The 144,179-nt window shown below is 35.1% G+C and overlaps 1 long non-coding RNA gene across 1 annotated transcript, besides 3 other annotated features; it reads right to left on the reverse strand.

The window, feature by feature from the left end:
* Window positions 9,584-10,468: an enhancer, noted in NCBI's record as "OCT4-NANOG hESC enhancer chr11:97727509-97728393 (GRCh37/hg19 assembly coordinates)". NCBI's record gives its function as "activates a minimal SCP1, AML or CMV promoter by ChIP-STARR-seq in naive and primed H9 embryonic stem cells {active_cell/tissue: H9 hESC(naive and primed)}" and the evidence as "EXISTENCE:reporter gene assay evidence [ECO:0000049][PMID:30033119]".
* LINC02713 (long intergenic non-protein coding RNA 2713) lies at window positions 31,856-110,158 on the reverse strand. Its single transcript, NR_183633.1, has 6 exons — window positions 110,046-110,158; window positions 95,681-95,839; window positions 90,103-90,165; window positions 71,913-72,051; window positions 44,163-44,367; window positions 31,856-31,976 (listed from the first exon to the last, which is right to left on the reverse strand). It is a non-coding gene; the product is annotated as a long intergenic non-protein coding RNA 2713 (long non-coding RNA).
* Window positions 91,730-92,286: an enhancer, noted in NCBI's record as "OCT4-NANOG hESC enhancer chr11:97809655-97810211 (GRCh37/hg19 assembly coordinates)". NCBI's record gives its function as "activates a minimal SCP1, AML or CMV promoter by ChIP-STARR-seq in primed H9 embryonic stem cells {active_cell/tissue: H9 hESC(primed)}" and the evidence as "EXISTENCE:reporter gene assay evidence [ECO:0000049][PMID:30033119]".
* Window positions 118,847-120,046: an enhancer, noted in NCBI's record as "P300/CBP strongly-dependent group 1 enhancer chr11:97836500-97837699 (GRCh37/hg19 assembly coordinates)". NCBI's record gives its function as "activates an origin of replication core promoter dependent on BRD2, BRD4, P300/CBP, MED14 and CDK7 cofactors, with strong dependence on P300/CBP, by STARR-seq in HCT116 cells {active_cell/tissue: HCT116}" and the evidence as "EXISTENCE:reporter gene assay evidence [ECO:0000049][PMID:35650434]".

The following is a 144,179-nucleotide window of genomic DNA, read 5'->3' on the forward strand; positions in this document are numbered from 1 at the left end:
TAGACCTAGAGAAAAAGAGTATACTTGCTCCTGAAGATGAAGGGACAGAGGAGTCTGAAAAAAGGTCTCGCTAAATTTCCCCAATATATTAGCCTTAGCTCACATTCTTTGCCTTATTTTATTTATTTCCATTTGTATCAAGCCTACAATAAAAACACTCAGGTTTAACTGCTTCTTTGGGTCTACATTGCTTATTAAGTCTACCATGTCACATAAAGATTAAATCCAATAAATTTGCATGCTTTTCTCATGTTGGTCTGTCTTTTGTCACAGGGCCCTAGACAATGAACCTAAGACAGAAAGGAAAATGAACCTAAGATTGTAGAAGGAAAAAAATATATATTTATTTTCTTTTTTTTTCCCCCAACATGGAGTCTCACTCTGTTGCCCAGGCTGGAGTGCAATGGCACAATCTCGGCTCACTGCAACCTCTGCCTCCTGGGTTCAAATGATTCTCCCACCTCAGCCTCCTGAGTAGCTGGGGCTACAGGTGTACACCACCACACCAGTCTAATTTTTGTATTTTTTATAGAGACAGAGTTTCACCATGTTGGCCAGGCTAGTCTCAAACTCCTGGCCTCAAGTGATCTACCCACCTGGGCCTCCCAAAGTGCTGGGATTACAGTTGTGAGCCCCACGCCCTGCCAGAAAAAATATTTTTCTTCCCCTAGAGGTCATTGTGGGGGCGGGGCGGGGGTTCTTCATGCAACATGACTGGCATTCTGGTAGAAAGAGGGAATGTGGAAACCGATGCACACGTGCATGTAGGGAACCCAATGTGAAGACACACAGGGAATACCACCATCTACAAGCCAAAGGGAAAGACCTAGTACAGATCCTTCCCTGAAAGCCCTTAGAAGGAACTAACCCTGCTGACAACTTATCTCAAACTGGTAGCCGTCAGGAGAAAAGGCATTTCCATGGTTTAAACTACTCAGTTTTTGGTCTTTGTTACTGGTAGTCTTAGCAAATGAATGCAAATGCAACTTAAAAGTGATGACTTTGTATAATTTTTATAGGAGATCATGTCTCCTATAGATATATAGCAGGTTTGTCTTTATTTCATAGTCAAATTTTCAATTTAATTTAGAAGTTCCTTTGGGGTTATTATCTTCCAATATGATTCCATATGCCTTGATCTTCCTCAAATTATTCAAAAGATTTGATGTACCAATTAATACTTGGGTTTCAACAGTCTGATAAGTTAATCTTTACATTAGCATGGTATAAAAATTTAAGGAGCACTTTAACATGTAATGCTGGCAAAACTTCGTAGGCTTGATCCCTAAATGGTCAATATTCTAATCCTTCTCTGAGAATCTTAGTAAGAAGTTCCTACTAAATGGTGAGATTAATAGTGTAGCTGGAATATGGTCCCATTTGCCTCAGGGAAACCTTCAATAGATGATATTTTGAGAACTCTAAAAATGGCAGAGATCTTATAAAACATTTTGTGTCACTCTCTTAATAAATGCATGGTTAAATATGACCTATTTATTTAACTAGGAATAAATTGAAAGAACAAAGTTGAAGCATGCACACTTATTTGACACTTGAACTGAACATTTCTAAGGTGATTCAGCCAGATATTGCTCTGATATAAACATTCAATGCCTTCACATTTTCTCTATTTACTTTTTTCTCTAAAACAATTTTACATTGCTCTTCCCTGTCTAGCTACTCAAAAGTTCATCTAACACATTTATTTTTCTTTCTTAAACATAAATTATGTTTAAAGGATTTGGGAATAAAAGGATAAGTGAAATGATCACTAAGTGCAAACTCCTCAAGAAATGGAGTGTGTTCTCTTAAAATAATTTCCTGTAGATACCACCAATTTGCAAGCACATCAAAGATAAGAAAGTTATGCTTTCTGTGTGTGAGATGCATACAGGTACCAATAGTCTTTTTAGTTAATAATAATGCCTTATATTTTATAATTAGCTTTTATCACTTGTTACATTTAAAACTTTTATCCTTTAATAATAACACTTAAATCATATTGGAATTACAAAATATGAAATCATTTCTGATTTTCTCTCTCAGTTGCTTTTCCTTTCTGTGACTTAGTTTCTTCAGCACAATGACCAAAATGTATACCAGATTGTTCTTTGTAATTGTATCAGGTTAAAGTCTAAAAGTCTTACAAATTTTTAATAGATACATACAATATTTACAAATATGTCATATGCCATTTAACCTACCCAAAGTTTAAAAGCTCATAAGTTTTAAAATCCTATAACTAGCACTGTGACAAAAGAATTTAATATATATATAAATCTGTTTTAAAGTTTTCTTTAATCATGTTCACTCTGTCTCAATGCAAAAGAATTATACCATTTTGGAGATGTATTTTTCTTATAAATAATGATAATATTTGCCATGGTTTGTATGTCTGACTTTTAAAAATATGCTTATTTAACATTACTTTGATAGTTGCTTGAAGGGAAAAATAATAGCTCATAGTATTCTTTAGATGATAAGACTTTGATCAGTTTCTTTCTTGTTAGTCTAAGTGGTTGCATTTGGTCCCCAGAAAAATTTTCATGCATATCAGATAACCAGACAGTTTTTCTACCCATTAAGATATTGTGTTTTTCCTTCCTTAACTTAATTTCTTGTAACAAGGCTATTTTTCAGTGTATTGAATTTTTTTATATCATGGAGAAATACATGCTCTATTACTTCTTTACAAAGTCATTTGCATATAAATGAGCTCCCCCTCCTATCTCTGTCTATTGTCTTCATTCTGCAGACATTTGCATATTTGAACGAGTCTTTCAGACCACAGATTCAGTTCAAGCACGAAAAGTATTTGCAATACTGCATTTTGGGAAATGGCAATGCCATGCTACAACTTATTTACCGAGTTCCTATTCTTCACTGTCAGAGACTACACTTACTAAGAACAAAAAAAATCAAAATTGAAGAAATAAAATAGATTCAGAACATGAGAATAAGGAGGGTCTCAAGAGCTTGAACCACAGACATGTATCTTCTGTCTTTATTATTAACTAATATGCTGGGAGTTCGAAAAATTCTATTTGATTCTCTACTTTGTAATCAAATTAATTGAATAATAGTTCAGCCTCTTACTTTTCTTAACTAGTACAGATGCAACAAAGTTCAACTTTCCCAAAGTCACCAATTACATTTTCAGGTACTTGTAGTGTGCTTTTATTTTGATTGCCATGTGATTCTAACTACCCTATGCTGAATATTCATTACCAAAAAAAAAAAACTCAGGCAGGACGCCATGGCTCACGCCTGTAATCCCAGCACTTTGGGAGGCCGAGGTGGGCGGATCACCTGAGGTCAGGAGTTTGAGACTAGCCTGGTCAACATGGTGAAACCCCATCTCTACTAAAAAAAACAAAAATTAGCCAGGCATGGTGGCAGGCGCCTATACTCCCAGCTACTCGGGAGGCTGAGGTATGAGAATTGCTTGCTCCCGGGAGATGGAGGTTGCAGTGAACTGAAATCATGCCACTGCACTCCAGCCTGGGTGATAGAGTGAGACTCTGTTTAGTAACAAATAAATAAATGAAATAAATAAATAAACTCAGCTAACAGTTTACTATTAAAAATTCTATTTATTCAATTATTTTACTTTTATTCATCTACATATACATAATTATTTTAATTATGATATAGTTTCTGGTTTAAAATTTTTTGTCTTATATATATTTTTAAATTAAAAGATTAAAAGATACAAATTCTAAGATGTAAAAAAAATACAAAGAACTTGAAAGGAGTTAAAGCTTTACCCTTTGCCCTCAGGCCCCATCCTGTTTCCCGACTATTGATAATTTAGAGATCATGATGGTTAACACTGAGTGTCAACTTGATTGGACTGAAGAATGCAAAGTATTGTTCCTGAGTGTGTCTGTGAGGGTGTTGTCAAAGGAGATTAACATTTGAGTCAGTTGACTGGGAGAGGCAGACCCACCCTCAAGCTGGGTGGGCACCATCTGATCAGCTGCCAGCAGGGCTGGAATAAAAGCAGGCAGAAGAATGTGGAACAATTAGACTGGCTAAATCTTCTGGCCAACATTATTCTCCCATGCTGGATGCTTCCTGCCCTTGAACATTGTACTCCAAGTTCTTCATCTTTTGGACTCTTGGACCTATGTCAGTGGTTTGCCAGGGGCTCTCAGGTCTTTGGCCATACACTAAAGGCTGCACTGTCAGCTTCCCTACTTTTGAGGTTTTGGGACAGGGACTGGCTTCCTTTTTCCTCAGCTTGCAAATGGCCTATTGTGGGAGTTTACCTTATTATACTCCTTAATAAACTCTCCTTTATATATACATCTATCCTATTAGTTCTGTCCCTCTAGAGAACCCTGACTAATACAGGGATATATTCACAAAGTCAATATTCCTGCCGAAGAAATAACAACCAAATTATGTTGTCATTTGTAAAGAGGTCACATTTTCCTCATTATAGGACCCAACCCAAAATTGGCACAAATAACAACATGGACACATATACACAGGCACAAATACACAAACACACACACACAAACACACAGAAACACACACAGAAACAAGCCTCTCATCCGGACAGTGCTCTCATTTTGCCTCTAGCCCTCATCAGCCATGGTCAAAAATAATTTTAAAAAATATTATCTTGACTAGCTCTTAAATTTACCCAAAGACTTATTTATTTAGATAATCCACAATATTCTTTATAAACATGCAAAAAAATATTTTCCGCATCTTCTAAGTTGGGTTGAATACACACTTTTTGGTATAGGCTGTTCTCCTTTGGTGTGCTCTATCCATTATTTCCTTCAGAAGTGACAATAACTTCGCTTCTATGAAATTAATGTTCTGATATTTTCTTCTAGCCATTGCCTTCTCAAGGCTTCTAAAGTATTCCTTGATCACACTAGTGATTAAAATGATGCCACTCCTCTAGGTTACTGTTTATCTATGAGTGTGTGCAGTCTGCACACGGAGTGAAATAGAGGAAAGAGATGGTTGATAAAGATAGTTTTTCCTCAAATGTCAGGAGGTTTGACTTGTATTTCTTTCCCATTACCTTGAAAATAAAATATGATTTGGAGAATATTGAGTTAACTTTCTACCTTTCAAAGAAATAAGGGGATTATAAACCTTCCTATATTTGCTGGAAAATCATTTGACATTGTATAAAAGGTGACAATCATATATTTTGAAAAAGTACTATCTCTTCTGGCATTATAGCCCAATAAAATAAATTCAAAGACTCGTGAACAAAGATGTTCTTTGCTACATTGTTTGCCATCCATATGACCATCGGTTGATCCTGCTTAGATAAATTGTGTTATATCTTATGAAAGATTCAGTCAATATCATAGCGTTTATTGAGAAATGCAATAACAGAAATATTTACCTTCCAAACTGGGCTAAGCCAAGTTTGTCTTAAACAACTGTTAAGTTATTTTGCCACTTTTAGTAGCCTCCAGTAGCTTTTGGAAAGGGTCGGCTGCTCCTCCAGAATCATCCTATTAAAAATTTTAATGAAAGCAAATCTCTGGCCCTTTTCTGCCACACATGCTGACTTGTTTTTGTTTGTTCTTGCTGTTGTTTTTTGAGTCAGAGTCTCCAGGTCTCAAACTCCTGACCTCAAGTGATCCACCTGCCTTGACCTCCCAAAGTGCTAGGGATTACAGCCATGAGCCACCACACCCAACCTGCTGACTTTTATTTTAAGCATGCATTTATTAAGAGAGTGACACAAAATGTTTTATAAGATCTCTGCCATTTTTAGAGTTCTCAAAATATCATCTATTGAAGGTTTCCCTGAGGCAAACGGGACCATATTCCAGCTACACTATTAATCTCACCATTTAGTAGGAACTTCTTACTAAGATTCTCAGAGAAGGATTAGAATATTGACCATTTAGGGATCAAGCCTACGAAGTTTTACCAGCATTACATGTTAAAGTGCTCCTTAAATTTTTATACCATGCTAATGTAAAGATGAAGAAATAGCTCTACAATATCCTACATAGTTCATTTGTCATTAATACCATTTCTAACATGTTTTTTGCCAATTAACTAATTTTACCAATAAAAACTCAGTTCTTTAATAAATTATACAAAGCCTCTGGTGCAGATGGGGCATAGAGACAGCTAACTTACTCACTGTACCAGCCTCTGTAATGTGGAATTTCTGATACATGCTAGTTGAACACTCCTGGAGTATAAATTTCTGATTGTGAGACTAGAAGGTCCTGGAGCACAGCTTACACAATATAATACATTATGAAGTGTTCTAAAATTAGTTGCAGACATCAAAATATATGTAACACTGCATTTAAAAACTTAATGAAAATCATATATATGCTATAATTTGACACTAAAAATACACCAAAATGCGAACGTTAGATGAGTTTTATTTTCTACCTTATAGATATGTATTATTTTTTGAAATCCCTTAAAATACTATAGAATAAATAGAGAAACAAGAAATTATATTACTTAAACCCAAAAGGCATAGATTAAGGGAAGAAGATCTTATGAACTGTGTTCTAGGCAACAGGAAGCCTCCATCATGATCCTTCAAATATGTACTTAGGGGTCCACTAAGTCAGGATCATTGCATTAACTATGCCTTCAGGACAGGCACCATGGTTAATGTCTGTAATCCCAGTACTTTAGGAGGCCGAGGCGGGCAGATCACTTGAAGCCAGGAGTTCTAGACCAGCCTGGGCAACATGGTGAAACACCGTCTCTACTAAAAGGTACAAAAAGTAGCTGGGCATGGTGGTATTCACCTGTAATCCCAGCTACTTGGGAGACTGAGGCAGAAGAAATCGCTTGAACCTGGGAGGCAGAGGCTGCAGTAAGCTGAGATCACACTACTGCACTCCAGCCTGGGCATCAGAGTGAGACTCCGTCCCAAAAAAAGAAAAATTAATCAAACTATGCCTTCAATTTGTAAATAGACGACTCTCAGCCTTTCTTGTAAAGTATTTTTATTTGATTCTTTGATTGTTTCTTTCTTTAAAGGAGAATAGTTGGACTACAAATCCAAACATAAATTAAAAATAAGAGGCTTAATTCTCCCCATTGAAAATAAAGGAAGGGGTTTCCCTGTTTTTCTTTTTCTTAGAAAACTTGTAATTTTCTTTAGAAAACGTGTACTTTTAAGTTTTTTATCTGTCTCTCTGAAATGTATGTAAATCCTCCTAAAAGCTACATATGACTTTTGCCAGCCTTAGGATGCAGGAATGTCTTTCTCAAGGACCTGGGAATCATTTTTTTGCAATGTAAACAGCCAAGCATATAGTGCCACTATTTCCTTGTTTCTTTGTGAGGATAGGAGCCTACCTTTGGTTGGTTTCTGGCTCCAATTGGCAAAACTACCTTCTTTCAAAAAGATTTGAGCAATTTACTTTTCCTTTGTATAAAGCCAATTAACAAACACAAATGATCACCCCAATTGCCAAGTGAATTTAGGATAAACTATGTGTGACAAATGGTGTCAAGTCCTCTTACTTGAGGACTACTTACTGTTTACCTTGAGAACATGTGTATAATGAATTTTATCTGCTTGGCTGTATAAAAAGGTAAAAAGATTCTTTCTGCCTTTGCAATCTTTTAGCAGACTTCTTGTGATGCACATTATGTTCTTGTTTAATACCGCGTCAGCAGTAAGATTGTATTCTTTCTCTTTTACCCTTATGGAGATGTTCTGGGTAAGGAGGAGATTTTGTTTTTAATTATCTTTCCCCAACTACACATACCTTCAAAATGCTTTTTTAAATACGTTTTTAAATCTATCACTTATTTTATAACAATCATTTCTTCTAAAGAAATCATCAGTCATAGACATATTTGTTCCCAAATCTGCATTTTTTCTTATTTTTGAAAAGTTTTTTTTTTTTTTTTTTAACCTGTATGTGTGTGTCTGCGTATTTATAAGATTTAAAAAGTTCGGGCTGCACGCGGTGGCTCACGCCTGTAATCCCAGCACTTTGGGAGGCCCAGGTGGGCAGATCACGAGGTCAGGCATTTAAGACCAGCCTGGCTAACATAGTGAAACCCCCTCTCCGACTAAAATACAAAAAAATTAGCCGGGTGTGATGGCGGGCGCTTGTAAACCGAGCTACTCCGGAGGCTGAGGCAGGAGAATGGCTTGAAGCTAGGAGACAGAGGTTGCAGTGAGCCTAAATCACGCCACGGCACTCCGGCCCGGGCTACAGTGCGAGACTCCGTCACACACACACACACGCAAAAGTTTGAAATGCAAAATATAAAAGAATAGAAAGAAGAACATAAAAGCAGTTAAGCTCTACCCTTCTATACTTCACATTCAGCATCTCTACTTCTGAGATAAACAAGGCACCCAATTGGCATTTCTTTTCACACCTTTTTCCATGTAGATTTATAATTTCCATATATAATTCCATATAAAAACATCTTTGCCAGCTATGTAGTACTAGGTTAAGTACAGATGATTTTGGAGTGCCTTAAGTGTAAGATGTAATTTGATAGGATAAATTTCCAAGGTTCTTCCTCTTTATTCCCAGGTATGGGGCTTTTAATAATGTCAAAGAAAAATTGCACCAAATGAAGTTAAACAGGAAGAAAGACTTTAATCAAGACTACTGTAATAGGGGTTACGTCTAGTACAACAGGGGAGAAGATTAAATTCAACTCTGTTGAAACAAAAGGCCAGAGAGTTTATAAACACTCAGATGAGTTGATGGAAAAGTCTGGGAGGACATTAAGGGAGAGGCTGGTACATGTAATTAGCCCACGTGTATTTTCTACTTGACATTTAACAAAGGCTTCTATCTGCTCACAGAGACTGGTATACAGGGACCCTCTCTTTCTTGATTATTACATTTCAAATAAATTGCTCCCAGGTTCTTGAGAAAGAAATTTCTGTGTTGTAAAACTGGCAAGAGGTTGGGAGAAGATTTACATCTCAAAGGGGTAGAGAAATAACTTAAATTGCAAGTTTTCTAAAGTAAATGCTCTAAGAAAAGAGAGATTAGGTGCCAATAGTTGGGAAGGAACATACCTGTTGTTTATTCAGGTTGAGGGGAATATTAAGGCCATCCAGGTTAAAAGTTAATAACCTGGTTAGAGCTGTGAAATGACCTGGTAGAAAAATATAAAATTCCAACAGGAATCAGGTGGCAAGTTTAGGTATGTGCTTAGCCCTTTTCAAAACAATCAACAGATAGTTGCTTAGGATGAGATATCAAGGAAATTCTGTATGTGGGAAGCTTCTGCTGAAATAAATGCAGTAATATATATACTAAGCTAGGCCCTGACATATTCTATTCCACATAACCATTTTAAATAGCTGAACACTTAATTTCTCTATGTGATCAGTTTCACCATCTTATTGACTGTAAATAGAAACCAATTACATTTTTTTCTAGCCATCATTTCAGGAACTATAACAAAACTGAAATGTCAATAAATATTGATACATCTTAGCTCAGCACAGTCCAATGATCTCATAACTTCCACTTCTTTTTGACAGTTTTTCACAGATCTAGTTTAACTCTGCTGTATATTTTCCAGTCTCCTCCAACCTTTAACCATATCTCTTCCTAATTAATTTAAATATCAATAACTTACCCCATCTACTGACAATTTCATAAACTTATACAATGTTTAGAACATTTCTACCTTTTGTAGATACGTATAATTGTTTTTAACATTGATTTGAAAATAAAAATTAGTAATCATACATGTATACCATTTATCCCATAAATATCACCTGTTCATGGTCGATTGCATAAATGGCACAGGCTATAAGGGTACATTATGTCTTCAAATACTGTAGTAAATTGTAATGAGGATAATACTTTTCCTTTTAACTTCTTTGTTTTGCTCTGTTTGTACAATACACAGAAAATTGCTCAGCTTGTGGTCTACAGCCAGCAATTAACACCACTTAGCAGCTGTTAAAATGGGTAATCGCCTGTTGTTACCTTCATGTGGCTTAATTCAAATGCTAATTGCTCTCTGAGCACTGATCATAAACCTATCACATCCAGTATAATCACAGACACATTGAAGTAAAATAACTACTACTTTTTCATGGTGGGGGGGAGGATGGTCAGAGTGGGAAAAAGAAATGTTCAAGAGATTTTAAAATTTGAACCATGATAAAATGCAATGGGGCAAATTTCAAAGGGATTTAGTATTCATGCGGTGCTATAGTTCCATCATGTAGAACTGTGTTGTCCATTATGGTAGCCATTTGTCATACATGGCTATTGAACACATAAAATAAACCTAGCCCAAATAATTTAAATGTACTGTAAATGTAAAATATACACCATATTTCAAAGACATATTACTAAGAAAATAATGTGAAATATCTCATTGATAACTTTTATATTGATTGCATGTTGAAATAATATTTTGGATATACTAGGTAAAATAAAAGATAGTATTAAAATTAATTTCAACTATTTTATTTTTTTAATGTGGCTACTAAAAACTTAAAAATTATATGACATACATTATACTTCTAGTACCTAGAACTGAACTAGTGGATGGACAAATTCCTAAAGTGCCTGGAAGGAATAGAAACAGCCCTCTTACCTTTTCATTTATATAACTTCTGCTTTGTTTAGGCAAGCATAAAACATGAGAATTAATAAGTTCATGTACCCCAATTAATGACTTTAGAAAATTGACATATTGTCTTTTCAAAACTTAACTCTAACTTTTAAAAAATATGCTAAAATGTAATTCCCAAAGCCAATCCAACTTTTAAAATGTAAAGACAAAATGAAATGGAAATGTCACTGGGAGAAGTAAAGCAGGCTCCAATTAATCAATTATTGAATAAATGGAAGGAAACAACATGCATTTTTAAAGTTAGTTTTAATAAAATACATTTGATTGTGTGCACTTTGGAGCCTTCACCAGGCAGCGGGAAGCAACAGTTCCATCTGTGTGCAATTTCAGATGAATGCAATTTCTACCCCACCCGCTTTGGCTCCATGGCTAATGAGAAAATGGAATGTGTTTGGTCTAAATAGCCTTGTTTGAATATAACACTATTGATTTCCTTATGACTCAGTCTCATTTTAGTGTCTTGAGAGACAAGAGGACTCATTGGATGAGACAAAAAATTGAGGTCCTGACCATTTGTGGTCATTAAGCAACCCAGGGCACATTTTGCTAGAGAGCAGGATGGTGAGCTTTAACTTTGACCCAGTTCCAGTGGAAGTCAAAATAGTCTAGTCACCTAAATTCTCTATGTATGTTCAACAAGGTTTCTTCTCTACCTTCATGCCACAAGCTGCAAGTTTTGGCTATTTTTTCTATTAAATTGCTGCCAACTTTCACTCCATAAGTCCCTACTTTTGAGTAAACTTAAAAGTATGTTTACAAAATACAAAATCTTACACCAGGCCTGGTGGTTTACCGCTGTAATCCCAGAATGTTGGAAGAGTAACATTAGGACAATCACCTGAGCCCAGGAGTTCAAGGCTGCAGTGATCTATGATCATGTCACTGCACTCTAGCAGGGGCAACAGAGTGAGATCCTGTCTCTTAAAAAAAAAAAAGAAAAAAATAACTCATCTCATAGAACCATTGTTATTTTGTAGTGAATTAAGAGAGTTTTATTATTATATTTAATACTATATTATATATTTGATGATTTTTTTTTTAATTTAGATACAAGGTCTTGTTCTGTCACCCAGGCTGGAGTACAATGGCATGATAACAGCTCACTGCAGCCTTGAACTCCTGGCCTCAAGCAATTCTCCCACCTCAGCCTTCCAAGTAGTTGGAAACACAGGCATGCACTACCATGCCTGGCTAGCTTTTTTATTTTTTGTAGAGACAGGGTCTCACTAAATTACCTAGGCTTGTCTTGAATTCCTAGGCTTGTCATGTAATCCTAGTCCTCCCAAAGTGCTGGGATCACAAAAATGAACAACCATGCCCAGCCCCAAAGATATTCTTTAGAAATACAGAAATACATGTCTATATATGATAGTCTATATTATTATTAAATTTGTAAACAGCAATTTCAGCAAACACACATTGTGTGCCTACTACTAAAATATGTTATATTAGGCAGTAGACATACAAACAACCAAAAATGGTAATTATTTTCAATAAGCTAAAGGTCTTGTGGATGAGATAGAAAATTTAACAGATATTTGCAATATCAAATGGTAAAAGTTACAAAGTTATAATGAAGAAAACAAAGAAGATAGTTTCCTAACCCACAGGAGATAGCAGCAGGAAGAGTGGTCATATAAATTACCCATATGTTTTATATTTGGCAATACGTATAAAAGGGAGAATATGAATACAAATTAAACAGTGGAAGAGGAGTAGAGAAGATGAACATAGCAGAAATCATATCAGTAAAATCAAGGAGGCTTGACTTGGAGTGGGATGTGCAAGGAATTCTCAGTGGGTTTAATCTGAGAACTAATGTGGAATGCAGAAGAGCAGCAAAAAGAGGTCAGGAAGAAGCAGGCCATGGAAGGCACTGATTTTATACAGTTTTTCTTTGTGTATCTATTGATTACTTGCATTAGTGTCACCTTAGGGTCTTATTAAAATATAGATTCTTGAGCCACTCCCCTAGACCTACAGGATAAGAAAATCTGGGTATCAGGGCTATAGACTGTATCAGGCTCTTCAGGTGAAGCCTAGCCATTTCAGAGAGAAGTTTATGAGTAATGAGAACTATCAAAGAGTAGTTAAGAGGGGGGACTTCTCATGAACAGATGTTGGACTTGTAGTGTAGATAGATTACTCTGATGATTACAGAAAGATAGTTTTGAAAAAGGGAAAGACTACCTAAAGTTATTTATAAGACTGGCAAGAAGTGAAAGACTAAAGCTGAAAGTAGAACATGCTTGTAGGGAGTTTACTCATTGTGGAATATAACCCCAACTTTTGCAACGGAGAAACAACAACCCAAAACAGAGGCATGAAAACAACGTTAGTTTTTCTTACATTCTAATATATAATTTGCACCCAGTGCTACACCAGGATTTTTAGAAAAAGCTAGGCATTGGAGAAATTTCATCATCCCTTTTCTTCCACTTTAACTCAAAACAACCATATGTAAAGTTAAAACAAAAATTGCACGTGTACCAAAATTTAAAATACTTTATGAATTTTGCAATTGTGTATTTCTGTATACATTTATCAATTCTGATTTTTAAAAATGTAATGTCCCTTTCTGGATATGCCAAAAGCACGTGCTTTATGTGCTTATTGGGTACAGAACTGTTTATACAATATTGCTGACATTAAAAAAAAATGCTTTCAAAAGATTTGATTACTTTTTTTTTCCATCTTGGGTATTTAAACCTGAGATATGAAGGCCATTCACAAGTACAATAGTAAATATGGAAAGAAGAAACCAAGAGAAAACAAATCTATAAGAAGATATGCTTACTTGTTAAATGAGATCAAGCCAGGAAATTATGAGATTCTGGAGGCAAAGAGGCAGATATGAATAGATAGAAGCTTGAAAGCTGAGAACCTGTGGTTTATATGTGACGTGTTGTAAAACCAAGGCAGACACATAGGAAGAGGAATGACTGCTCTCAGGAGATTTTGAAAAACCTGACTTAAGTGAGCCAGAAATGGAGGGAGGATATAAAAAATAAAGTTAATGCAAAGGAGTGACCACAGCTCTATATAATTATATGATGAATCATAAGATATCACTAACTACAAACCAAAGGCTTGGAATATGCTCATAATATTTACTAAATATTGAATACTGTGTGCCAAGCATGAAGCTGAATAGATTATAATCATTATTTTTATCAAATTCCCACAGCAACTCTGATATTCAGTAATCTAATCTTGATCACAAACCAAGGAAGCAGCAAAGCCTTTATTTAAGCCCTGGCTCATCTTCTCCAAGGTTCATGCTTTTAGTCATTATTCTCTGTTGCCTCTCCAGTGGTAATAGCTCCCAACAGAAGTGAATTTGAATCTTCCAGGAAAGTAGAATAAAGGGCAAAAATAAGGGGCATAAAAGAAAACTGTTTAGCATTTAACTTAGATTATCTCATTTAATTCTCACAAGAATATTAAGAGTTAGACTGTATGCACATTTTAAAAATGTGGAAACTGATGCAAAAGCAGTAAATATTATTTGCCAAAACAACCCTACATAGACACTAAGTGGCAGAGCCAGGTTGCAAGGTCAGCCAATCTGACTCCCCTGCTCATATCCATTCAGTCTTCATAGTGCAACATAATTTAAATAGTAAAATCATCAATTCCCAGTGAAATGCTAGGTTTAATGAAAAGTGACAAGGTTGGGGGAAATGAGAGACCTCCCACACCTGTACAGACGGAGGTACATATGTGAAGGCTGAGAGGTAACCACATTACCATATTCCCTCTCCATCCATTCACTTAAAAAATGGATTCAGTCTACGTATTAGTTTGCTACGGCTGTATTATAGACTGAAAGTTTGTGTCCCCCTACCAAAAAATCACGTTTGAATTTAATCTCCCAATTTCTATTGTGCTTCTTAAAATTCTTTCAGACTTTACCCATTATCCAATTCCAAACCACTTCCATGTTTTTAGGCATTTGTTATAGTAGTACACTTCTTAGTACCAAAATATTTATTGCAAAAAATTGGCTTATGTGACTGTGGCAGCTGGCTAGGCAAGTTCAAAATCTGTAGGGCAGGCTATGAGAAAAGACAGGCTAGAACTCAAGCAAAAGCTGAAACTGCAGTCCACAGGCAGAATTTGTTTCCTTCTGGGATGTGTTCATTTTGCTTTTAAGGCTTGTCAGATGTTTTAATGAAGTTCACCTAGATTATCTAAAATAATCTTTTTTACTTTAAGTAAACTATAGACTTTAATCACATCTATATAAAATATGTTCACAGTAACATCTAGATTAATGTTCAGTTGAATAACTGAGAACTACAGGTTAGCCACAATGACATATAACACTAACCATTACATTGTTTTTTAGTTTTTGGATTTTTTTATTCATATGCCCCAGTCTTGGTGCTACAGAAGCTGGCAACCTGGAATAGCCAATGGGCATGATAGCAACCATAACAACAAACAACAAATCTCCCCAAAACTTCTGCTTTATCTAGGACCAGAAAGTGGAACTCCAGCAAGGCAGGAACTTATGGACATAACTGTCTTACCTTATCCCAGTTAAGCAAGGCAGAAAAAAATCATAGGATCAACCTCAACCCTATCAGCAAAGGCAGATGAAGACATTGTGTTACTGGAAAACCAGGGGTTTGGTCTAGGTCCTGCTGCTCGCTTGATAGAAAGCCAATCCCTAAGACAAGGAGTATTGCCAAGGAAGAAGGCTTTAATCAGGTGCTGCAGCTGAGTAGACGGGAAATCAGTCTCAAATCCATCTGCCTAACTGACTATAACGAAAGAGCTAACATTCATGTTCTTGGTGTCCTAGAAGGGGACGGATCTGGGCTAGGCATCCTAGAAAAGAATGGGGCTGAGAATACATTCAAAGAAATAATAGCAATAATTTCCCAAATTTGAAAAAAGCCACTAGGTGCAAGGGTCTGAGTAAGCCCTAAACAGGATAAACCCCAAACTACCCTCACAAAGACACATCACAATCAAACTTCTGAAAACTAAAGAAAGACAAAGAAAAATCTTGAAGGCAGTGAAAGAGAAATGATACCTTATCCTAATTAAAATTTCTCATCTGAAGCTATGCAACCCAAAAGGAGGTAGCATGACATTTTTCAAATTCTGGAAAAGCAGCAACTGTCAAGTCTGAATTCTATATCCAGCAAAATGAAAAAGAAATAAAGACATACCCAGATGAAGGAAAAACTAAGAGAATTTTTATGACCAGACCTACCTTGAAAAACTGTCTAAAGGAAGTTCTTTAAATAGGAGGAAAAGGTAAAATAAGAAATCTTGGGACATCTGGTGGAAAGAAAGAAAAATTTAAAGAGCAAAAGATTTTCTTTCTTTTTTTGAATTTTAAAAATTATGTTTGATGGTTGAAGCAAAAAGGATAATATTTTCTGATGTGGTTCTAAACACGGGTAGAGAAAATATTTAGGACAGTTATAGACTATATAGAATTAAGAGACAAGGTGACATAAGATTTTTATACTAAACTCAAACATAAAATGTGGGCATGAGCAGAATCTAGTAAGTTATGTATATATAACTTAATGTCTATAAAAACCCCTAAAATTTTATACAAGATGTACAAAAACACTATACAAAGTAAAATATTATTCTAAAAAATATTCAAGTAACACAGAGTAAAAAAGCAAAAAGAAAATGGAGAAACACGAACAAAAAGGAAAAAAATAAAATGCCAGACTTAAGTCCTAATATAATTCTATCGAAGGTAAACAGGCTACATTCACTAATTAAAAGAGATAGGCAAAATGGCTTTAAAAACATGATCCAACTATATGCTAGGGCACTATGCTGACTAAAAATGCCAATCAAAAATGTTATATACTGTATGATTCCATTTATATAACATTCTCAAAATGACAAAATTATACATAGAACAAATTAGTGGTTGCTCATGCTTCAGGGTGGGTGTGCCTAATTCCCTAGTTCTAGCAGAAGGGAAATCTTCCTGATGATGGAACAGTTCTGATCTTGATTCTGCTGGTGGTTACATAATATGATAATAAGGCACAAGACAATACATACATTGTATTGTTGTTTCTGGTTTTGATGTTGTGCTATAGTTATATAAGTTATGGCCTCTGGGGGAAACTGGGTGAAGAGTTCATGAGATTTTTTTCACTGGAGTAAAAGTATTTCAGAGCTAGAAGAAATTTAACACATTTCTCAAAAAAATATGAAGACAGACATAATAGTCTCCATTCTTATGTGTCATTTTAAGTGTAATTCTGTTCTTGAATAAGATCTTGACCTCTAATTGGCAACTTCTCCCACTTTCCTGCCTGCTACCCTAACGTATCAACTCTATGGTATATTAATCATATTATCATATTTTGCTCTTGTGAAATTTCCTGTAGAACAAAAATGACTTTGTAAAATCATATGGCTCAATTCTCTGTCTCCCTGCATATGTGTGAAATATGTAAATCAGTTATCTCAGATGACCACCACCTCCTTAGATGATGTACATTCTTTCTTCTATAGTTTCCAAATATTTAAGAACTTTAGTCTCATAATTTTTTTCTATGGATTTATTTTCTGTGTGACAGTGTTAAAATGGAACTATTTATGTGTTACCAATACAATGGATATAAGATACTGTAATAAGCGTAAAACAAAGCTTTCCTGTATGCAGATGTTTCCAAAAGAAATATTGGAGAATATTTTTTCATCTTCTTTCCAAAAGAAATATTGGAGAAATAATTTATTTCATATTAATGAATCTTACACTATTCAGGTCTTTAGATAGACAAAAGATAAAGAAAATGAGGTACATGTACACCATGAAGTACTACACAGCCATAAAAAATAATGAGGTCATGTCCTTTGCAGGGACATGGATGGAGCCTGCTCCATCCTTAGCAAAATAACACAGGAGCAGAAAACCAAATACAACATGTTCTCACTTACAAGTGGGAGTTAAATGATAAGAACACATGGACACATAGAGGGGAACAACATACACTGGGGCCCCTTGGAGGGTGGAGGGTGGGAGTAAGGAGAGGATCAGGAAAAATAATGAATGGGTACTAGGCTTAATACCTGGATGATGAAATAATCTTTACAACAAATCCAATGACAAATATTTACCTATTTAGCAAACCTGCACATGGGCCCCTGAACTTAGAATAAGAGTTTAAAAAAAGGCAAAATAAAGATTTATTAGACACGCAGATGCATACACACACAAAAAGAGAGATTTTTAAAATGTATGAAGACATTTCCTTGGAGATAGGTTGATGCTGTGGGTTCATGAATTCCCCGTTTGGGATTGGGATTTTGGAGGTGATACCTCCTTCACCTTAATTCTAGAGAAAGTGAGCATTAGTAGGATCTGTTGGAAAATTATGCACTTCCCTATGGATAGAAGAGATTCAGGACTGTAGCCTCACTCTCAATGCAGAATCTACAGGGAGAAAGATAAGCTAACTAGCTGATTTGTCAGCTAAGCCAGGTGAGGGTTTTGTTTTGTCTTGTTCCAATTTTTGATAGAATGTTTGTTCTCCTAAAAGGAGAAGGATACATGAGTACATTCTGTGAACACAAAAAAGAAAGAAAGCCAGAGTGGGCAATCTTTGCCCCCTACAATGTGCCTTTTGAGAGGCATAGAAGACCCAGTAGAAGGAAGCTGATGGTGACGAGCTACGGACATATCTGAGGCCCTTGGACATGCCCAGAAGAGAAAATGTCAGTTTTAAGTATTTCCCATGCTCAGAGAGTACAAAGCCACTATACACAGTAAGCTGAACATATTTTAAAGGAATGATGTGGGATCAAAATCAAGATGTGTTTTTATTATATCACAGGTAGTATTACCAAAGATTAAATAGACAGATTTTTCAAATACATATTGTTTGTAGTCCAAATAATCTTACTCTTACAATTATTTTTTAAAACCCCTGACCTTTTTTCCAGCTTCTCCAAACACTTCTATAGTGACCATTAATTAACCAGTGCAGTGGCTTAGAAGAGAATAATTTTTCAGCTAATTAATACTATCACTTCCTTTACACAAGTCTTTTGAGTTTGAAGGAGAGAATCATTTCCTGTACAATGACTACAGTGTGGTCAAGAAGAACGAAAAAAGAGAAGAGATTTAGCCTTCGGATTGTGGTTTTTAAAAAAAGTAAAATGCCATTTCTGTGTCAGCTGAGTGAGCAAAATAAAAGCCAAATTGAATGTGTTGAGGAGTATCAGACAATAAAGTGGAAAGGCAGGTATATGAAGCAAGCTTGAAGAACTAGGAATACACCTAAATATGCTTATACATTATATTTCTCTACAAAATTTACAACCATAATATCTCAATTAGGATGAATTTCTACAGCAAAATAATTTATATAAATGTCAAAATATTTTTGCTTCACATAAAATATTTTTAGATTGCTAAAAATCATTTAAAGTTTTTTTTTACTTAGAAAAAAATAAGATTTGTTTCAGAAGATAAGATTAAAAAGACGAAGAGAGAGATTCTAAAAATTTCTTAAAGAGCATTTTCCCTGATAGTAACATATGCTTACTATTAAAATGAGAGAGCAGAAAAAAATGTGTATTTCAACTATTGAACAATGTCGCATTTTAACTTATTTTTAATGTTTTATAGTTGCTTTCCTTTACGTTAAACGTGTTAATTTTTATTTTAAAATATTTTTAAACTTGACAAGAGAATACAGATAATTTCCTAGTTCATCACTCCTTATGGGGTACGTGGGATATTTTGACACAGGCATGCAATGTGTTATAAACACATCATGGAAAATGGAGTATCCATCCCCTCTAGCATTTATCTTTTGTGTTACAATTATAACCTTTTAGTTACTTTAAAACATACAATTACATTCTTATTCACTACAGTCAACCTGTTGTGCTAGCAAATACTAAGCCTTTTTCATTCTGTATTTTTTTATACCCAGTAACCATCCCCGCTTCTCCACCTAGTCCCCCACTACCCTTACCAGCTTCCTGTAACCATCCTTCTACTCTCTATCTCCATGGATTCAATTGTTTTGAGTTTTAGATCCCACAAGTAAGTGAGAACATACAATGTTTGTATTTCTGTGGCTGGCTTATTTCACCTAATATAATGACCTCCAGTTCCGTCCATTTGCAACACCATGCAAATCTTGCTTTCAAATCTTGCCTATTGTGAACAGTGTTGAGACAAACATGGGAGGGCAGATGTATCTTCTATGCTGATTTCCTTTCTTGGGGGTACATACCCAGCAGGGGAATTGCTGGATTATTAGGTAGTTCTATTTTTAGTTTTATGAGGAACCTCCAAACTCTTCTCCATACTGGTTGTACTAATTTACCTTCCTACCAATAGTGTACAATGGTTCCCTATTCACCACATCCTTGCCAGCATTTGTTGCCTGTCTGTTGGATAAAAACCATTTAACTGGGGTGAGTTGATATCTCACTGTAGTTTTTATCTGTATTTCTCTGATGATCAGTGATGTTGAGCACCTTTTCATATGCCTGTTTACCATCTGTATGTCTCCTTTAGAGAAATGTCTATTCAAACCTTTTGCCAATTTTTTAATCAGATTATTAGGTATTTTATCTGCAGAGTAGTTTGAACTTCTTATATATTCTGATTATTAATGCCTTCTCAGATGGGTAGTTTGAAAATATTTTTCCCATTCTGTAGGTTGTGGGTTGTCTCTTCATTGTGTTGACTGTTTCCTTTGCTGTGCAAAAGCTTTTTAACTTGATGTGATTCCACTTGTTCATTTTTGCTTTGCTTGCCTGTGCTTGTGGGGTGTTACTCAAAAAATGTTTGCCCAGAACAATGTCCTAGAGAGTTTCCCCAGTGTTTTCTTGTAGTAGTTTCATAGTTTGTGATCCTAAATTCAAGACTTTATTACATTTTTATTTGATTTTTGTATATGGTGAGAGACAGGAGTTTAGTGTCATTCTTCTGCACATGGATATCCAGTTTTCTCAGCACCATTTATTAGATACACTGTCTTTTCCCCAAAGTATGTTCTCAGCAGTTTTGTTGAAAATGAGTTATCTGTCAGTATGGGGATTTGTTTCTGGGTTCTCACTCTATTCCATTGTTCTATGTGTCTGTTTTTATGCCAGTACCACATTGTTTTGATTAGTATAGTTCTGTAGTATAATTTGAAGTCAGGTAATTTGATTCCTCCAGTTTTGTTCTTTTGGCTTAGGATAGCTTTGGCTCTTTGGGGTATTTTATGGTTCCATATAAATTTTAGAATTTTTTTCCTATATCTGTGCAGAATGTCATTGGTATTTTGATAGACATTACATTTAATCTATAGAATGCTTTCCATAGCATGGACATTTTAACAATATTGATTCTTCCAATCCATGAACATTGAATATATTTCCTTTTTTTGTTTTCTCTTTAATTTCTTTCATTAGTGTTTTATGTGTTTCATTGTAGAGATCTTTTACTTCTTTGGTTAATTCCTAGGTATTTAATTTTATGTTTGGCTATGGTAAATATAATTACTTTCTTGATTTCTGTTTCAGATTGTTCACTATTTGCATACAGAAATGTAACTAATTTTTGCATACTTTTTGTTCTGCAACTTTGCAAAATTTGTTTATTAATTCTCTTAGATTTTTGGTAGAGTCTTTAGGTTTTCCCAAATATAAGATCATATCATATGCAAACTAGGATAATTTAATTTCTTTCTTTCTAATTTGGATGCCCTTTATTTCTTCTCTTGCCTTACAGCGCTATGTTGAGTAACAGTGGCAAAAGTGGGCAGTCTTGTCTTGTTCCAGATCTTAGAGAAAAGGCTTTCAGTTTTTCTCCGTTCGGTATGATACTAGCTGTGGATCTGTTGTATACGGCTTTTATTATGTTGGGGTACATTCCATCTATACCCAGGTTTTTTAGGGTTTTTTCATTAAGGGATGTTGAATTTTATCAAATGGTTTTCACCATCAATTTAAATGATTATATGGTTTTTGTACTTCATTCTTTTGATACAATATATCACATTGCTTAATTTGCATTTGTTGAACCAACCTTCTGTCTCAGGGATAAATCCTACTCAGTCATGATGAATGATCATGTTAGCATACTGTTGAATTTGGTTTGCTAGTATTTTGTTGAGAATTTCTGCATCAATATTTATCAGAGATATTGGCCTATAGTTGTTGTTTTTTAATGTGTGTCTGTCTGGTTTTGCTATCAGGGTAATACTGGCCTCATAGAATAAGTTTACAAGTATTTTTTCTTCCTTTATTTTTTGGAATAGCTTCAGTAGGATTGTTATTAGTTCTTCTTCAAATGCTTGATAGGATTAGCTGTGAAACCATAGGGTCCTGGGCTTTTCTTTACTGGAAGACTTTTTATTATGGCTTCAATATCATTACTTGTTATTGGTCTGTTCAGGTTTTGGATTTCTTCATATTTCAGTCTTGGTAGGTTGTATCTGTCTAGGAATGTATCCATTTCTTCTAGATTTTCTAATTTGTTGGTATAAAATTGCTTCTAGTAGCCACTAATTATTAGTATCAAAAATTTTGTATTATCTTCTCTCAGTTTATTTATTTGGGTCTTTTCCCTTTTTTTCTTCATTAGTCTGGCTAAAGGTTTGTTGATTTTATCTTTTCAAAAAAACAACTTTTTATTTCCTTGATCTTTTGTATTGTTTTCTTCATTTCAAATTCATTTATTTTGGCTCTATTCTTTATTATTTCTTCTACTAGTTTTCGGTTTGGTTTGCTCTTGCTTTTTAACTTCTTTAAGACGCATTGATAGATTATTTACCTGAAGTTTTTCTTTTTTGTTTTATGTAGACACTTATTGCTATAAATTTTCCTCTTAGTACTGCTTTTGCTGTAACCCATAGGTTTTGGTATGTTGTGTTTCCATTATAGTTTGTACCAAGAAATTTTCCAACTTCCTTCTTAATTTCCTCCATGACTCACTGGTCATTCAGGAGCATACTGTTTAACTTCTATGTGTTTGTACAGTGTCCAAAATTCCTCTTGTTATTGAGTTCTAGTTTTATTCCATTGTAATCAGAGAAGATGCTTAATATTATTTTAATTTTTTTGAATATTTAATACTTGTTTTGTGACCTAACATATGGTCTATCATTGAGAATCATCCATGTGGCGAGGAGAATGTGTATTCTGCAGCTGTTGGATGAAATGTTCTGTGGACATTTTTTAGGTTAATTTGTCCTATACTGCATATTAAGTCTGATTTTCTTTCCTAATTGATTTTCAGTCTGGGAGATCTGTCCAAAGCTGAAAATGGGATGTTGAAGTATCCAGCTTTTATTGTATTGAGGTCCTTCTCTTTCTTTAGCTCTAATATTTGCTTTATATATATGCAGACTCAAGTGTTGTGTGCATATATATTTACAATTGTTATATCTTCTTGCTGACTTGACTTTTTAAATTATATAATGACCTTTCTTGTCTCTTACAATATTTGTCTTGAAATGTATATTGCGTTATATAAGTATAGCAACTCATTAGATTTTCTGGTTTCCCTTGGCATTTAATATCTTTTTCCATTCCTTTATTTTCAGTCTATAAGTATCCTTAAAAGTGAAGTGTGTTTCTTATAAGCAACCGATCACTGAGTCATGTTTTTTTTAATACATTTTTAATATTCTATGTCTTTATATTGGAGAGTTTAGTCCATTTACATTCAATGTTACTATTGATACATTGGGACTTACTCCCTCCTGTCATTTAGTTATTTGTTTTATGGTTGTTTTTTGGTCTTCTCTTCCTTCCTTCTTTCCTTCCTCCCTATTGTCCTTTAGTAAAAGTGATTTTCTCTGCTGGTATACTTTAATCTCTTGTCTTTTATTTTTTCGGCTACCTGTTGTATTTTATAATGCACTATTTTAAACTGATTATAATTTAACATTGATTGCATAACAAACACACAAAAGAAAACTCATGAATACTCTACACTTTAACCTCTTCCCCCTGCTTTCATCTTTTTCTCATTTCTCTTTATGTCTTTTCATACTAAGTCTTATTTCTTTTCTCTTGCTGCTTTTGAGATGCTTTCCTTATCCTTGACCTTGGGAGTTTTGATTATTAAATGTCTTTAGGTAGTCATCTTTGGGTTAATGCTTGGTGTTTTATAACCTTTTTGTTTTTGCATATGCATTTTTTTCTCTAGGTTTTGGAATTTCTCTGTTATTATTCCTTTGAATAATTTTTCTGCCCCATGTCTCTTTCTCTACCTCATTTTTTAAGGCCAATAATCTTATATTTGCCTTTTTGAGGCTATTTTCTAGGTCTTGTAGGCCTTCTTTATTCATTTTTATTCATTTTTCTTCTGTCTCCTCTGACAGTGTGTTTTCAAATAGTCTGTCTTCAAGCTCACCAATACTTTCTTCCCTTTGACCAATTCTGCCATTAAGAGACTCAGGTGCATTCTTCAGTATGTCAATTGAATTTTTCAACTCTAGAATTTCTGCTTGATTCTTTTCAATTATCTAAATGTTTTTGTTAAATTTATCTCATCGAATTCTGAATGCCTTCTCTGTGTTATCTTGAATGTCTTTGAGTTTCCTCAAAACAGCTATTTTGAATTCTCTCTTTGAAAGGGCTCTATTATAAACAGATGGTGAAGCCAGCCATGTTTGTGTCCTTCCCTTCAGAGTAATGAGTTGCCCCACATCCCTAGAAGATCCAAACAGGCTGTCTGGGAGCCAGGGATTGGATTCCAAAACGTTATAAATTTACCTGATATTCTATTCTATTGTGGCTAAACTGTCACTGAAACCACAATACAAAGTCCTTCTCTCTCTTTCCTCCCCTTTCCACAGGCAGAGGCTCCTCTCTCTGTGGCCACCACTACATTCAATCCATGGTGGGTTCTGCCATGCCACTGCAAACATTCACTTAAAGCCCAAGTGCTCTTCACTCAGCTTATGGTGAATGCTGCCAGGCCTGGGACTCAGCCTTCAGGGCAGGGAAGGTCCAGAAATGCTGTCCAAGAGCCTAGGCCTGGATTTGGGGAAACTGAGAGACCATTTGTTGGTCTACCCCACTGTGGCCAAATTGGGACCTAAGGTGCTATACAAAAGTCCCCTTTACTTTTCCCTCTGCTTTTCTCAAACAGAAGAGGTATCTCCCTGTAGCCATAACAGCTAGGAATGTGCTGGGTCACACCAGAAGCCAGCACATCTTAGAGTCTAGGCTTATGGCATACTACCTGGGTATTGCTGCTGGCTTTTTAAAAAGGGCCCAAGGTCTTTTTATTCAGCAGGTGATTAACTCTGCCAGAACTTCATTCTTCCCTTCAGGGCAGTGGGTTCCCTTTTGGCCTAGTGTGTCTAGAAATGTTGTCTATGAGCTAGGGCTTGGAATGGGGTCCTCATGGCTCTGCCTAGTGCTATATCCTACTGTGGCTGAGCTGGTATCTAAGATGAAAGAAAAAGGCCTCTTTACTCTTCACTTTATTCTCCTTAAGCAGAAGGAAGGAGTCACTTTCATTTCTGTGAGCTGCATGGCCTGGGGTTGGGGGAGGGGTGGCATAAGCACTCCCTTAGCCACCCCAGCTGGTGTCTTCCTAGGACACATTCTACCCTAGTCCACTGGCTCTTAGTCCAGACCAGCACTAGGAGTTGCCTAGACTGTCCTTTCAAGTTTACCCAGGATCCCAGAGCACTTTGTCCTGTGGTGGCCAGGCTTGCCCAGAAACTCAAGTTCTGACTGCTGGGATGGGTATTTTCCCTCTAGCTGGGTCTGGTCCAAATGCTTCCTCCATGCGCGGGTGCTGGCTGAGCCCAGCACAACTTTGCTGTCTGCTGTGACAGGACAGCACTGAGTTCAATGTAAAGTCCCCTGTGTTCTCCCTCCCTCCCATGCACAGACTCTCTCCATGCTGCATGGCTGTTGCCAGCGGACAGGGAAGGGGTGGGATCCATGATTCTTGACTATCTCTCCTACCCTCTTCAATGCCTCTTTCAGTGATATAAAGTTACAACTAGGATACAGTGATTTCTCACTTTATTTTTGGGACTTGTGACCGTGCTTTTCTATATGCAGATTGTTATTAAAATTTGGTGTTCCTATGGAGGAGATGAACAGTGCTGTCATTTATTCCATCATCTTGCTCTCTCCTGTGTAACTTTTCTAGCATACAGATAGAATAATGTCACTCTACTGCTGAAAAACTATGTAACTGCACATAGCTTTAAGTTTTAATTTCTTAGCATGTTTACAGATAAAATGTGAAAAGACATTTTGATGTCATCATGAAAGTTTCATTCACAACAAAGTCTATGACTGTCAATCAATAGTTGCATTTTATTATTGGATATTTTGTTCATAGCTTCTTATGTGTCTAGTTTTCCTTACATGATTTCAGAATCTATTATTTTATATCTGTTCTCTAGTTGAATACGTGAATATTGGCATTGCTTTATATTTGCCTAGACATAGGTATTACAATAAAAATTCAGAAAAGCCTTTTTAAACAAAACCTCAATATAATTATTCAAACATTGTATTAAACTGAAATATGCCTGCTTTGGTTAAAATCCAGAATCATAGAAATACTAGTCAGTTACCATGACTTTGGCTTACATTTAGCTCTAAAATCAACTTTTATTGAAATACAGTGACTTTAATAAAAACAAAAATTGAGTGCAGTTTTGTGGCTGATCTCTTTCAAAGTGTAAGTAATTACCTTCAACGTGCTGAAACCAGATCACAGATTTGGGTATCCCCAAATTTAGGCTTTTTAGGAGTCTAATAGTGGTACTTATTACAAGACATGTATTCTTGAATTTCCCACTCTCTCTCCCAATGTCAGACACGTACCTAAAGCATCTGGTAAATATATACTGAATAATTTAATGCCTTACATTATATCCATATATAAAAATAGAGCCTTTGAGAATTTTAGACCCTGGCTAGAAAGTTCAGCCTAAAAAAAAGACTCTCAACCTTGACATAAGACCAGAATGAGTTGAAATTAGTTTAACTGGATTGGCTTTATATGATAAAAATTCAAAACGGGCAGCCAACTTAATGTTAGCTTATCTTGAACTCTATTCCAGTTAGTTACAGTAGAATCAAAGATATCTTTGTTGTGCGATGATTCTAACCTTAACTCATCACTACAGAAAAGACCATTCAAAATGGCACAGTGAAACTTCAGTGTGGACTTTAATCATTACATTACTATTACAATTTTGGTAATAGTATACAGGCATCTTGAGTGCCATATAGTAAACATATTGGAAGCACATTCAGTGCCTTACACCTATATTTTTAAGAGCAAAATGAACACATATGATACAGAATGAATAAATTGGAATCTTTGCAGGCTTTAGAAGATCAAATAATGGTTTAAATGCACAGATGACATGATACAGGCTCTAATAAGCTTCATTTTTTCTGTAGCCAATTCAGTAAAATATTACTACATTAATTCCTCTTACTCATAATCACGAAGTTGAATACAAATTGAGAATACACTATTGAAATAGTTCCCTCAAAACAGAATTCCTAAACCTTTAGATTTACCATTTTCCTCTTTCTCCATAATTTTTTTCATCTCTTTAAAGAATGAATTTCACAGCAAGCAAGCATGTTCTTTTATGAATTATTTATAAACTAATTAAAATAGCATAAATCACAAATTTCTGATGGATACAGATGGGACTCTAATGACAGTCCACCAGGAAGGACAGTTTTGACATGACCTTAAAGTGTACAGTAACTGCTATTTAGTAGAGCAGTTGAGAATTGTAATATTGTCTATTTTGTAGCTCAAATTGAACCAGCACCATGATGATTAGCATATGTTAAAGCCACCCCTATTTTATTCTCTTGCACAGCAGAGCAGCTGTGCCCAGAAACTGATTTCTCATTGGGCTTTTGAAAGCAAAAACTCACAACAATAAAGTCAAAGCAGGCGTACTATGAAAACTGTTTTACCCATTATTATAGGAGATACACACAGACACACACACACACACACACACACACACACACATATATGTCTACATCTATGTCTATATAGTTTTTGCTGGTTGATTTTTTTGTTAACAAATTACTCAGCCTACCAAAGTCGGCCTGTAGGATTGTTTTTTTGTGCTTGGGCAGAGGCAGAAATTACAAGTGTTACTAAGTACCAGTGCCAGCTATTTGAGACAAAATAAAAAGTCCTGTCCGTGTTGAGTATCGGAGAGGAAAAAAGAAATAAAATGTATGCATAACATTGTTGTTGAAAGAATAGTGGCAGAGTGAATAGTATAAGGAGTAACAGAAGGTCAAAGTGGGAAATGAGAGTCAACCAAGAAAGTACAGAAAGCCATAAATGACTTAGAAAGCCAAATGCAGAGGAGAAGGTCTTTCAGGCAACAGATAATGAACGGCCAGTGAAAGCATTGCCTATTATTACCAGGATTCAAAAACATTGTTGAAAATTTCTTTATATAACAAAGTACTTGAAAACCAAAATAAAATAGAGGCTAAACCCTGTAAACTTCTTACATATCTATTTTCAGACCCACCAGGATTGTACTAGTTTTCTAAGCCTAACTTAACTAATTACTATGAATTTGGGGACATAAAACAACAGAAATTTATTGTCTTACAGTTCAGCAGACCAGAAGTCCAAAATCAAGGTGTCAACAAGGTTGGTTGCCTCTGGAGCCTCTAAAGGAGAAGGCTTCCTTTTCTTCTCTCCTAAATTTTGATGGTTGCTGGCAATCCTGGGCATTCCTTGGCCTGTAGACAAAATCTCTGCATTCATTTTTGCATCACCTTTCTCTCTGGGACTGTGTGTCTTTTCTATCTCTTATAAGGATACTCTCATTGGATTTAGAGCCCAATCAAATCCAGTATAATCTCATTTATTGCTTATCTTAATTACATATGCAAAGACCCTATTTCTGGATAAGGTCAAATTCTTATGTTCTAGGTGGGAGAGAATTTTGCGACACTATTCAGCACACTCAGTATGATTTCTTTCAAAGTTTAGAAACAGATCATTCAGTTATTTGTTAAGCCTTCTTAAAGAAAAAAAAGGCTTTGCTTTCATATTTAACAATCAAGAGCTATATAATATAGACTTGAATTATTATTTTTAATCAAGTGATAGAATGGCTATACAACTACCTGTATCAATACTATAAAACATTCTATGTGGCTCAGTCTAGAAAAACTAAATATATTAATATCTACTGAATCTATTTTGTTTCCATTCTTGATGAAAATTGTTCACAGAATTCTGTCTGTATATGTGGGGAGGTTACCTTTTCTATTAGATAGAAGGATGTCAATAAAATTGGTAGCCTTTGCCTTGGTATGATGCCCAAAAGCCCTGCTTTAACAAGTTCTCCAAGTGATTCTGGTGCTCACTAAAGTTTGAGAAGCATTGATCTAGAGTAACAAGTGATTTCACTTGTGTTACTCATTTATTTCTTGAAACAAGCCAGTAATTCAGGCATTAATATATTTTCTTCCTTACAGATCTAGAATAGAAGGCTCAGAGGTGAATCGACTCAAGTTAGGCAATTCACTGAGTCGATGGCAGAGTTAGATGGAAAATTTGTTCATGTCATTTAATATACTATTTACTCAGTTTCATGAACTAAAAATATGATAAGAATATAGAAACAATAACATGTAGTCCACAAACTTTACATAACCTGGAATATTTCTCACCTGTTTTTTTTCTTTTTTTTCAATTTTCTTTGTTCTCACGCTGGATGCAACATGGAAAGCCAAAATCCGTTTTCAGACACCAACATTGTCAGCTGCCAGGGCATTCTGACTGCCTCGGTGCTGTGCCTGCTGCTCTGTGCTCCAGTGAGTGAAGGCATTTGGCCTGACCTCCACAGGTGTATCACTTTCCCTTCTACAGGGAAATTCTCAGTTAAAGAGAAATGGCAGGTAAATTTAGATTTGGATGTTCAGATTTATGGCTCCTCCATGACTATTTCTCTGTCCTGTAAAAATGAGTGCTTTACATTCACCGGTAAGCCACACATGGAGGAAAGTTATTCTTATCCTAAGTGTAGCAAACAAACATCAAAATAACAGTCAACTTTTCAAATATTGCTCATTGCTAATCAGCAGGAACTGTGAATTACAACTCACAGAGTAAACAGAATCTTAATTACTCCTTTCATCTTGCCTGCCAAGTGATGTCTCTCATCTAGAAAATGTAAAAAGAAATCATGAATTGAAAATAAGAGGACTAATGAATTGATCAGATTATATAGATCAGAAAACAGAATATGTAATTGTGTAAAGAGAACACTCAGATCTCTTCCAGGCCCATTTTTAACTCAATGTATGACTTTTTAATCAATTGGGTATTTTCATATTTGCCAATTTAAGGTAGTGGGATAAATGTTGTCTTTCTCCTGTATTAGGACTCATAATATAGGAATGAAACTTGAGCATTCTGTCAAAAATATTCAGCCAAAATGTTTATATTTTGAGAAAGATTCCAGGTTAAAGTTGTTTCACAGAAATGATCTGAAAATCACCATGTTGTTAAAGATATGTAAAGGGGCTATTTTACTATCCTGTTCAAGGGTGATAATCTGAACTGAACTGACAATGCTTAAAATAGTATTGCTCCTAAGACCGACTTCTCAAATCTAATAAGTTATGCAAAATCTGTACACTCTGAACAATGTAACCATTTATAAAGTCTTACTGTGGTGACTTTAACAATATTTAGTGATCATCAATAGTATACAAAGGTTCTGAGTGCAACCTTGACTTTTTTTCATAGTTGTTCAACTTCTTGGAGTAAGTGAGGTTTTATAATGCCACATTACAAAAACAATGCCAGCAAAGCAGATGTCCTGATAGAGGTGTTTCCTCAAGTTAACACCAAATGTTGCACATAGAACTTCTCAATGCATGCTGTCCTTGGTTAAAATAACATCTTCAAATTACAAGGCATAATTCAGCTTCTTAAATAAGAATTATGTATTTTTAACCTAAGTTTTGTTGCTTTCAAAAGAGTACTATAAAACTTATAATACTCTGACATTACAAGGATTTAAAATGATAACCTTAAAGACTTTGGAGTTTATCTCAGAATGACTATGCTATGCAAAGTATGATCTATTAGCCATATGTGGCTATTTAAAATACACTTTAGTAAATCTGTCTTAAAAAATTAAATATTCAGTTTCTCAGTTGCAATAGTCACATTTTAAGTCCTCAATAGCCACTTGTGCCTAGTGGCTACTGTAATGGATAGAATAGAAAACATTCCCATCACAAAAGAAAGTTCTACAGTGCTGGTAAAGGTTCTTGAAATTTGGAAGCAACTGCTTGATGTTGGGCAAAGGGATGCCATGAAATTTGTATTCAAGATAATTTGTTTGGGGTACAATGTGGAGAATGAATTTGTGGGCAGAGAAGACTAGAAGAGAGAATCCTAGGTGGTTCCTTGTATTAGGGTTATCTAGAGGGACAGAACCAACAGGATAGATGTATATATAAATGCATGTTTATTAAGAAGTATTGACTCACACGATCACATGGCCACAATAAGTCATCTGCAAGCCGAGGAGCAAGGAAGCTAGTCTGAGTCCCAAAACCTCAAAAGTAAGGAAGGCAACAGTGCGGCTTTCAGTCTGTGGTCGAAAGTCCAAGAGTATCAAAGCTGAAGGACTTAAAGTCCAAAGTTTGAGGGCAGGAAGCATCCAGCATGGGAGAAAGATGTAGGCAGGAAGACTAGGCCAATCTAGTCTTTCCAGATTCCTCCATCTGCCTTTATCCTAGCCATGCTGGCAGCTGATTAGATGGTGCCCACCCAGATTGAGGGTGGGTCTGCCTCTCCCAGTTCACTGACGGAAATATTAATCTCTTTTGGCAGCACCCTCACAGAGACACCCAGAAACAAGACAATTAACTCCCTAGATACCTTTGCTTTGTTGAAGTATATCAAAGAGTAAGAAAAATTTAAAACCCATAAATATTTTGAGTAAGAAATTATTTAATATGATTGAATAGAAACGGATATAATCAATGGTAAGGTGGAAGGGGAAAAGGGAGAGGAAAAGAGCTTTTGGGAAATCTGATAACACAGAGAGTTCAGAGATGCCACTACAGGGGTTCTACCTGCATGAAGCTCAGAGCAGACTATTTCCAACTCTTTTTGGTGCTGCTGAAAACCAACAATAATTTGAGTTACCTGATCACAGCAGCTGCTAGTAAGTAATGTTTTCTTCAGTTCCTGCCTGTATTAGTTGGCTTGGGCTGCTATAACATACCATAGACAAGGTGGCATAAAGACACATTTATTTCTCACAGTTGCAAAGGCTGGGAAGCCCAAGATCAAGGTGAAGTTTGATTCAGTTCCTTATGAGGACTTTCTCTCTGGTTTGCAGATGGCTGTCTTCTCACTGTGGAGAGAGAGAGAGAGAGAGAGAGAGAGAGAGAGATTCCTCTTTTTATTAGGCCATTAATCCCATCAGGAGCGCAGCACCTTCACTACTTCATCTGACCCTAATTACCTCTCAAAGTTAGGACTTCAAAATATGAATTTCAGGGGAACACAAAGTCACTCCATAACACTGTCTTTTCAATTTTGTATGAGTGTCCCTCACTGCTGGAATCTAACCAGAATCTTGTTGAGAAGGAAATCTGGAAAATTCCTTTATCAAGCATTCTACTCCTAAGGTATAGAGAAAAGCTTTCAAGGTCTGTGATGATACCGAGATTCAACTAATGATATATTTATGATATAGTTTGCTGCACTGAATAATTCAAATGCTTTCATCTTCTCTTATCCATATACAGTATCCAAAAAGCAGACCAGTAAGAATAACAATGGAAGGGTACCTGATGTTACCACTTGATCACATGTTGTACTAGAGATTTTTGCCATTTCAATAAGGCAAGATAAAAATATAGGGTATTCAAATTGCAAAGAATGAAATAACTACTTCTATTTGCAGACCCATGATAATCTCAGGAGAAAATCTTTAGGAATATACAAAACAACTTTTACAATTAATAAGCAAATATAACAAGGTCACAGAATATATATTAATCGAAAACACTAGTTGTATTATAATAATGTCATTCAAAATAGCATTTTAAAAACCATAAAATATTTAGAAATTAATTAAACAAAGCACATACCAGATCATGTTTTTGCTTTTTGTTTTGTTTTCCTGATGTTTTGTAAATAAAGTTTTATTAGAACACAACCACATACTTTTTTTTAAATTTAACTTTTATTTTAAATTCAGGGGGTACATGTGCAAGTTTGCTATATAGGTAAACCTGTGTCATGGGAGTTTGTTGGCCAGATCATTTCACCACCCAGGTATTAAGCCTAGTACCCATTAGTTATTTTACCTGATCCTTTCCCTCCTCCTGCCCTCCAACCTCCAGGAGGCCCTAGTATGTGTTGTTACTCTCTATATGTCCATGTGTTCTCATCATTTAGCTCCGACTTATAAGTGAGAGCATGTGGTGTTTGGTTTTCTGTCCCTGCATTAGTTAGCTAAGGATAATGGCCTTTAGCTCCATCTATGTCCCTGCAAAGGATGTGATCTTGTTCTGTTTCACAGCTGCATAGTATTCCATGATGTATATGTACCACATTTTCTTTATCCAGTCTATCATTGTGGGTATTTAGGCTGATTCCATGTCTTTGCTATTGTGAATATTGCTGCAATGAATGTATGTGTGCATGTGTCTTTATAGTAAAGCAATTTGTATTCCTCTGAGTATATACCCAATAATGGGATTGCTGGGTCAAGTGGTTTCTGTTTTGGGTTTTTGAGGAATTGCCACACTGTCTTCCACAATGGCTGAACTAATTTACACTCTCATCAACAGTGTATAAGTGTTCTTTTTTTTCTCTGCAGCCTTGTCAGCAACTACTATTTTTTGCTTTTTTAATAATAGCCATTCTGACTGGTGTGAGATGGTATTTCATTGTGGTTTTGATTTGCATTTCTCTAACCAGATCTTGTTCTTTTAAAACTGCAGAGTATTTCTGACAGAACATTTTTAAACAATACTTAAGGAAGATATACATTATATTTATGAATTAGAATAACTCAATATTATTAAGATGTTACATCTTTTCAAATTGATCTGGAAAGTCAAAGCAGCCATGATCAAAATTTGTTTGCATTAAAAAAATGAATCTAACAACTTGATTACAATTTATACAGAAATGTAAATGACCAAGGAGTGCAAAAGCAATTTTTGAAAGGAAGAGCAAAGTTACAGGACTTATATTTGAATTTTTGTTTGAATAATTATTTTAAAATTAATTAAGAGAGCATGGTAATGACAATGAGGTAGACATACATCACTGAAACAGAATAAACAATCCAGGTATAGATACACACACACCTAGACAAATGTTGACAAAGGTTCCAAAGCAATTCAGTGTGGAAAAGAGAGATTTTTTTTTCTAAAAGCATTGCTAGAAAAACTAAATATGCATATGGAAATAAACATGAAAATAAAATTATCCCTCACTCCATACACAGAATATAATTTAAAATGGATCAAATATCTTAAGTAAAAAGGTAAAACTATTATGCTTCTAAAAGAAAACATTGAAAAATATCTTGGAAAGCTTGGAACGGGCAAATATTTTGAGTCCTTAGGAAATAAGCACTAATCATAACAAAATTGGTGAACTGGACTTAATAAAAGTTTAAAATATTTGTTGCTCAGAAGACATATTAAGAAACAATGAAAGGCACAGAAGATGAGAAAATATTCAAAATACACATATCTAACAAAGGGCATATACCTTAAGTATATAAAGAACACTAACAATAATAAGAGCATAAACACCCCAACACTAAAGTAGGCATAAAATTTTAACAAATAAGTAACTATAAAAATATATAGGAGTGGCTAATTGTATATGAAACAAAAAATTTTCTGCCATTAGGAGAATATGAATTAAAACCATGAAACCACAATGACATACCACTTAACAGCTATTAAAATTTTTAAAAAATGATGAAAGAAAAGAAATTAAAAACACTTGACTATACCAAGTGTTGATGATGTTGTATAACAATCGTAACTCACAATGCTTGTGGGAACGTGAAATGGTACAATCATTTTGGAAACTTGGTTAACAGTTTCCTCAAAAGTTCAACCTAAACCCACCGTAGGATGGAGACATTTTATTCCTGGATACTAAACAAACACATATTGCTGCGTAACAAATTATGCAAAAAGTTGATGGTAGCTTTATTCATGGTAGCAAAACAGTGGGAAATGAGCCAAATGCCCATCAACAGATAAATTGATGAACAAATTGTGGTATACTCAGAAGATGGAATTTTACTCAGAAATAAAAACGACTAACTACTGACACACAGAGTAACATGGTTAACTCTCAAAATTATTGTGTTGAGTAAAAGAAACTAGACACACAAAATACATATTAAATGGTTACATTTATAGAAGTTTCTAGAAAATGCAAATTAAAGTATACCAGCAAAAAGCAGATAAATGGTTGTCTGGCAGTGGAAAGAGGGAGGAATAGACTACAAATGGGCATGAGAAGTATTTTGGTTGTAATTTTTAAAAACGTTTTGGCTACAGGGTATGTAATTACAGTTTCATGGGTATATACAACTGTGAAAATAGATCAAATTCTACATTTTAAATGGATGCTGTTTGATTTATATATACTGTTCCTCACTTAAGTTAAAGAAAAAGCCATATTTTATCTCAGCCTAACATAATGCTACTGTTCCTTGAAAAAAAATGCGTTTTCTCACATAAAAGGCAAGCACAGTCTTCTGTAAGTCATTCTAGAAGTCTCTGTGTGATATTCATTACTTCACTAGATTAATCACAATTCTGCTTAAAATCCTTAGCTTAAAAACTGAATTAGGGGCTTAACCAACACTAGAATATCTTACATAAAATACAGGTGACCCTTGAACAACATAGGTTTAAACTGTGTAGGTCCACTTATATTTTATTTTGCCTCTGCCGCCCCTGAGGTGTCAACACCAACCCGTCCTCTTCCTTCCCTTCTTCAGCCTACTCAGTGTGAAGGTAACAAGTGTGAAGCTCTTTATGATGATTCACTTCCACTTAATGAATAATAAATATATTTTTCTTTATAATTGTCTTAACAACATTTTTCCCTAGCTTACTTTATTGTAAGAATACAGTATATAATATCTATAAAATGCAAAATATGTGTTAATTGACTGTTTATGTTAACAGTAAGGCTTCTGGTCAACAGTAGGCTTTGAAAAGTTAAATGTTATACAGAAATTTCGACTGCACAGGAGGTCTGGCACACCTACCCACTGTGTTGTTCAAGGGTCAATTGTAACAGGGAAAGAAGATGAGAAGGGAATTGGTTGGTACATTCAATAATAACCAAGCAAGGAAGAAAACTGCCTACCTTCCACAGTAGTCATGTCTGCATTTGGATATATGGCCATAGTTGATATTTAACTGTGTGTGTGTGTGTGTGTGTGTGTGTGTGTGTGTGTGTGTGTGTGTGTGTGTATTTTTCCTTTTACTATCCAAACCCAATATTCCCTTTGCTTTCAATTAGCTATCAGGCTGGTTGAAGTCTTTTCTTAGGGGAGATAGTCTAACTTTCATTCTGGAAAGGTCTGAAGGTCTGAGCCATTAGTAGTCCTGCTTTATCAGGCTGTTATAATATTAAAAAAATTATCTGGCAGGCCATTAGGTTGAGATAGCCCCAATACATTGGGTCCCAACATAAGCAAAACAAAACCTAACTCAGAGTGAATGTGTTTAGCCAAGAAAAACAAAACTTAAGCTTTACCAGCCAGAAACTGCCAACTAGCCTCTAACTAGGGAATTTCCTTTTTAACTAATCAAATAAATATTTTCTTTGTCTTGCTTCCTCCAACACCTTATAAAAGTTTTCCTCTCCTGCCTTTTCTGCGGAGCGCTGAACTCCCTGCAGTCTGGTCCTGCCCTATTTGTAAATGGCTGAATGTTGAAATTAACGTGTTAAGTTCTAATGTGCCTAAATTCATCTTTTAACAGTAGGATATCTTTACAATTTACCCCGGAATAGCAGAGTTTTAAGGAGGTGCTCTAAGAATCCTCTAGGCTTACACAGAATCCTCTCTGGTCTGAAGGTTAAAAATGCTGTCTTCATACTCAGGATCAATCGGCCCAGGCAATAAAGTTATTCCCTTATTTGCCCATTGCTTAAATGGTAAAATAAACTCAAAGAGGTCAGGTGGCAGCATCAGCTTACAGTGCATGGATCATTCTTCTAATAAGAATTAATACCTATAAACCAGAAAGCCCACATCGTATGATAAGCCAAAATACAAAGGAAAGAAGTGAAGAAATCACCAAAATAATTCAAATAATTCAAAGATTTGACAAAAGTGGAGGCGATAACTAAGGACTTTAAGGAGACATGCAGAAGATTGGAAGAAAACCAAGAGCATTTGGAGTTATAAAAGCCCATAAACAAGTGTTTCAAGAATAAATAAGAGTCAAATGTGTTGAATGGTGCTTAGAGATCTGTTCAGTTAGGAAGAGAGAATTGAAAATTGCATTCGACAAGAAAAAGACCCTCGGTGATTTGATGTGTGTAAAGTGAGTAAGTGGTATGAACAAATCAGACTAAAAGTAAGTTGAAAGCCTAAAGGAGGTGGGGATGTGGAGAAAGCAAGGGCTGTTTTTGTTTTTGATTTTGTTTTAGAAAACAATGTGGAAAAAAAATCAAGGGATTAGAGAAATAGTTGGAGAGGGACAGAAAGAAGGGATTTTAATGGTAGGTAAATTTTTCTTTACAGCAGATTATGATATACTAGAGAGGAAAAAACAGATGATTCGGATACAACAGAAATAAAACTCTTGCCAAATGAAATTTGACTCCAAGCCGCTACATATACAGGCATGTAGAACTTTAACTTCAGTCATCACTTATACCGCCTGTCTCCTCCTTTCCACTATTGTGAACATTGGTGATCAGATGGCCCTGCCAAAGAAACATTGTTTTGGTTCACATGGCCCCATCAAGTCCACCAGCTCCATTGCTTCCATGTAATAATTGAGGCATAAATTAGTTTGGTGTTGCTGGGAGTCTTAAGGCCTAGACTTCCTCCCCAGTCTCTCATTTTCAAGATATCCTATAGCCACTCTGCAGGAGTATTTTTAACCTGATGTGAATTTCTCTTTCTTAGTATTTATTTTGCAGTCCTTTCTCTGTTCCTCAAAATCTATCTTCCTAGGTATTCATAACACAAATCAAATCATAATCTCTTCAATGATTTCATTTATTATTTATTTATTTATTTTGAAATAAGAGTCTTGCTCTGTCACCCAGGCTGGAGTGCAGTGGTGCGATCTCGGCTCACTGCAACCTCAACCCCCTGGGTTCAAGTGATTTTCCTGCCTCAGCCTCCCAAGTAGCTGGGATTATAGGCGCCTACCAACATGCCCGGCTAATTTTTGTATTTTTAGTAGAGATGGGTTTCACCATGTTGGGCAGGCTGGTCCCGAACTCCTGACCTCAGATGATCCAACTGCCTCAGTCTCCCAAAGTGCTGGGATTACAGGCATGAGCTACCTCGCTGACCTCTTCAATTATTTTAAACATGTGTAAACAAAAGCCAGAAAAGAAAGTGCCTACAGGCACCTCTGCCTTCTGCCAAGACACAAACCTTCTCTAAGGCAAGAAAGCACAAACGAGACACTTGCCTAAATACAGTATGAAAGAGAGAAACAAAAATATTAGGTTGGTGCAAAAGTAATTGTGGTTTTTGCCATTACTTTTGCACCAACCTAATATGTAGAGGAAAACAAAAGAAACTAATTCACTCACATTTGACAGTGTGATTTGGTGAAGATATATACACACCCAAAGACACATACACACACATATATAATTTCAAGGAGCAATAGATAAAGCTTCAGGTCCACAAGCCAGGCAGCCTTCAGTCTGCCCTTGAAGTTATTTTACCTATTCCCCTTCTGTCTTTTGCAGATGCTTCTTTTTCACTAAGGAACCTATTGATTCTCTGAGCCTCTTCACAAATCATCTTCACAATAGCTCTCTTGTTAATAAACATTTGAGAAACATTCCCCGGAACCAGGGAAAGAACAGTTTGAATGGTTTAAATGGTTATTTTTATTGAGGTATATAATGTGAAAATCTAAAGAAAATTAAGTGGTATCTGATAACAACTGGTAAGATACACTAAAGAAAAAAAAATCTTTGACAAATTAAAGTCCAATCAAAAATGTTTCACCATGCATCATTTGATCGTTAAGTCCATATGCTGTACAAGGAAAGCACTGTGCTAGAAGCTGATAGTCTAGTTAGCCTTGAGCTACATAACCCTTGTTATTAAAGAATGCAGTTACTAGCTGCCCCACTTCATACCCAGACCCCCTAGTCGTGCAAATCTTCTTGCATACCAGTTTGTGGAGCTTTGATTTGCTATCTTACTCTCAAACCTTTAAAGTTGACTTTACTAAACAGGGTTATTTAATTAAATTGAACTAATAATGTAATTAAATGCTATTAATCCATACTTGCATTCTGTAGTGATTTTATTACAGAGGATTGTTTTCTAAATACAAAAATCACTAAATTTATGTAAGTAATTCAAATAAACCACCAATCTTTTTCTGCTTTGGATCTATGCTTGTATTTGATTTCAATTCTAGACCTTTACTTTCCCAATAATTAAGATAAATTTTGGGCACTTCAATTTTGCCTAATTTCTCATAGTACTGAATAAAATGGAGGATGACAGTAACGGTGGTAAACCTTCAGGTCACCCATCAACTTCTCTTCCTGTCTTAGGTGATGCTGGAGTTTAAACATTAGGTTTCTTCGTTTCTTCCATGTTGTCTTTTCTCAAAATCATAGCCTTTTTTTTCATATCTACTTTTCTTTTGCAGTAAAGCACCTATTCAGCACAGAAGAACAAAGCAACTTTCATAAGTATATCTAACAATTCCTGATTACTGATTTTGAATGCAGCTGTGTGACAGAAGATTTAGATATATACAGAAGCATTTATGCATATTAGATTGAGAACTTTTTCTTCAGAAGGAAAACAATGAGATAAAGATATGAAAAAATATATTTGTATGCCAGTGTTCCCATGGTACATCTTGTTTTAATCATGAAAATACTTCTTACTAGCAAATAATCCAGTTAGGAAGGTCAATGGCCACTACTCCCAACAAAGTACCTTTTGAATACAAAACATAATGCATGTTCACTATCTGAGTAGAGGTAGCAATAACTGGACCGCCTCGTAATTGTCATTAAAGACTATTATTGAGCAATATCTGTCACAGAAATACTCTGCTTCTCATAAATAATTTGACTATCTGGGCCAAAATCAAAAAGGTCTTAAGTCAGTGCTTAACCAACTGCATTCCCAATTACATTCTTTCACTGTTTTTACATATAATAAAGGTAGGTGGGCTATATATCTCACAGTGTCCTTGTGCTCACCTATCCCTCAGACACCACACCAAGTGTTTCCTTGCAGGCAATACATTTCATAATAAAAGTTTTAAGGAAAGGGGTGGAAGCAAGAATATTTTGGATGGTAAATTTTATTAGTTTTTAAATTTTATTAATATCAAAAACAGCCTATTTGAACATTCAGTGTAATAGTTGTCATAACTGAATCTCCTGTGATATAATTTAAATCGGAAATACAAGAGAATGTGAACTTCATAGAAAGAAGCTATGTGTGCTTCATAGCTTTCTAGTTACTATGGGGCTTTAAACCTGGACATCGGCTCTCTGAGCTCCTAGAAATTAAAAACTCGTGTTAGGAACTGAGAAGAACCCGAAGGTTTAAGGAATTCCAGATTATTTCTTTGGGCAGTTGCAAAAATTTGGCTGATTCCATTCAATTTTATAAGGGCAGAATCAGAAAAGAAAGAAAAAAGAGTAAACTAGATTAATCGATAACCTTCAAAGTTCTAGATTCTGACAAATACTAAATCTTTTAATTTAAAAAACCCTACCCTATAGACTAATATTTTACATATGAAATTTTAACATGAATTCTAGCAGACACTGTGTATGCCCTGTCCATATTCTCCTGTCCTTACCACTTCAGTGCCCGCCAACCTAACTTCTAACTCCCAGCTCTGGATTTCCTCTTGATGCTGGACACTGCTTTGCTACATTCTCAGGACACCAGTCATAATATCTCTAGTTGTTTTAAACTTTGGTCACTACAATTCAGAAAGGCAATTGTCTACAAACATCTCTGCCTTCTGCAGAAGAAATCTTCCCTAAGATAAGAAAGCAAATACTGCTTTATTTCCCTACCACCAAGAACCTTCAGCCAATGACTAAAGAAATTTGATATATATATATGTATATATATTTATATATATATGTATATATATTCTTCAGTTTCCTCATATTTCAGGTGAGATAAATCTTAGCCATGTGTTGTATGCTTTACTCCATGAAGTTTGCCAGTAGGATTAAGTTCCAGGAACCCACAGCGGTAGCTGGCTTGGCAGGACACCCTTTCCTGTCTGCCTTTACTTCCTCGTCTAATTTTTTATTCCCCTATTGGAATTTTCTGTCATCTCTCAAGTAAACCTCTTTTACTTAAATTTTTACTTCTGGAAATGCTCAAACAAAAACACTAATTTTGTTTCCTAAAAATTTATTTTGATCCAAGCAGTTTTTGCACCAATGCTACATAAGGGCAAACTTAAGTATAATTACTCCATTCCTTTCCACAACAACTAAAGGAAGGAGAAGGAGAAGAGTAGGTGAAGACTGAAAACAAAAATATTTTTTCCTCATTCTCAGACCAAATAAATTACCCTGTCTGTCAAATTCAAGCAGGTGATATGTCAGACCAAAATATCCCATTAAACTCCTTCATTTCACATGATGTGGAATATTTTAATTCTTAAACTGAGATGGTCTTAAAATTATTTTTATTTATAACCTATCAACTGATAGGAACCTCGACTGTCAATCTGAGATATCAGATAATTTACCTAGAATAGGAGTGTGTTCTTTTTATTTTATGTATGATACCTCTATACCTTTTCTGTTGAAGGGGTTCAGAACACATCACCTCAAAACATGCTGCTTTGGCATGTGGATTGTTTTGAGCTGAAGGCACTGAGATACAGCCAGATTCAGGAAGGGCTCCCTGACCTTCCCCCTTCTACCTAAAAGCAGGCCATAAAATTTCCCTGTACCAGGAAAAGGATAACATTGTTATCTCTAGACACTGTAATATGATGCCAAAATGGACTTCTGCAAACAAACCTGTTAAAATAACAATCTTCCATTAGTTCCTCCTCATCCTCATTATATTTCCTAGTCACTAGCCCACAATTTACTGCTGCTGGCCCAAGCCCCTTTATCTTATCATATCCCCACAATTTATCATTCTTTATGTAAAAAACAAAATGTAAGCTTTCAGGCATAATGGTTTCTTCTGGTCTTCACTTTCTTTCTGTTGCAGGGTGAACCCCAAAACCGGGACTCAACTCAGGAGGCTAAGTAGGTTCTTGGCTTTGCGGTAGAAATAATTCAATAAAGAGTTGACAGAGTAAAGTGAAGGCAAGTTTATTAAAATAAAGGAATAAAGGGTGGCTAATCCGTAGGTGGCTATATATATATATATATATATATATATTTTTTTTTTTTGATATGCCAAATAAGTGGTGAATTATGCATGAGTTTTTTGGGAAAGAGGTGGGGAGTTCCTAGAACCAGGTATTTTCCCCCGTCCAAACTATACAGGTTAACTTCTGGGCACTGCCATGGCATTTATAAACTGTCTTGGTGCTGATGGGGGTGTTCTTTAGCATGTTAATGCATTATAATTAGCATATAATGAGCAGTGAAAGTAACCAGAGGTAGCTTCCTTCATTATCTTGGTTTTAGTTGGTTTTGGTCAGTTTCTTTACTGTCTCCTGTCTCCTGTGGGGTCTTATAACCTGTTACTGGAAACTAACTAGTCCTGCCACATTCCTATCTCACTTCTATAGACTCTTATGTACATGTAAAAATGTTAAATCAATTTGTATCCTTTTCTCCTGTTAATCTGTTTTATGTAAGTTTAATTCTTAGTCCAGTCACTGAACATGAGGGTTGAAGAACATCTTTTCCCCTACACTGTGCTCTAGGCTCCAGGTCTTAACAAAGAGTATTTAATTAGTGTTATATGTAACTTTCTTAGGGGAACTGTATTCACATACAATTATTCTTATAATTTTAGTTCTTGGCTAAAATCTTTTTTTCTTTTTTCTTTTTTTTTTTGTTTTTTTTGTTTTTTTTTTTTGGTCATCAGCCTTGGCTCTTTACACGTTAGCCTATATTTGCAAATATGGCTTAGGAACTACTACACTGCTCTTGCTTTCTATGTGCAAACACACATACACACACACTTTACACAAATCCACACAAAAATATGTTAACTTTTATAAACAGCCTAAGCTATTGATGCTCTTTATTCTGCACAAAAGACAATGGCACTGCGTTTTTACCTGTGGAGGCATCTCACTTCTGGGCTGCACTTTATACCACATTCATTCAGAAACAGAAAGCAATCATGGTTAAAAGCTCAAGCTCAATGTTGAGATAAAACTAGTTCTCATCTTGGTTCTGTCTCGTATTAGGTGTGTATCTAAGGCAAATTACTTTATATGTTTGTTCTTAGGTTCCTTCATCAGCAAAACAAAGGTATTCATTTTGGTGCAACAAGAATTAAATTAAACACTGCTGTATAACACTTAGCACAGTGGCCGGGTTTAGCAGTATCCAATAAGGGTGAGTTGTCAGTAATAATAATAATGGTAATAAAATGATAATGATAAGCATTTCCTACTTCAGAGTTAAAGCAGATGTGATGACCAAATGCATCTGCTTCACTGTTAGAATCCCAAGATGGCAAAAAAATACAATACTTTTTCAAAATCTTTATTTAATATTGAGATACACAATAATCTGCAAGAAGAAAAAAAAATCTAATGTTTAAAATATTTACTTTCCCTGGCCTCATCTATATGAATAGGTTGTATAGTAATTAATTCAGCCAAGCTTTCCATTAGCTTCTATGAAGATCCCAAATAAAGCAGTTTTCCTCAAGTTTGAATGGCCTTGAATACGTTTACTAATTTAAGGATGAGCAGCAAATGCTCCAAACAATAGACTCTTTTTCATTATTTTGATAACAAAGCCCATCTACAAAAGCCTCCTACAAAAGCCTCCTTCTTCTTCTTCAGCAAACATCAACACTGGAAAGCATTTTTTAATATTAATTTGATGGTTTCTAGACACAGTGAGCACAGAAAATAAAAATCATTTTAATTATTTCTACCCTCAATGCCCAAACACAATAAAGATGTAGCGGCAGAGGGAATCAAGCACCAGAAAAATGATTACGTGAAGACAACAATGACTTTTATTTGCTTATTCCCAAATCATCTGTATTGAGCAAGAAACTCAATAGCACAAAGCATTCAGCAGAAACTTTACAAAAGACTCGTGTACAGGGGATTGTTGGCCTCATTAATAAGTGACAACAGACAAACATTTATGTTGTAGCTACCTTTCTGAGACTTACCTTGTTCTCAAGATATGTGTGTTGAATGATTTGTACTATATGAATTTACTCATATGTCAAGGTACTCAACGTGTAGTCCATTATGTTTATAGTAAACCAGCAGTGCTGATCGCTTAAACATTTGCCAGCATTCTTTAAAACTTAAGCTCTTCTAATATTTTGGTTTTCAATGATATGTGAATTCAGTGTCTCCTACTGCCCCACCCTGTAAAGGGAGAAAAGAACATGTTCATTTAAGTATACTACATGAACGAGGAAGTATAGTGTGGAATTTTGAGTTACAAAAGTGATAAATCGGTTAAATTATTGTTTGATGTCAAGAAGAGTATATATTATTCAGCTTATTTGCATGGGTTTCTTTACTCTTGAAAAATAAAAGTTGTCATTTAATTTATAATTTATGGACAAAGATATCCATGTCAGTTGTTCCAACTTCTTCATCTTACTCTTCACTGTTTTCTCCCACTGTTCCACTGAAACTTCTTGTAATAATACTACCAATTGATACCAATAAATAAGAAACCAATGCCTGATTTTAATTATAGTAGGAAAATTTCCATGTTTTGTTTTGTTTTAGACGGAGTCTCGCTCTGTTGCCAGCCTGGGGTGCAGCGGCACAATCTCGGCTCACTGCAACCTCCACGTCCAAGGTACAAGTGATTCTCCTGCCTCAGCCTCCCAAGTAGCTGGGACTACAGGCATGCGCCACCACACCCAGCTAATTTTTGTATTTTCAGTAGAGATGGGGTTTCACCATGTTGGCCAGGATGGTCTCGATCTCTTGACCTTGTGATCCACCTCCCTCGGCCTCCCAAAGTGCTGGGATTACAGGCATGAGCCACCACACCCGGCCAGAAAATTTCAGTTTTTAAATTTGACCTCCATGCAGCATACAGTATTAACTCATCAGCCATTTTTTTCTTGCGATTATCTTGTACCTGTGTTTGTGATCTGGTTTTCTTCACATTTTCTTTACCTTTACACTATGTCATGTTTATTTCTGGTCTTGTCTTCTATTGTCCAGTTAAATCAATGGATCACAAGCTTTACTCTACCTTGACTCACCAGAGATGCCCCTTAAAAACAAAACAAAACAAAAAAACAGCAGATTCCTGAGCCCTGTCACTAAAATAGATCAAAGAGATGGCACGTTAACCTGAGTCTTCATAAAATAGCTTAGATGATTCTGATGCATATGGTCCTTGGACTATATTGCTTCCATTGTTAAGATTATCTACCATCTAACAGTTCTATTATTTTACTTAACTGTATTGCCTAGTATCTGCTCCCAGATACTTACCATATTTTTGTGCCTCTCAGTTCTACTATATCCACACAAGACCTGTTTTCTAAATTTCAGACTCAGATTTCCTACTCTTAATAGACATCTTCATGTGACTACCCCACAGGTACCTCAACTAAACATGTCCAAAAGTGAGCACATCTTTTATTTAGTTCTCAAATTTACTTATCTTTCTGTTACACTCACTTTCTATTGGCTAAACCATCATTCATTAGTCATTTGAGCCAAAATTCTTGACAATAATACCAGCCTCTTTGGTGTCTTTTCAACCTTCATGTTCCACCATCTTCAATACTCACTAGTTACCTAGTCATTTATAAAAGTCCTTATTCAGAGAAAGAAGAAAAAATCAAAACAAAATTCCATAATGTCCCATCTTATCTCAACACTGGATTAAAGTTCTGAATTTATTTTTATTTGAAAGATGCAGTTTGTGGGAAAGTTTGTTCCATTCATTCAACCATTAGACTGTTCTATTATTCATCCTTAAACCAAATCAATATTTTAATTAACAGAGTGGTTTCTGAAGTTCTTAAAATGATAGTATTTATTTTTTGATATTCTTTAGTCAGGTGAAATAATGTCTAAGGAAGGCTTAATTATGTCTCTTTCTTTGGAAGAAAAAAGAGAAGAAAGTATTTTTGGCATTGTTATTTTATTAGAGGAAAGTTTTTAAAATAATTGATTTATATTCATAGAAATAATTATTTGTCTAACTAATTTTCCTTACACCTGCAAATGTAAAATTATTTCCTGTAATGTGCACAAATATAATTTTTCTGGGCTAATATTTTAATTTTTTCATGAAATGTATTAGAAATTTGAAGAAACATGAAATATTTTCTCTACTTTTCAGAGAATCTATTATATGACCAGGTGCATTAAAAACGCAGTTAATTTTTACAATAAATATTTAACAACTGATACGTTAAATGATAAATCTTTTCTACATCTCAATACCTGAATTGTAATGGTGCAGAAACATTCAGTATAGAAATAATCACATAGACCATATCTAATATTCTTACTAATTTTTCTGTCAATGCTGCCAGAAAATTGCTTTCTACTCCTTTTTTCTGAAGTACTGATAATTTCCTGATGTTACGTTAAACAATGGCTTACAACGAAAATTATGTATTTAGGAGTAATTAAAAAAAATTTCTTTATAAAGTGTATATATTTTTTTCATTTGAAAATGTATAATCATGGCCAAGGGCATGTATCTTTTATATGCAACTATATATTTTATGCCTTTATCAAGTATATAATTTATGAAAGCATTTTCTAATGCTTATTAAAATTACCTTATACGTTATCCCAGTGCCAAGAAAAATAAAATGATAATGGGATCATTGCAGTGTAAATGGAGTAGCTGCCATGCCATCTGCTGCACATGTCCAGAATGAGTATAAAACTGGCCTGGTGCCACCCTCTTGGGTCCCAAGGCTACGTCCACTTACTTGCCAGAAAAAAAGAATTGATTTATGTTAGATATGGTTTTAATTTTGCTGCTATTAGGAACTTGTATTAACCATTACTATATTTCATTATCTGAACTATTTCATTTTAGTTTGATTTGGGGATGAAATGAAAATAAATATTTATATCTCAGTTTTAAGGCCACCTTTAAGGCACTAAACAGAACTGCATGTTTGCCTTGAATAAAAAAAACATTTTTGGTCACACTCTTATTATCTACAAATATTAAATTTGGTCATTTCAACTGGCATTTTTTCCTATGTCCTTTGTTGATGTTGTCACCACTTCTTTTCCAGTTACAAACATGGCCCTTGTTTTTAGTACTGATATGCTTACGACCTAACATTAGCCTTAACCAGTATCTTTGCCTGACGAACTAAGTCTGCACTTACTCCATACTCACTTCGTAGAACAACACTAATTTCTGACATTTTTTTGTTGTGCGTATCTCAAACTGAAGATCTGCAGATACATTCTGCAGGTCTCATAAAATATTATGTACATGTGTGTATAATTTTGCGATTTTATTCAAATATATTTTTTAAAGTTTGTTTTTAATTGGCATATTACAATTGTACATATTAATCGCGTATAATGTGATGTTTCCATACATTTTTACGTTATGTAAAAAATCAGATTAAAAAAATTACACACTATAGTTATTAGATTTCAGTGGCAGCATTTGCCTTTGTGTATATAATTATATAATTCCAACATCAACAAATGAAACCAAATGATGTTTGGCACAATGTATCAATAAATGATTCATATTAGTTTGAATCTAGAAAAAAAAGCGGAAAACAAATATAATGTGGCACACGGTAATATAGTTATGTTGAATTCAAAAGAATGTTCTAAGTATCAGTGTTTCAGCTGTGATCCTTCATGCTAGATAAAAATCTCAATTCAAAAACTAAGAAAACCAAATTAAAAAAACCTATAAAAAATGCAAATTCTTCCTTTTAATACATCCAGTATTGGTGATATAATTTCAGTAAAACAAACATTATCATTTGTCAAAGTCGAATATTTTCAATTTGTTTTTTTCTCACTTTTTAATGGTTTATTCATTGAGTAAAATGATATGTTACAATAAATTATGCAACATCAGCCATCATGTTTAACATTCAGCTGGTTTTAATAGCTTCTCTCAGGAGTTATTTTATCTGATTATATTTATAAGGTAAAATCTTATCACATTTCTCATATATACACACTGTGCCAGCGGATTCACACTACTGATATATGAATAAAATCAGCTTGGGATGTGCACTGGAGACAAATCAGTGAACACCTGTCAAAGATTATTTTAATAAAGGATGGTAAAAGCATTTGTAAAATGCATAGAATCTTTTTCCATAAATAGATTGATATCTAAACATCTGTTGCATAAATTATGCTTCCAAAGTTTACAGTGGAACCCATGTTGGCTTATTTACTTTATTATTGCAGACTGTCCTTTAACGTAAAATGCACACCATTCATTTCCCTTACAACTGGGGTTAGGTGGAAGTCTCACAGAGATGGTGTGTGCACTGTGGTTGGCCTGAAACAGTTAAATCAGCTTGTAAAGACACTTCAGTGATAACAAGGTTTTAAAACATACTTCATGGAATCGGCTTCATGTATCATAGCATCTCATACCTGTGATAGAACAAGCTTTTAGTTTTTCCTTTGTTTTCTTTACATTCTTTATTCTCAGTGAAACAGGTTCACGGTATTATTTCTTTTTTTTCTTTTTCTTTGATTTTTGTTTCTCTCAGAGTTTTGAAGTTGCTGACTGATCCACAGAATAGTTTTGTACCATAGGTTGAAATTTGACCTCAAATATTACAATCTAGCAATATCTGCCTGGTCAGAGTGGGCCAGCCCTTGCCAGCGTGTGTGCACTTCTACTATTTCAGTCTATTCTTTGGCACCTGATAAGTGTGCTGAAAGAGAGAAACCCAGAGACTTGTTGCTAAGGATTTCACAACTAATGTTTGTTCGCAAGCATGTGTGTTTACAACCCTGTATTTTGATTTTCTTTTATTCTAGAATAGTTTCTTTCTTCCTCCACTATTTGCAATCTGAGTTAAAAAGCTAACTTGAGCATATAAGGTTATTAGTTAATAAAATTATAGTGGAAAAATCTAATAACTTGGGTACTTATGGTCTTTATTTTTTAAAAAATCTTTTAAAATTCATTTTCTTGATTTCTTGATTTTATGCTGGATTACAGCTGTAACCATAAGACATTTATGACTAGTTTAGCAGCTGAGGAAAATGTTCATATTCTAAAGCATACCTTTAGTAAATCTGATTTAGAAACCACTAAAATTCGATTAATGGAATAACTAAATTCCCAAAGTGTCCCTCAGTTATGATGAAGTATTTAAATGAAAATGAAAATATGCAAATAGGAGGTGTAAGTGGCATTTGATAATATCTCCTATGTGCCAAGGCTAAGAAGCATGCTTTATAATTGTGCTACTGTGGTATAATTAAAAATATCTATGTGGTCTTCATCCCTGGTTCCTGACTCAGAGTTCCTAAAACCCTTGAGATCTCCTGAGAGACAGCAGTGCCAGGAGCATCTTTTGTTAACATTTGGTTTTTGCCTTCAGTTCCTGACACAGACCTCCAATCCTTTGGAATTCTGTAAGTGATAAGAACATATTTTGTTCTAAAAAGGAGACTCTTGTAAGGCCCCTATGTTGGCTTCCGGATAAAGGCTGGTCACCAGAAAGACCAAACCTTAATTAGAAGCTGGGAACTTTCAGCCCTTCCCTGCAACCTCTTGGCAAGGCTCACCCCCCACTCAGGCATTAACTCTCCTCGCACCCACTCCCGGCTTAACCTCTAGGAAGGAGAGAGGTGCTATAGACTGAGTTAATAATCTATCATTCCTGTATGATGAAACCTCCACAAAAACTTAAATGACTGAGAGTGCTTCTGGTCTGGTGAATGTGTCTACATGCCAGGAGGATAGCACACACCAACTCCATGGGACCCTTCTGAACCTTGCACTATGTATCTCTTCATATGAATGTTCATTTGTGTCTTTCATGTTGTCATTTATAATAAATCAGTCATAGTAAGTAAGCTGTTTTTCTGAGTTCTGACAGCTGTTCTTGCAAATTATCATACCTGAAGGTAGGGTTGTGGAAACTCCCAACTTTGCAGCCAAGTAGGACAAAAATATGGGTATTCTGATACTTGCAATTGACATCTAAAATAGGGGCAGTCTTGTGGGAATGAGCCCTTGGTTTGTGGGGTCTACATGAACACCAGGTAGTTAGTGCCAAAATTGAACTAAATTGTAGCATACCCATTTGGAGTATAGGAAGTCAAATAACTGGTTGAGGTGTGGAACAAACAACAACAAAACACAAATTTGGTATCATAACTGTTGAGAGTAGAATTAAATCATAATAATACAGGATTTCTCTCCAGTGTCAGCAAATGTAATAACACTCAAAATTTCAAAGTTAGAGTCTGGCAAAATCACTTCCCAAAGAGACCACATAGGAACTTCAGGTGGGAAACTGGCTACCTTCAAAAGGCCTAAAATGTGATTGGCCTCTCTCCCCAGAAAGAGAGAGCGTATTAAATTGGTTGTTCGCCATCTCAGATTAACAATGTTAATACGGGAAAATAGGAAAGTATAAGGGCTAGATTAATAAAAGCCCACAGTTTCGGACATTGCATAAGAAGAAGTAAACAAATCCTTAGGAGAGGGTCCATTCTGACTTAACAAGTGTATTTTCTCCTTTACATAACCTCCTTTACACATTGTTCTTACGTACAGACTCAGAAAGAAGTTAGACTCAAATACATGTCCTTTAAATTTATAGACATCAAGTCTATCCATTATTCTTAAGCCAAACTTAAAGTCAGGAAGGCCACATCTTCATCTAGAGGGAGAAAGCAGAGTTAATGCCTGAGAATCTCCATACATTACTGCTATCCCAGCTTGCCAAGGTAAGGCTCTTATCCTACAGTCCACCCCTGAACTGATTTAACATCCTCTATCACAAAGGTCTGAGGATTACAATAAAAAAAAAATCTGTTTCCCCATAACGACAAAATTAAAACCAGTGTAAAAGTTATTATCAGCAGTGAAAGAGATTCAATTAACATATTAAATGGTAAAAGAAAGCTTATTGGCTTAAGAACTGAAATCCATTATTTTGCCATATACCAGAAATATATCTAAAAGAGAATTAAAGTATAATAAGAAATGCTTAGATATGACTAATATAAATGACAATGACAGGCCGGGCACGGTGGCTCACGCCTGTAATCCTAGCACTTTGGGAGGCCAAGGCAGGCAGATCATGAGGTCAGGAGATCGAGACCATCCTGGCTAACATGGTGAAACCCCGTCTCTACTAAAAATACAAAAAATTAGCCAGGCGTGGTGGCAGGCGCCTGTAGTCCCAGCTACTCTGGAGGCTGAGGCAGGAGAATGGCGTGAACCCGGGAGGCGGAGCTTGCAGTGAGCCGAGATCACGCCACTGCACTCCAGCCTAGGTGACAGAGCAAGACTCCATCTCAAAAAAGAAAAAAAAAATAGGCCAGGCACATAAACTTTGTCAGAGTAATATTAAACTAGAAACTTCAGGATTTTGTAGAAAACTCAGTACAAAGCCTATCCAAAATTAATATATTTGGAAAGTCTGAAAAGAAGTGAGACAAAGACTCAGAAAGACTATTTGAAACATAAAATCTCTTTTCCAGTCTGGCATGTAAGAAATTTAGAAGCCAACACTCCACCTTAAAACATATAAAATGCCAACCAAAACTGAAAAATGAAGAACTCTTTTTAGATCTGGGAAAGAAGAGGTAACAGGGCAAACTACTGCCCCCAAAACTGGAAGAGACAGAGAGATGGTAAGTCATAACTTACTGGAGGAGAAGCCCAGGAGCAGAAACTTCCATGCAAACCAGTTCAGGGTAGGAAAACCTAAATTGTAATGGATGAAGGCTGGATGCCAGTGATGGGATTAAAGGAGATAAAAGAAAGTAAAAGGAGTAATACTTGAAACAATCAATCTCTCCCAAATTATTGTTAGATGCAGAATTACAGATCCAGGGAAGTAAGAGAATGTCAAGCATGATGAATGCCAAAAAATCAATGTCTTGGTATATCACACACAAACTTCAGAAAACCAGAGAAAAAGAGAAAAAATATTGAAAGAAACTGGGTCGGGGAGCAAAACAGCTAATCCATAGAGGAGAAAAGTGAGAGTTATATCTGATTTCTCCTCAGAAACCATGCAAGGAAGAAGACAGTGAATAACATATTTAAAGTGTTGAGACTAAAAAAGACCAACAACATAGAATATCCAATCCTGTAGAATTATCTCCCAAAATAAGAGGATGTGTATGTATTTTCAGTAGAACATTTTCAGAAATAACATAAGTAATGATTTTTATTGAGTAGCTGACTATATTTCATTTTATGTTAAGCTAGAAATATACCTATGATTGTAAGGTGATGTACTCTGCTTATTAAAGTTCCTGGATATCCACTTCATTTTTTAATTTTTTAATACAATAATTTTTAATTTTATTTAAAAGACAAAAAGTAAAATTTTCATTGAAACATTATCAATCCACAAACAGAATACCCAGATATTCCCAATAAACATAAAATTCAGTTATCACTGATGTTTTACCAACTTTAGCCATTTGTAAGAACATAGCTTTTACATTTTTTTAATTTTAAAATTTTATTTTATTTTAAGTTCCACGATCAGCTTTATCGAGATGTAGCTGACATAAGAAATGTAGGGAATAATATTGTGTCTTGGGGCATTTCATATGATGATTACATTATATTGGCATTATTGGTCATCCAATCAACAAAAATAAATATTATGCAAAATAAGACACAAATTTAATAAATACTTATAAAGCCAAAATAATGTAGAGGAGAAATAAAACCATTTTCAAACAAAAATTGGGGCCATTTAGAGTGAGTAGACCAGTCTTGGAAGACATATTAAAATAAATTCTTCAGAGAGAACCAACATATTAAAATAAATTCTTCAGAGAGAACCAAAACACATAGGCCATTGAACACATCTTAGAATCCCAAAATCCATAACATGTCTAAACCAAACTGGATATGGAGCAATAGGAACTCCCACTAATTGCTGCTAGGCACGCATAATGGTATAGCCATATCGGAAGACAATTTGGCAGTTCCCTTCAAAACGTCACATTGTCTTACCATGTGATCTAGCAATTGCCTTCACTGGTATTTACCCAAATGAACTGAAAACTTATATCCATGTAAAAGTCTGGCTATTAGTTGACCGGGTAGGGTGGCTCATGCCTGTAATCCCAGCACTTTGGGAGGCCGAGGCGGGCAGATCACGAGGTCAGGAGATTGAGACTATCCTGGCTAACACGGTGAAACCCTGTCTCTACTAAAAATACAAAAAAATTAGCCGGGCGTGGTGGCAGGCGCCTGTAGTCCCAGCTACTAGGGAGGCTGAGGCAGGAGAATGGTGTGAACCTGGTAGGCGGAGCTTTCAGTGAGCCGAGATGGCGCCACTGCACTCCAGTCTGGGGGACAGAGCGAGACTCCATCTCAAAAAAAAAAAAAAAGAAAAGAAAAAAGAAAAAAGAAAAAAAAAAGTCCGGCTATGAATTTATAGCAGCTTTATTATTAATTGTCAAAACTCGGAAGCAGCCAAGATGAATAGATATATAAAATGTGGTAGTCTAATTAGTGCTAAAAAGAAATGACCTACCAAGCCATGAAAAGACATGGTGAAAACATAAATGCATATCACTAAATGAAAAAAGCCAATCTAAACAGGCTAATAATGTATTACTGCATATGACATTCTGAAAAAGGCAAAACTATGAAAGCAGTGAAAAGATCCATGGTTACTAGAGATTGGGTGTGTAGAAACCGATGATTAGGCAAAGCACAGAAGATTTTTAGGGCAGTGAGGCTCTTCTGTATGATACAACTATTGTAGATACATGTCCTTATACATTTGTCCTAACTCATAGTATGTACACCACCAAGAGTAAACCCTAGTGTGAACTATGGACTTTGGGTGATAATGATATGTTAATGTAGGTTCATCAATCATAACAAATATTCCACTATAATGCAGAATGTTAATAGGGAGGCTGGGTATGTGTGGGGGCAGGGAATATATAGGAACCCTCTGTACTTGCTGCCTAATTTTGCTATGAACCTAAATCTGCTGTAAAATTAAAGTTTATTAATTGAACAAAATAATAGCGAATAATTTCCCAAACTTATAATAAATTTCAACCAAAGGCACTATAAATCCAGCAAACTCCAAGGCAAAGTAAAATCATATCTAGGTAAACCTTAGCAAACTGTTTGTATAAAAAAAGAGAGAGAGAAAAAAAATTCTTAAAAGCAGTGTAAGTCGTGACACAATACTCTTGGGGGCATAAAGATTTTTAAACGGCTGGTTTTTACCAAAAATCAGAGGACAGAATATTTTTCATCAAACCAAAAAATTTTTTAAAAATTGAAAATTAACTTAAGGCATTTAGAAATGCACAAAATATAAAATAATTGATCATTGACAAACCTGCACTAGATATGCTAAAGGAAGTTCTTCAGGCTGAGGGTAAAGAATTAGAAATTGGGAACAATAGAAATGAAGAAAGAACATTGGAAATCATAAATAAGGGAGCAAACATAAAAGACTATTTTGCTTTGTTTCTAAATTTACTTAAGAGACACATTAATTACTAAAACAAAAAAAATTGTTGGATTTATAAATATATATATAGAGAGAAGTAAAATATACAACAATACAGTGGAGAAAGTGGAAAGTGGAAATATACTGTCATAACTTTCTGACACTATACTTGAAAAAGTATGATATTATTTCACAGCAAACTGTATTAAGTTAATAACGCATATGTAAATTCTAGAGAAAATCTTAAAAAAAAAAAAAACAGGCATAGGTCAATAACAAAGATAGAATGAAAAGCCGAAAAAAAAATTCTAAATTCTATGAAGGCAGGAAAAAGTATTTTAAAAAGTTAAGAAATATAGAATAAACAATAGATTCACACATTTAAACTCAATCACATCAACACCTCCTTTCTCCTCTTCCTTTGTCTTTCTCTCCCCCTATTCTTTCCTACTCCTTTATTTTCTTCTTATCTTCCTGGCATTCTCTTATTTGCTCATCTCGCTTTCTTTCTAACTAGCTTCGTTTTCTTTACCAACTAAAGAAAATAAATTAAGAAAAAGGAAAGAAAATAGCTTCATTTTACCAACTAAAAAAACTTGATACCCTACTGAACTCAAGATTTCTTTACCAACTAAAGAAAATGAAGCTATTTTCTTTTCTTTTTTTAAATTTATTTTCTTTCCTTTTTCTTTTTTTGTGTTATTTTCTTAAATACTCCTGTCATAAGTATTTGTGCTTACCCTTCATCTCACTATCTTTATCTGGCATTATAATAAATGCACATTTAATAATTCTTCTCTATGTTCTGTCATTATGCTAGGTGCTAGAGATATAATAGTAGATGATAGTTTTTAAATGAACATGTAGGAAGGACACTTAGCCAAATCTTAGCGAATCATTAAAGCTTTCCAGGAAACTAACATATAATATAACCTGAAAATAAAAAGGTACACAGGTTGGAAGACATCCTTAAATGGAGCTAGAGTGGTAAACAGGGCCAGAATTTGAATCACTTACATTTTAACTCATGTAAAGAAATTTGAAATGAAATCAAATATATATTTAGTAAAGTATACTTGAGAGGGCATTGTGATTGATTTGGTTTGGGGTCTTGAGTTCAGTAGGGTATCAAGTTTCAGGGCTTGAACAACCTGGTGAGGCCTAATATCACTCCTCCACCTAACAGACAGGAAAGAAGAGAACAAGTTAGGAAAGTTAATATATGCGTTTCCATTATTGAACGTTGAGTGTCAGCGTCTATAGAATAATCCAGCAGAGAGGTGTATAGACCATTGTGTGTATCTAAGTCTAAAACTCAAAGGAGCTTTTAAGCTAAAAACTAATTTGGAAAATTTTAACAGATTGATGATTATGGAAATGAATGAAATCACCTAAAGTGGATTTCTAAACATTTTGAAAGTCACGGATTCTTCAGAGAAGATAATGAAACTTGGCAACATTCCAGAATACACATAAAATTTGCCTATCATTTCTGGGAATTCAAGATTATTCTAGAAATTGTCTATAGTCTCTAGTCTATGAATCTCTAATATATTCTGAGAAAAAGTAAGTGGTGTAGGTAGTATGCTTAAGAAAGAAAATTTTGAAACAAAACATTTCACAATTATCTACATCTTGCTAACTTCAGAATTGATGTTGGCAGAAAATCAGTGACTAGTATTTTTATTATAGTGAGGATTAATTGTTGAATTATAATCTATATACGGTAGAAATTGGGATTCGGGCAGGTCACTTTTCGGGGATTCTTGCAGTCACTTAAAGTTGACTGCAAGCCAACTTCATAAGTTTCTTGGGAATATTGGCTGCTTTTTCTTTAAACAATTCTTGATATTTTTAGGTTTAAAATGTCACATAATCAACTGCAATATAACTTAGAAAGATGAAGTGATTTTGATTTATGTATCTCCTACTATGCAATATCTTGATTGCTCATGAATGAAGTAAACATTAATTTACATTGGCATTTTAGTTACAAAATAAATCACATTCACCATTTTTGTTCCAAACCTCAGTGAGAGACCTAAATACTATGTATTTCTCATATAATATTTAGTCTATGATTATATTTCTTCCTATGTCTCTGACTTGCTTTAAAATGTTGTTTGAAAATAAATCAAATAAAACAAACCTAATAGAACAAATTTACAAAATATGTAGCATTCAATTCAAGAAATATATTAAACTTTGTCAGAGTAATATTAAACTAGACCCTTTAGGATTTCATAGAAAACTCAGTACAAAGTCTATCAAAAATTAAAATGTCCTTCCATAAAACTTTCAGAAAATAGCATGTTCATAGTCTGGTTTGAATATGAATAAATACATATGGATTTATTCAAATCATGCTCTTTGACTACCTGATAAATATCATGTGATAGTCTGGACAGGAGCTAGATTATAAATATTTTAAGTTTTGCAGGCCATACAACCTGTGATGCCACTACCCTGCTATTGTAGTGCAAAAGTGACCGTAGGTATATATAAGCAATAAATTGTTTTCTAAGGAAACTAACAAGTGGCTGGCTGGATTTGACCTATGGGGCCTTCTCTAATAGACACAAGATAAACTGGACCGAGTGACTATCCCCAAGAAGATTACATCATTTAAAATATAATATGTACGAGAATTATATTAGAACAAAGATGGAAATAAGAGCAATGATAGAAAAATATTACTGTGAAAACAGAAACATAAGAGATGATTTTAAAAAATTAATACATTAGTGGAAGATTTTATCAGGGATCTTTAGCATATAAAACAGACCTTAAAGGTGAATGGTAATAATGGTAATAGTTACACTATGTTTTATAGTTAAAAAATATTTTCATTCATGTTGTCTAATTTGGGAAGAGAGATATATTGGTAGGTAGTATATTTGAAGCTGAGCAATCAATTTAAACAAAGCTAAAAGACCAGAAACTGCAAGGCATATTTGAGATAAATGAATTGTTTGATTTGACAAAACTACAGGGCTAAGGGTTTTGGCTGAAAAAAAAGAGATTAGAGTCGGAAATGCAGGAAATGTACAGAATTCATATATTAGGTTTTAGGCAATGGAGAGGCATTAACTGTGCTTGAGCAGCATAGTGATGAATCAGAGCTTTGCATGAAAGGAAATTCATACAATAATTTTCTATAGGATTGTAAGGGAGATACAATAGAGGTGGAATAATAAATTAAAATAGAATTGTAGGAAATTATTTATGGGACGAATTAATGTCCCGAAATAGGGAAGTGGTAAAGAAAATGAAAAAACGAAAGTGTTTGTGGCAGCATGCATCAGGAGCATAATAAACTGACATAGCCATTGTTTTTGATTTCTCCCATTTTTCAGGAAAGAATAAGTCTATTTCCTTAATACGAGCTTCCATCTCAATTCCTATAATTCTACGGGAGCAAACAATCTGAATTCTTTCTAAACATCAACACTTTCCCGCTCCCCTTGGTGCTAAACTTTGATCCAACCTGAGAAATAGAAGTCCTTCCCCTCAAAAAAGCCAAACTGGGGTTGATGGGGGTGGCCTCCTCTTACTCTTACATAGATGTAATAATAATGATAATAGTAACAATAAATAATGATACTACTTTAAACTGAACACTTATGTAGGAAATGCTCTTCAAGTGATTTGTAAATATTAAGTCATTTGGGTCTAAGCTGTTGGCAAAAATGAGAAGAAATGAAACACAGTTGGGGAGTCAGTTTCTTGGTGATATTAAAACCACAATCTTGTTTCATGTAGCTCTTTCTTTAGATTCTATGAATTCCCCAAATATCCTTCTCAGATATATGAGCCAACAAATTCCAGTTTTTTTTTCCTTAAGCCAATCTGAAGTAGTTTCCTAATATTACAAATAAAATTGTACCAACAAAAACAATTCTAGACTGATTAAACATAAAAACAAGAAAAAAAGAGAAAAAATAGACAATGATTCTGTAGTTTGGAGTCATGTTTACTGCAAAAGTGGATTCACAGAGAAAAGAGAAATAATGAGGGATCTATGGTAGGAGGTGGTAATTTCAGAGTTGAAGGGCCTATAAAATATTTGTAGTATATTTGGGAATTATTTAATGAATAAAAAGAAAGCCTGAAAGGTCTATCAGGGCTGGTGTCATAGATGTGAGACCTGTGCAGGCATTTAGCATCCCAAAATCAGACTACATACTTATTTTAATGATTTGCTGTAATTCTATATTTGAACTTGTCTCTTGCCAGTGGGACCACAGAGCATATGTGTGAACAGAAGGGATATGTGCAATATGCGTATCTGCCATTCTTTGCTCCCCCATTTGCATATAACATTCACTGTATAACATATGCACATCAGGTTCCAGGTGTGTCATTACATATGGGAGTTCAATGAATCTCAAAGCAAGTGCATAGTAAGTATGTTACATCCATGACTGAGAAAGCAAGAGCACTGACAAATCCAAGAGGACACACTTTCTGTCTGAACTAAAGCCTAGTTTGAACATAGGAAGAAGACAATGGCATTCTAAGTAAGATAAGGGATCTAGGAACTCTCATATAATTTCCTACTCATGTTGCTTCCCTGTATTGGCTAATCACTCATATTGAAAATGATGACATAGAAGGACAAGGAAAGATAAAGTAATTCATTTTTAAAAATTCCTTCTGTACTCATTAGTAAGCCAAAGGTAGATAGTGTTGGTAAAATGTGCATGTATTGAAAAGTAAAAGAAAAATAGTTGAGTTAGTTTTGTGCAGTATTTCCACCATTTTGGCAAGAACAAAATACAAATGCATGAATAAACTATGGAATATGAATTGTGTCATTTTGGTGATTCTGCATGTTACTTAATGCTCTTATATTTGCATTTAACCTGGCATTATATAATATCAACATGAATGGCAAAATTCATATTAATAATTAATATTTTACATTTTTATTTAAAACAACATTGAACACAAATTAAAAACACCATCACAAGTTGAGGGAGAGACCATGGAATGATAAAAAAAAGGCTTTATATTTTACCTTTAATGGAATTTTTTCCTGTTTTTTGAACAAAACTTCCTGCACTTTTATTTTTCAGTGGGTCCTGCAAATTACGTAGTTCACCCTGAAATCCACACTAAAAATTATAAAACAGGTATATCTATCCTTCTTCCATCTGCTAGTGAAACTTAGCTGCCCAGGCCAAGATGGATTTGAAGGGGTCAGGGCTGGGGAATGAAGTGACGTTAACAATGTGATAATAAGCAATGAAATAAAGTGTGCATGCAAATGTGAGTGACCAGGATGCCAAGATCAGTGAACCAATTAAAGGAAACCATAGGAATATTGCCCAGAGTTTTAAATAAACCATATTCTTCATACCTTAAAGGTATTTCCATGCCTATAAGAAAACAACTTTGAAGGAACATATCTTCTTTTCTTTTCATCCATTATACTTTATCCTCCATGAGAGAAGTGATTTATCAGATATTGAGAATCTATCATCCACAATACCACTTCTCTATTGAGTGTAGCAAAGATGATAAATGTTGCTGTTATTGCTTTGCCTTTTTTCCTCTGGTGATAGAAATCATTCTTCTTTCTTCTGAATAGGAGATTACCAGAGTAGGCTCTGTTTCTGCCATTGAGAAGTCTACAAATATGAGCGCCTAAATTCACAACAGAAACCATGACTGTGGCAATAGATCCCAAGTTTGTTCTGCAGTACAGCATTACTCTCGACAAAAAAGGCTGATATTTTAACCCCTTTTTGAAGGTTTTGTTTATTCTTCACTGGTTTAAACTCAGGGAAAATAGTGGGATTAATTATTTCATATGGGAAAATGATTTCTCTTAAACTCTTTAAACACAGATGTCAGAAGGTAAGGCGTGGGTCAAAGGGTTATAAAAGTGGGGCAGAGTTGTTAGGGAAAATATACACGTGTTGCCTTCTGAGCTGGTTTTTAGGTACTCACTTCAGCTCTGTTTTTTTCTTTCATAATTTTATGGTGATTTTGTTGGTTGTGTTGAGGGTCAGTACACAGACATTTGAATTTGTACATGATTTTGAACAAATCACGTACAAAGAGGCATATTGCGATTCTTTTCTAAGATGTTATTCCAATGACTTTCCAGCTGAATATTTGGAGGCAATTTTTCTTAAGAGGAAATGTTGATAAGCTGTCACATAAGTCCCTCTAATTTATAATTTAACGTAAGATATACTACTTAATCAAAATTTCAGTCTTTCACAGCACGTTAACAATGTTATCGGGAAAACTGGACTATGACTCTTAAAGGAGTTAGAGAGTCTATACAATTCTGACAGGGAGAGCCAAGATCAAGGAGTGGATTTCTTCAGGAAACAATTAGTACTAAACAACATGGGAATAGAAGTAATTTAAAATGTTCAAGACATATTAAATGTGCGACTGTGGCTCCAAATTGCCATTTAGTATGCTTGTATTATAGGATATAGAAACTACTGCACCCCATCTTTGCAAAGTTAAGCTGACGCTTAAGGGAGTCAACATCTCCCATAATTCAGTATCTCAGTATTTTTTGGTTGTACCAAAAAATTAAAAACAACTAAAAAATGAAATGTTTCTAGAGCTTCTAAAAACTTGCATTTACAAAATAGTTGATAAAAATGCTCCTCTGGATTATACAACAAGGGAGATGGAAACAACTGATAATAGGTGGTATAAGATATTAATCATATTTGGCTTCTTTCTCTCCTGTTTCACCACAGTCTGAATTCTTCTCGTTTGTATCTTCTCTGTTCTCTGCAGGTAAATCTTTCAGTTTCCTGGTTATCCACTTCTTCCGTCTTCCCCCTTTGCGCTTTTTAGTCTGAAGATTTATCCTTTCCTGCTGCCTTTTTGGGGCTTTTTTTCCACTTTTTCAGAGGAGGTTTAACTGACAACCTCACCGATCTCCTCTGGGGTTGTTCCTGAACAACCTCTCTAACTCGGGCATTTTTGCAGCAGGGAGGGTGCATGTCAGGTGCCTGTGGGCCACAGTGCCCCAAGAGCCTTCTAGAAGCTAGGCTGCCTGGCAGCTGTCCCTCCTTCAACATCCAGAGCTGCTGGGACCCACTCACAGTAGCTTTTCAAATTGCAAGAGAGACAATAGTTTTCAGAGAACTTTAAGATTCGTAAGAAGTTACTACTATTGTAATTGGAGTATTTTAAACATTTAAATGTATCTAAAGTTCGTATTTCCATCTAAATTTGAATGTAGTTTGTCTAACGCCAGTTGTGGGGAATGAGAAGAGCAGAAAACTAGGAAGCTAGTGGAAGCACGCCTTGCCTCTTCCCAAACTATCTGTGTGAATTATTACTAGATTAGTTACTAGCAATTTGAAATGGAGGAATAAAGCTTGAGCAACTTGACCGATATTATCATCCATCAACCATGACGTTTCTTACTACAAAATGGCAGTTTTGGAAAAATATTGGGAAGTACTCAGAAGAAACAGGTGAAGAATTGGGGCAGCAAAAATCTTTGGATCTGTCATCCATTAGTATCATTCACAATTTAATTGCAGATCAGTTGTGTCAGGTTTCTTTGAACATACAGACACACACACGCAATAAAATTACATGGTTTCTTTATTTGGGGGTTTAAAGGTTAAGAAAAAATAATACAGCGTCAGAGAAATAAGTGATGATTAAATTGAAACTTAAAGCTAGAAATACGTTTTTAAAGATATTCTGTAAAAGGCAAGCTGTTTTTCACATGATTTTTTTTTTCTAAAACTATTTTTCTAGATCTGAATTTTAGGGAACATGTCAAATGCAGTCACATAAAATAAAGACCTCACAGCATGAAATACTGTAGTTCTGAGGCCTAAAATTGCAATTTCTACGCAGACACATTCTGTGCCTATAAAAAAATAAGAATATGGCTACTTAAGGGAGATTAAATTGTGTGGTTATTACTTCCAAATATAAAAAGGGTCTTAGAGGTTCATTTTTTTCAGACACTAAAATTGAAAATGATGGGAATCTAATTTTGGTATGGATGGTTGTTATAAGAATAAATATATTTTTTAACCTGACCCATTCCAACCTCCTGACAGATAATTTCTGAAGCAAATCCGAATCTGTCAAAAACCAATATTTATCTACATTCATGTCAGCTTTGGCAAGGATAAGTTGTCTAAACATTGAGGCATAGCATTCATGAGCATAAATCTTTTCTTATCCACAAACCATTAATGTAATGAATAGAAAGTAAGGTGAATTGTTAATTCTTTGCACATTTATCATGCCTTTGTGAACATCTTAAAAGCATTTTAAAATGCATTCTTTCTTAGGTTTAGTTGAAAAGCCTGCCAAAGTCTTTTTTTTTTTTTCTTAAGTTGGGGAGCTTTGTATAGGGATTAATAAAATTTTAAAGTAACAAATCAAAAGACACAAACAAAAAAGCAACCATGATTTGTTCTACTGAAGGTTTATTGCCAGAGTGCTTTACGTGCAACTAGCTTTATATATTGTAATCGTTAAGTGTGCCTGTGTTGAGATATTGAACTTTCTTTCAGAGTATGCATGCTTATTCTTAGTATATATTCCTTCCTGTTGATTATTTCTAAAATAGTTTTCATCTGAGTAGTTTAAGGATTCCTTGGCTGAAATAAAGGAAACCACACAAGATAAACCACACGAGTAAAATTGGGCTATTCATAAGCTTGAGACGACAACCTAGGGCACAAGCACTTATGTGCAACCCTCTCTGCATGTACAAGGCTGATCTTAAAAACCAACCACGAATCAACATGATCTTATAGGCCCAGTACTTACCGCCCAGAAAGTTTATATCTCATTTCACATTTTTGGGAGCAAGAATATCTAAGTTCCTGATCATGTAATAAAAGGCAGACTGATCCTTTAACAGACAGCTATGTCTTATTTGAGGAGTGATGTGAGTATTATCTGGTACAAACTTGATTTGAGCTTTTAGGGAAGCTATAATATAATCAGGAAAGTCATCCCAAAATGCCTGTGTTGAAGGCTTTAAATGGATTTGATCATGTTACAAAATGGGTGAGAGGGGTCATGAAATTATATAGAAGTGACTAAAAACTGTAATCTGTGTCAAGAACTACAGGGACATTAACAATATCTATTTTCCTATTCTTATCACTTATTAATAATAAAAACAACTGATATCCATGGCATATTTTATGTTTACCTGTGCCCAGTTTATGACTGTGTAGTGGCATGAGTATGAGGAATACCCTGTATCACTCTTAAGAGGATTCTAGTTTGAATTCATTATTATGATCATATACATTTCTATTGGTCATGCACATTTTTCTGTGCCTTCTATGTATTATCTCATTTAATCAATACAATAACATTTTAAGGTAGACACTATTCTTATCTCAATTTTAAAAGCTATGAAAGCACTAGCCTCAAACTAAGAAGTTAAAGACTGTCAAAACTAGATTTGAATCAAGTAAAGTAGCTCTGTAATCCAAGCTCCCAATTATCTATATGTTTCTGGAACTTTAGAACACTAAGAACAGTAATTATGGAGCATGATCTTTTCTTCAAGTTTAAGGAGATGACAATAGGAAAATTATTCATCAATTGGTAATAGAAAGAAAATGGCAAAATGGCTATGGTATATGTACATTGACAGAAAACAAGACAAACAAACAAACAAACAAACCAAGAAGGTGCCAAGCAAGGTAATCAACTTTCTGGAGTTTAATGTGTGTGTGTGTGTGTGTGTGTGTGTGTGTGTATTTTAGCCTTGTGTATTAGTTTGCTACAACTACTATAACAAAGTACCACATACTGAATAACTTAAACATAAATTTATTTTCTCATAATTCTGGAGACAGAAGTCTGATATCATGGTGGTGGCATGGTTGGTTTCTTCTAAGACTTCTCTCCTTGGCTTACAGATGGTGCTATTCTTTTGGTGTCTTCATATGGCACTTCTGCATGTTGTTCTTTGTGTCCTAATCTCCTCTTCTTATAAAGACACCAGTCGTATTGCATTAAGAATCACCCCAATGACTCAATTTTAATTTATATTCTTTTTAAAGGTCCTATTTCCAAATATGGCCACATTCTGAGTTACTAGGGGGTAGGGTTTCAACATGATAATATTAAGGCAACACAATTCAGCCCATAACAGTGCATAAAATAGTATCTTAGAGGATAATTTTTTCCATGTTTCCAAGTTCTGTAAATTCTTTTCTTTGTGTTCTCTTTAGATTATTGGACATATTATTTAAGTTTTTTGTCATGCCACAAATGTGCAAAATAAAATTGGTAAGATGTTTTGGCTTGAATTTTGAGAAAAAGTATTTGTTCTATATGGAATACATGCCTTGGATAGAATGGTAGTAAGAAAAGAAGAGTGGCTTGAGTTAAGTGAAACTTTTATACAAAGAATTGAATTTGTGCAATTGATCTTGCAATTGTACAAGGTCATTTACTCTCAGTAGTGATTTTCTACTAATAGACATCTGTTTATTTCTGGAAATACATGACATTTTCCTCTACATATACATTAATATATATCATTCTATTACAAGACATGTCATTTGCATTTGATGTGAAAAAAGTTACTATTTGGCCCAGGCATAGGAAAATACAGAAAAGTTTGTCTAAAACTGTGGTCTCCAAACCTTGCACATAAAATTCATCTAGAATACCTGGGTCCCATTCCAGCCCTAACTTATCAGAGTATGCTAAAATGGATCCTAGGAATCTGCTTTTGAAAATAATAAGCAGATTGTTCTCCTAATAAAATTAGAGAATCATTGTATTGCATATATTTATATCAAAGATGTAAACAATGAAAATGTATGTTGTGTTGCTTAGGATATAGTTCAAGCTGATGTAACAAAGACAGCAGAAAAAACAGAGGCTCAAAATAGGTAGAAGATTAATTATTCTTATGTAAAAATCCAAAGGCAAGATTTCCAAGGTGGGGATAGAAGGAGGGCTACTCCCTGGGACCAGTCAGGAACTTAGGTTCTTTGTATCTTGTTCTTTGGGAAAGAAAATAGTCAAAGCTAGCACCCCAAAATAATGCTTAATGCTTATGTTTTGGCCTGAAGGAAGAAGTAATAAGCAAAGAGCAAAACCTTTATAAATGCATTATTTAAAAAGTACCCACATCCCTTCTAATTATGTCCCCTTGTGCAGCACATAGTTATGTGGCAATATCTAACTTAAAAGGAAAGTGGAAATGTAGTTTGTGACTAAGTGGTGGCATATCCAGCTAAAACCCAGAATAGACAGCTATTAGGTTGGTGCAAAAGTAATTGCGGTTTTTGCCATTACTTTCAGTTGCAGAAATTACAATTACTTTTACACCAACCTAATATAACTAAAAATAATAATGGAAAAACTGTATACTTATAGTGGCTGTGAGAGAGTGTGTGTGTATGTGTATACGTGTGTGTGTGTGTGTGTGTGTGTATAATGGTTGGAAACAATACGAATATCCATCAACAAGAGAATGAATAAATATTTCTTGTATATTTATATAATGGAATAATGCTCAACCATAAAAATGAATTATTGATACACCAAAAAACATGAATAAATACTTTAAAATATAATGTTGGAGAAAAATAGCTGAATATAAAAAAGTACATATTGCTTAATTCAATATATTATATGTGAAAACTGGCAAAATGATCTACAGTGATAAAAATTAAGTTTTTAAAAATATGCCTTTATGCATTTTTAGCTTCTACAAAACAGGCAATGATATCATTAATGTTTTCTGATTAGTAATTTTTGTCTTTTTTTCTTTGATCGACCTTTCTAAAAGCTTATGAATTTTCTTAATGTTTTTGGAAAAAATAGCTTTTTATTTTGTTTTTCTCTCTTGCTTGTGTCTCTATTTTACTAATTTCACCTATTATTAATATTTTCCTGATTATAGTTAATATGAGTTTAGCTTTTTTGTTCTGGGAAAAAATTTAGATCATTAATTTGATCATTAACCCTTCATGTTAAATACACAAGTAAATTTATAAATTTACAACTAAACCCTGTTTCAGATGCATCTCATAAATTCTGATTTTTTAAATATTTTTATTCAATTGAAAATATTTTCTGCTTTCTATTGATATTTCTTTTCTTTTCTTTTTTTTTTTTTTTTTTGAGACAGAGTCTCGCTCTGTCGCCCAGGCAGGAGTGCAGTGGCGCTATCTCGGGTCACTGCAAGCTCCGCCTCCCGGGTTCACGCCATTCTCCTGCCTCAGCCTCCCAAGTAGCTGGGACTATAGGCGCCCGCCACGGCGCCTGGCTAATTGCTTTTTGTATTTTTAGTAGAGACGGGGTTTCACCGTGTTAGCTAGGATGATCTCGATCTCCTGATCTCGTGATCCACCCGCCTCGGCCTCCCGAAGTGCTGGGACTACAGGCGTGAGCCACCGCGCCCGGCCGATATTTCTTTTCTTGACCTCTTTTTAAGTTTGTTAATATCCACATATTTGTGGACTTAGTAATTTTTGTCATTGATTAACAGATTAGTTTCTTCATCATTAAAGAACATTTCTTTTTAAGATTTCAATAATTTTAAATTACTAAAATGTGTTTTGTGGCCAATAAGTTCTCTTGTATTTATGAATATTCCATGTGTATTTGGATAGACTATGAACCACTATTATAATATTATGTAGAATGTTCTATAAAAAATGGACTTTAAGTTGGTTAGTAATGTTATTCAAGTCTTCTTTATTAATGCAGAATTTTGTCTATATTTACCATGAATTTTGTTTTTATCCTTCTTACACTCTGTGACTTCAATTGAAGTCCTCAAAACATTTAAAATTAATATAATTACCAAGGTAATTCAGCAAAATTTGTCCATTTTGCCATTTAATTTTCAATTGTTTAATCTGTTTCTGTACTTCCCACTTTTTCTGTGTCCTTTTATTTAAATAAATATTGTGATTGCGCTTTATAACCACCTTTTTCTTATTAGCTATACTTCTTTATTTCTTTAAAACTTACATCCTATATTGTTAACTCATCACAGTCAAGTTTGAATAATATACAACTTTATTTATAGTGTGAAAATCTTGCAAATATACACATCAATTTCTCACTGACTTCTATTATACTGTTGGTGACATATAATTTCCATATATGTATAAGTATATATGCATATATAGTATATATAAGTATATATGTAGTATATATGTATATATAGTATATATACGTATATATGTAGTATATATGTATATATAGTATATATACTATATATGTAGTATATATGCATATATAGTATATATAAGTATATATGTAGTATATATGTATATATAGTATATATACATATATATGTAGTATATATGTATATATAGTATATATACGTATATATGTAGTATATATGTATATATAGTATATATACTATATATGTAGTATATATGTATATATAGTATATATACATATATGTAGTATATATATGAGCATATGTGTATATATAGTGTATATATATGTATATGCGTGTGTATATATGTGTATGTATATGTATAAACCCTAAATATATTGCTACATTTGCATTAATGATTAGAAAAATGTTTTATATTTTCTGATATTTTTGCCATGTTCATCGTTCTTTATTCCTTTGTTGAGACCCAAATTTTAATCTGGTGAAAAAATCTACCTTGATTTTTCTTTCCTCTTCTTTCTTTTTTTTTTAGTGCAAGTCTATCTACTGACAGTAAATTTCCTTAGCTTTACAGCTTTTGCTTTTCTTAAAATGTATTTGTTTTATGTCAGCTAAATTTCTTAAAATAATTTGAGTGTAGAATTCTATGTTGATGTTTTTTCTCTCAGTATTTTAAAAACATCACTCCTTCACATCTAATGTAGTTTGTAACAGTAAGCCACCAGAACCTTTTATTACAAAATGTTCTTTTTCTCTGATTGGTCACAGAAAAGAATGTTTAGTGGACATCAATTCATTCTATGACAGCCCTCATCATTACTTAGTATATTCATTTATATGAAGTCATTTGACAACTTAATATAATCATAATTGCCATTTTATGTATTTTGATTTAGTTCCATTTTGATTTAGTTCAATTAATTTAAACATTTCAGAATTTCTCTCCCTGAAATGTTTGAATTTTCAAAATGAGAAATAATTTGCAATTTGCCCATCTAGAACCTGATATTTTCTGGCTGATAAATCAGTATTTGTAAAGCAAATGCAATTGTAGAGGAGTATCTTCTACGTGAAAAATATTTGGTGTCATTTCCCCAAAGCACAATGTATTGTACTATCATGCCTTTTTGATCTCTCTCCTGTTTCTTATTAAGTCTGGAATGTCATTTCCATTTTTGGATGACTGAAAAATTCTCACCAATGCAAAAATTAAGGTTATTAAAAAATTTTGAAAATCAGGATGTCAGTACAAAATGGAATCCTACTTTGAATTTTGAAGTTAAAGAATCTATGATCAACTATTTCAAAGACATTTAATTAACAGATGTACTAATAACTAATGCTATAATACTACTCCCCCTCTTTTATCCTTTCATTTATAAATGGGTCATTTTCTCAGTTCTTATTACATATTTAACATTAGTAAAGATGTAGGGAATGTAGAAATGAGACAACAAGTGTACAGCCCTCAAATAGTTACAGTTTAGTAAAGATATTTACAAAATTAACAGTATGTCAAGGAACAGTGCAAGGAGGACCTTAACTGAGAACTGTGCTCTGAAATAAAAGAATTTCCTCAACCTGGAAGATCAGGGGATGTTTCACTGAAAATGTGGCATTTAAATTGAGCCATAGTACCCACATATTTGAATTCGTAAACCCAAGACCAGAGAACAAATCAATGCAGCTCATGACTCAAAGCAACAGGATACAAAACTAAAGTGATGGGAAAATAATGAGTTTAGGAAGCATGCTTGTACCCAATTCCATAATCAGGAACAAATTACTTAAGTTTCGATTATCAGGTCTTCTATATGAAGAACATATTGGTGATATTTAAATGTGATAATTAAATGTGATAATTTACTTAAATCACATGGTGGATAATAGGTTCTTAATAAAATATAGCTCTCAGAGAGTGTGTTCATAAAAGCAATAACACTCCTTATGAAGAAAGAATCAGCTATAATATTTATTTGCTTCTTTTTTTCTTACATACATTTATCCTTCCACTCCTTCTCCTCCTCTTTTTTTCTCAGTCTCTGTGTTCATCACTTTATGGTATTCAAAGCATAATCTCAAACCCAGTCCTTCATGGTTCTATGAACTGAATTACTTAGAAGTTATTTTTATCACCACATTAAATAGGAGGAAACTTCTGATCCATCATCAAATGTGTTTCTGAGCAGCAATGTACATGCTGGTAAGTATTTGTTGATAAGACATAGCATTGCCTTGAAAGGAAAAGAAGCATCATATATTCATCATTTTTCCACCTAAATAACATGACGGAGCAGTATGTCACACTTATATGTATTTCTTATTCAACCAACTAACCAGTGCTTTTTCCTTCTCCAAAATACTTACATTCTCCTTTCAGGAGATTTTGTTTGAAAACAATCTTCAGCCATGATATAAAGAAAGAAAGTTTTTAAACCGATTTTGCAGCATACCAAGGGATTGAATTAGGTAGAAAAGCTGCATGCAACATTTCACATGCATGTAAAAATAGATACCCTTTTAAATTAAAGAGACATATTTTTGTCCTTGAATATTCTTGAGGACTTCAAGCGGAACAAAAGTTTACAAGAAAACCAATTTTTGCCTTCTCAAAATAGATTTATGGCTCAGGCTCAAAGTTAACATTTTATAGCGGTCCAATTTTAACATTTGCACAGTTCACTTTAAATAAAATAAATTCAAGATAAAAATTCATTGCATTCCACCTTAGATGTTTATATACAGATTTACTGAAAGGGAGGTCTGATAAATTAATATCTGATAGCCTGAGTACAATTTATTCAATTCAGTAATCAAATCTTTTGTTCTGTAGTCATTGTGTTGTTTTTAACGTACAAATTATATCTAATAATCATGACCATTACATGTATTTTTAGAAGTTAAATAACGCTCATGTAACTGAACATTGTTTGAATTTATTTTAAGGAATGTTGGTTTATTTTTAAAGCATCATTCAAATTCATGAATAATCGAGTTCTTTGTGTTTTTACATAATATACACCATTTATGAAAAAAATGGAGCAATGTGATTTTGGTTAAACAGAGATTAGATCAATAATTCATGAACATCTGCATAGAGTGATGGCTAAACTATTTTCATGTCATGAAAACACTGAAGTGAAATCATAATAAGAACTTATGTTAATTAAACCACATTAAAATATTTTATCAAACCAAAAATGCTTTAATCTGCCTTTATTTGACATTTAAACTTAACAACTCATCTGAAAGCCATTTTCTCACCAATAGCTGATTATTTGAAATAAATATAAATAATACAGCATAATAGATAACTGTGCTACTGTTACAGGGTGAAAATAAATTATTAAAAATTATTTATGTTCAATTTGTACTATGTATCCATATTAGCAGAATACATATAAGACAGTGATTTTAAACAAAGATTTTAAATTTAGACTAGTGCAACTTGGTATGATGGTTCTGCCCATTACCCTTTGACCATTGGACCATCATTCTCCAAGTTTCATTTTCTTCCACCGTAATAAGGGATAATGATATCTGTCATATGAAGTTGTTTTGTGGAATATGTGAGGGATTGTATCTAAATTTCCTTGAAAAGGTCTGCAAAAATCACTTATGTTAGTTTCTTCTAAACAAGAAAGATAAACTGAAAAAAAACCTTAGAAGTTGTTTATTTTATATGGATAAATAATGCTTAGCATTTTTTTACATTAGCGAATAATATGGGAATGGAAAATATAACAAATAACACTAGTTGCTAATCTTATTGCCATATTTTTATTGTAGGTGGTTCTCACAAATGCATTGTTAAAAGTATGAGAGTGGTGCAATATGACTGCCAAAAATTCTCACCACACTATAGGATTAGTTTTCTACAAGTTGATAATGATCTTTCTTTAAGGGGTATAGTTGCTTTAGCATTCTTTCAGGATATTCCATAATCTCAGAACTTGAGAATTTCTTTTTCTAACACAACTATATTAGATATTTGAAATACGTAATTCGGGATTAACTCTGTAAAGGAAAGACATGTGGAGGATTATAATATAGGAAGGACAATCCACGTGAGAGCCAGGATTAAGGAGAGGGTTACTGGACAAGGCATAGCGGATATTATATAGCTGTACTTCTGAAACTGCACATACCTACTTTGAGCATTCTTTCTTCAATTAAGATCACCTTCCACCTTGGCATGGCCAGAAAAGAAAACCTGTTGCATTGCTCTTTCTGCTCAATTCTCACATCATTGGCACCGATGATAATTTGTTTGGCATGATGATAATTCTGAAATAAGTTATTTTAAGAGGTCAGCTCTACACTTTCAGGGCAGCTCTCATAATCTAGTTGAACTTCTTTTGGAAAGTCTAGGTTCTAGTAAGAATGATATAACCTAAGGGAACAGACCTAAGTACTGTGCCTTTCTTCTTTACCTATCTTCTAATCACAGGTAAAGCCCAAAGTAAGAATACCCAGATATCGATGATTTGGGGCTGCTTTGCTCATCATCAGGTTCTATGCTAGAGAAAAAAAATGTTCTGGAGATGTCTTAGTCTTCAGAGATTTAGTATGTAAATGTAGTACTCTTTTAAGATGATAGAAATCATCTATTATCATCTTATTGTCTTAAAATCTGTCATCTTAAAATTGAAGATGATTCTCTATCATCTTCCCTTCCACTTATTAGTCGCATTCAACCAATGGGGAAGCATTTTCACAATGTTTTCAGGAAAGGATTGCTCCTATTTTTGTTTAGTCTGATATTTGTGTTTCTCAGTCACTCTCACAAATTGATATCTGTCTTGGTTTTTTTTTTTTCAGCTTAGGAATTGTACACACTTCATGGGCACACATTACCCAAATGTACCATCTCAAGTGAAACTTCTTGAGAATCTTCTACATGGAACCATCTTGCCTCCACCTTAGATGAACTTGCCCACAGACCCCACAGATTCTCATATTTCTAGGAACTGGTTGGTTAAATGTGGTCTAACTTTTATTGGCTGGAGGTGACTTACAAAATTTGAAATGAATAAATTATAGCCTTTTTCTATAAAAAGAGAGTTAAGCTGAATATCAAGACCTGTATATGTGTGTGTGTATTTATAGAAATTTTAAAATCTAGTAAACTTTCTAAAAATTTGTTCCTCAAAACATTAACATTTCCTTTCATATATAGTTGGCTATTAAAAATAAAAACCGCATAGTATTGGCCTCAGATGAACTCTACAACTCATGTAATAGGAATTTGCTCTGGTCCTAATTCAGTTCCCCAGCAAGATAGATATTATTTGTTAACCCAACATATGATTGTCAATGTGCAGACTGTAAAGATAGACATTTATCCAGACCTAAATGCCAATATAACTATACCATAGCACTTACTAGAAAATGCTGTCACTATTCTAGACAGAAATACACAAAATTGTTGTTTAATTTTATATATATCCTTTAATTTAGGTTAAGGGGTACATCTGCAAATTTGTTTTATAAGTAAACTCATGTCACAGGGGTTTGTTGTACAAATCATTTAATTGCCCAGGAACTAAGACTAGTACCAAATAGTTATTTCTTCTGTAGGGGTCTGCTTTGAGCAGATAATCTAGGCCTTTTGGATTTTCATCAGACCTTTGAATTTTGGCAAGTTACTTAACTCTGTGTGCCTATTTTCATCACCTAAAAAAATGAGTACAATAATTATATACACCTCACAGGGATATCTTTATAATTAAAACAAGTAATCATATATAAAGCACTTAAAATAGTACCTGTCACATAATAGATCCTAATCACATAGATATGATTAGGAGATTTTTATTATTAGTCTTGGGTCCAAGTTCCTGGATTATATATACCAAATACAAAATATCAGACTAAATGTATAAGACCCTGCCAGTTTCCACTTACTCTTAGGTATTACTTCTCATTTATCTCATCTCTTATAGATAAATATAGATATTAATAGTTGGCATGGTTGTCCTGGAACCCATCACCTTTCATTATTGGACTGATGAATAATAGAGTCCTAAGAGTAACAGAGAGTTACTCAGAGACTTTTACGACATTTTCTTCCAAACTCTTCTCATGACATTTAAAATATGCCTGAAGTACTTCACAAAGAGCTTTTGCTCTTACCTTATTTATGTGAATGCTGATAATTAAAAATCACTTTCATCTGCCATGATTATATTGTTAAGGTAGAAAAGATTATGCCTTTCGAATGTCAATTAGAGCAGACATATTCAACCTCATTTACCAAATTCAGCTCAGAGGCAACCACATACAGAAATCTGTCCTTATTTTTAAATCTCATGAGCAAATCCCCAAAGAATATTTATGCCTGCATTAATTTATTTGTTTGTTTTTCCTTGTTTGTTCTTTATATTGTGATCTTCAGTGGCCTGTTCTGATTTTTGGTTTGCATTTTGCTTCACTAATGTGGGCAAGAATTTCTGCAGATTGTTCATATTCTTTAAACCTTCTACTATGCCTAACTAGTTTCTACCACAATGAGCAGCATATTTCCTGAAGTAAGGAAATGATTAAAATTTCTGAGATGGTCGCCCTTACTCTCACAAGCTATTGTGAGTAAATAGTAAAAGAGGGACTCTCTTAAGCTGTCCACATTGTGAGTTAGTGAAACCTACCTTGAAATCATTTTGTCATATTCAATAAAAATTATCTATGCTTTAAATTTTAATCCAGGAATTTTACATCTCGAACTTATCTTAACAAAATATTTGGAGAGTTTAAAGAGAATTTGTGTACAATTTGTATACTAACTTCATTCATCAAAATAATATTAATAGAAAAGAAAAATAATGTCCCGGCATGGTGAGTCACCCCTGTAATCCCAGCACTTTGGAAGGCTGAAGCAGAAGGACTGCTTGAGGCTAGGAGTTCGAGACCAGCTTGGACAACATGGCCAAACTTTTTCTCTACAAAAAAATACACAAAATAGCCCGGCATGGTGGTGTGCGCCTGTAGTCTCAGCTACTGCAGAGGCTGAGGTGGGAGGATCACCTGAGCCTGACAGGCGGAGTTTGCAGTGAGACAAGGAGATCACTGCATTCCAGCCTGGGTGACAGCATGAAACCCTGTCTCAAAAGTAAAAATAAAGAAAATAAAAATGATGTACCATTACTAGTGATATTATATTAAATGGAAAAAAATTATATAAATGTAAATTAATTGTACGTAAATTGTTATGATTATTAGGTATGACAGATAAAGCTGAAATGTTGGCTATCGTTTTGTCTACTAATCATAAAAATGTGTGTATACATACATATATATATTTCTTTGGAATTTATTTTACATTTGGCACTTCTCCATTTAAACTAATCTTGTCTTGGCACCTCAGTGAGGGGAGGTACAAAGTTGGAATAAAATAAGTTTAATCTTAGCCTCTAAGCTAAATAATATATTAGGAAAATTGTATGCTAAGTCAAGAATCTGTCTTAATTTCCCTTCCTTTCTCTTCTTAGAGAATTAGTAATATCTGGGCTATAGGAGTAAGAAAGAGCAAAATAATTGAAAGCAGGTAGATATAGGGAATTGAGGTCAGAGAGATTCTGTGCCTACTTTTTTTAATAACTGGGAAGGTGGCAAACTTTACAGGAATTCTACTGATGTTCTTGTCCCATCTAAGCACGATGTGAAAGCAGTAAATTAAAATCCTATGTAGGATTTGGGGCATACAGTCCTAGCAAGTGGTAGATGATAGAGTATCATCATTCTGTGCAGTGTATAGTGACAGAAATATGGCATTAATAATTTCCAGGTTTTGAGAGTTCTTGAAATTATGATGAGATATCTGCAGGTATCAAAGACCAGAGAAAAACAAATCAATAATAGTAATAACCACGAATTTACTAGGAATCATAAAGATGAGACTTTCCACTATTGGTTAAATGGGTATTCAACATAAAATTTAAATTCGGATTAGAAATAAAATTAAAATTTTGTATTTTGTCATCTGACTTTATGATCAGCAAAACTGGTGATTAAAAATAATATAAACCAGGAGGTGGAGCCAAGACGGCTGAATACAAACAGCTCCAGTCTACAGCTCCCAGCGTGAGTGACGCAGAAGATGGGTGATTTCTGCATTTCCATCTGAGGTACCGGGTTCATCTCACTAGGGAGTGCCAGACAGTGGGTTCAGGACAGTGGATGCAGCGCACTGTGGGCAAGGTGAAGCAGGGCGAGGCATTGCCTCACTCAGGAAGTGCAAGGGGTCAGGGAGTTCCCTTTCCTAGTAAAAGAAAGGGGTGACAGATGGCATCTGGAAAATGGGTCACTCCCACCCTAATACTGCGCTTTACCAACGGGCTTAAAAAATGGCACACCAGGAGATTATATCCCACACCTGGCTCGGAGGGTCCTACGCCCACAGAGTCTAGCTGATTGCTAGCACAGCAGTCTGAGATCAAACTGCAAGGCGGCAGCGCGGTTAGGGGATGGGCGCCTGCCATTGCCCAGGCTTGATTAGGTAAACAAAGCAGCCGAGAAGCTCGAACTGGGTAGAGCCCAACACAGCTCAAGGAGGCCTTCCTGCCTCTGTAGGCTCCACCTCTGGGGGCAGGGCACAGACAAACAAAAAGACAGCAGTAACCTCTGCAGACTGAAATGTCCCTGTCTGACAGGTTTGAAGAGAGTAGTGATTCTCCCAGCACGCAGCTGGAGATCTAAGAACGGGCAGACTGCCTTCTCAAGTGGGTCCGACCCCTGAGCAGCCTAACTGGGAGGAACCCCCCAGTAGGGGCAGACTGACACCTCACACGGCCAGGTACTCCTCTGAGACAATACTTCCAGAGGAACGATAACGCAGCAGCATTTGTGGTTCACCAATATCCGCTGTTCTACAGCCACCATTGTTCTACAGCCACCGCTGTTCTACAGCCACTGCTGTTCTGCAGTCACCACTGCTGATACCCAGGCAAACAGGGTCTGGAGTGGACCTCTAGCAAACTCCAACAGACCTGCAGCTGAGGGTCCTGTCTGTTAGAAGGAAAACTAACAAACAGAAAGGACGTCCACACCAAAAACCCATCTGTACATCACCATCATCAAAGACCAAAAGTAGATAAAACCACAAAGATGGGGAAAAAACAGAGCAGAAAAACTGGAAACTCTAAAAAGCAGAGCACCTCTCCTCCTCCAAAGGAACTCAGTTCCTCACCAGCAATGGAACAAAGCTGGATGGAGAATGACTTTGACGAGTTGAGAGAAGAAGGCTTCAGACGACCAAACTACTCCAAGCTACAGGAGGAAATTCAAACCAAAGGCAAAGAAGTTAAAAACTTTGAAAAAAATTTAGACGAATGTATAACTAGAATAACCAATACAGAGAAGTGCTTAAAGGAGCTGATGGAGCTGAAAGCCAAGGCTCCAGAACTACGTGAAGAATGCAGAAGCCTCAGGAGCCGACACGATCAACTGGAAGAAAGGGTATCAGTGATGGAAGATGAAATGAATGAAATGAAGCGAGAAGGGAAGTTTAGAGAAAAAAGAATAAAAAGAAACAAACAAAGCCTCCAAGAAATATGGGACTATGTGAAAAGACCAAATCTATACCTGATTGGTGTACCTGAAAGTGACAGGGAGAATGGAACCAAGGTGGAAAACACTCTACAGGATATTACCCAGGAGAACTTCCCCAATCTAGCAAGGCAGGCCAAAAGCTAGGAGAAGGCAAGAAATAACTAAAATCAGAGCAGAACTGAAGGAAATAGAGACACAAAAAACCCATCAAAAAATTAATGAATCCAGGAGCTGGTTTTTTGAAAGGATCTACAAAATTCATAGACCGCTAGCAAGACTAATAAAGAAGAAAAGAGAGAGGAATCAAATAGACGCAATAAAAAATGATAAAGGGGATATCAGCACCAATCCCACAGAAATACAAACTACCATCAGAAAACACTACAAACACCTCTATGCAAATAAACTAGAAAATCTAGAAGAAATGGATAAATTCCTCGACACATACACTTTCCCAAGACTAAACCAGGAAGAAGTTGAATCTCTGAATAGACCAATAACAGGCTCTGAAATTGTGGCAATAATCAATTGGCTTACCAACCAAAAAAAGTCCAGGACCAGATGGATTCACAGCCAAATTCTACCAGAGGTACAAGGAGGAGCTGGTACCATTCCTTCTGAAACTATTCCAATCAATAGAAAAAGAGGGAATCCTCCCTAACTCATTTTATGAGGCCAGCACCATCCTGATACCAAAGCCGGGCAGAGACACAACCAAAAAAGAGAATTGTAGACCAATATCCTTGATGAACATTGATGCAAAAATCCTCAATTAAATACTGGCAAACCGAATCCAGCAGCACATCAAAAAGCTTATCCACCATGATCAAGTGGGCTTCATCACTGGGATGCAAGGCTGGTTCAATATAGGCAAATCAATAAATGTAATCCAGCATATAAACAGAACCAAAGACAAAAACCACATGATTATCTCAACAGATGCAGAAAAGACCTCTGACAAAATTCAACAACCTTCATGCTAAAAACTCTCAATAAATTAGGTATTGTTGGGACATATCTCAAAATAATAAGAGCTATCTATGACAAACTCACAGCCAATATCATACTGAATGGGCAACAACTGGAAGCATTCCCTTTGAAAACGGGCACAAGAAAGGGATGCCCTCTCTTACCACTCCTATTCAACATAGTGTTGGAAGTGCTGTCCAGGGCACTTAGGCAGGAGAAGGAAATAAAGGGTATTCAATTAGGAAAAGAGGAAGCCAAATTGTCCGTTTGCAGTTGACATGATTGTATATCTAGAAAACCCCATTGTCTCAGCCCAAAATCTCCTTAAGCTGATAAGCAACTTCAGCAAAGTCTCAGGATACAAAATCAATGTGCAAAAATCACAAGCATTCTTATACACCAATAACAGACAAAACAGAGAGCCAAATCATGAGTGAACTGCCATTCACAATTGCTTCAAAGAGAATAAAATACCTAGGAATCCAACTTACAACGGATGTGAAAGACCTCTTCAAGAAGAACTACAAACCACTGCTCAATGAAATAAAAGAGGATACGAACAAATGGAAGAACATTCCATACTCATGGGTAGGAAGAATCAATACCGTGAAAATGGCCATACTGCCCAAGGTAATTTATAGATTCAGTGCCATCCCCATCAAGCTATCTAAGACTTTATTCACAGAATTGCAAAAAACTACTTTAAAGTTCATATGAAACCAAAAAAGAGCCCGCATCACCAAGTCAATCCTAAGCCAAAAGAACAAAGCCGGAGGCATCATGCTACCTGACTTCAAACTGTACTACAAGGCTACAGTAACCAAAACAGCATGGTACTGGTACCAAAACAGAGATATAGATCAATGGAACAGAACAGAGCCCTCAGAAATAATGCCGCATATCTACAACCATATGATCTTTGAGAAACCTGACAAAAACAAGCAATGGGGAAAGGATTCTCTATTTAATAAATGGTGCTGGGAAAACTGCCTAGCCATATGTAGAAAGCTGAAATTGGATCCCTTCCTTACACCTTATATAAAAATTAATTCAGGATGGATTAAAGACTTACATGTTAGACATAAAACCATAAAAACCCTAGAAGAAAACCTAGGCAATACCATTCAGGACATAGGCATGGGCAAGGACTTCATGTCTAAAACACCAAAAGCAATGGCAACAAAAGCCAAAATTGACAAATGGGATCTAATTAAACTAAAGAGCTTCTGCACAGCAAAAGAAACTACCGTCAGAGTGAACAGGCAACCTACAAAATGGGAGAAAATTTTCACAACCTACTCATCTGACAAAGGGCTAATATCCAGAATCTACAATGAACTCAAACAAATTTACAAGAAAAAAACAAACAACCCCATCAAAAAGTGGATGAAGGATGTGAACAGACACTTACGCAGCCAAAAGACACATGAAAAAATGCTCATCATCCCTGGCCATCAGAGAAATGCAAATCAAAACCACAATGAGATACCATCTCACACCAGTTAGAATGGCCATCATTAAAAAGTCAGGAAACAACAGGTGCTGGAGAGGATGCAGAGAAACAGGAACACTTTTACACTATTGGTGAGACTGTAAACTACTTCAACCATTGTGGAAGTCAGTGTGGCGATTCCTCAGGGATCTAGATCTAGAAATACCATTTGACCCAGCTATCCCATTACTGGGCATATACCCAAAGGATTATAAATCATGCTGCTATAAAGACACATGCACATGTATGTTTATTGCGGCACTATTCGCAATAGCAAAGACTTGGAACCAACCCAAATATCCAACAACGATAGACTGGATTAAGAAAATGTGGCACATATACACCATGGAATACTATGCAGCCATAAAAAATGATGAGTTCATGTCCTTTGTAGGGACATCAATGAAACTGGAAACCATCATTCTCAGCAAACTATCGCAAGGACAAAAAACCAAACACCGTATGTTCTCATTCATAGGTGGGAATTGAACAACGAGAACACATGGACACAGGAAGGGGAACATCACACTCCCAGGACTGTTGTGGGGTGTGGGTAGTGGGGAGGGATAGCATTTGGAGATATACCTAATGCTAAATGACAAGTTAATGGGTGCAGCACACCAGCATGGCACATGTATACATATGTAACTAACCTGCACATTGTGCACATGTGCCCTAAAACTTAAAGTATAATAATAATAAAATAAAATAAAATAAAAATAAAAAAATAAAAAATAATATAAACCAAATAGAGCATCTAGATAAAGCTGGTATATTAAACAGATACATCAAGTTTTGCTCTTTTTTAAACCTCTCTATGCAACAGTATGGAAATTATTTTCAAAACATATATCTAGGAGAAAATGAAGAATGAGAGAAAAGTCAACAGTGTAGTTATGAAACCCGAGACCAGATGAGCAAAAGATCAAGGACAGAATGGATCCAAGGAAAACAATTCCCAAGCAGGCAATGGGGATGCCAATCACTAACCTATTTTACACTTTACAGTCCTCCTAAGCCATAAAATTTGGTGATACCAGGAATCTCTGAGAGTATGTGTCTGCAGGCATGTTAGTTTAAATAAAGTTAAGTGGTTAAAAGTCAGTTTAATACGAAGCAAAAACCTTCTCTCATTTGTGCAGCCGGATGGCAGACTTAATAACATTATAGCAAATGCTTAGCTGAGATTGGAGTATACACCGAAATTAATGGATTAGAACATACGCATACTGACACCACCCTCTCCACTTTGATCAGCATTCCCAACTTGGTTTCTAGAACCTGAGCAGCAATACCTTTTCCCAATAAATAAAAAATTGGGCTTTTCTGATATCTGAGTAGATCAAAAAGACATTCCTAATGTACTGATATTGGTATTTTCCAAAGTTAAGGGCCAGGAAAATCACCTTGCCAAGATATTTATTGTTCATAGTTAAGTCTCAAGCCCTCATAACTGATAATCACCTTTTGAGGTTTCAATGCTTGAATACAGGGAATCAATCAAATGTTATCAGACACCTGAGGAAAATTGTTCACATAAAAAGGGACCACCAAAGAAAGAGGAAAAAAAAAAACACAATTTACAGGAAAAAAAATTATGCAAGGTTAAAAAAAAGCTTCAAATTTTGCATTAATATGTTAGAGAAATAGATGTTATTACAATTATAGAACAAGAACATAATATGGTTCAGAAATGAATATACAGGGAATATATAAGCACTCTAAGCTCTTCTACATTAAAAATATAAAAGAAGGAGAGAAAAAAGTTTATCAGAAAACTTTGAAAATAAAGTTGTAAAAAGCCCCTAGAAAATAGCTTAAAACAAAAAATAGGTAACGAGCTGGAGAGAAAACACAAATATTAGGGGACCAATCCTATATAGGAATAATAGAACTTCAGAAATAGAAAAGAGAACCAAGAGAAGAAAATCATCATTGAAATATGCAAGGACATTTCTCAAAAAAGAAAGACAATGCTTAGATCAATGAATGATAGCAACGCACATCATCACTAAATTATAGTGCACATGAAACAAAAAGAAAATTTTACAGAGAAGAAAATGTCAGGATAAATGGAGTAACCATATAATTTATTATGTAAATCAGAACCTCTTGGATATCAAAGCGGGTACTAGCAATAATTATGCTGTAAAAACAGGCATTAAAGGACACTCTTGGACAAATTGGGACACATAATCTATATGTAATAACATAATAAAGATGACTTTATTTTCATAGCAAGATTGAAAATATAATTTTCAGGTGTAGTTTCTTCAAAATTTGAAGGAAAAGATTTAAAATCTGAAATTCTATTTTTGACCAAAACATATGTTAGTGTAAAATCATTTTAATATATACCGGATCTAAAATAAAAACAAAACGAAAGAAAAACCCCAAAACATAGTTGCTAGAAGATGTACTCTACTGAAACAAGGGGAAAAAACAATAAGAAAGGAATGGGGCACAAGAAACAAGATTTAAAAATGAAGAGATAAAGAAATAGTTTATGTTTGAGATTATGGTGAAGGAGGATCCATGGTACAACAGATGGAGAAGGCTGGCAAATCTGAAAAACATAGGATAACAGTGTCCCGAAAAGACTCACTTAGGAATATTAATTGATGGAATACATAATGTGTCTAAACTTCAAAGAGGTAATTAGATAATTGCTGAGGGTTTGGTGTTGCCGTTATTGCTTTAATAAAAACAATATTGAATACCAAGTAAATAAAAATCATACAAATGATTAACTTTCAGGAAAACAAAAAGTGGTGTAAGAAGAAAGGTTAATTGTGGTTAACTGAATGGCTCTGATGTGAACAGAATTTAGAGAGTCATAGCAAAGTAAACAATGAATGTTGATCTAAACAAAATTACAACATGACTGTTTTGAAGACAGGTGAATAGGGAAAGTATGCACGTGTGGTGAGTGAGGTTGAGGGAGGGGTGTGTGTGTGGAAACAACTAAACTGTCACGTTGCATACGAGGAGTAAATAGCACATCCCTAAAACTAAAAAAATCTGAAGAGATAGCATCAGCATGTGTTTTTACAGGCATGATTATAAATACCAAAATAATTACTTAAAAGAGATTAAAAAGTGGTTGCTTCTGGTGAGCGTGAAGTGCAAAATAAAAGAAAAGCAGATGAATTTCTGTTTTTATTGAAAATCTTGTAGAAATAACTCATTCCAAGTATGTTAACATATCTGTTAAAGCTGGTAGAAAATGTTTAGAGGGTAATGAAGATGAAATACATAGAAATTGGGCCGTACCTTCGTTTAGGATTCCATGATGCACACAAGATTGTAGGGACTCTAGGCCATCCTCTCTCTTCTCTGTATAACTATCAAAATCATGTTTCAGATTAAAGGATATTTGAATCTATGTAATTCATACTTTGAATGGATGCATGATTCTTTGCTCTGTCATCCAGCACTGTATGTAGCACACTTAAGCAATAAATATTGTCAGATACATATCTGCACTGTTGCGCTGCCTATAGATTATTTGATTGATGTAGATTAAAATTATATGAGGATATTCACAACCTGACCGAGTAAAAAGACTTGGCCTAAGCTAAAAATAAGGGATCACAAAATTGAGAATGCCATCGAGGTAATTAGGCAGAAAGAAACATAACTAGACTTAGAATTTGAGAATGTGCTTTAATTAAGTGGCAATAGGTTGTGATAGAGATGGTGATGGTGGGGTTCATTATAAGATTAAATTATAGATTTGAAGTCTTCTGTTGGATAATTAGATACACAAATGTAGTTAGGTTTGATCTAATTATCTTGACTTATGGCCAGTAGACTGAAGTTCAATCTTAAATGAAGACAGGCTATAGAAACAAATAATGTGAGAATGAAAAACATTTCCATATCTGTTTACAATATGGGTTAAAACACAATTTGTAAAAATAAAAAGGACTTGAATATAAGTAGAAAAGGTTGGCATAAATTAATGAGAGCGGCTGTGATTAGTGATAGCAACAATGAATATGTGACACCAGTATCACCAGAATTAAATCAAACAAAATTTCAGAATCTTTAATTCTTATTGTCTAATTCACTTCTGAAATGTAGATGAGCTTAGTTCTATATAACATATAAAGGAGCTTACAGTGGGAAAAGTTAGATAGATGGCCTGAGGGTACACAGAACACACTTTGAAGAGCAAGGTGTTAAACCCAATTCAATCTGGTTACATACTTAATGTAGAATTCACTACATTGTAGTGCCCTTCTGCCTTATGCAGTGATTGTCCTGTTACTGTTGCAAACTGTACTGTACTACTGCCTTCAATATTGCCAATGATCTAAGATGATATACTGAAATTACAGGCAATTAATAGAAGTTTTCCATACTTGATTTTGCCAAAACCATCATCTCAGTTCAGTGTTTTGCACATCCCGGGTGTTAAATGCTTATTTTTTGATAAATAAATGTATGAAATACCAATTGTATTTTTGATGGTAAATATTTGGCATTTTAAAGTTATTTTCCTGGTAGAAAAAGTTATTTTCCTTGGTCAGAAGAATATTCAGACCTCACTGTACTCTGTTTCTGACTCACGGTATTCTCTATTTTCCTTAATGCCTTTACATTACTATTTGCATTTAGTAAAATGTCACTTTCCTGAGATTTGGAGCTTATTCTTCTAAAAGCATGCAGAATCCCAAATTGTAGATCAGATAATCCTTTCTTAAGCACAGGTTTTTCAGTGAAGTTACTTTTATTTAATGGTCTTTGCTTACGAGATTTTTTTTCTTCTGCTATGAATAACAGCATAAGGAAAATAAATGAAAATTGAAGCAAGCAGTCTTGAGCCTGAGTCACTGAACTTCATTTGAGGAAATGCATTTTTATTATATATAGTACATTTCCTCTGAGGTAAAATGTCCATATTTTGTGTGAGGTATATATACAAAATTAGGCTAATAATTCATGTACTCTTCTGCATTATAACGTCAAATAAAAATTCCACTCTCTTTTCAAAGTCTGTAAGCTCATTGAGATAAATATTAAGTTGTGATTTATTATATTTTCAATTCAAATTTATCTAAGGAACAGAACAGCATAAACTTTTTATTCAATATTGAGAGGACATCATCTAGCATGTGAATTCAAAATATGTATAAGAATCACCTAAGTGAAACATCCAACACATTGTCTTGTATACAGTATATGTTTGAGGAATAAATTCATTAAATTTTTTAATGCATATATAAAAGACAGAAGGAAAAGAAAGAAAGAGAAAGAAGAAAAAGAAAGAAACTTCATATATTTTGGTATGTCAACCCCAAGAGTCTGGATAGTATGCTGTATATATTAAGATTGTATATTGTTTTTGAAACTATATAATTTCAATGCAGTGGATATTATATATATAGGTTCCTTGGCACTACAACTGAATCAACAACTAGGGCAAAACCAAACAAACTCTTGTTCAGAAAAAAAATGAGAAATATTTCAGTTACATTACCATTTGCTTTTAATATGTCATAAAGACCAATATATATGTCAGGTAACAGACAGCTCTGAAATACAATGAATTTTTTTTTCTGATTAAACTTACAAGTGGTTTTACATTTGCTCACGAAGAAGAGGGAAGCAGAGAAAATTGAAGGAAGAGAAAATCAACCTAACTACTAAGGGTTCCAAATCACAGAGTGCATGCAGCCCGTGCACCAGTGCAGCCCAGCAGATTATTTGCCGTCAGTTAAGCACTATAAATGAACATTCATTCAAATGTACTTTAAATGAATCAAAGTCTTTGCAACTGGCAAAAAAGGGAGAAAATAACATAATTTCAGTGAGACAGAAATAATCTATAGAAACGTCAATGCTCAACCATATTTGGAAAACTATAAGTTACTTAAAGTTGGAGACTAAAATGGAATAAGATATCAATCAAATCTTATAGATACTATATTAAGAGTAAAGAGTAAATGCCGTGGAAAGTGATTGCACAATGGAAATAAATAAACTTCTTGGAATTACTTCATGGTCATTTGGGGTTGTAGATAGAGTCATCCTTTTATCAAGATAAATATTTTCGATTGTTGATTTCTGTTGCATTAGGTCCATGTGCTTTGTGAAGTAGCTATACAGAACATACACTTGAGTGCATATACACACATATTTGGTTGGTTATATAAATATAAACTATGGTGAACACATGCAATAGAATATTATGTAGGTGTAAAAAATAAGTAAAAAGTCTCTAAAAGTTGTGACAGAGTAATTTTCAGAATATATTGCTAAATAAAAAAAGCAGAGTGAGGAGAAACAGGAACACTCATTTGCTGCTGGTGGGAATGCAAAATGGTACAGCTACATTAGATGATAGTTTGGTGGTTTTTTTTCACTCCTTAAGCACACTCACACCATATGATCCAGAAATTGCCTTCTTTGGTATTTGTCTAAATACATTAAAAACTAATTCTCACACAAAAACCTACAGATGGGTGTTTATGGCAGCTGTTTCCAAGATGTTCCTTAGTAGCAGGATGGATAAATAAAATGTGGTAATCCAGTCAATGGAATGTTGTTCAGCTCGCAAATGAAATGAGCTATCAAGCCATTATAAGACATGGAGGAAACTTACATGCATATTGCTGAGTGACAAAAGCCAGTCTAAAAAGGCTACATATTGTATGTTTCCAACTAAATGACATTCTGGGAAAGACAAAAAACTGTTGAGACAGTAAAAAGATCAGTAGTTGATAAGAGTTGAGAGAGAAAAATATAAATAGGTTATGTATGATGATTTTTAAGACAGCAAAATTATTTTTTATATTACATGGTGAATACATGGCATCATTTATTTCACAAATTGCATAACAAGAATAAATCCTGATGAAACTGTACACTTAGGTGATAATGATGTGTCAATGTAGGTTCATCAATTGCAACAAATGTACCACTCTAAAGGGAGATGTTGATAGTGAAGGAAGATGTGGGTATATGGAGGTAAGGGCGATATGGAAACAGTAATTTCCATTCAATTTTGCTGTGAACCTAAAGCTGCTCTAAAAAATAAGGCCTATTTTAAAAAGCAAAATGATATATATCACTTTGCAAGGAAAAAAGGAGGAAACCTGCAAATTTTTTCAAAGAAAATAATAGGAAGGATGAAACAAAACCAATGAATTTGGTTGTCTAGAAGAGATGGATAGTAACAATTAATGGAGGAAGTATCACATTTTAAAGTATATATTTTCATATGGTTTTGACTTCTAGACATAAATTATTTTACATATTAAAAATAAAATTAATAAATATTAAATAAAATATAAAATAGAATACAAAACAATCTACCCGTATGCCAAATTAATAAGACATTCACAAAGAAGGGGAAAAATAGAATTATCTAAATAATTTGACTATATACACAGTTCATTAAAATTTAAAAGAACTACAAATAAATCTTGAACATTAATTAGCACTTTTGATATTCTTACAGTATAAATATACCAATTTCAAAAATATTTTGTATATATCATAGTATTGAGTAAATCAGTAATAAATTGGTATCATTGACAGCCAGAATTGTCAGCATGGAAGAAAGTTATGTAAAAGTGGAATGGGTGGATTACAAGGAAGAACTTTGTGGTGTTGTAATGGAATTGGAGGATTTAATCTAAACTGAAAATTTATTTATCTATATGTTATAAATATGTATGTTATTTTATATACACAGATAAGATACATATGTGTGTATGTTACATACACACATAAAACATATATACATATGAATATATATATATATACCCACACACACGTATATTTATCTGTCTGCTGAAAAGACCAAGAAGGAAACAACGATCCTGATCTTGGTTTCTAAATATTCTTCCCATCAAAGGAAGCAGAACTTTTTGAATAAATGACTGATTCTGGAACTGATGAAGTAGAGCTGCAAAGGCGAGCCTTGAACATTGTCTCATCCCAAAAATTAAAGATGTGCTCAGAAATTGATAGAGACACGTGGAAAGAACATACGATCTTTCAGATGGCCAGGGAAGGGCCTTTTGCACTGCACTTTCTCCTACTACGGGTGATCTGGCTTCTGTTTGACCTCTTCTAACTACTCTTAGCTCCTTCTCCTGGTGCTACACCAATACCTTTTGCTGTTGGAGTCTCTGAACTGAGGCCAAACTTGTTAAGGTGTTCAAACCCAGCTACTTTCTGAAATATTAAATAACTCACAGGAAACCAATGCATTACTGGCAAGCTGTAAAATGGATTATAGTCTGATCTCAGGTAATCTAATGCAGCCTTGAATTTTTTCTTCTATACATTACAGCAGATGTACAGCCTGGGAAAATGAAAGCAATTTTCTGTCCTTACTGTCATAACTCATGTTTACTGCCAATTCTTTTGTAGTCCCTGTCCCTGTCTTTTTTCCTTTCCAAAAAATGATGAGTTGATATTGCAGATACTGAAACCAAGTGGCACCTCTCAATAACCTAAGGAAGTAAAAAAGTAGTCTACCCCAATTTTCGACCAATGTCTGTCTCTCATATATGCAAACACACATACTTACATGTGTGCACACACATGCACTACCGCACAAAATGTATGCATATGTATACATTCTTTTCACTTAAATTGTATTATGAGTATTTCACATATTATTGAATTATCTTTGAACCATGAATTTAAAGACTACATGATATTCTAGCACGTGGTTAAGTTAAATTTTCTTGATAATATATTAATCAATAGTATATTAGTTTACATATAGACTATTTTCAATATTTAATAACATGAATTACATTGTCATAATTATCACTTAGCATAAATATTTGATAACATTTCTGATTATATCATTAAAATAGTTTCTAAGATATACAGAGACAAAGAACTTAGACAGTTTTTTTTTGTAAAGAGACCTATTAGGTTGGTGCAAAAGTAACTGCAGTTTCTGCCATTACTTTTAATAACTCTATATCATTTCTTCAATTGACCTTCTGAATTATATGAAAGCAACAAAAGTTACTGTCAATTAATAATTTATTAATTATTAAGGTATTTCACAATGTTAGTTTTAGAAATGAATCATTTGTAATGGTGACATATCATTAAATTGATAATTTTCTGATTTAGCATATACCTCCAGAGAAGAGTATGACCCCACTTTTTGGCCAAAGGCTTTAGTGGCTGACATTTTGTGGAAATAGTAAATGAGGACATAAAAGAGCAGATTGATAAAACTTAAGTAATTTATATCATATGGGGGGAACTTCCTTCTTAGTTTATCTTAAAGTATTTAATTTTGGTCATCTCGGCAAAGGCCTATTACAGTATGACTTTATATTTTACCATTCTGATTCCTCCACAGTAGCCAATAAATTGCTTTCCTGTATATAATAAATGTGTGTTAAATTGAAATAATTTAAATTCCTTTTATCTAAACCCTACTAAAAATTCTGAGAATTATACTGTTGTAAGTATAGACTCTTATTTTCAAAACAAGTCTGAGACAAACATATTTTTTATTAGATAAAATAAGTAAAAGATAATCCCTTGCAAATACCTGTATCATAACTTCAATTTCAGATAACTTTTGCACTTGTGTCAGTTTTTTAAAGTTTAAATTTTGTACCAAAATTATCTAAAATATTATGTAACAACAATTTCTAAATGCAAAGTTTTGCAATGAATTTTCTTTTACTGGTAAAACTGCTCTTTGCTGAGAAATCATAAAGTTATATCATTGATTTAGTTACTGTATGAAGATTTAAGATCATTTGTGACTGTCAAATAATTCAGTTTATAAGCCATATGAATAAGATATCAAATACAACTTATTTCAGATATTTGGTCCATGCAGACTATTCGAACAAAAGTTTTATTATTTTTAAGAGAAGAACATAGTAATGATTACATTACTATATAGTCAATTAATCAAACTATACCCTCAGATGGCAATCTATGCTGATGGTATATTATGCGTATTTTCATGGTTTTTATCATGGTATATTATGAGTATTTTCATGGTTTTTATCAGTATCTAAGACTCAATTGACAATAACATGGCATACACTACTAGTTTAAAAGATCAAAATAAATATACAAACTTGTTATAATTTATCTCTTCCAAAGTTATATAGTTAAAACTAATCATTTTCTACAGATTGATTTTTCTATTGTCAGAAGTTTTGTCACAATATAAATGGCTTTCATTTGAATAAAATATCTATATTTTACTCATTTGTTTCAATCCCTAAAAAATTAAAATTAGAACAGAACATATTTCTAATCTAGGAAATGTATTTTCTTCTGTAAGATAATTTGAATATAGACATGTAAGTTAAAGCACGTACCTTTTTATGTGGCGACTGTAGGAAGCATTTTCTAGTTTGCCGTCTAATAAAGTGGATGCATCCCTGATGATCAGTTGAAAAAAAAAGAAGTTTCTATCAAAGATGAGTTATAAACTCTCAATTTACATTCCCTGTTACATGCCCATTACGAATGAAATTTCTAAGTAAGATATATTAAATGTAATTGCCTAGGACTAGTCTTTTAGTGATACAAACATAGTCCTTTAGTGAAATATAATTGTATGGTATTAGAACAGTTATTTCTCTTGTGGAAAAGTCAGCAGTTCAGACAGATATTTAGGCAAATGTTAATGATTTTGTCATTACACTATATGTGAACCTTTGTTTATATCTTTCTATTAATAAAAATGATCTTAATAACCACTATAAATTTTGCTGCAATAATGCATTTGCTCTCTGATTAAAAAGGTCTATCAACTAAACACTGCGAAGCTGGGTGAATACTCAAATAATGGGTCTGAACATTTCAGAAAACTTGAGAGAATTTTTTTAAGTAGTGAAATTCCATTTCTGACAATGGTACAGTAGGCAACTGAAACAAACTTTCCATTCACTGAAGGCAACTATAAAAAATTTGACTAACTTTTAAAAACTACGCCAGAAAGAAAGATAAAAAGATAGAGGATGATAAGGAGCCAGGAGTCAGGAATGACTCAAGTCTTGGAGTCATTCAAGCTTGGAGCTCTGTATTTGGGGCCACTTGCCCTTCGATGACTAATTCCAGAAGGGTGGCTGAGAACTCTGAGGGGAGATTTTCACATATTTGCAGGGGCAAGGAGACAGAATTGGAACATAGGGTCCTCATAGTTGAGAACACTGGTGACACTTTTTATTCTTGCTTGGAACGCTAACAGCTGCTCATTAGGAGTAGGTTGCACTGGAAGTAGACAAGCCCTAAAAGGACTGCTGCTTAGCTTTAAATTACAATTCCTGAAACTATAATGGTTGTGAAGCTATAATAGCACCTGAAAACATTTCAAAATGCAAGTGTCCCTGGAAACAAAGAAAAAGCCATTCTGGAGGAAGATGATATCATTTAGATCTAAAATTATTTCTATAAATGATTTATCTAACACAATGATGAGTACACAATATAAATAGGGCTACACATAAGAACAAAAGACAACTAGGAAAAATAACAGAAAATAAAAATAGAACTCAGAAGTCCAAGTGATTGGAGTAGTCATAAAAATACTTTAAAATAACAATGCATGTTACATTTAGGGAGATGAAACTAGTTTGAAAAACTTGCAAAAAAATTGACACTTTCAAAAACAGCAATATAGTAAAGGAGTTAAGAACTCAATGGATAGATTAAAGATAAGTTATAGTTAAATAAAGAGTAAATAAACTGAAAACTACGTCACAGAAAATATTTAGAATAAAGTATAAAGATTAAAATAGAATTTAAAATACAAAAGATAAGAGACAAGACAAGGAAGACACATCAAGAAGGCCTAATATATGTTTAATTGGAATCTAAGGGAAGAAAAGAGAAAAGGGAGAAGCAGTTTATGAAGTTATAATAGCTAAAAAAAATCTAAAACAACTTTTAAAAACAATACATTCAACAGGCCATAACATTTTTAAGAAGGATTTGTCAAAAAGCAATTTACACCTTAGTGCCTCAGAGCAAAACCTCTGAAATGTGAAGACAGAGGAAAAAAATGGGAAAAGGTATCAGAGGAAAAAAAGACGTAGTATTCCAAAAAAATCAAGAGTTTTGCATTAAGATATTTCCAAACAGATCCTGAGGCAAGATCGTGCATACAAATAGTTTATTTGAATGGTGATGAAGGAAACATAGTTAAGGGAATCAGGATATAAGAAAAACAAAGAAGCTAATGTAAGCTGTGTTAGTTGATCAACTGACACTTAATCCTGCTGAGAATCTCCAAAAGCCTCTGTAGAAAGTGCCTTAGAATTACACATCAGCTGAGGACAGAGGTTGTTGTATTTATTCACCTGCTTCCATCCATCACTGATTGAAGGCTACTCTTAGTTCATTAACTTCTAGGCACTACCAGCTGGCACCACATGAGTGCGAAATCTGCTTTTGTAGCTAAAAACAAATTCTAGCTAGATTTGCAGGATATGGGAATAAAAACTTGCAGTGTACAGAAATTGTCAGAGCTTAGGAGTTATAGGAGGACTATTGAGCACATATGCTTCACTTCTCAAAAGAAAAGACAAAGGCTAAGAAAATTGAATGATACTATTTAAATGACCAGGTAAAATAATTGTTAAACCGAAATTTTACAAACAGTGAAAATACTCTACATGAATACTGAAAGAAAATCAACTTGAAAGAATTCATCATCAAGCCATTCTAAAGAAAATAATAAAGACTGTTAGAAAGAATAATAATTATCCTTAGTTTCTCTTAAAGAGATAGAGATTCAGGAAGGATTAAAGAACAGCTAAAATTTTAAGTAATGGGTGTATAAATAGATTATTTAACTTACTATATACATCAATAAAAACAATAAAAAATAAAAATAAAAGCTCATAGATTGAGAGTGGATAAGTAAAATTAAAATAAACATTCTGAGAACTTTTATCATGGAAGAGAAAGAGAACAGTACTAATTAATATTACACTTCAAGTAAAAAACATAATTTTTAGCATAACCCCTACATGATAGTAAACATGTATACAGTTTCAAAGTTATAATGCTTAAATTTGGAACAACAGGAAAAAAAATGACTACAGAAAACAAGAAAAAAAGGAATAATAGGCAATTTCAATATACAAGCATACCTCATTTTTGCATTTCACTTTATTGTGCTTTGCAAATATTGCATTTTTTAAAAATTGAAAGTTTATAGCAACTTCATTGAGCAAGTCTATTGGCACGATTTTTCCAATAGGATGTGCTAATTTAATGTCTCTATGTCACATTTTGAAATTCTCAAAATATTTTGAACTTTTCCCTTATTATATCTGTTATGATGATCTATGACCAGTGATCTCTGATATTACAATTGTTCTGGGGTGCCACAAATCATGCCCATAAAAGATGGCAAACTTAATCAATAAATGTGTGTGTACTGACTGCTCCACTGACTGGCCATTCCTCTATCTTACTCCCTTTTCTTGAGACACAACTATCCCCTGAGACACAGCAATACTGAAATTAGGCCAATTAATAACCCTACAATGGCATTTAAGTGTTCAAATGAAAATAAGTGTTGCATGTCTCTCACTTTAAATCAAAAGCTACAAATGATTAAGCTTAGTGAGGAAGCCCTTTGAAATCTGCAATAGACCAAAATCAAGGCCTCTTGAGCCAACTGGTTAGTCAAGTCGTGAAAGGAAAAGAAAATTTTGTGAAGAAAACTAAAAGTGCTATGCCACTGATCACATCGATGATAAAAAATAAATAAATAAAATAAAACAGCCTTATTCTGATAGAAAGTTTAAGTGGTCTGGATAGAAGATCAAAACTGCCACAGTATTGCCTTAAGCCAAAGCCTAATCCAGAGCAAGGCTCAAACTTTTATGAATTCTGTGAAAGCTGAGAGAGTTAAGGAGGCTGCAGAAACAACGTTTGATGCTAGCAGAGGTTGGTACACAAGGTTTAAGGAAAGAAGCCATCTCCATAACATAAAAGCACAAGTTGAAGTAACAAATGCTGAAGTGGAAGTTGCAGCAAGTTATCCAGATGATCTAGTTAAGATCATTGATCAAAGTGACTACATCAAACAATGGATTTTCAATGTGATGAAATAGCCTTATGTTGGAAAAAGATACCATTTAGGACTTTCATAGCTAGAGAGGAGGAGCCAATGCCTGGCTTGAAAGCTTCAAAGGAGCTTTCTTAGGAGCACTCTCTTAAATGCTAATGCAGGTGACTAAGTTGAAGCCAGTGCTTCTTTACCGAGATGAAAATCCTAGGGCCCTTAAGAATTATGCTAAGTCTACTCTGCCTGTGCTCTAGCAATGGAACAACAAAGCCTGGATGACAGAACATCTGTTTGCAGCATAGTTTATTGAATACCTTAAGTCCAATATTAAGACCTACTTCTCAGTAAAATAGATTTATTTTAAAGTATTACTGTTAACTGAGAATGCACCTAGTAATCCAAGAGCTCTGAAGGAGTTGTATAAGGAGATTGGAATTGTTTTCATGCCTACTAACACAACATCCATTCTGCAGCCAATGCATAAAGGAGTAATTTAGACTTTCAATTTTTATGATTTAAGAAATACATTTTATAAGGCCCTAGATACCATAGATAGTGATCCCTGTGGTGAATCTGGGAAAAGTAAATGGAGAATCTTTTGGAAATAATTCACAATCTTAGATGTCATCAAGAACATTCATGATGCATGAAAGGAAGTCAAAATATCAACATTACCAGGGATTTGGAAGAAGCTGATTCCAACACTCATAAATGACTTGGAGGAGTTCAAGACTTCAGTAAAGGAACTAATTACAGATGTTATGGAAATGGCAAGAGAAGTACAATTAGAAGTGGACCCTGAAGATGTGAATGAATTGCTTCAATCCTATGATGAGACTTGAACAGATGAGAAGTTGCTTCCTTCAGAAAAACAAAGAAAGTAGTTTCTTGAGACAGAACCAACTCCTGGTGAAGATGCTGTGAACATCATTGAAATGACAAAGGATTTAGAATATTCATATGCTCATTTGATAAAACAGCAGTAGAGTTTGAAAAAACTGCCTCCAGTTTTTAAAGAAGTTCTACAGTGAATAAAATGCTATCAAATAGCATCAGAGAACATATTACAGAGAAATCTTTCGTTAAAGGAAAAGTCAATCGATGCTGCAAACTTCACTGTTGTCTTATTTTTAGAAATTGCCACAACCACCAAACCTTCGGCAACCACCATGCTGATCAGTTAGTAATCATCAACATCAAGGCAAGATCCTCCACCAGAAAAGAGTCAGACTCATTGAAGTCTCAGATGGTTGTTAACCTATTTTAGCAATAAAGTATTTTTGAGTTAACATATACACATTGTTTTCTTAGACATAATGCTATTACACACTCAACAGCCTTGGGTACAGGGCAAACACAACCTTAATGTGCACTGGAAAACAGAAAAGTCCACATAACTTGCTTTAGTATGATATTTATTTTATTGCAGTGGGTCTGGAACTGAGCCCAAAATATCTTCAAGCTATGCCTGTATATGACAAATAAAAGCAGCTCATGTTATTTAGGTTTAAATATAACTCTATTTGTAACTTCCATAAATATAAATGAACAAAATACTGTAATTAATAGAAACAGATTATCAGATTAAATAATCTAAAGCCAACCACAGTGGGTTGAATTGTTTCCCTCCAGAATTTAAGTCTACCAGGTGCCCTAGAATGTGACCTTCTTTTGACATAGAATCTTTGTAAATGTAACTGAGGTAGAAATTAAGATGAAATCATGGTGAATCAGAGTGGACCTTAAATCCAGTGACAGTGTCCTTATAAGAGGCAGAAAAGAACATACGTGGACACAGAAAAGAAAACCATGTGAAGACAGAAACAGAATGGGAATTATGCTGCCATAAGTCAAGGAATGCTTGGGGTTACCAGAAGCAGGAAGAGGCAAAAATGGATTCTTCCTTAGAGCCTTAGTGGAATGATGGCCTTGCTGATATCTTGATTGCAGAGCTGTAGCCTTCAGGACTGTGAGAGTACTAATTTGTGTTGTTCTAAGCCTCCAAGTTGTGGCAATTCATAACAGTAGACCTAGAAGACAAATAAAGGTTTAGTCCTGGGAAGTGGGCTGCAAATATAAAAAAAATACTAAGAAATGTGGAAGTGGCTTTGGAAATGGGAAATGGCTAGAGATTGGAAGAATTTTGAGTCATGTAACAGAAAAAGTATATATTGCCTTGGAGAGACTGTTGGTGAAAATATAGAGGTTATAAGTACTTATGGCAAGGTCTAGGACAGAGAAAAGAAACATGATATTTGGAACTGGAGGAAATGTAATCCTTGTCATAAATTGGCAGAAAACTTGACTTAATTGTTTCTATTAATGGGTGAGGAAAAGAACTTTTAAGAATTCACCTAGGATATTTTGAAGAAGAGATTTCTAAGCAGAGTTTTGAAGGTGTGGCCTGGATTCTTTTTATTACTTATAGTAAAATGCAAGAAGACAAAGATACATCGATGAAGGAACTGTTAAGCAAAAAGGAAGCAACACTCAATGATTTGGAAAATTCTCAGCCTATCAAGACTGCAAAAGATGCTAGAGCATGCTCTGGAGAAAGGGTAGAGTGTGGCTGGACAAACTTCTGGTAAAGACATGAGATGTATAACTCATGCATCCAATCAATCATTTCCACAGAAGCCATAAATAGAGACAAGCTATAAAGAAAGGATCTGTGGAGAACCCTTTGTTTAACAATGTGGGTCCCCCTGACAGACACAGAGACCCTCAAGATTTTTCAGAATGTTATACCACCAAAAACACTGGCAGCTTGGACTGAAGAGGACAGAAATGGGATGAAATGAAAAGGCTGTCATTATTTGGGGATTCTACAAGCAAAACGTGTCCTGCTAGAGCAACTCTGGCAGAAAACAAGTGCTAACCTTCAGAAAAATGAAGAATAATTCTGAGGGAAGAATTGTCACAAAGGTCATTACAAAGTTAATTCCAGAGAGTGGAGCCAGAGAACAGACCATCAAGCCTAAAAGGATTAAGCCTAAGCCTTGAATTTACAGATCTACTCTGCGAAGATTTGGAGTTGCTTGGAACTAGTGATCCTTTACTCCTACAAATTTCTACCTGTTAATATAAAAATATCTATCTAATGCCTGTACCACTATTTCATTTTAAAAGCAGATAAATTTGTTTGTTTTCCCTGTTCACAGATGAAGAAGTATTTTGACCTAGGGTGGACCATACACATTCCCAACCAAACATGATTGAGAAGGTTTGGAAGATGAAACTTGGTACTTTAGAATTTTTCTCTTTTAGTGGAAATTTATATACATAATATATAATTTGTCATTTTTATGTGTAAAATGTTTTTGTCACCTCTCCCAAAAAACTTTGTAATTTTTAAGGAATAACCAATAGTCCCCTATTCCACAAAACCTGGTAACCTCTAATTTATTGAATGTCTCTATGAATTTGCTTACTGTAGATATTTTCTTCAAATTATAAAATAATTGGCATTTTGTTCCTGGCTTATTTCATTTAGTATACTTTTCTTGGTTTATCCTTCTTGTAGCATGTATCAGAACTTCATTCATCTTTTTGTATGTCTAAATAATTTCCCACTGTATGCATACATATATATATGTATATATATATATATATAATTTATTTATGTGCCGATGGATACTGGTTTATTTTCATCTTTTATTTGTTGTGAGTAGTACTGCAATGAATTTTGGTGTAGATTATCATTTGGTTTCACGCTTTCAATTATTTTGGGCATATACCTAGACACGGAATTGCTGGGTCATATGGTAATTTTATGTTTAGCTTTTTGAGGAAGCATCAATCTGCTTTCCACAGCTGCTGCACAATTTTATATTCCCACGAGCAATGTATAAAAGTTCCAATTTCTCCACATCTTCACAAACACTTGTTATTTTTCACTGTTGAATTTTAGTGTTCATTTAGGTTATATGAACATTTTAAAAACAGTATTTCAATCCATGAACATGGGCTTTCTATTTATTTTTGTCTTCTTCAATTTTTTTCATCAAAGTTTTAACCTTTTAAGTGTATAGGTCTTTTACTTTTTGGTTAAATTTATTTTTGAGGTTTTTTTTTCGTAGCTATTTTAACTGGAATTGTTTTTGTGATTTTTTTCTTTTTAGATAGTTTGTTGTTGATGTATAGAAATGCTACTGATTTTTCTATCTTGATTTTTTTTTATTTCTACACAGTTCACCAATTTGTTAGCTGGGACTCAGAGCCCTGTTGGAGTCTGCTGCCAGTCTGAGGTTGGTGAGCCAGGCATGGGGACTCAGGTGTGCCTGTCTCTCTCTGAGTCCCTGTACTGCCAACAGGACTGAACTCTGACCATTACTGAGAGGGGCTACAGCCAATTTTCAGAGGCTTTTCTGTTCCACAGATAACATCAAGTTGTAGATGTATAACCTGAGGCACAAATGAGTGTGACTCCTTCCAGGTCCCTGGGTGGACAGTTCCAGTACCAGGACCAAGAACAAATGAAGTTACAGCCAAGTCTATCGGGGGAAGGACCATTTCAAGTTCTGGAACTGGAGCTGCAGTCAGTGAGCTGGCCACGTAGGTGCCCTTCTGCCCTCCGAAAAGGACCCCCTAGGTCTTGGGCTGCACCAGGGTTTCACAACTTTCCAAGTTCCCATAAGGGTATTTTCGTCTGTGCATGGCTGCAAATTTACTGTTGCTGTAGGGGAATAGGAACTATTCTGCTGACATCACTCATAATATCATTTGGTGCTCAAAAGTTTTGGATAAAGTCCAATTTATCAACTTTTTGTCTTCTGTTGCTTGTACTTTTAGTGTTATGTCTAAGAATCCATAGCAAAATCCAAGATTGTGAAGATATACTCATATATTTTCTTCCAAGAGATTTATGGTTTTAATTCTTATATTTAGATTGTTGATCCATTTTGAATGCATTTTTGTACATGGTAGGAGGCAGGGGTCCAACTTCATTCTTTTGCATAGGTAAATCTGGTTGTTGTTCTAGTGGCATTGTTTAAGAGGCTATTCTTTCCCCATTGAGTAGACTTATCTTTGCAGAAAATCAACTGGCCATAAAAGTAAGGGTGTATTTCTGAACTTCCAGTTTTATTCCGTTGTTCTTTATGTCTGTCCTTTTGACAGTACTACACTGTTTTGGTTATTGTAGCTTTGGAGAAAGTTTTGAAAATGGTAAGTGTTTGCCCTCCAAATTTGATCTTTTCTCTCAAGATTATTAAGTTTATTTGGAACCCTTTGCATTTACATACAGTCTAAGCATTAGCTTTTCCATTTATGCAGAAAAATGTGTTGGAATTTTGACAGAGACGATGTCAAAGTCTGAAAGTGAGAGAATATAATTGTGTTCATATGCCAGTTTTGTAGTAATTTATTATGGCAGCCCTTGGAAACTAACTTTTTCGTAGGCAACATACCTAATACATATGATAACAAAAAAAATGGAGGTAAAAGTATAGTAAGGAAAAAGATATAATATAAAATTACTAACCAAAAGAAAGTTGGTTGAGTGTGAAAAAATTGGTTAATACATTTAAAAATTAAGATGAAATCAAGAGTTTCTAAAAAGTTATGATTTACCAAATCTAACACAAGAATAGAAAATATAAAAGACTGTATAATTTCTAAATAAATTTTACACATAATTCAATAACTTTCCAAGATAAAAAATACGTGTTTAGATAGCTTCACCAGTGAATTTTACCAAAATTTTAAGAATTATACAATTAATCTTACTTAAAAATCTTTTAGAGAAAATAAAAAACAAAGCATTTTCAAATTCATGTGGTAAATCCAGTATAATATTTTCCAGTCTATTTTGCCTGATATCAGTATAGCACACCGGATTTCTAGTCACTGATATTTGTCTGATAAATCTTTTCTATTACTTTACTTCCAATATGTCTTGAAATATGAGGTATATCTCTTGTAACAACATATAATTGAATTATTTTTTAATCCAGTCTCATCTAAGCAGTGCAGTAGGGCAAGAAAACAAAATAAATAATACAAAGATTGGAAAGAAAGAAACCAAATTGCCAGTATTCACAAATCTCATGATTTTTGAAAATCTCCAAAATATACTTAAATTAAATTACTGTAATTTAAAATGAGTTCAGCAGTGTTCCTGGATACATGTTTAACATAGAAAAATTAACTGCATTTGTGCCCAGTCATGTGTTTGTGTGCATGCAGCAATAAGAAAATAAAACTTAATCCAAGAGACCATCTAACAAAGTATCAAAAACATATCAAATTTCTAGAAATAAACCTAAAACATATATACAAGTCCTTTATATAAAATAAGTACAAAGCATCTTTGAGACCAAATAAGACCTATATAAAGACTAAAGTATTTCTGTGTATTTAAAGAGTCAATATTACAAAGATATCACTTCTTCTCAAACTGATTAAATTGGTTGTAAAATTATAACCCGACAGATGTAATTTTTGGAATATGACAACATTGTACAATCTATATGGAAACCCACAGGACCAAAATTAGCAAAAGCATTTGTGAACTAGTTGGAAAAACTTTTTCAGTCAGACAACAGTAATATAAATAATAAGAGTAACCAGAAAAGAAAATAAGGCAAAATAAACTGCAGTAAGATGAAAACACATACACACATATCAAAATTCACCATTTGAATTGGGGAAAAATTCATAAACTGTAGAAGTTTATAAATGTTAGTCAAAAACTTGCATTCAAATATATGTAAATTATTATTACAAATAAACGAATAATAGTTCAATAAAAAGTGTAGGAGTAACTTGAATTTTACAGAAGAATATTTCCAATTGTCCTATAAAAACATGCTCAACCTCATTAATAATCAGGAAAATGGAAATTTAAATCCCATCTTATTGAGTTCAAGCTACTATAGGAAATTACCATATACTGAGTGACTTACACAAAAATATTAATTTCTTACAGTCTGGAGGCTGCAAAGTTTGATAGCAGAGTGCCAGCATGGTCAGGTTCCAGTGTGGATCCACTTAGATTGTAGATGTCTGTCTTCTGGCTGTGTCCTCACAGGCAGTGTACAGAGAGAGAAGCAAGTTCTCTCCTGTGTCATCTTATAAAGGCACTAATCCCATTATCGAGGCTCTACTTTCATGACCCAATTACCTTTCAAAAGCCCCATTTCCAAATACCATCACATTGGAAATTAAGGTTTCAAAATATGCATTTGGGGAGGCTCAACCCCAATAATATCCAACTGAACGCTGAACAAATGACCATAATTTTAAAAACTTTGATATTTTCATGTGGTGGAGATGATATTAAGCAAACGAATGCTCATAAACTTTTGATGGAATGTGAAATGGTACCACCACATGACTAGGGGAGCAGTAAATTTATTCCTAAGTCTAGTCCTGCCTAATGTGTGCATATTGACAATGAAAACAAACATCTTAGAAACAACAAAAATAATATCTGTCATTAGTAAAATGAATAAATCAATTGTGGCAAATTTAAGTAGGAAACACTATTTATCAGCAAAAATAAATAAAGTACAGCTACACATGTCAACCTTACAATGATGAAGTTAATGAAGCCAGATACAAATATATATAGAGAGAGAGTATGTATATATATACATACACACACTATACTCTATTATGCTATTTATGCAAAGTTTATAAAGCAGGCATTGCCATTGATATGGAAGTGCTGGGAAGGGAAGGTCTTGGTCCCTTTAAATGATATAAAAAGGGGAAAGGGAAGTGTGTGGTCCCTAGCTAGGGCCCCATCCCGACAGACCTAGGTGAGGAAAGGCATTTCCTCCCAAAATGTATACAGGAAACACTATTTATCAACAAAAATAAATAAAGTACATCTATATACAATTACACAGGTCAACCTAATAGCTATAAAGTTAATAAAGAAGCCAGATACAAATATATATATATATACTCTATTATTCTATTTATGCAAAGCTTATAAAACAGACATTACTAAAGTGTTTGGCAGACATGATTAGTTGGTATACCTAAAAAAACAAATCAAGGTGATGATTACAATAAAAGTAGAAAAGTGGTAAACTCTGGAACATGGAGAGGCTTTGTGTTATAGCCAAGGAGATGGGAGATCAGTCTCAAATTCATCTCCCGGACTAACTAAAATCAGAGGTTTATATAGCAAAGAAGAAACATGGTTATATACAGGAAAACAGGAATTAGGGAGAAGTAAGGAAGATGAGTTGGCCAACAGGAACCAGGTAATCTCTTAGGCAATCATGACAGATGAGGTTTCAGTTCCTTGTTACTCTTTGGGAGGACTGATGGTTGCTTTCCTGCTGAAGGAACTCAGATAAGACAAATGTGACTTTCTTAAGTTTTAACACTTGGAGGGTCAATTTCTGTGTTTATTGAAAGGAAACTCTAAATATTAATTCTGTGGAACAATTGGGCCAGTTTTAACCATACTCTACTTAGACCTGCATCACTGATATTGAAAATTTGATTTGTAGTAAATAATCTTTGTATACTTTTTTAATGTGATTCTTAATTTGTGATTTATTCATTTATATGTGATGTATTACACAACTTAAAAAACTGTTAAATAAAAATTCAAATGTATGGGATCACCTTTCTTCTCCTTGGATCCGATAAACCAGTTTTTTACCTTTTCAGTTTGTAACTATTTAAATAAAGGGCACTTCATAAGTTTTTTGCCCCAATTTATTTTTATTATTATACTTTAAGTTCTGGGGTATGTGTGCAGAACGTGCAGTTTTGTTACAAAGGTATACACTTGCCATGGTGGTTTGCTGCACCCATCAACCCGTCACCTCCATTAGGTATTTCACCTAATGCTATCCCTCCCCCAGCCCCCCACCCCCTGACAGGCGCTGGTGTGTGATGTTCTCCTCCCCGTGTCCATGTGTTCTCATTGTTCAACTCCCACTTATGAGTGAGAACATGCAGTGTTTGGTTTTCTGTTCTTGTGATAGTTTGCTGAGAATGATGTTTTCCAGCTTCATCCATGTCCATGCAAAAGACATGAACTCATCCTTTTTTATGGATGCATAGTATTCCATGGTGTATATGTGCAAATTTTCTTTATCCAGTCTATCATTGATGGACATTTGGGTTGGTTCCAAGTCTTTGCTCTTGAAAACAGTGCTCCAATAAATATACGGGTGCATGTGTCTCTATAGTAGAATGACTTATTATCCTTTGGGTATACACCCAGTAATGGGATTGCTGGGTCAAATGGTATTTCTATTTCTAGATCCTTGAGGAATTGCCACACTGTCCTCCACAATGGTTGAACTAATTTACATTCCCACCAACAGTGTAAAAGCGTTCCGTTCCTATTTCTCCACATCCTCTCTAGCATTTGTTTTTTCCTGACTTTTTGATGGTCCAGTCTAACTGGTGTGATATGGTATCTCATTGTGGTTTTGATTTGCATTTCCCTAATGACCAGTGATGATGAGCATTTTTTCATATGTTTGTTGGCTGCATAAAGGTCTTCTTTTGAGAAGAATCTGTTCATATCCTTTGCCCATTTTTGATGGGGTTGTTTGTTTTTTTCTTGTAAATTTGTTTAAGTTCTTTATAGATTCTGGATATTAGCCCTTTGTGCAATGGATAGATTGCAAAAATTTTCTCCCATTCTGTAGGTTGCCTGTTTACTCTGATGATAGTTTCTTTTGCAGTGTAGAAGCTCTTTGGTTTAATTAAATTCCATTTGTCTACTTTGGCTTTTGTTGCCATTGCTTTTGGTGTTTTAGACATGAAGTCTTTGCCCATGTCTATGTCCTGAATTGTATTGTCCACGTTTTCTTCTAGGATTTTTATGGTTTTAGGTCTTAAGTTTAAGTCTTTAATCCATCTTGAGTTGATTTTTCTATAAGGTCTAAGGAAGGGGTCCAGTTTCAGTTTTCTGCATACAGCTAGCCAGTATTCCCAACACTATTTATTAAATAGGGAATCCTTTCCCCAGTACTTTTTTGTGTCAGGTTTGTCAAAGATCAGATGGTTGTAGATGTGTGGTGTTATTTCTGAGGCCTATGTTCTGTTCCATTGGTCTGTATGTCTGTTTTTGTACCAGTACCATGCTGTTTTGGTGACTGTAGCCTTGCAGTGTAGTTTGAAGTCAGGTAGCATGATGCTTCCAGCTTTGTTCTTTTTGCTTCAGATTTTCTTGGCTATGCAGGCTCTTTTTTAGTTCCATGTGAAGTTTAAAGTACTTTTTTCCAGTTCTGTGAAGAAATTCGGTGGTAGCTTGATGAGGATAGCATTGAATCTATAAATTAATTTGGGCACTATGTCCATTTTCACCATATTGATTCTTCCTATCCATAAGCATCGTATGTTTTTCCATTTGTTTGTGTCTGCTCTTATTTCCTTGAGCATGGTTTGTAGTTCTCCTTGAAGAGGTCCTTCACATCCCTTGTAAGTTTTATTCCTAGGTATTCTATTCTCTTAGTAGCAATTGTGAATGGGAGTTCACTCATGATTTGGCTCTCTGTTTGTCTGTTATTGGTGTATAGGAATGCTTGTGATTTTTGCACATTGATTTTGTATCCTGAGACTTTTCATTTTAAGTCAGAAAACCTGTATCACTGTGTTCCTCTTTACTGATTCTGGTGTTCTAGTTGATGTCATAAAATTATTCCACTTTAATTTGCATACACTTGGTGAATGAACACACACTGAATGCTATGGGTTGAATGTGTCCTCCAAAGTTCATGTTCTGAAAACTTAATCTTCAATACAACAGTGTTGAGAGGTAGAAAGTTTAAGAGGTGATTAGGTCATGGATGTTCATCACTGATGAATGGATTAACATTATTATTTTGAGTGTGGGTTCACTCATGAGAGTAAGGGTGGCTTTTTAATAAAAGTGAGTTTGGTTCTCTCTTACTCTCTCTTGCCATGCAATACCTTTTGCCGTGTTGTGACCTAGCAATAAGGCCTTCACCAGATGCAACCCCCAGATCTTGGACTTCTCAGTCTCCAGAACCATGGGCCAATAAATTTCTGTCGATTATAAATTACCCAGTCTCAGATATTCTGATATAACAGCAGAAAATGAATAATACACTAAAATAATAAGTTACATTTTTATTTTCTGAAGAGTATCTTCAAACAATTATTTGGACAGAGAAGAAAACACTATGGTCTTGAACGAAATAGGAAAGTCCAATGTACATTATTTTTTTTTTTTTTTGAAAGAGAGAGAAAAAAAGAGAGATCAAAAAGGACAAGAAGGAGTAGTATTTATTGAGCTCAAGCCATGTTACATCCACTGTGCTTGGCACGGTATGTCCACTTGTCCATTAACTCTTATATGACTTGCTATATTATCATGAGGCAGACAGTAGTATTATCTTCAGTTTAAAACAAGGATAATTAGGAATATTAAATTCTTATATCTGAAATTTCACACTTAGGAGTTCTAAGGTGGTTTAAATCTTACTGGCCTGAAGTCAAAGCACAAAAATGGCAACCAATGTATTATTAATAAAGTCTATACTATTGATTTTCTGTAGCTTAATATAAATAAAAATATATACTGCACCAAATGAAGGTTCAGCAATGTTATTTTTTTTGAACTCCTGGTTCCTATAGTTTTTATTATGTTTCACTGTGGAACTTTTGTTGATAAATCCAGCACTATTTGATACATGACCAGACTTTCCTTTGCAAATTTACTCCTGTTCAAAACAGCCAAAGGTTCAGTACCACACAATTAAGCGTTTCTTTCAGAATCTGTCATTTGTTTGTTTTTCTCATTCTTAGTTTTCTCAAATGCACAGCTTAAAGCTAGATAATTAAACTGTTTTAAAACTGAAAATTACTTTAAATGTTATTATAGGACTCTGCATATTAAAAACATAAGCATAATTTTACTTTAAAGCATTATTTCTCTATTTAAGTATTTAAAAAAAAAAAGTAAGACAATGAGTAGATCAATTAAACCTAGCCAGTTCAGATAAGTTTTCATAAAACTTCATATATTGGTATTTGTAGGTACAAACAGAGAATTCTTAAAGCATTATTTCTCTATTTAAGTATTTAAAAAAAAAAAGTAAGACAATGAGTAGATCAATTAAACCTAGCCAGTTCAGATAAGTTTTCATAAAACTTCATATATTGGTATTTGTAGGTACAAACAGAGAATTCATAAAGCATTATTTCTCTATTTAAGTATTTAAAAAAAAAAAGTAAGACAATGAGTAGATCAATTAAACCTAGCCAGTTCAGATAAGTTTTCATAAAACTTCATATATTGGTATTTGTAGGTACAAACAGAGAATTCACCATATTGTTTACAGAGCCCTGGCTTTAGAAACATGATACTTGAGGAGTCATATTTCCACTCAGTACTCATTAGTTCTGTGCATTGGGCAGGCCCATTACATTTTGTACGTGTGTACTATCAGTTGTAAAATGAAGATAACAATACAGTTCTAATTCACAAAATTGTTGCAAAAATAAGGTAGAAGAAAGTATATGAACAAAATTTTAGTGATGGTAACACATGATATATATTGTTATTTTTATTCCTATAATTTCCCTAGTTTCAAAAAAAACCTATTTCGAATGTAGCTTTAAGTTTACTCCTTGATATACTTAAAAAAAACTTACAAGCATCTTTTATGAATTAAAAAAATTGAATAAATAGGTACTCCCACAAACAAGATATCTATACAAGTGAATTAAGAGGGTTGCTAGACAACACCTTGCTGTAAGAAACACTTTTAAAGGAATTCTAAGCCTTAATGGTTCTCAAGAGACCAGTTGCACAAAGCAATTATTGATATACAGGAGAGAATATGACTGGGAAAATTTAGTGTTCAAAATCACTAACAGAAGTAAAAGTAACAACTACAAGAGTCTTCCTGAAGAGCGCTGAGTAGAAGAAAATGTAGTGCAATCTCTCAAAAAGCCATCTTTTTAGAGACAGAAATAAAAGTTATTGTTCCCCTGCTATTCTATTATCAGATGAAGTTTTGGTCCTTTGAAGTGTGAGTAAATTTATTTGTTTAGAGCCTCTCATCTAATTCTTCTAACACTTATCAACTTTCCACTTTTCAATATATTCTCTTTGCTCCAGAAAAAAAAGAGGTTCTGAGTCTCTTCTGTCATGCACTCATCTTTTCCCTTCTTTATTCGAAAAATGAATGACTTCTTACACTAATGTTTTATGTGTAAAGTTTTACATGTCAAGAAAAAGTCTTACTTTTCCAAGTCCAAGACTGATATAAAATGCAATCTCAATGTCTTCCCTGCCTTCTTTTGTCTCTGTAAAAATTAGCAATATTCTTCCCTCCCCTAGCTTTGTTTTTCAACTAAGGCAGGTAAATCTGCTTATAGATCAGCTTCTAACCCAAGCATGCTTACTTTGGAATCTTCCCATAAAAGTGAATCAGATCGTTTTTGGAATAAGTTGAATTCGTCAATTATTGCAGGGAGTATACTATTTTTTTCCTATTCATTGCCTTTGTTTTCCTTTAATCTTTGCTTTAGCTGGGATGTTTCATAGTTAATAGAAGTGGGAAAATATAGTGTTTTCTAAATATGTACATATCTCTATATTTTAACCAGAATGAAGAGAAGATTGAATTCAATAGTATAGCCTGGTTCTTTCTTTAAACAATTTTAAGGTCAAATGGTTCTCTTCATACTACCCTGATCAGGTGTCACCTCATTTAATTTTCAGGCAATTCACAGGGACTAGCATTCTGAGCAACAAATATGACCAGGGATTCTACATAACTCATTTAATCCTAAAAATTATATTGTTCTAATTTTATTCTTAAAAAAACTAGATTCAGTAATTCTGAAAAGATCAAATCATCATGATTAAGTAGAAGAACCTGAAGTACAATCTCAGCCTATTTGATTTTAAAATAAACATCCTTTCCAATCATCATGTTGTCTCGGATAAGTTGAAAATCTCTCAGTGTATCGCTACATAATCTTAAACTGTAAATTTTTGTAGCTGAAATGGTGAGTAAAATAAAGCAAAATAAATCATTAAATTATATAAATTTGCATGTTTAAATATAAAACAGTAGATTGAAGACTGACATTTAGTAATTCTGCTGTATTAGATTACATATATTAAATTATTTTATAAGTAAATTCAATGTTTTTGTGACTTAAACTTTTAATTAACACTTATATTAACAAAAAAGGAGCATACTAGGGAGATTCTAATTTGAACTGATGTGTTATCTTTCCTATGAAATATTTTAAAAGTCTCCTCATTAATTATTATTCCTCTGTGCCTCCTGTCGCTATCAAAAGAGTCTAAGTCTCCAAGAAATCTCTCACCACTAGAACTCATCCTCATAAAATTCTGTTCATTTCTTAAAGCGACCTAATCTTTCATTCTTTCCTTATCTCTCAAACATTTTCACTAGGTCCCTTTGTAACACCTTCTTTCATCAGTAACCCTACTCCCCTATTCTACTTCAAACTATTCTCTGAAGTCTCCTGTTTTGACTCGTATGTTGTTGAAGATGTGATAGCCAAAGGAGCCTTTAAAGTGGGAGCTGTAGTTGTTGTTTATTTCCTTCCAATAATCTATGTATTGCAAGGCATAAAGATAGCATATTTATGTATCTCATTTCAGCTCCTAGACTACTTGTTATCTCTCAAACACCAAGGATTTCTTCAAGTTGGTGCCGTTAGACTTCATTATCTATAAGCTCTCTTTGATACTGGCATCTATTAACATTTCTCATTCCTTCTCATTCTTAAATTCTCCTCATTCTTTCACCTAGTTTACCATCCTTCCCTTATGTCACTATTATTATCATTATTCTTAACAAAATCAAAATTTATATTGATGATCTACTCAATTACCTGGACTTTTAGATCATTGGCATCTGCATTTCAAATAATGTATTTCTTAATTCCACTTTATTTACTATATTCTATCACTTCAACGAATTAAAGGAAAAACATGATAATTTCATTAAAAGGACAAAAATATATTCAAAAAAGTTTAACTCTCCACTTATAAAAATTATACTCTTCGATTAGAAATATAGAATAACTTTCATAATTAGATAAAGAACATTAACCAGATGCTCATAGTCAGCATAATATCTACTAATTTAACTAAGAACAAATATATGGATAAAGATGAAAAAATATATATAAAATAAATAAATAAAAATAAATAGTAAAACAAAGGTGATCACATTTAGTGCTTCTCATAAGAATTGTCCTAAAGATTTAGACCAATGATTTTAAAAAAGAATGAAAATTTATAAACATTAGGAAAGAAGACATGTCTAGTTTTTTTCCAGAGATGATATAGAGTGCAAAATGTTGTTGCTGTATATAACACCAATATACCAAAAATGAATAGAAATTTTATAATTCAAATTATAAATCAAAGAAAATGATTAATGATGCATTTATAAGGTAAACTAATCATTTAAGATAAAATGGCAGGATCATAAAATAGTTACAAATCCATGTACTTGATATATTTAAAATTATTGAACAAACATAGAGAAAAAATTAAATAGAAATATAACGTATCCACAAATTACTCAATAAAATGAGAATACATGAAACAAAAGTATTCAGAATAAATAATGGAATAAAAAACTAAAACCATGGGGAGATGTGAGGAAGAGAGGTTAAAAAGTTTAAGGAAGACTGGACAGTCAAACATATACATAATTAGAAATCCAGATGACAAATAAAGAAAAATGGATAGAAGCCATATAAAATGATATAATAACAATGTATTTCTAAAATAAACGAAGTGCTTCCTAAGGTTTAAGAAAAACAATGAACTCAAAGCAGAATATATAGAAAGAAATCCATGTCCCAATTAAGCTGGAGAAAACCAATGAAAATTTGAAAATAGTAAAAGAGCCCAGAGGATAAACAAGCAAAGAAAACACGGATGAATTTCAAAGAAGCAGCAGTAATCCTGAAAGCTGGCCTATGGAAGCTATAGGATAATCTCATGATACATTCAATGTGATTTGTTTTTGCTAAGATTGGGAGTGAATAGCATTCTAGCTATTTACATCTTTAGCAGAAACCATAAGCCTCTGGAAATTTAATTTAATATTAAAATATCATTATAAATTCTTTGCCATATTAACAGAGTACAGAAGAAATAAAATGATCATCTTAGTAGATACAAAATAAGTCATTTACAAAATTCAACCTGTATTTGTTATAAAAACTGTTAACAAACTTGGAATAAAAGAAGACTTCCTGAATTAAATTGTATAATAATATACCTACTGAAAATGTATAATTGTTGATAAAAATAATTAAAATCTTTCTTCTTTTTTTCTTCTTTTTTATTTTGACAGACTCTTGCTCTGTTGCCCAGGATGGAATGCAGTGGGACAATCATGGCTCACTACAGCCTCAACATTCCAGGCTCAATAGATCCTCCCACCTCAGTCTCCAGAGTACTTGGGACTACAAGTGTGAACCACAACACTCAGCTAATTTTTAAATTTTTGTACAGATGGGGCTCCACTATGTTGTCCAAGCTGGTCACAAACTCCTAGGCTCAAGCAGTCCTCCCACCTTAGCCACTGAAAGTGCTGGGATTACAGGCACGAGCCGCTGGGATTTCAGGCATGAACCACTGTGCCTGGCCAGCTTTTTCTTTAAGACTGAAAAAAAGATGTGTGTCATATTATCACTTCTATTCAATATTGTATTAGAGGTCTTATCCAAGGAAATAAAGAATGATAATTCTTACAGATTGTGTTTATCTGTTTGCATTACTATAAAGGAATACCTGAGACTGGATAATTTATAAAGAAAAAGTTTTAATTAACTCACTGGTCTGTATGATGTACAGAAAGTATGGCACTGGCATCTATTTCTGGTGAGGGCCTCAGGAATCTTATAATCATGGTGGAAAGTGAAGGGAGAGCAGGTGTCCCACACGGTGAAAGAAGGAACAAGGCAAGGGGAGGTCCCATACTTTTAAACAACCAGATCTTGCATGAACTCAGTGAGAACTCACTTATCATCAAGAGCATGGTGCTAAACCACGAGGCATCCACCCCTGTAATCCAATCACCTCCCACCAGACCCACTTCCAACTTTGGGAATCACATCTCAACATGAGAGTTGAAGGGGACAAAATCCATACAATATCACAGATATTAGAAGGAATAAAACTTTCAGTTATAATATGCAAATTTCACAAATTATATACTTACGTTTAAAAATCCCGAGTATTTACAAATAAAATATTAGATTCATGTCAAAATTTAGCTATGTTGCAGGATTTTAGATCTCTATTAGATATGAGTTATTATTTACATATAGTAGTAATAGTTGGAAATTAAAAACAAAACTACTTAAAATAGCATCAAAATATTTTGTGCCTCTGAATAAATCTAAGAAAATATGCGCAAGGCATAGAAGAAGAAAACTATATAACTACTTAAAGATACTCCAGAAAACCAACATAAATGGGGAAATATACCATGTTCATGAATTTAAAAACTCAAGATGTCAATTTACAAAAAATGAAAATACAGGTACATTGCAATCTCTGTGAAATCTCTATAGGGTTTTGGAGGGTGGATGAAGAGACTTGATATGCTGATTTTATAATTTTTATAGGAATACAATGTTTTTAGTCTAGCCCAGATGTTCTGAAAGAACATATATTAAGAAAACTTTACCAGATGGAAATATTTATTACATACCTAACGTTACTACTTTAAATATTAGGTAATTACATACCTAGTATAGGTATTACATACCTAAAGTAGTAACTTTAGTAATAAATAAAGTTACTACTTAAGGTATGTAATAAATCAAAGTAAACCCACAATTAGATACCATTAAAGTAGTATAGGGTTATACTACTTTAAGGTTAGACAAAACTGAGAGTTGGCAACATTTGGCTCACAGGCAAGGCACCCCTTTTTTAAAAGTAAAGCTTTATTGGAACATAGCCATGTCCATTCATTTATGTCTTGTCTGTGGCTGCTTCTATACTACACCAGGTTGCAACAAAGACTGTATGGCCCACAGTGTAAAATCTTTGCTATCTGACCTATTAAGAAGGGTCAAGAACAATTAAGATGTTCCTTGCACAAGAATAATAAAGCAAACTAAAAAGCCAGTATCATGTACATATAAAATGTTGATATATGAAAAAGAAAGAACTGCAGAGCAGTTAGGAAAGGTCGGAAATCAAGGACCACTACTTCACACTAGTAACACATAGATACACACACACAGACACACAGACACACACACACACAGCAATTCTGCACAGCTCATATAATCAATAAAACTCCCTCTATTTGTTAAAAAAAAAAGTAGGTAAACTTGACCACATTAAGAGTATGAATTTCAGCAATATTTTTAAGAAGTGAAAAATGAGCTATATAGTGGGAAAGGTATTTTCAATACACATAACTGCTAAAGGCAATACATTTATAATATTTTTGAGTTAAAATATATTAGAAATAGATAACAGGGACATTTGCAGGAAAGAAATAATAAAAGGAAGAAAAAAGAAAGGAGAAAAGGATGGAGGAAGGGAAAAAGGGAATGAGGAAGATAGAAAAGTAGGAACACATAAAGATTGTATCAGAAAAGAGGACACACACACATATGTATAGCCAAATGTTAAAAAAGATAAGCATAATTAGTAATTTATGAATGCAAAGTAAACCCACAATTAGACTGTATTAGTCCGTTCTCATGCTGCTGTGAAGAAATACCTGAGACCGGGTAATTTATAAAGAGAAGAGGTTTGACTCACAGTTGCGCATGGTTGGGGAGACCTCAGGAAACTTATAATCATGGTGGAAGGCAACTCTTCACAGGGTGGCAAGAGAGAATATGAGAGCCAAGAAAAGGCGGAAGCCCCTTATAACCATTGGATCTTCTGAGAACTTACTCACTCTCACGACAATAGCATGCGGGAAACCGCCCCCATGATTCAATTACCTTGCACCAGGTCCCTCCCATGACAGGAGGGGATTATGGGAACCACAATTCAAGATGAGATTTGGGTAGAGACACAACCAAACTATATAATAGATACCACTAAAAATTAAAATTTAAACAAATATAAAATCTGACAATACGAAGATGGAAAAGATTTGGAGCAACCAGAACTTATAGTGACAGTGAAAATATAAATAAGCCAGAAGAGTTATAGTTTGGCTTTGAAAGCCAAAACAAACATCAGCAGAAAACACACAAAGGGTGTTATTTTATACAACTGAAAATTCATATACTCTCAGATTCAGCAATTCTACCCTAAACATCTATTCTGCAGAGCCATGCTTATTTTCACCAAGATATATTTACAAGTATGTTTATGGTAAATAAAACTAAATCAAACCCAAAATAAGATCAAGAATAAAATGAAAAAATAATAATGCATTCATACAAGAAAATATCCAACCACAAAAAAGACAAAAACTATATTTACAAAAAAATCTTGGGTAAATTTTTTAAATGTTATGCTGAGTATAAGAAGAGAGAAAAAAATTAATACTAACTGAATATTTTAATTCTTATAAAATAAAAATCAGGAAAAACAAAAGTACAGAGAGGTTATGTGGATGCTTGCTTTGCAAATTGGTAATGCTACATGGGTACATTTTATACACACTCAGTGGACAATATGTAAAAATTTTAAAAGTTTAAAAACTAAAACAACATTTTCAGGAGAAAAAAATGGCAAAAGACATCACAGGCAATTTACTAAAGAGGAAATCAGACGACAAACATATGAAAGGATACTACAACATCGCTAATAGAGAAATTCAAATTAGAACTAGAATTAGCTGCACGCCTGTCTGAGATGCAAGATTTAAAGTCTGATAACTTATTTGTTTTACTAGTGCTGAACATAACATGTGGAAAATATGTCATTTATACTGGTCTTCATAATGTAATTTGATAAAACTATTTTGGAGATCAATTTGATTTGAAAGTTTTGAGACTGTGCATACTTTGGAATTCAGTAATTCCACTTCAAAAAAATCTACCCTCAGAAAATATTTGTTATAGATGGACAAGAAGACAAGCATATGAATGTTTACTGTAGCATTCTTAACCATGTGAGAAGATATGCAAACAATGCAACCATCTATCAGCAGTCGTATGGAATAATAAATTCACAAGTATCTATTCAGCAGAAGAGTATTTCAATCTAAAATCAATAAACCAACTCTATGTATACTGCTATAAATTCATTTCAAAAACATAATGTGGAATAAGAATGACTGCAAAATATTTACAATATGATAGGCAAACACATTCCTTCTAATAGTATGGGTGGGAGTTTAAATGAAGAGTTACAGATGAGTAGGTTGCTTTATTTTACCAATGAATTAAGAGAATTTCTCAACTCAAAATAAGGAGAAGACAACATTCAGGGCTTGTTAATATAAGAATAGGAATGAAATAGTCCTTTTGGAAAGTGGAAGAGAGAATTTTTTCAGGGAACTGTAGCATTTTTGCCAGGTGATGCTGAGTTTCCCCTTGAAATGTATGGTAACAATTTAAATGGAGTCCAGTCAAGAGACATAAAGTTTTTCAACAGCCTTGTTTAGCTGCTAGTGTTAGAATACAGAGAAGGTACAAATGTTGCATAGTTGGGGTTTCTCATGACATGTTATTCTTGTATTATTTTTGGGTAAGTCCTTTTGGTCATTATAGATGTGTGTGTGTGTGTGTGTGTGTGTGTGTGTGTAGTATTTTGCATTTTTCCGGTTTATAACATTCAATGTAGAATTTTTTTCATATAAGTTAGTAACTAATTTGTTTTTCTATTTTATACTATCTGCTTTTGGCATTGCAGTAGTGCCAACGGTTGAATTTTTAAAACAGACTCAGGTAAGTAGTCATACAGGTAGAGAACCTACCTGTATGTATCAGCCATTGTTCATTCAGCTGAGTCGCATAAGTCCATACATTCCAGGTTTATTTGCAATAACATATCTAAACATACAAAGCACATCCTTACATAACAATTTCCTAGGTCATGTGATTGCCAAAAAATTGCATTGGAGTGTTATCAAGAAGGTTAGGAAGAGGTGGAAAATGCCATTAACTCTTCACTTCCAAGCATCACCGTTGTATTACTGTCATAAAAGTAATGGGATAGTATTACAACAGGTTTTTTTCTTTTTGTTTTTTATGACATATTATAAGAAGTACTGTTGCTTGAAAGTTTGGTAAAACACATTTAAATATATCTGGGACTAATGATTTTTTTCTCACTTCACCCTAACTCAGTCATTTTGTTTTTGTTATTTTTTTCACTACTGATTTATTTTTACTTTAAAGTTGTATGTATGTTTTCTAATTTTTCTTGAGTCTTACATTCACAGATTAGTAGAAAATTGTAAATTCCATGATTTATACAGTGTTCTCTCCCATACTTCTTAGTTCTGAACAAACACATTCTGTCCAATTATGAGAATGAAATCCTAGACCCCTTGAAGTGGAGCACATATAAGTGTCAAAATCCTTATTGGGTAGTATAGTGTCAGTTTTTGCTTATTCTGATTTTCCTTGTGTTTCCATTTATTTCTGGCATCTTGACGGTTTTGTTTTTTTTTTTTCTTGCAAGCTCAGTGCCACATTAGTACTTTTTGGAGAGTTATATTAATTCAGCCTGTGCTTTTGTAATAGAAAAGCACTTAACTTTCCTCACTTAACTTCCTGGACACAATTCACTTCTAGTGATTCGCCTACCTCACTGACCACTTCTTCGTGATTCTCTTTATTGATTACTTTTCCTTACTCCTTCCCCTTTCTATATATCAAGCTTCTAAATAAAACTCAGTTCCGTGCTTTACATAGCATGTTTCCTGATTTTTTTTCTCAATTTTTTCTCAGGTTCTGTCCTGCACCTCCTGCAGTCACCAGACTCTATATTCACCTTTTTACTTGCCATCTGGCCTCTTTTATTAAGAGCCGTATTAAACTGACACATCCTAAACAACCTTTTTTGGTTCTACCTGTCCCAGTCTGCTACTATCAAATGGCAGTACCATTCACTCAGTTGCCCAGGACAAAAACCTAAGGGAGACATATTTTACTTCTTTCCTATTTTTCCTGTATCCTCTGAAAACTTAACTTCAGAACATTTCTTAGGGTAATTTTGCTTCTTCTTCATCTCTCCTCTATACCCTTACCTCACTTCCCTTCGCTCATTACCTTCCAGTCACACTGGCATTTTTAGGTTTTCTAACAAGACAATCACAGTCCTCTGCTTAGCACCCACTGCCCTTTAACACCTTCATAAATCTGGCTATATCTGATTATTTAACTCTCTATTCTAACAACCACATCTGACTGCCCTATGTCAAATACTCCTCCACATATTCTATTATGTTGATGACTTTAAATAATAGAGGCTACATTATATTATTTGCTTTTATTATTATTTTTCTTTTTGTTTCTTTTACTTTAAGTTCTGGGATACATGCGCAGAATGTGCAGGTCTGTTACATAGGTGTATATGTGTCATGGTGGTTTGCTGCACCTATCAACTCTTCACCCAGGTTTTAAGCCCTGCATGCATTAGGTATTTGTCCTAATATTCTCCTTCCCCTTGCCCCCCACCCCTCGACAGGCCCCGGTGTGTGATGTTCCCCTCCCTATGTCCATGTGTTCTCATCGTTCAACTCTCACTTATGAGTGAGAACATGTGGTGTTTGCTTTTCTTTTTTATCCTATTACTTTTAAATTATTTTTCCCCTTAGTGAAACCAGCCTCATTGTCTGACGTGTCACCTGAAGTTCTTGGTCTCACAGCCAAGGACACTAAGGACAAGGACACTCCAAACATGAGGATAGAGCAGTTTAATAAGCGAAAGGAAGAAGGCTCTCTGGAGCAGAGAGGGGTCCCAGAAAGATGGGCTGCTATTTTACAGTGACATGCAAGGGCATTTATAGACAAGCTGAAGGGGAGTGGCGCTTCATTTGCATAAGGCACAAATTTCTGAGTTCCCACCTCCACCCTTTCTGGTGCCCATGCGGGCTTCTTAGCCTGAATTACTCCATGTTGTTTACCTCTTCTTGCTGCACATGTGTAAAAAAGGCGGGGGGCAGAACACTCCAAGGTGGATGTGCCTGGTTCAGGGTAGCTCTTCTTATCAGTGCTGCTGCAGGCACTCCCCCTGCACAAGCCTCCTTGTCTGAGTATTTCCAAGAAGGGAGGGGACTGTGCTTACTGGAGCCCACTGTATATCTGTATGTCACACAGGAGGCCCCTTTCTGTGTTAGAGCTTGCCTTCGCTATCTGTGTTTGCAGCCTAATATCTAAGGCTGCTCTTTGCTGAAGGAGAAATGACCTCTTGGGCTGCTTTTTGTCAGAAGAGAGGCTGTTTTTTGTTAGAAAAGAATTTTACTGTAACTATCTGCCTAGTTGATTTCTCTCTCTCTCCTCTCACATTCCCCCTTCAGGAGGGGAGACCCTGACTTCTGTTAGGGAGTTTGGGCAATGACTCATCTAGCTACTTCCTGCTGGAGAGGATCGCTGAGTGGGGAAACAGCAGCTAGGGTTCCTCCTGAGGTCGATCTAGAGGTCCTAGGTAGGATGGAGTGTCCACGTGTGGCTCCATTTGTAACACCATTTAGAGTCTGATAGCTTCTAGCCAAGGAGAGATGAATCTGGTTAGAAGGTTTAACAAACATGGTCCAAAAATTAAAACTAGTACAATCATTAATAGCGGGCCTGACAAAAAAAGGAGCCATGATCCTCAATTCAGCCATTTAGACCAAGAGCCCCATGACTCAGACTGCCGTTGTCATATCTTAGAGGCCCAGTCTGCTAATTTTTGGGTGGCAACCCTTACTATCCCTGATTGGTTGAAACAGTATTGTTACTCTAGAAAGAGGCATAGGCCACCCTTTTCAGCAGTTAGGAGGTCTAGTCCCTTCCTGTTTTATAGAGTGACTGCTGCCATGAAATCTATTTGATTTTGTATAGCATTAATGGTTCAGGCAATGTCCTTTACACTTTCTGTAAAATCTTTGGACAAGTCTTGATAGTAGGGTAGAGAGGTTGCAAATCCTCCAACTCCTGTCCCTACACTTGCTGCGATTCCTAATCCTACCAAAAGGGGTATGAACTGGATAGCTTGTTTATGCTAAGGGATTGGTTGTTGGGGGCTATATTAATTTCAGGAGCTAGGTAAACAAGCATACAGTTTCCAGTCCAGTTGGCTGGTAAACATAAGTAGGAGTTGGTTCTGCACAGAAAGAAGACTCTCTTGTTTTTCAAGGCAGAAATTATTTTCTGTGGAGAATATATAGGTTAGTTTGCAATTTTAATTTTCCAAGGTGGTTAGGGTTCCTGCCAAGGTGGCCCCAGTTAAAGGTTGGAAAGGACCCTGGGAAATATCCTGTTTTACCCCAACAGTTTTGTTTTCCCAGTGTAGGTAGTTGCATTTGATATCCACCAGCAGCCACTCAGAAGTTTCTTCATACTGGGGAACTAACAGGCACTAAGATACCTCAGCGGTTGTACAATCTTCCCAAGGGAAAATGTGAACACAACTAGTGAGTCTATTTATACAATACCCAGATTGCACACCCCTCAAAGTCCCCTTATTTATGGATGGTCTCCCTGAGGATTGTACAGGTCTTCTAAATGGTGCCGTTTGGGAAAACATGTAGTTTACATGATCATGCGAGGGGTTAATCTCTAGGGTTTAGTTGCTTTGATGTCCTCTTAAGGTCCCCAGGTCCTGACAAAAATGTTGGCTTCTCATAATACAAAGTGGTGCTTGAAACTTTATTTCTGTGTATGTTGATATTGGGCCCCAAATGGGTTTTGGGGGGGATACAACCCTAGAAACTTTACCTTGATAGGACTGGAGAAGGTTTACTGCTTGACCTGTTAGTGTGACCCTTGTCATCTCATTAATCTGAAAGTTATACAAATTATTCAAGTTCATTACCATAAAGGGGACTTCCCCCTTGTATTTGGGGTAATAGGTCATCTTATTAAGTGCACAATATCTGGCTGGGACTGGGATGGCCGTGTATTGAGATGAGGATGATAGACAAAGCCAGCAGTCCCTTGCCAAAGTTTGGTTGGTGGTGTTTAACAACTTCTGTGCTAGATTTAAAGTCTTTAAAAGGTACCCTTAATTTATTAATTGTTGGAGGGGTACAGCAAAACCTGGTAGCATGATGAGGCTAATTCCTAATATATACAGGCTGTGGGTGGCCATCTTGAGAAAGATAAAGACCCTCTATAAAAAAGACAACTAAACAATATACTACAGCAATAGAGGCTCTCTGTCCAAAACTCCACTCAGAGGGTGCTACAGTGCATAGTCCTATTGCAAATAGCATTGTAAGTATAGCAATTCCCACAAATGTGGCATAGTAAATAATTTCCATCTAAAATTTTACTCACCAGGATATAGAATTTCCCTTTAGAGATCTACGAAGTAATTTTGAGAGGAAAGGCAGAAATGACAGAATGTATCTGGTATTTGCTTATCTTTGGTGATTTTCAATTTAAGATTTCCTATTTCTTCACAGTGATATTCAGAGCATTCTTCTGGATTGTCTGGGGCTTCTCCCACAGTCTTCCAGGCTCTGACTCAAGTGTGATGAATCCAAGAGTCACTTCCTGCAACTTTTACCACCAAGGGGGTGGAGAGAAAAGAGTATAAGGTCCTTCCCAAATAGGGTCTAGAGAAGGGAAAAGAGAAGGGAGAGCCTTCACCAGTACTAAGTCTCCTGGATTAAATAAAGGTGGTCCTATTTCCTGCAACTTGGCCTCTGTTAGCTGTGTCAACTCCTGTTGAAAGTGGGTCAGGGAAGCTATATGTTTGACCAATTCAGAGGTGTCCTGATCTAATAGGAATCACTGGTAAGAAAAGGTCACCCATACAACATTTCCAAAGGAGTTAAACCTAAATTTGAAGGGATATTTCTTATTTGTAATGGGCCATGGGAAAGAGAGTAGTCCAGGGTAGGTGAGTCTCTTGAGATAACTTTCTGAGGTGTCTTTTGATAATGTCATTAGTTTTTTCTACCTTTCCCGAGGACTGGGGTCTCCAGGCACAATGGAGATGATAGCATAAGCCCAGTGCCTTTGAGACACTCTGAGCAACAGCTGCTTTAAATGAGGAGCCGTTGTCACTTTGGAGGTATTTAGGGAGTCTAAAATGGGGAATTATTTCACTGATTAATACTCGTACTACCTTGGAGACCCTCTCTGTTCGACATGGAAATGCTTCCACCCAGTTAGTGAAGGTATCCATTCACATCAGGAGGTAGTGAGTGCCCCTTGATTTTGGCATATGGACGAAGTCTATTTGCTAGTCCTCCCCTGGATAACTTACCATTCTCTGAGCTGGAGGTGGGAGAAGCTGTCTGTTGAGGGTGTCGTTCTTAAGACTTGACTTCACAAGCATTAACAACCTGCTTAACCTGTTTTTAGTAGGTTCTCCCCTGAGAATAATCTTTGGACTCATTGACAAGTTTTATCCTTCCCTAGATGAAAAGTTTGGTGAAGGGTTTTTAGGATCTTCCACTGGTTGGGGGCTGGCAAGTGGAGTTTGCCATCCTCTGACTGCACCCATCCTAAGGACTGGAAATTGCATCCCTGAAAAGTGGCCCATTCTCTTTCTGCACGGGAATACTGAGGCTTCATTTCCCTCATGGAGCCTTCCCAGATTATAGGGGCTTCAAGGGTGTTGGCACCCTGAGGCTTTTGTGCTGTTGACTTGGCTGCCTGGTTGGCTAACTTGTTTCCCTCAGCTATTCCATCCGTTCCTTTTTGATATCCTTTACAATGCATTACTGCTACTTCTCATGGAGGGAAAACTGAGGATAACAGCCTGTTAATTTCCTGATCGTATTTTAACGGAGACCCATTAGCAGTGAGAAAGTGTCTCTCCTTCCAAATGTTGGCATGAGCACTGAGGATAAGAAAGGCATATTTGGAATCTGTATAAATGTTAGCTGCTTTTCCTTTGCTTAATTCAAGAGCCCTTGCAAGAGCTATCAGCTCAGCTAATGGGACACCTGTGTCTGGTGAGAGAGACGTGCTTTCAATGATACTATTCAGGGTGACTACTGTGTACCCTGTCTTATGGACTCCCTGTTCCACAAAGGAGCTCTATCTGTAAAGACGGTCCAGTCTGGATTTTCTAGGGGAGTTTCCCTGAGATCTTCCCTGGCTGCATAGGTTTGTATTATAACTTGCTCCCAGTCATGTTCAGGTCCCCCAGTTTCCTCTGGGAGGGAGGTGGTTGGATTCAAGTTTTTAGTTGGACTGCAGATCCCTCTAGTAGTAGAGCCTGGTATTTAAGGAGGTGGCTGTCTCTTAGCCAAAGGCCTCCTCTAGAGGACAGCAATCCTAACACAATATGTGGATATAAACAGGCTATTCCCCAGGGTTAATTTGGTGGCTTCTGGCACCAGTAGGGCCACTGTTGCAACTTCTTGGAGACAGACTAGATATGCTTTAGCCACCAGGTCCAGTTCCTTACTTAGGTAACCCACTGGCTGTTTACCTGGTCCACAGGTCTGAGTTAAAACCCCCAGGGCCATTCCCTTTCTTTCTGACACATAAAGACTGAATGTCTTCCCTATCGGAAGGCTAAGGGCTGGTGCCTCAAGCAGGGCTTGTTTTAACAGGTTAAAGTCTCTTTTTGCCTCCAGATCCCAAATCAAGGAATGAGTCTTGCTGCCTGAGTTTCCTTTATTAGTTGGTATGAGGGACGGCCATACCTGGGGAAAAATCCTGTAATGCCCCAAAATCCTCTTAGCTACTTGAGGGTTTTAGGGAGGGGGAAAGACGAAATGGGCTTAACTCTTTCTTCTCCCAATTCTCTGGTTCCCTCAGATAATACGGAACCCAGGTACTTCACTGAGGTTTGGCAAAGCTGCGCCTTGAATTTTGAAACTTTATATCCCCTATTAGCTAAGAAATGGAGAAGGGCCTCAGTGTCTTCCTGAGAAAAAGGCATCCTTTAGGTCTAGCACTGTGAACCATTTAGTTCCCTCAGGTATTTGGGTTAGCAAAGTACAGGGATTAGGGACTACTAAATGAATTGGGACTACGACCTCATTAATGAGGCAGAGGTCCTGAACTAGTCTCCATTCCCCATTGGGTTTCTGCATCCCTCATATTGGGGTGTTGCATGGGCTATTGCAGGATTTGAGGAGGCTTTGCTTCTTCAGATTATTAATAATGACCTCTAGCCCTTTTCTAGCCTCTGGCTTCAGGGGATATTGTCTTTGGTTAGGAAAAGAAGTGGGATCCTTAAGATGTATCTTGATCAGTATAGTGGTTATAGCCTGGTCAGTTTTCTCCTGGCTTGCCCATACCTCTGGGTTAATACTGGTTTCTACCAAGGGAAGACAAAGAGTTTGTCCTGGGGCCATATGGATGCTGGTTCCCTTGTGAGCTAAAAGATCTCTATCTAATAAGGGAGTGGGACTCTCAGGCATGACTAAAAAGACATGTGTAAATAGTAGGTCCCCCCAGCTACAACTAAAGGGTTGACAAAAACATTGGGTTAGAACCTTTCTGAGGTGTGCTTCACGGTCGTGATATGGGAAGAGGAGAGGCCTAGATTGGAGAAGAGAACAGAGACTGGCTCCAGTGTCCAGAAGGAGGCCCACCCACCTGATTCAATTTCCAGAATCTGATTCAATTTCCAGAATCTGATTCAATTTCCAGAATCATCCAGGGCTCCTGTGCAGTAATGGCAGTTTGGGCCACTGGAGCCAGGGAATTGAGCCCCGGGACCTGTGAGTTTTGCTGGACCATTTGTGAGACCAATTCTGGACTAAGTTACCTATGCCTCTGGGGGCAGTCCAACCTCCAGTGGCCACTGACACAGGCTGGACAGGGTCAAGGTGGCTTCTTCTTACTACCTGGACAGTCCTTAAAGTGCCATGGTTTCCCACACCGATAGCAATTAGTGGATTCACCTTGGGTATCCTGGACTTGACAGGCCTATAAAGCAGCCACCAGAGAATCCATTCTTCTCTTGTGCTTTCTCTCTTTTTCCTGGGCCTCCTTCTTATACTTACTGTAAAAGACTGAGGTGGCTACTCTAAGGAGGCTATCCAGAGTACTATCTGGTCCTATAGCCTGTTTCTGTAATTTTCTTCCAATATCAGGGACTGTCTGAGTAATAAACTTGTCCTTTAGGATTAGCTGTCCTTCATTTGAGTCAGGAGACAGGGAAGTGTGTTTTGTTAAAGCCTCCCTCAGCCTTTCCATGAAAGCTGAGGGATTCTCATCTGGTTTCTGATCTATCATGGACAGCTTAGAGTAATTAAGAGGTTTGACCCTAGTTTTTCATAGGGCCTCCAATATGCACATTAAAAAGTGTTTTCTTTTCCATTCACCTGTGAGGTCACTAGGGTCCCCGCCAGGGTTTTCAAGGGGTATTACCTCTCTCCCTATTGGGAATGGTTGTTCCATAATTCCCTCACCTTCCGTATCATCTCCTATTTTCCTTTTTGGCCTGCTGTAAGAAACATGTTGTTCATCCCCAAATTTTTCAGCTGCCTGCAGAGCTGTCTGCCTCTCAGCAGCTATTAGGGTTTGGTTTAAGAGTAACATAACACCTCTCCATGTGAGGTCATCTGCCAGGCCTAGATTTTGGAAAGCCTCTATTTACTTGTTGGGGTCATCAGAGAACCTACCCAGGTATTCTTTTATTCGTGTAAGGTCTTGCAATGAGCGAGGTGCCTGAACCCTAGTGGCACCATGTCCACTGGGCATTTCTTGCAGAGGTAAAAGCATAGCTGGGGAAGTGGAGAGTTTTGGAAGTGGTGGAACTGGAGGAGCTGAAGGTGCAGTTGGAGGAAGGGGCCCTGGATAAGGGGAACAAGAGTTGCTGAGATACTTAATTTTTGTCTCAGAAGATTCCCAGGGATTTGTTTTTTTAGCTTTGGGGAATCATTCCCCATGGGTCTGCCTGATATGACTGCTGAAAGAGCTGGGTCAATTATGCATCACTTGCAGAGGTCTGGGTTGTCCTGCAGGGCAAAGAAATTCTGTACATAGGGGACCATTTGCCTCCCGTCTACAGGAAAAATCTAATTGTTAGATAATATTAAAATCAAGATTTCCCTCAGAAGGCCAGGTTTGTCTGTCCCCAAGCTAGTAAAAAGGCCATGCCCTTGTGCAAAAGAATGTGAGCCGCTTTTTCTTCAGAGTCTTGGGATCAAAGGAGTTTCAGTGCTTCAGAATGCACTCAAGAGGGTGTAGGCTAAAGATGGTTTGCTACCCATTTAGAAAGAGGTAGAGGGAAGGAAAGGCATCCCTTAGTCTTCTCTTTCCTTTTGGAGTGACCCAAGTTGGGGGGAAAGTAGTGGGGGCATCCCCCCTACTATCCTCCTTCCTTTGTTCCCTGGGCCCTGGCAGCCATTAATGGTGCTGCCCAGGGATGCAAGTGTGACCTCCATCCATGGACCCGGGGGCGTGGGTCAGGCAGTAATAGTCACACTTACCTGCATGAGACCCTAGTCCTCCCCTGATAATTCCCCTTTGATTCCTCAGATTTGTGTGGCCAGCATGTCCCCCCTATAGATGAATCTCAGGAGAGACTACCTAACAGTTGCATCTGGGCAGGCCCCTCAGTGACAGGAGTATTCTGGGTTGGGTCTTATATTCTGCTATTATGGCCCATGCTAAAGTATCTATCCTTAGGCCATTGTTCTGATTGACTTCCAAACACAGAATCCCTTCTCTATTTAAATGCCATTCCAGTTGGAGGCAGAATAAGTGTCTCAAAAGAACGTAAGGATCAAATGACTGTCTTTCTGCTGATGAAGATGGTATTGAGACCAAAATCTGGATTAGAAGGACGTCTCGCTCCTCCATGTCACAGGCAGGGTTTTCCTGTTCACAGAGAAGGCATAAGGCCTGGTCTCTAGTGGAAGGGCTCAATAAGGAGAAGAGTTGGGAAATTAGAGGGTTTTGGCAAAGAGCCGACATGGTCCCTCATGAAGAAGATTCCCATTCCACTAGGTGGCTGTTGTAAACCTTGAAATATTAGGCTGTAGCTTTGTTTCCAAATGCTCTCCAGATTAAGGGTTGAGAGAGAGGTCTGAAGCATGACAGGCTGTCCCCACAACATGCCTCCCAATAGGAGAAAGTTAGTTTGCCTCATACAAAGTCTATCTAGTTGAACTGGGCAGGGCTGGCTCCTCACATGGAAAATAAACAGCCTAAATGAAGAGGGGGCCACTCACTGGGAGGGAAATAGCCCCCTGTCCAACCTCAGGAAGTGTCATCATTGGGAGTTAAATGATCCCTTAGACCTGGATTGTGAAAGCCTCCTGTCTCTAAAAAATTGTCAAAACAGGCCAGGCGCAGTGGCTCATGCCTGTAATCCCAGCACACTGGGAGGCCGAGGTGAGTGGGTAACAAGGTGAAGAGATTGAGACCACCCTGGCAACCCTGGTGAAACCCCGTCTGTACTAAAAATACAAAACTTAGCTGGATGTGGTGGCAGGTGCCTGTAGTCCCAGCTACTTGGGAGGCTGAGGCAAGAGAATCGCCTGAACCTGGGAGGCAGAGGTTGCAGTGAGCCGAGATCACGCCACTACATCCCAGCCTGCCGACAGTGAGACTCCCATCTCAAAAAAAAAAAATATATATATATATATATGTATACATATGTGTGTGTATATATATGTGTGTGTTCCATATATATATGTGTTCCATATATATATATGTGTGTTCCATATATATATGTGTGTGTTCCATATATATATATACATATATATATGTGTTCCATATATATATATACATATATATATGTGTTCCATATATATATATACATATATATATGTGTTCCATATATATATATATACATATATATATGTGTTCCATATATATATATACATATATATATGTGTTCCATATATATATATACATATATATATGTGTTCCATATATATATATATATATATAAAACCAAAACAGGAATCTCTTGAGCTATACTCCTGGTTGCTAAGGCACTTGTTAATCCTGCCCAACAAGACTATTTCCCCAGGCTGTAAAACTTCTCTCGCAATATTGCATACAGAGAGGGGATAGGAGACACAGTAGCCATGAAAAGGAAAGAAGGAAACTGTGATAGGAAAGCTTGGAGGTCCTGTTGCCAACACCCATCAGGCAATCAGGGGCTGGGGTTAGTCCAGAAGCCTCAGGTTACACCGGGGTGTGGCCCCGGCCAGAAACCTTCAGTTGCCTCCAGACCTCTTTCAGCCCCTCATGAGGGCTAGGCCCTCCACAATAGGAAACGTGTTTGTAGCAGAGCCAACATTCCCAGCACCCTGAAGGCACTGGGGGATTAGCTAAGTCCTCCCTAGCAAGACTATCATCTATGTCTTTAGGCCAGTAGCCATGCTTGTCATGTTTAAACGGCCAACAGATGCCTGGTGTTTTTCTAGATTTGATAAAAATGAGGACCAGAGGCCTCAGAAGTGAAAGTAAAGAGTTGGGGTCTGCTCCTACTCACCCTTTTAATGAAATCCCAGACAAGCCCCACAAAATGAAACCAGCCTCATTGTTTGAGATGTCACTCAAAGTTCTTGGTCTCACGGCCAAGGAAATCAAGGACATGGACCCTCCAAACATGAGGTTAGAGCAGAAGTTTAATAAGCAAAAGGAATAGAGCTCTCTGGAGCAGAAAGGGGTCCCAGAAAGATGGGCTGCCATTCTACAGTGAAGTGCAAGGGTTTTTGTAGACAAGCTGGAGGGTAGGCGTGCTTCATTTGCATAAGGCACAAATTTCTGACTTCCCACCCTACCCTTTCTAGTGCGCATGTGGGCTTCTTAGCCTGAGTTACTCCATGTTGTTTATCTCTTCCTGGTGCACATGTATAAAAAAGATGGAGGCGAAGAACACTCCAAGGTGGATGTGCCTGGTTCAGGGTAGCTCTTCTTATCGGTGCTGCTGCAGGCACTTCGCCTGCGCGCTTCGCCTGCAAGAGCCTCCCCGTCTTGAGTATTTCAAAGAAGGGAGGGGACTGTGCTTACTAGGGCCCACTGTATATCTGCACGTACTCCCTTGGGCTGCTTTTTGTCAGAAGAGAGGCTGCTTTTTGTTAGAAGGGAATTCTTCTGAGGACCCTTGCCCTATCTGCCTAGTTGATTTCTCTCTGTCTTCTCTCACATTAGCATATGCAAAAGTAACTACCTCTCTTTTGTTTACCACAGAATTATCAGAGCCTGAAACTGTCCCTGAAATTTAGTAGATCCTCAAAATATATTTATTTAATAAATGAATGAAAAATAGTAAATAAGTCCAAAGTCAAATGCTGATGATTATGTAGAGTGTGTAATCAAAATATTACAAAAACTTACTTTCCTTTTAGTGATGTTTAAACCAAAACAATTTTAGTCTAAAAATTTTAAGTCTATAAAACTGTTTTCTAAATCTTTCGTTACTTTATTGAAAATTTCATTTGGTGACATTTTACAGAAAAACTGTGGAATGTTTATGAATTTATTTTTCATGCTTATTGTCCTCTTACTATGAAAAAATGTTAGTTGAATTGTTTTTTCTTGACTTTTTTCAGCTTTATTGAGGTATAATTGATAAATAAAACATACATATCGAAAGTGCACAACTTGATGTTCTGATATACATATATATTGTGAAATAATCATCACAGCAAACTAATCCACATACCCATCAACTCAGAGTTACAGTTGTGTGTTTGTGTGAGGTAAGAATATTTAAGATCTACCCTTTAATCAAATTTTGGGGAGGAGAATATGGGGAGATGTTGTCAACCTGTCTTTAAATGGTCTGGGAACAACCATCTTCAGAATTACTCAGGGGATCATTAAAAAGCTAATTGCTCAGATCTACCCTTGAGCTACTTAACTGGAGTCTCCTTTTGTAAGAATCATCAACTGATTATCCAAAACTAAATATCCATACATTTATTTTACCCAGAATGCAAGCAAAAAAAGTATATTTCTTTAGTTCACAAACCTAAGATATTCTGTTGAATTTTATTAAATGGACATTAACAAATTATAATAGTTATGTATTTAAATGTTTGCTTTAATTTACCTATCTCAGGAAATTGTGCATTACTTTCACATTCCCTTAGGACTTCTTGGCAAAATGAGGTATTCTTCTAGTCATCCAGTTTCAAGTATTTTATTTAAAAGTTGGAGACCTGGCTTTTCAAATAATCTTTAAATTGGCTTAATCTTGGGAACTGAAATACTTTTGTTTAATACAATAGCTTAAATCAGACTCCCCTGGGCTATTCTGCTCTTCCATTTGAATTGCAAGAAAAGCACATTTCAGCTAATCTTTCTGCCTCCATTTTTGGATGATAGGTTTAGATGCCCCACTAGAACTCAACAATAAAACTACACCCTGTGACTTCTTTCCTTGAAACTTCTTTTGTTTAGAAGCAAATAAAAAGAAACCTGACATTTTATTTTATAACATTGCTCAGCTTTCCTACTGATGTTTTGGTTTATTTTTCCCATTTTAATAGTGAATTCCTGAGCAAAATACATTTTAACTGTAACATTTGGATTACTTAGACAGCTGTCTGCAACTGTGACATTCCACTGATGTGGCTACCCTCGGGAGATTGTGTTTATTTATATCAATGGAATGATTTGAGTGATTGGCTCTGTGCAAACCTCAGTCTTTTATTCCTCTTGTTTGTATCTGTATAGGTAGGGTGAACAAGGGGAGGCCAACAGTCTTTCTCACTTGCTTAAAAAAAAAAAAAGATCTACTTGCTCTTGACCATTTATAATTAAAGCTCATTTTGGCTTATTTCTCAGAGTTTAGATTGGGCATAAAAGTAATATATGCCCCAATTCTCTGATGCATTCTACAGTTCCATAAGTAGTCTAGTTCCAATTTAGACTAATTTAGAACAAGAAATATTTATTGATTTATTTACAGTCTATTTTTCAAGTCCCCTACTACCAATACCATACAGAAAGAAATCAACAGCATTTTCAAGAGAGAGCCAGCCTGCTGGATCCCAAAATTCTGAGCTAGGCAACTACAATAATCATTGAAAGTTCTAGCACATAGTAGGTGCTTAATAAAAACATAAGATATTAATAATCATTATTACTAGGAACGAGGAAGATAGCACAGTTCCCCGCTGAATGTGTTTGAGATCCTACAACCTTCAAGACATATACTCAGGAAACAATGGCTTCCATGAGAAAGCAATGGCTGTTGTACCCATTCCATATGGAATATGTTGTTTTTTTAAGTTGTCATGTTTGAAATGCTTGTTCCCCAGTGCCATAAAGAAATAGCACTTCAACATAAATTTAATTTCCTCAGCAAGGCCATTTTTACTTTCTGCAGAAAGGGTACACTCACCAGCAGTTTTGCCACGAGAGTATACCAAACAAAGGAGACAGGGTCATTTATAACCTGACACATCCCCCCTACTGCTGTGTCTGGTTTCCATTGGCTGGAACAGGACCTCACATTCTATATTTGTCCCGATTGGCTAGCAACTTAGAACTTTTTTTTTTTTTTTTGAGATGAAGTTTCGCTCTGTTGCCCAGGCTGGAGTGCAGTGGCGCAGTCTCAGCTCACTGCAACCTCCGCCTCCCGGGTTCAAGCAATTCTTCTGTCTCAGCTTCCCGAGTAGCTGGGATTACAGGTGCCTGCTTCCACACCTGGCTAATTTTTCTATTTTTAGTAGAGATGGGGTTTCACCATGTTGGCCAGGCTGGTCTAGAACTGCTGACCTCGTGATCCGCCCGCCTCGGCCTCCCAAAGTGCTGGGACTACAGGCATGAGCCACTGTGCCCGGCCACCACTTAGAACTTTTTTAAAGAGGCAAAGGCAGAGGAGATCAAAGGAAGGAGGAAGTAACTTGTGGAATGCTGAGAAAGGTAAAAACACTTTCAGATAAGGAAGAGGAACAGGCTATGACCTAATGCTTGCTTGGACCAGTATAAGCATGCCAGGGAAAATATTTAGGCTAAATTGTGGGAGCTAAGAATATAAAGTACATTGATTTCTTTATTACAGCTAGCAGGTATTTAGAATGTTAGCATAGGTCTTTGAATAAATTTTGTTTTTAAGAGAAGTTAGTATTTATTCCTAATTAGACAGGGAGGAAAGTCTTTGAAGAGGAACCTCTACTTTACTTTTTACAGTCAGAAAAGTTGAAATCTGCCAGGAAGAAAATAATCCCCAAACTACAATAAAAATTACTAAGTTTTGTTTTATTTCTTAGCTAGTTCAGGGTTATTCAAGGTAACTGTATATATAACATTTTATTGCATTGTTCTCATTTCCAAATTGTCTCATATTATTCACACAAAATCATCAATGTTCATCTCTGTATCTGTTAACTCTCTCTCTCTCTCTCTCTGTCTCTTCCCTTTCCTCTTATTCCAAAGGGACAAACTGAACATATCCATATTATACAGTCATATAATTTTATAATTTATGAGTTGCAGGGACAAGAAAATCATCTTCTCTAAACATGAAGTTAATTTCTGAATATCCTTTAAAACATAATTCATAACAAATTTCCTGGAATTCATTGCTCTCACTATAAACATGCCTATATATTTAAATCTGTTGCATTTCATTCTGAATGTACACCTATTATTCTCAGGAACCATGTGAACGTAATAAAAGTGATTAAAAACTAACTTTGGCATGTGGTTATATTGATTAAACTTCTTTTAAGATTTTTCACCACAAAATTAATTTTAAAATCTTATATCACAGAGAAAAACTTAATGATCTCTGGAGAATAAATTGCATCTTTAAATTTCAAAGACTACCTAGCAATAATCACATTTCCTCTATCACTGATTTCCCAGGTATGTAAAACCACAATTACTACATTTAATTAGTTGCCTTTTTTTAGTTTCCTGATATTGTTTTATTTAAAAACAGTCTAAAATGGACAGAAACATGGCCTGAAACTGACCTGATACAAGGCAAAACAAAGCATGCATGATATTTAATTATTAGATAGCTATAAAGTCACAAGCTTCGTAAATAAACTTCTTAATATATATTTTTAGAAATGCTCATCTAAGACCATTTTGATTTCTGCTTCAACCTGAAAACTCTAGAATATAATGTCACTGCCATTATTTCTAAGTACTAACCAAAGAGGTTTTTTTGTTTTATTTCAGGAATAATATAAGAACCATTTCAAATATAACCACCTACAGGATCCCATTACCAACAATCATAAATTAGCCCACTCATCATTTTCTTTTAATATAATCCTTTATCCAGGTGTCAATTCAGATAACAACTTTACAATTAAAGTCAATTTGAAAATTTTTCCCTTATGAGAAATACGAATTTGAGGAGTATTGTGTAAATTAAGATAAACTAAACTTTATACACTTTCAAACCCCTGCAGCTGCACTATAGATGCTTAAATCCCACTGATTTCAAAAAGAGGTCCATTTATGGAAATGCTCTGCAGGCATGCAGAGGCTGAATAAGTTCAAAATTCCTGTGAAATGCTATTTAGGAAAGCAAATGTTAGAAGAAAATATCATAAATGGAGTATTTTTGAACCCTTCCTAAAAGCCAAAAAAAAAAAAAAAGACCAAAGTAAATTAGCAATCATCCAGCCAAGCACACTAACTAAAAATCCAAAACAACAAAAATAGGTACATGTAGAGTTTTAGCATGTAAAAGTTTTCTACAAATGATTATTCCTGGCACAGTAGACTAAATCCTACCCCAGTCAATTCTATTAAAAACACAAAAAACAAAACATTTGTTTTCCACATTTTGCATAGATTTTTAGGTAGAAATGGTGTACTAGATGTCACATGGTCAGAAATTATTTTATAATCACTTTTTTTTTTTTTTCGAGACAGAGTCTCACTCTGTCACCCAGGCTGGAGTGCAGTGGCACGATCTCAGCTCACTGCAACCTCTGCTGCCAGAGTTCATGCAGTTCTCCTGCCTCAGCCTCCCAAATAGCTGGGACTACAGGCGCCTGACACCGCACCTGACTAATTTTTTGTAGTTTTTAGTAGAGACAGGGTTTCATCATCTTGGCCAGGCTGGTCTTGAACTCCTGACCTTGTGATCCACCTGCCTCGGCCTCCCAAAGTGCTGGGATTACAGGCATGAGCCACCGCACCCAGCCTATAATCACTTTTTCAAATGAAGGTTTTTCTTTATAATTTCTTTTGTTTTAAAACATGTTCCTGTATTATGGTTACTCTTTCAACAAATGCTGCACTATTTCCCCTATTCATCACCTCAAAATGCATTCTCAGAATTCCCTTTACTCTCCTTACCTCTTGACAACCTACTTTATCTTTAACCCCTAATAATATGGCTTACATATCCTACAGAAGTCCTTTTGAGCAAAGTGAAGGCATGGTAACTGTACAGCGTAATAAAGAAAATGTGTCTCTCCAGAGTAAAGGGGAGGCATGTTTACTGTTTATTATAAAGGTTTCAGATTCCCTAAGCTCAGGATCCCTCTCTGTTTCTAATTCACTGCATGGGCAGGTATCATCTCACCCTCTTTACATTGCTCTGTGGAAACTAAGATTTGATGAACTCTTGGAAAAAGTTCATATCTAACTACTGACTAAGCATCTCTGTGTGTGTGTGTGTGTGTGTGTGTGTGTGTGTGTGTGTGTGTGTGTGTCCACAGTGGATATTATCTCTCTTTACTCAAAATCCAAGAGAAAGAGAATGAGTTAGATCATTTGCAAAATTTATTTTAGCTTTAATAGTTTATGTGTATATGTGCATATTTATACCTATGTCTGTACTTATGTCTATGCCTACATCTCATAGAGAAATATATCTATATCTGCATCTATTGATGTCTATGCATCTATAGAGAGATATATCTGTATCTATATCTATTGGTTGAATCTATAATTAAAAATTAATGCTGTCAGGAACAAAAGCAGGGTGCCCATATAAGTGAATGACCAGATGGTGAGGTGGTATATTACATTGGATGGTTGAGTATCAAAAAATACGTAAAAATATCAAAAGTAATATGAATAAACATCAAAAATAATACTTTTGCTGATTAATAAAAACAAGTCATGTCTATAACTGCAGGATGTGTTTTCAGGCAATTCTGGGAAAGCCAAGGCAAAAATGTTTGAAGACGTTCAAGTAAGTGAAGAAGTACAGAGTAGGTGGAAAACAGTGATTAAGAGGTGAAACAATGTAGGTGGTTAAGACACATGGTGGGATATGGGTTCTTAGTTGCCCTCAAATATGCTCTCATTCTCCTGTGTTGACAGCATCTCTAGATTTTTTTCTGGCAAATCATTCCACTTCACTTTCTTAAAAAAGCTCTTAAAGTCAACTTGAGCCATCGAGATGAGGTTCACCTACAAGAGATGGCAGATGGGGGAGCTAGAAGGAGCATGAGTTGCCACTAAATTAATGTTTGTCATGTTGTCAACTGTGGACTACCTCTGGATTTTTAAGCAAGAGATAATACTGTCTTTTTTGTTAAGTTAATTTCGATGGTTTTAATGATCTACTCTGAAAATGAATGAATCAGAAATTATACTAAATAGCATAAATATGAGTAAAGAAATAAAATGAATTAAATTGTCTAACAGTTTGACAAATTTTCAAGAGAATTTTGATAACTATTATATAATTTAATAATTATACTGTGATATCTTTAATTTTGATATATTAACAGCACACTGTTAAGATGTATTTTCCTCTATGAAAATGATAATATAATGGCCTGAATTGACAACTGTTTTTAGTTCCATGTTTCCTTCCTGCATGCATTTAAAATATGAATACATTTAAACTCATTTCACTTTTCATACTTCTCATATGTTCTTTAAGATGCAAAAATTTACAGCTACATTGTAAATAATTTATGGAAAATACAAATTACAGGTAGTTGGAGGAAAATGCAATAGAAAACAGGGAAGGGTCATGAAGGCCATCTTGGAAGGAGGGAGGTTGTTGGAGTGGAAGGCAACTTATAAAATATCATTTGAAGGGTTCCAAATATTGTCTCTGATCTCCACTATTTCTCTCATTGGTTAGCAACCAGAACCTAAAATAACTATGAGATACAAGATTTAAGTATTATTTCTTAAGAAACCTGTAGCTAAAGTTGGAATATTATTAAGAAATCAAATTTATTAATCCATAAATAATTGTTAATTTATTCAATATTCTTTGTTCTTGGTAACTTTTCTCCTTATCCTTTCTCTATCTTGTGCTATCAACTTTGTCCTCTATTTCGTAGTCTTTTCTTTACTATCCTTAACTATGGACATTTGCCTCTCTTTGTGTCCTTGCCTTCTTTTTGTGTATAATTTTCAACTAACAATTTAGGGGGTTAAGGGGACGGCCTTGATTCCTCTTTTCCCTTTAGTGGTCACTCTAAATCTTTGCTTTCCTTAAAAGCCAAACTAAAGAAAAAAGTACAAAAATCATCAATCTTCATTACTAAACTCCCCCTAACTCATTAATCCAATCTATGTTTGCTATCACTACTCTGTTTCTTTGTTTTTGTTTTTGTTTGTTTGCTTTTTTGAGACGGAGTCTCGCTCTGTCACCAGGCTAGAGTGCAGTGGTGCAATCTCGGCCCCCTGGTAACTCTGCCTCGCTGGTTCAAGCGATTCTCCTGCCTCAGCCTCCCAACTAGCTGGGACTACAGGAGCATGCCACCACGCCCAGCTAATTTTTGTATTTTTAGTAGAGATGGGGTTACACCATATTGGCCAGGATGGTCTTGATCTCTTGACCTCCTGATCTACCCGACTCCACCTCCCAAAGTGCTGGGATTACAGGCGGGAGCCACCGCACCCAGCTGCTATCACTACTTTCAAATGACTGTTGCTAAGGTGAACAATGACTTCCATATCTCTACATCAAAAAACATTGTCCCTATTATATTTGATCTCTTAGAGTATTTAACTTCCTAATTCACTCTATCTTTTTAAATGACTCTCTTCCATTGATTTTCCCTTTTTTATTCTTGTATCCCTTAAAGCCTGGCTAACTCTTATGAGTTTTAAGTATTTATCTTTCTTGCTTCTAAATCTCTTTTACTTGTTACTTTTACACTTTTGCCGGATGGTCATGCCTGCTTATGTATCCCAAATTTTTACTTTAATATGTCCATCCCACGTTTCATCTCTGAGCTCCCAAGATCACATTTGACATGCTTTTTAATACTTAAACTTTGAGATCTCAGTTAAACTTCACATTACCAAGACATTTGTCCTAAATCATGTTTTCTTCTAGGCACCACATGGATGGGCAACCACGTCCATCTCATAGTGATGGGACACAGACAAATTCCTAGGCAGACAGGGAAGAGCCTCTGGTGAAACCCCATCTGTCAAGCCAAAGACAGTTTGTAGCCTAAAAACTGAACTGCCAGTTCCATATTGAGTCCATAACCAGAGTAAGAACTTCTATCCCTGTCTTACCCTTTCTCTCGATTGGTTTCTTCTGGATGATGTCTTTTAGCCATTGAAATGGTGCTGTTTCCAAAGACCACCCATGGACCAATCAACAAGCATTCCCCATTCTAAGCCCACAGAAACCTTAGACTCAGCCACACAGACAGCTACCCACTCTCAAGTCCCCTCTCAGAGTTGAGAGGTTTCATTCCGTCACTCAATAAAGTTCTTCTCTGCCTTACTCACTCTCCAGCATCCACACACCTTATTCCTCTTGGTAGCAGGATGAGAACCCAGAACCAGCTGTGACACACTCCCACTCACTGGATGAAATAGGAGAAAAAGCTGTAACTCGCTCCCACTCGCTGAGCTACAGGAGTGAAGAGCTGTGACATCTGTTGGGGGTTTGAACCTCAGGAATAGCCGAGTAAAAGCTGTAATGCCTTGGGGCTCTGTGATTGCTGACATCTCTGAGTTTTGGGGTGCCACTGCATTCCTCTTGTCCAGAGGCCAGTGCCCAACATGGAAGCCACTTGTGGCATGCCTCGTCTAGCTGCAAGCTGACAGTGGAGCCTCAGTGGGGACAGGATCCAAGCAGGTGTGAGCCAAGCACAGCCTACTGGGCCAAGCAAGCGGAGCGAGGCCAGTGGGCCTCCAGTGCGGCCTGGACAGAGGTAGTGGCAGCTGCAGAGATTTCTGGCTGGCAAAGCAACACTGGAGGAGTCCTGTAAGTCATCCACTTTTGCAAATCAGAATGCCACGAGGCATGCTTGATACCTCTTCTTTCTCATGGCACACATTAAATCCAACTCCATGTCCTGTCGATTTTATTTCCCAAATATCTGTCCCATATGCTCTTGTTTTTCCATTAATACTGACTCTGAACTTTGAGTTGGATCAGAATATTAAACATTAGCTAACTCAATATTAATTAAGTCAACTTCATGGCCACTCTGTATCACAGTCTGAAAATCTACTCCTTATTCTCCATTCCATTCCATTCCACATTATAGCGTGCTACATTATACAAAATGACTTTGTAGAGGTTTTATAATGAGATTAAATAGCAACATAAAAATCCAATATCATTATTATAGAGATGTCCTCAAATTTAGGTAAAGGAAAAGTAGATGGTTTTAGTATAGAATTAATTTATCAGCACATAAAACCAATTAATTTAAGAAGTATTGTAATTTAAGATGTAAGAGAGCAGATGATGGTACTTTCTACCCTATCATCAAAAGTTAGTATATTTTTATTTTTATTTTCAGTATAAAACATGTTTTGTTGCAAAAAAAAAGAGAGACTAGTAAGTATTGAGGGAAGTATACATTTCCCTCATTGAGGGAAGAAATACATTTCTATGTTTCAGAGAGAGAAATTTTTTAGAGAGAAAAAATTAGGACATCTCAACCCCAAGCCTAGGATAACATTTGAGACCATAACTGTAGAGATAAAAAAAATTGTCACAATAATATTTTAATATAACATTATAGAAAGTAACCTTCTGCATGGACACAATCTTTAATTCAGCAAACAAACAAATATTTAAATTTTTTAAGTTGGGATGTTTTGTATAAGCATCTGATGTGCATGGAAATTTATTTCCCGGTCCTGACTTCAGAGGGCTCTGATAGGTAGTTCTTGGTAGTTTTAATCAAAAAATCTGCACCTACAATAGAAATGTCATAAGTATCCCCCAATGGTATTTTGAAATGACCCTAGGAATTAGGACTAAACCAAATGAAGGCTTTGTGCGGGCTTTTGTGATGGATAGCAAACCAATTTCAAATATAAAAATATGTAGTGATAAGGACATTAACCTAGCCAAGAATGATATCAGAGGAATCATACACATTAGTTTAGGCTTGTCAAAAGGGGTCTGTATTATGAAGCAATGCTTGAATAAGAGAAGTGATTTATCCATAGTCTGAGGTAAAATACTAATTGATTATGATTTTGGAAAGAAGCTAAAAATATGGGAACTACATCTTGCTCTGAGTGAAAAATCACCAATACTGGCTAGGGATAAAGGCAGGACTCCAGCCAAGTATTCTGAATTTTTAAAATAAGGCATCATTATAGTGAAGTATTTAATTATTAATCAAAATCTGGGAAAACAAACCTGCATTCACATTGAATGAATGCATAGGAAGATGAAGTCTGTAATTGGATGGGCATGTTAGCCTTCTGGGCTTGTTACATGGTTATGCAACATACTAAGTTCACTGCTATCTAATAAGTATATGTTAAATAAGGGGTTAAAATCAGCAGATGGGAACAGTGGCAGGTTATCTTACAGTGGTAAAGTAAAATAAATGATTAGAAAAAATTTCATTTTTTCTGGAAATACATAAAAGAAATCAAGCTTGTAAAAATTTTTGAGCTGAACAAAGAAACAAAACTTGTGAACATTCTAGGATCCTATGTATTAATTAAGAATAAGTTGAAAGCATGCAATCTAAAACCATGTTAATAATGACTTACACTTCCCACTGAACCTTAGGATGCAGAAAGGTGCAAAGTCCATCATTCCCAACCTAATGATAATATAAAGCGAGGTGCTCTATAAAATTAACATTTTCCTTGAACCCATAAAAAAGATGACATTATAGGACGAGCCTATAGCTAGAATTTCAGAGAAGCCAAAGAAGAATCCAGGCATGTGTACTGGCTTACATGTGACAAACATGGGAGGAAAATAGGGCCTCTGAGGAAACGGATAGGAACAGAGCTATAATTTTTTTTTTTTTTTGAGACAGAGTCTCACTCTATTGCTCAGGCTGGAGTGCAGTGGCCTGATCTCAGCTCACTGCAAGCTCCACCTCCCAGGTTCATGCCTTTCTCTGCCTCAGCCTCCCAAGTAGCTGGGACTACAGGTGCCCACCACCATGCCCGGCTAATTTTTTCTTTTTTTTTGGTAGAGACAGGATTTTACCATGTTAGCCAGGATGGTCTCGATCTACTGACCTCGTGATCCGCCCACCTTGGCCTCCCAATATATTTTTTAATGAATTTCTAAGGCTAAATATGGACTGATCAGACAGTATATAACTTAAGGGAGTCACCAAAGAAAAGAGATTTCTAACCTATTTGCAGACTGTTTTTCCACTCTCCTGGGATGATCACGAGAAAGACTGAGGGCAGGGAGGGAGACAGGAGACAGTCTACCTGAGTGATTTAGGCCTGGGGAAGGGGGAGCCATCACTTTTCCAGGCAAAGCATGAAATTCTGCCTACATTCTTCTGACTTAAGCAACAAAAGTTTAAAGTAAATATAGGGGAAGAAAGGAAAATATTAGAATATTTCAGTGTACTAATTTTTATGGTTTCTACTTAAAAATACGTATTATTTTTAATTGACAAATCATCATTGTATTACATTATGGAGTACCCTGTGATGTTTTAATATAGGTATACAATGTGGAATGATTAAATTAGGTCAGTTAACATATTCATTACCTCATCTACTTAATATTTGTTTAAAGTTTTATCTGATTTTTAATCAGCACATAATAATTGTACACATTTATGGAGCAGAGTGTGATTTTTTTGATACATGTATAAATTGTGCAATGATCAAATCAGAGTAATTAGTGTATCACTTTAAACACTTGATCTCATTCATATGGTTCTGTAATTTTCCTCAGTTCTTAAAAGCTGAAATGCATTCAAGTCATTTGTTTTCAAATTATTCTCTGAATGTGGCAAAGTACAATGCATATATTCAGCATTGTTTCAACTACAAATAATGTGTGCAAAATTTTCAAATGCAATTGTTTAAATGTTTTCTTAGAAAAATTTAATAATAATAATAATAATAATAATAATAATAAAGAGGAACACTGAAAAAAAAAAAAGGTTTCACAGACCTTCCTTCTCAGATTTGCTTCAAAGAAAGTTGACATTTTCTATCTACCCTTATACGACAATCTCTGCTAAGGCTACTACCATCTCCCTTCCTAAATGCCATCTTCACCACCATTTACTGTGGATCATATCACCTTGTTAATTCCTCACAGCACTTGTCATATATAATCTGTAAATTATTCCAATTATACCATACTCATGAGATTATCACAGAACCAAGTAAATAAAAACTACTTAAAAGACAATTGACATTAAAACAGCAAGTTTTATTCTCTCTCATGTATTAAGCCCCAAAATGATGGAGAAATTCTGTAAAATCATTATAGACACAGTCTTTGTCTTTTTGTTCAGCTATCCTAGAGTGTCACTCTCATCTGTGTGATGTGAGGTAGCTCCAATGAATGTATTTCAGCCAGCAGACATAGAGGAGAGGAAAAGAACATGCTTCTCTAATGATCAAAGTCACAACTTAGAAGCTGCCTGGTCAATTTGGCCATATCTAGCTATTAGAAAGGCTGAGGAATATCACTCGACAAACTAAAATTGGTGAGTTTAATATCTTGAGAAAAAAATGAAGTTAAAAGTTTCAGATTAATACCTTCTATGTAACTTTTATCACTGTTGAATTTTCTTAAGATGTTTGAAAGTTGGCAGACTGGCCTACAGTGATTTTACTGAAAACAAATTTTAAAATAATAATAATGAAAATCATTGCAAATCATGTGAAATGGCAAGAGAGCAGACTTGAAGATTACGTAACTAGAGAAAAATGAAATATAAATTTATTTGACTTTAGCAAAAATTCATTTAGCAGTCTTATTCTTTATTATAAATGAAGAAACTAAAGTGCATAGATGTTAACTGTCTTTCTAAAATTCATGAGGCTAACTAGTAAGAGATGGGAGTGGATACCAGTCTCCTTTTACCCATGCTCTTTATTTTATACCACAGCGTCAGGTTAGGTTTTTAATAAGGGTATCGTTTATATGAGGACCAAGTATGCCATCTAATTTTTATTCTCACAGTAGTATGAATGCGAACAAAAATATATTTTTGATTGACTGCTATTCCCTGAACGGACTCAAGTGGTGGCTGATATTTATATGTTCTCTGAGGAGAGAAGTGATATATAGAAGATGGTGAGGGATGGGGAAGTAAATGCACCTTGGGGATATGAAAGGTAGATGAGTATCTATATCCTCGCTGTATTTTCAGCTGATTCATCTAAGATTGTGCTGAATAAACAGATAGCCAATAATAGGAATAGTGGCCACTTTCCTGGAAGTCCTAGGTAGATACTGAGTACAGAATTGTCCCCATCAGTCTATAATCCAAAGCTATCAACAGCTATAAGATGGTACCAAACTGCAATTGAGATTCCAGATTTGGCAGAGTGCACATGGATTCCAGAACACCTAGCTGACTGTAGAGGTTCGTCCAAAAAAATGTCATCAACCTTGCAACAGTGTGATAGTGAAATATATATAATTTATTTTTTATACTTCGTTTACTTCATCATGTCCCCTTTTTACCGTTATTAATCATAATCAGTTTTGCTATTCAGCCCATATACATTGGTACAGCTATACAAATTACTCAAATAAAAAACGTGTTTATAGCAGTTGGTAAATAGCTACTGGTGCGATTGCTACCCCCTTTCTTGGCTTACATTTTGGTCAAATCTGGACTTTCTCAGATGTAGAAATTAAAATAGTTATGCCGGGCACACATACACACTCAAAGCCTCCAGGATCATGATTCAGTGCTATGGACTGCTTCTATTCTGATTGGTTTATGCCTGTGTCTTTCCAAGTGTTAAATATTTTGAAAGTTACTTTTAATTATAACCAATGCAAATTAAACTTTCTAAATGCTTTTTTTCCCTGATTGTTCTTGTGTGCTTTTCCTATTTTGAAGCAATCCTGTTTCTCTTACTATCTTCATTTATCTTAGCATCTTACTGCTATTATGCTTCTATGAATAAATGTATTTATTCTTTCCAAAATTAAAACAATCCCAAAACTCTAGTACAAAGGAATGTATTTTTAAGAAATATTATAAATAAGTTTTATGCATAAAGTTACTTAGATCAACATTTAGTTGAAAACAAGCAAATTTATTTCAAAATATGTATAGTTTAAGATGGTATTTTCAGTATAACATACTTATTAGCCAAAAATCCCCACAAATAAATTATCTATAGACAATTAAAATATCAAATCAATATATGTAGATGCCACATATAGGTATTAGTGAATTCTTTCATTAATCTACTTAATAAACAGTTATTTATTGTCTATAATGTTTGAGGTATTGTAGAAGCCGCATATTTGAGGCACCGTTCCTTCTTTCAATAAGCGTCCTATTCAGAAAGTGAAAAAACATACAGCCAAATTATTGTAACTCATTTAAAATGTTAAATGTGTCATAAGATAACTTTCTAACACCACAGTTAGTATTGAAAGGTGGGAAACACCACTTTCAAATTGAGGGAATTTAAGGTTTCCTGGAGAAGGCAGTCTTTGAGTTATACTTTAAAGAATAGGTAAAACTTCAGGTGAAGAGACATACAGGAAGGTGAGTAGTGTTGAAAGCACATTAAGCTATAGCATGAAAATCTTGAATAATTTGAAGAAAGCAGTTTCCTAATTGAACAATCACTTTATCCATAATTATCCATTTTAGAATTCATAAAAATATTGAATCTGTTTTATAAAAATACATATTCCTAGGTTCCAGTCTCAATGTACTAAATATGAGTCTGTGGTGTGAGACCCAGGGATCTATGTTGTAAACTAACACTTTCTAATCTCCCATCTTATATGTACCTACTTTTCATATGTAACTATTTTAAAGTGTCTAAATATACCCCTAAGTTGTACATAATGTAATTTTACATATGTAGTTTTAATATAAATAAACAGAAGTAAAAATGTAACATTTCTTACTATTCTCATTTTAACATTATGTTTTTGATATCTTTCCATGTTGCTGTATAAACATCTAATTCATTGCTTCTGGCTTCTAAAGAGCACTGCACCAGTAAATGTGAGCACACTTCACTTGAAATCGATACCTAGATAACCCCTAGCAACTTACTAATGCAAACAGTGCTGTGGTAAATATCTTCCTGCATGTCCACTTTTGGACAAATGAAAGTTTCTCTAGATTATCCCCATAATTTGAATTCCTAGGTAATAAAATATAAGTGTATTAAAGTGCTTTCAGGTTGCTTTCTAGAATGGCTATTTCTAACAAAACAAAAAACATTATTTATGTAATAAATTTAATTAATTTACTTTTATTTACTTAATACAACATATATTTATATTTATTTATATATATATATTAGTTATATATTATATATTTGTTGTATACTTATATTTATTTAATAAATAAAATAAATAAAATTTATTATTTTAGTCAGTCTCAGTAAGTAACCACTCTTGTGTCCCACGTAGAGTAAGAGATAATTTTATCTCAATATTTTCCGTAACATATACCTCAGCAGTTTTCCTTTTAATATACTGGATTTAACCACATGGCTCATTGTTAGTCTAGGTGTAGATGGTCCTTTGAGAAAATATGAACAGTTTATTGGGGCAAATGTAGTCCAATTTTCATGAGCCTTTCCTCAACTATAATCAATGTTCCCTTGAGTATTCTCTGGGGACTACCAATAGGTATAATGAATTTTAGACACAAAAAAGCTTTGAAATGGGTCAAATTAATGTATTAATTGAATAAATTCCAATAACAATTTGTATCCAGGTCTGAAAATTAATTTTTTATTCTATTTCTCATCTTACATTTTGTTTAGCCATGTTGGAAAGCATAGCCCATCAGTATTTCACCAAATGACTCTAATGATAAATACGTAAGCACTCTAAAAAATTAATGGCAATAATTCATTAAAAGGCCAAAATTTGAATATAAACTTCTTTATATTTTCAAATTCTCAGGAAAAAAAGGCTTAACTATAACCTCCCTTGCGAGTTAAAAATCCAACAAGATTCAAGCACATTTAAAGGCCAATGAAATATTTTCCCCTGATGAGTTAGAAGTCTTGACTTAAATTTTTTAAAATCACCCCCAAATTTATTATTTTAGTCAGTCTCAGTAAGTAACCACTCTCGTGTCCCATGTAGAGTAAGAGATATTTCATCAGCTGCTTCCTGAAAACAATGTACATTCTTCAAGATATCAAAGGTTCCATTAGCTCAACAAAAAGTGCTTCATGAAGCTCACTACTAAGTTATCCAGAAAAGGTTCTAAAGAGTTTTTTAAAGTTTAAAGGCAGACACCTTTTGATCTATGAATTTTATACGAGGCCATAGGGCTGCGTGCCAGGCAGTGTTTGTGTTTTCTAAGCTCATTACATTTATGTGTCCAAATACTCCAGTAGATATTTATCTGAGGTCAGGAGAATGGGTGGGGAAAAACTTCTTGCCAACTGTCTAAAAATGTCAGTTATGTGAAACTTGTTGGCCAGAATTCACAATCTGTAGACTTAAACTCAATTAGAAGACACCTCCAAGAAAGCAATTAATTTGGCACTGGGCACTTTTCCTAATTCTAGGGGTGGGTTTATTCATATCCCCTTGTTGCTATAACAAATTACCACAAATCTGGCTTGAAACACAGTTTTATCACCTTGCACTTCTGGTGTTCTTCAGTCTAAATGCATTCCCAGGGCTGTGTTACTTCTGGTGGTGCTGAGATTATCTGTTTCTATGGCTTTTCAAGCTTCTAGAGGCTGCCTGCAGTCCTTGAATTATGGTTACTAAGACCTCTGTTTCTGTTGTACCATCTCCTTCTCTCCACTCTGACCCTCCTGACGACTCATTCCTATAAAGATCCTGGTTATTATATTGAACCCATCTAGATAACCCAGGACAATCTGCCTATCTTAAGATCCTTAAATCAGTCGCATCTTTAATATGTGGAAATATTTTGTGGGTCATTACTAGGCTTACTATGCGGTGTTTGGAAATAACCAGGCAAGTTTTCTTCTCACTGATATTGGTATATCTTTCTTATCCAAATTATTTCTCAAAAAATTAACTCCATTTTACTGTTAAACATTCATTTCTGGACACTTCAGTGCTTTTGGTAGTTGAGCTTTCTCAGA

Source organism: Homo sapiens, chromosome 11 (assembly GCF_000001405.40).
Source record: "Homo sapiens chromosome 11, GRCh38.p14 Primary Assembly".
Lineage (NCBI taxonomy): Eukaryota > Metazoa > Chordata > Mammalia > Primates > Hominidae > Homo > Homo sapiens.